Source organism: Nomascus leucogenys, chromosome 22a (assembly GCF_006542625.1).
Source record: "Nomascus leucogenys isolate Asia chromosome 22a, Asia_NLE_v1, whole genome shotgun sequence".
Classification (NCBI taxonomy): Eukaryota; Metazoa; Chordata; class Mammalia; order Primates; family Hylobatidae; genus Nomascus; species Nomascus leucogenys.
In genome coordinates, this window is record NC_044402.1 from 100,068,668 (window position 1) to 100,212,846 (window position 144,179).

The following is a 144,179-nucleotide window of genomic DNA, read 5'->3' on the forward strand; positions in this document are numbered from 1 at the left end:
ATAAGAGGTGGTATAAGGGGTCATGAAAGGCATCTCCAAAAAGCCAACATTTTAGAGAAACTGAAAAACAAATAGGAGTTTCCCAAGCTGCAGGAGAGCATTTCAGGTGAGGCGGCAGCAGGTGTGAGGCTGGAGGCAGGAAGATCAAGAGGAGGTGCAGCAGGGGACAGCGGGCAGGCGTGGGACAGGGCCACGCCGCATGGGAGCCTGGCTGCCCTGTTGAGGACGGTGCCGAGGACGGTGCATTTTCCCCAAATATGGTGCAAAGCCAACAAAGTACTTTAAGCAGAGGAATGACATTATCCTGATTTATATATATTTTTAATTATGTTGGCTACTTCCATGTGGGACACTATTGGAGAATATACACGGGGAGCCCAGTGTGATGGAACAAGCGTGGTCACTGTCACTGGGAATTCATGGCAGCAATCGCTTCTACTCCCATCCCCAGCTGGAAAAGGGATGCCTGCACTTACCCTTTCCCCTTCGGTTTGTTGCCTCTCAAGAGGAGAGGTGCTTCCTTACAGGGAGATAGCTTTAGTTAAAATACATAACTAAAAAATGAAGAGGTAGGTCAGAGAGAAAGCCGTTTGAGGGTGAATATTTAGAGATTATTTGTGGGGAGAGGAGTAGCTGGTGAGAAGCTCCTCCAAAGATCTGAGGATAGAAAACCAGGGAGAAGGGAAAGGGGAATTTAACACTTTTACTGTGGATTATGATGGGATCTTTCTATAGTTATCAAGAAAACTACATTAATGAGTTATTTATTAATGAATATTGTCTTTCCTTGGAGATATTGCCCCTCCAAGACTCCCTGGGCCTTTATCTAGAGGCAAACACACCAGTTACTTGGCCAGGCTATGATAGAGCAGGGCCTCAGGGCCTTCTCATGGAAGTGGAGAGAGAACGCAGCAGAGAGGGCAGAAGTGTGGCACAGCCTGAAAATTGTCCCCCACAATTCATTCTTCCCTTCCTCTGTAAATAATACAATTCGTAGCTAGGCACTCGGACACCCAGAACACAGCCTCTATTTTCCAGCCTCTTTAGGAGTTGAGTGTGGCCATGGGGCCAAGTTGTGGGTCATGGGAGGAGCGGAAGGAATGTGTGAAGCTTCCAGATCTTGCCCCAGAGGGAAGTGGCACGCCCCCTCCTAGCGCCTTTTTCCACGTCCATGGGCTGAACTGTGGAAGTGATGGTAAGGACTTTGGAGGATGGGTTAGAGGCAGCATATCAGGGCTGGTGGCCCTGCAGATGGGAGGAGTCTAGTCTTTAACACCAGGAGGCCACCACACCAGACCAGGAGCACTGATGCCTGGACTAGCATGCAAGAAATGGAGAACTTCCATCTTATTTAAGTCATTATTTTAAGCCATATCCTAACTGATACAAGTTGTTTCCTAGAGAGTCTCCAGGGCTTTAAACTTTTTCTACCCACTCCCATCCTAGAGGTGTGGGGGTCAAAACAAGGGCAGACTCTTCCCACAAGAGTGAATCCTGTGAACGTTGTTCACAGATTGGGGGCTTCGGAACCTCATGACTGTGCCTTGCAGTTTAGTTACGCAGTGATTTACCAAGTGAGTCCTTATCCTTCTGTAGCTGCTTCCTTAGTTGCCGTTAATTAAAAAGTAAAACACACACATAATTTTAAACTATATATATGTTTCTAACATTTCTTTTGAATAACAGTTTAAACACTTTTAGTGGTAGAAAATTCCAGTCAAGCTTTGGAAATCTCTGCAAACGACTTTACCAGATGGTCAATACTGTGAAATCCATCATATAGAGTGTAATCTCTGAGTTAAAGGACCCAAGTTTTACTACGAGCCCCACAACTAACTTCAGAGTTAAGCAGCCTGAAGTGCTCTGCTGCTCTGAACCTCAATTTCATATCTCCAAAAGAGGAGAAATGATTGCAACTGTTCCAGAGAAAGGCAGTAAGGATTGTAGCCTCATGGAAGCTTAAGGCAAGAGTGGACATTACTGGGTACTTGGTTCATACACCCATCTGATGCCTGTATCCCCTTCATCACTGGCTTGATAAGTAGGTATCTATCTGTTCTGTTTAGGGTCTACATTTCCATTGACAGGGACCTCACTATTAAGCTACCCAGTGTATTTGATACATAAAGCAATACAAATTTGCTCAGCTAAAAGCAACTCCTTCAGTCTGTCTCACTGCATTCTTGTGGAGAAGACATGAAAGGCAGAATGGCAAGGTGAGGGAAGCTCAGACTTGGAGAGCAGATGCATCTAGCCTTGAACTCTAGGTTCACCATTTATGTGATCTTGGGGAAGTCATTTCATGTCTTTAAGCCTCAATTTTCTAAAATAATAAAACACACAGTTTAGGGATTACAAATGGTGAACACAAAATGGTACACAGTCCCTACACACAGCAGTATCTTAATACTTGCATGGTGGTTGCTGCTGCTATTGTTACTTTTATCATTATCAGCATTACAGTCATTCCAGGAGCAGTATAGCTATGCTGCCCAGGTTCAAATCCCAGCTTTACCACTCCCTAATGGTGTGAACTTGGGTAAATTACTGAACTTCTCTGTGCCACCATTTCCTCATCTATAAATAAGGGATGATAATACATGTTTGCTATGAGGATTAAGCATTTAAAGAGATGTAAAGCATTTGAACAGCACTTTGCTAACGGTAAGTATGATATAAATATTAGCTTCTGTTATTATGAAGCAGTAATAATATACAGAATAAGAGGGCTCTCTGGGAAGTGACCTGACCACTTTACATGTTCTAAAATAAAATTAGGCTTAACTGATTTGGAAAAATAATTACATAGAGTCAACTCTCAACTGTATGGTAAAATGAAGAGGATTATGAATATGGGTATGTTGGAACAGTGACTAAAAGAAAAGTCTTATACTTGTCTTTTATAGTAAATTTACTTCTCTAAATATGCATTTCATTGGGGTAATATGAGGTGCCCTCGACATGAATAGTAGTACAGGTAATGAGAGACAATCTGGATTTTAAAGTGGAGAGGTGAAAATATTATTAAGCTTGTGAGATATACTTTAAATAAAGTGATAGAACAATTTTATTTAAGAATCTTCTCAATTTATTTATGAATCTTTTCTTCAATGCTAACTAAGCTAACACTTCAGGAGAAGGTGTGGGTGAAAGGGCGTGGGGGTGGGAGCCTGGCATCCTCCTCTCTGGGCCATGTTCTTCCACCAGCCAGCAGGCTGACTGAAGAGTTTCACTTCACATTTTGAGCCTCAATTTCCTCAATTGCAAAACACGGTGACTTAATTAGAAGAGTTCAAAGATCCCTACAGTTTTTCACACTCTAAAATCCTATGTTAACCTGGCCAAATACACATTAGCAGGCAAGCAGCACTGCCTAGTTTTCAGGATAACTTTCTTAAATCTCCCATTTCATGTTCTACTGTGTAGTCTCAATATGTTGATTAGAATATTTTATTGTAGATGTACAAAGGAAAGGAGGTTGTATCGGTCACAACAGGTTAGGTTATGCTGCAGTAACAAATACTTCCAATTATCTCCATGGCTTTCAACAACTCAGTTTTGTTTTTACCCATGTTGCACATGCATCCAGGGTCAGCTGCAGCCCTGTTCCATGTCCTCTTCATTCCAGAGCCCAGACTGATGGAGCAGTCTCCATCTGGACATGGCTATTCTCCTGGCACAGGGAAAGAGGAATTTCAAACCATAAGCTGGCTCTCAAAACTACTACATGAAAGTCACACACATCACTTCTTCCCACATTATATTGGTCAAAGTAAATCACATTCACATGGTTTCTCCTGACTTCAACAAGCAGGGCATGAATAACCTAACCTCCCACAAAGAACATGACTAGGAAAGAAAATAGAATAATTGGCAAACACTAATGCAATCTACTACAGAAGTCAATGGAGAATTTATCTCCTAAACAGGAAAATGATTTGTGCCTAAAAGGAAGGAAGAAGAACCTCCTCTTTGTTGAGGGAAAAAGTCCATAACACAGGAGTGCTTGGACCCAAGTACACAAATATAAGAACCCTTCTAGGAAAACATGAGCTGGGGAAGCACTTTCTCTTTGCTATTTTGTGAGAAAATAAATGCCAAACAAATAGGAAAAAAAATCCAAGGAAAGGGGTGCCACTAGAGATGGGGAGAGAGATTAGGAGCTGGGGAAACCCAGTCTTGGAGAGATGACACCATTTTCTGCAGCTCCAGGCGGTTCCAGCTAATGATGGCGTGTAAGCAGAATGTGAATGCAAAGGATGCCAGAAAGTACATAAAAGGCAGAGGAAGAAGGATCAACATGTTTTGCTGCCATTTCCAGGAAAGGGATGGTGTCCCCAGCAGCCTCCCACAGTAGATGACCAGAAAAAAAGCAAACACAAATAACACTCATTGAAAATCCGAGTCCTGACTACTGTGTTTCACTGCACATCCTCCCTCAAATCCTGGCTGCAAACCAGCCCAGCCACTTGAAGCAGTGTTGGCAGCTTGCTCTCTCTTGGCATGGAGTATGCATGGCAGCTGGATGGCTTGTAGTCAGTGTAGTTTTGCAGCTGGTGGTGGTAGCAATTGGCAAAAACTAACTGTCCAGATGGGCATTAAATTTTCTTTAATGTTTATAATATGTCAAAAGAGAATAATCCTATGTCAAAGTGGCTTAGAAGAACTTTTACTCAGGAGCTTACAGAAATTCCTTTTTGACAAAATGGAGGTTGCTTTATTTCAATTCCATATGTGAGTCTTATTCCTTAATTAATTTGGGGTGCTCCTCCACAGTGGAGTATCCTTGGCTAAAGGGGGTTGGGGAAGTCTCCAACCTATTCCCTTTCTTGAGTTCTCCACAATTCGTTGATCACTAGCCAACATTCAGCAAAACAGGCACAGGGTGTGAGCTGAGGGTCCAAAAGGAAAACAATGTTTTATTCTGGAATTTTTATGATCCTCAGAGGGACCAGTACCATTCAGGTAACATTATAAAATTAGGAGGGAAGTAATAACTATGTTGTATAGAGGAAAGAGAACTGGAAAAAAAAAACATTTTGAGGCACATAAAACAGGCAAGGGTTTAATATATGAAATATTTATTTTAAAATTGCTATAAAAAAATAAGAAAACAAACAAATAACTTATTTTTAAAACACACTCAGGGTATGAATATGCAATTCATAGAATTGGAGATTTAGGTGCCCTGTATAGTTAAGAAATTATGATAAAACTCATTAGTGGTCAGGGAAAAGCAAGAGACCATTCCCACCAAAAAAAAAAAAAAAAAGAATTGGGGAAACAAGGACCCTCATACTTCATACACTGCTGGGGTGATTGTAATCAGTATAGCCACTTTGGAGGGTAATTTCTTAGTATCCATAAATTTAAAATGCACACACCCCATCTCCCAGCAAGTCCTTCCCTCCCACTGGCTCCTATGCAAAACCATTCACAAGTATACAAGAAGTCTATGCATTGATATCCATAACAGCTGCACAACTCAAAGTAAGGTTCCTGGACCACTAGCATATGCATCCCCTGAAAGCTTGTAGGAAATGGGGTGGAGGTTTCATCTCAGAACGAATTAATCAGAGTATGTGGAGATGGGCCCCAAAAACCTATTTTAACAAGCCCCTCAGGGGATTCTGATGCTAACAAAACTTTGAGAAGCACTGTGTCAAAGCATTGTTTGTACTGGAGGGAAAATGAAAGCAAGCTAACTGTCCATCATCTACCACGGCCTACTATATTACAAAAAATTAACCTAGAGTTTAAAAGAATGAGGTAGATATGTGTGGATCCAGAAAAACACTGAAGAACAAAATGAATAGTGTAATATTTGTTTTTGAAAAAGAAACTACAAAACAAAGCCATACATTTCTAAATGTACATTTCTACATGTAAATCTGTGTATGTGTGTGTAATATATATGTATTATATGTGTATATATATGTGTGTGTATATATATAATACACATATGTATGTGTGTGCGCAGCACTCATCAAAAAGTCCAGAGTAGATACACCAGTTGATAAATGTGCTTAATTCTGGTGAAAATACTGGGATTAGGATGGTGGTCAAGGAAAACTGTGGCTTTTTCCTTATCATTTTTTTTGTAACGAAAATTCATACAGATATTATTTTTGAAAACATTTGTCTTCCTTTTTTTTTAATTTTAAGAAAGAGCACTCCCTGCAAGTTAGGAGATTTGGATTCTAGGCCACCTAGCTGTGTTACCTTGGGAGTACCAGCCTCCATGACTTCAGATTCCTAACCTGCCAAACAGAGGAATTAGGCCAGTTAACTCCAAAGTCCTTTTATTCAGCTGTATCATGCTATGATTCTTCCAAGAGTCTTGGTGTGAAAATCAGGTTACTTAACAAACCTAACCAAAGCAATAAACAGAAACATGTATGTGTATATCTAAATCTATGTCTGTATTTGTCCTTTGAAGAAATAGTTAATAATGATAATACTTCCACATGTCATCATAGGACAAATGACTTGCATGAGATACCCTGCCTTTAAATATTGCTGTGGCTGTGAGAAGCTCATTTTTAAAATAAACATTTAGAAATCTGGTAAAACAAATTGTTTCTCAAAGTTTTCTAGAGATCTGAATTTAAATGAATCTTTAGGTCCCTAGTTTCAATAGCATCAGTATGTGAACATAAACAACATGGCCACCCCATCCTAGCAGAACGCACTGGTCCAGACAATAATCATGCATGCGGACAGCTCGTAATTGTATTGGGCATATAGATAGTGTCAGGCCAAAGAGCTATAATGATCGTATCATGTTTTGATTCTAACAGGAAAAGTGGGGATTTATGTCAATCACTCTGTGCATCTTCAATATCATATATCACCTTTGAAAATTAAAAAAGATTAGTAACTTGTTTCATGTATGAATCTGGATTTGTTTTGACCAAGATATAGAGAAATCTGAATAAACCAGAATTCTGGGGGTGGAGCGGGGGAGTCGTAAGGAAGAATCTTGATTAAATCAGAACTAAAAAGAAAAAAAAAAAACACTCCACTAAAAACCAAACAGTAAGGCAAAGCTAATTACGAAGTTCAGCCAACCCAACTTTCCCCATAACAGAGAGAAAGTTCTGCTTTCTTGATCATATGCAGTATTCAAACATAGCAGTTAACTGGAAAGAGGTTCAGAGACTATTGACAACCCTGTCATTTACAACCAGTCAATGATAAATTTGGGACTGGAATCTACTTTTCCTGTCCCTTAGGCCAGGGCTCCTTCCGGAGTGTAAACCAAAGAAACACAAATGCCTTTAACACCTTGTATATAAGAGGGTTAGTCAGTCCAATTTTATAAACAAATTATTTTTGAAAAGCAGAGTTAAACACTTTTTATTGTATATCTTTAAAATGAATTTTAAAAAGATACATGGGGAAACATTCTTCTACAAATGTAAATGAAATATACCCTCTATTTAGAATTTAGTAATTCTGGGTATGGTATAATTTTCCATCTTTTTTGAAAGAATTAAATGATACTGTGTGTTGGTTTTCCTCCATGAGTCACCCCAGATCCATTCTGTGGATTGCTCTGCCCTGCTCTGGTTCCTGGATGTCGACCTCGCAACAGCACTTGCCTTTAGGCTTGGTTGCGTTTGTCCACTGGGAATAAGGGAAGGAGAGATTAGTATTTGGAAAAAAAAGAGTGGTTGAGGCATTACCCCTCTCCACTCAACCCCCATTCCTTTCCCTGCTTCACTGTCTGACTGACAGTAGCTACCTGGCAGCTCTCCTCCAAGGCTTCACGTTCTCTGGGTTCTGGTGACAGTGGTCCCTAAGTGACTTGCTCTCACTTATTGGTGCTTTTGACCCAGCCCACGCCTCTGTAAGTAGTCCCTTCACTACTCTTTCAGCTAATCCTTTGAATGTTCCATCAGTTTCTTGCCAAGACCCTGACTGTTCCCGGCACAGAGTAAGAAGCCTGCAGGTATCCATGAATATTCTGGTGTAATGACAGCAACTGGTAAATGAAGGTTCATGCCACTCCTGAATAAATCCCAGCCAGGGCCACATCAGGTCCTGCACAACCCACATCTGCCTCTCTGCATGCTGTGCCCCTGTTGGCAGAGGCGATCTACCATGGATCTGAGCATGCTGCCTGTTCTCACTGTGTACATTGAAAATGCAAGACTCTGGCCACCCTTGACCCAGGCTAGTTGGATGAGATTACGTCTCTCTCCAAGACAAAAAGAGCCATCTTGCTTACCACTTGCCATAAATAGAGCAGTGGGTTCCTGATCTCGATGTTTCTCAGCTGGACATGTCTCACTGAGTACATGCCTCCCACCTGGCCCATCTGTTGCCCTCCTGGGTCTTTGGAGACAAAGGAAACTTAGGAAAACCTGATGCTCAATATTGCTGGCTGTGCTATGAGCCTAACCCAGGAGACTCATGTCATCTTCTGGTATCCATGAAATAGTAACAGGCTAATTTATGAGCCTGTAAGTAGGGTAAAATCCCAAACCCCAACATCTTCATCCACTACACCCCAGTCATGCCAGCTTCCTGGGTCCTGTCTTCAGGATTTTGCACTTTCTGTGACTTTCATGTGGGGTGCTCAGTCCCAAGTCTTCACATGTCTATTCTGACTTTTCTCAAGCCTCAGGTCACTTACCTCCTCAGAAGCCGCCCTCGGAACCTGATCAAAAGTTGTTCTATTTTATTTTCTTCTTAACGTTGTTTACTATCTCACATTATCTTTCAGTTGTTTGTTTAATGCAGGGGTGTCCAATCTTCTGGCTTCCCTAGGCCACATTGGAAGAAGAAGAATTGTCTTGGGCCACACATAAAATACACTAACACTAACGATAGCCGATGAGAAAAAAAAAAATCTTGTAATGTTTTAAGAAAGTTTACAAATTTGTGGCCGGGTATGGTGGCTCATGCCTATAGTCCCAGCACTTTGGGAGGCCGAGGTGGTTGGATCATGAAGTCAGGAGTTCGAGACCAGCCTGCCCAATATAGTGAAACCCCGTCTCTACTAAAAATACAAAAATTAGCTGAGCATGGTGGTGGGTACCTGTAGTCCCAGCTACTCAGGAGGCTGAGGCAGGAGAATCACTTGAACCTGGAAGGTGGACGTTGCGGTGAGCCAAGATCTCACCATTGCACTCCAGCCTGGGCAGCAAGAGTGAAACTCCGTCTCAAAAAAAAAAAAAAAAAGAAAGAAAGTTTACAAATTTGTATTGGGCTGCATTCAAAGCAATTCTGGGCCACATGCATCCCACAGGCCAAGGGTTGGACAAGCTTGGTTTAATGCTTATCTTTCCCCTACTGAAAAATAAGTTCCAGGAAAACTGGGGTCTCTTCTGTCTTGTTCTCTGCTGTCTTTCCAGAACTTAGATAGTGTTGGCCCAGTAAAATAGCACAAATGGATATTTAACAAGTAAATGAATAATTCATTTATGAATAAATGAATGAGTTTTTGCAGTGTTACCCTTTATTGTGTGATACTATACACTCTGAATTTCAGGTGCCTTATCTGTACAATGGCAATAAGAAACTAATCTGCCTGTGTCATATATATTATATCACATATACAATTATATCTATCATATAATTGTACATTTATATATAGTAGCATATTTCACCTTATAGGTTATATATAACCATCAAGTGAGATAAGGTAATAGTATCCTGAAAACTGCAAGGACAACATCATTCCTGTAGAATGCAAGGTTCAGTGTTAACATAAAAGCACACATTTGGGGTCAATCTTAACATTTTCCGCTTTGTAATATCACTTAGAGAAATCACATACTTGTCATGAGATGCATGTTCAATGCAGTCAATTAAACAGGGAGTTATAAAAAAGTGAAGGAGTGAAAGAGACATTTCTCAATACGTCTAGTTCTAAGTAACAACCCATTACTATCTTCTGACCAAAAAGCACTGCTCAGTGCCCATCCGGTTCTAAGTCACTACAATTATAGAGACGTCATGCAGAGATGACAATGCTCCGGTGGTTTCCAGGGTTTCACCCTTACTAATGAGGTAGATTCCACAGACCATGCAGGAAAACCAGGCGCCTTGCTGGATGCTCCAGGGGCTCTGAGTGTTCACACTGTCCTCTCCCCCAGCATGACTTGTAGTGTGCACCAAGTTTTGCAGAGCCTTTTACAATGTGGGTGATTTGTATTCTCCCAAAACACATCTGATATAGTATTACAAGGGTGGGAGGGGACAGGGGGTTCCCTCCCTTAAATATTTTTATATAGCCCCCACCACCTGGAGGTTCACTGGGGATCTTCATAGAAGAAATAATGAAGCCTTCCTCAGCCTCCTCCCAGCTCTCTACTCACCTTTCCCTAAGCTCCCACTTACCCACCTGTGTTTCCTGCCTGGATCTGCCAGAGCTCTTACTTGTTTCTGGTAGTCCTGTCCAGGGATGAGACAACTTGGGGATTTGAGTGCAGAGACTGTTTCATAGGAAAGACCCTCTCCCCCTATTCAATGCCAAGAAGAAAAATCTCAAAATTTCTGGCATCAGAGACTTTACAAACTTTAAGTATTTACAGTCAGACTGGCGAATCCCTGTGAAAATTTGAAGTAAATTATGTCTAAGTTTCCTCATCTGTCAAATGACAATGTTGGAATATTGATTTTTTATTTTTATTTTATTTATTTATTTGAGATGGAGACTTGCTCTGTCACACAGGCTGGAGTGAAGTGGCACAATCTCGGCTCACTGCAACTTCCACCTCCCGGGTTCAATCGATTCTCCTGCCTCAGCCACCTGAGTAGCTGGGATTACAGACACCTGCCACGACGCCTGGGTAATTTTTATATTTTTAGTAGATACGGGGTTTCACCATGTTGGCCAGGCTGGTCTCGAACTGCTGACCCCAAGTGATCCATCTACTTCAGCCTCCCAAAGTGTTGGGATTACAGGCATGAGCCACTGCACCTGGCCTGGAATATTTATTTAACAAATATTGTCATGGCACGTACTGTGCACTAGACAATCTCCAAAGGGATACACATTACTAAAACATGGCTAAGTTACTAAAACACTACCAAATTACTAAAACATTACTTTGTTTAATACTCACAAGGCAAGCACTATTATTATCCCCATTCTGCCAATGAAAAAAAACTTGAGGCAGAGAAAAGTGAAGTAACCTGCCCAAAATCATGCAGATGACAAAGCAGCAGACCTGGACTCTGGACCCAGGAAGCCCAGCTCTGGGGCCATCTGTTAGCGTTTGTACCATGCTGCCACTCAGACTATCACCAAAGTCATATGCTGTGCAAACATTCATGATTCAGCTCCCCCAAAGCCTTCATTTTTGTCACATTAGAACATGAATACTCATGAAGTACGGTGGTTATTTGGCCAGATTCTCTCTACTTCCTACCTTATAAGTCACTTTCTGAGTAAGTGCGGGAGTCAGGACTCTTCTGTAAAATGCCTGGAGAGGTATGAAAAGCTGCCTCTTCCCCGAGTCCAGCGAAATCAGAGGACTCTGGCCATTTACCGAAGCAGAATTACTAGAATGCTGTAAAGAAAATGTCCACAGTGCCCCTAGGCATGTGAAACCTGGAATCCAGATGAGCTTTCTGTTGTGACTACTCTGCACAAACAGGACCTTCCAAGACCCTGTGTCATGCGCCCCAGCTCTCCTCTTGCACTCGCTTCCCTACTCCCCCTGACCCAGGCATTCAGTTCTGCCTAGGCCCAGCCCCAAAGACTTCTCTGACTTTCGCACACAGCCATTGTGAAGCTTTCTCAAGTCATCTAAGTACAGACTTAGTGGTCTGAGTGCCTCATAGTAGACCTCAGTGCCACTCATGGGTAAACAGCCCACACCTCGGACCTGAGCATGTGGGCCTTCTTTCTCCCATCTCAAGAACAGCAAGGGGGAATTCAGCCCCAAAATATTCAACATCAAAAAATAACATGAGGAGGGATGAATAGGCAGTGCACAGAGGATTTTTAGGTCAGTGAAACTATTATGTAAGATACTATATTGGTGGCTGCATACCATTATGCATTTGTCAAAACCCATGGACTGTACAACACCAAGAGTGAACCCGAATGTTAACGATGAACTTGACATGATGATGTGTCAATGTAGGTTCATCAATTGTAACAAACGTACCATTCTGTGGGGGGAATGTTGATAATAGGGTAGGCTGGGAGCAGGGGAGCAAGAAGTGTATGGGAACTCTGTACTTAGTGCTCAATTTTGCTGCAAACCTACAACTGCTCTAAAAATAAAGTCTATTACAAAATAGTAGTCATAACATGGACCTTTACTTCAGCCTTGTAAAAGGAGGCAAAAAGGAAATCCTAGCCTGAAACTACTACCACGTGGCATCTCTTTTTTGTCTTCATTCTTTTTTTTTTTTTTTTTTTTTTTTTTTTGGAGACGGTGTCTCGCTAGGTTGGAGTGCAGGGGTGTGATCTCAGCTCACAGCAACCTCCCAGGCTCAAGCGATCCTCCCACCTCAACCTCCCAAGTAGCTGGGACCACAGGCGTACACTACCATGCCTGGCTTATTTTTTGTATTTTTGGTAGAGACTGGGTTTCACCATGTTGCCCAGGCTGGTCTCAAACTCCTGGGCTCAGGCAATCCACCTGCCTCACTTTCCCAAAGTACTGGGATTACAAGTGTGAGCAACTGTGTCTGGCCTTCATTATTTTTTGACTCCAGCCCACCTGCTGTGGTTGTGCTTCTCCTGCCTTGACACCCTGCTTTCTCTCTGGGTCTCTTTCTCCTCTGTCCCTCTGTCACTGTTTGTTCTAACTACAGGTCCACACACATAGGCACACCTCACTCCTAGTGGCAATAAGTCTTTTCTTAAATAAGTCAATCAAGCTTCACTATCTTTGCTGCTTTCCTCATTCCCCTCACCCCCATCAGTTCAACAGTGTACAGACAACCTGGGCAGGCCAGTGTGAAACCTTCCTTAAAATGTCAAATAGCTGGAAGTGCTGTCAATGCAATAAAGTGGCATTATAAGTGCAAATATAAATTTGAATTGCACACAGCATTAAATTGTGTGGTTTGAGAACAGGGCAATTTTAATAATATTAACACAGCTTCCCATTAGGCACAAATTTTGAAATAATGTGTAGCCACCACAAATAAACACTTGTAAAGATTATCTAACTTAAAGCTGACAGGATATATAAATTGTAAACTGAACTGAGACATCATCATAGCCTTACCATATTGGCCTTTGAACAGACACCCACTGTCCTTCAGCATGGTTTGCCTTAAGCTATGGCAGATTTGAATTCCATAAGGAACACATTTTTAGGCCTATATCTTCTGATTAAATGAGCAGAGTAGTTATACTTTGATAATTTCGTTTCTGCCATATAATTTAGGAATCACAAATATGTAGATAATCACAACATACTATATTAATTGTGGCTTTAATATAGAATGTAATATTTCATTTTCTAAGTAAAATGTTAAGTATTTTCCAAAGACAGATCATGTAGCTATGCACAGAACAGTGCTTTTTTGGTTTATGTGGCCTTGAACTTAAACGTCAGCTTGATGGTTAATGATGTGACTGCTACGTATGCAGATAGTAAAGAAAGTACTCTCTATTGATCAATAATATGTCCCATTTAATTGCCCTAGTATTGAATGAAAATCCCTAAAGAATTTTCACTTCCAGCAATGTTTTCTGACTTCCTCTTGGTGTCTAGACAATAATGATTTACTGAAATGTGTGGGGAGCAACATACAAAAAGGCCTTAAAAGTATACAATATTTCTGGTTATTGAGGTAGGGGAAGTAAGAAAAAACAAAGCAATATTTTGGATTAGTACTAAATATCGAGATCAAGCCATTCTGATACAAATAGGATTTAATAATAAAAAGACCCCAATATAAAAAAGTTATATTTGATCAAGACGACAATGCCAGGGTGAGAAGTAAGAAGTTTATAAAATCAAAATGATTTTCTATAAAAATTTCTAAGTAAAGTGACAAATAATCTTTTAGAAAACAAAAAGATTCTTGAAAAAACAGATTCTTTTCCATACCAGGTACCATGTCTCTCATGAGTATTTGTGAGTGAGCTTATCAGTTTCAGTTTTCAGGTAGTCTGAGAACTCAGGGCTTAGAAACCCTTGAAGCCAAATCTTTTCTTAAATAGCTGAATCCTCTCATTTCACAACAGCCAAGAACAGTCAGCTTCTACTTGAATCCCTCCAGTTATCATCTTACTTTATTTGAGACAGCTTCGTTTGAATTAACTTTCATCTATTGGTATTAACTCAATCTTTTAGGACAATAAAAGAACTGCATTAATTAATGCTGTGGTTTAAATGTATGCATCCCCCCACCAAGGTTCATATGTTGGAATGTAAACCCCAAGGGGATGGTATTAAGAGGTAGGGACTTCAGGAGGTGATTAGGCCATGGGGGATCTGCATTCATGAATGGGATAAATATCCTTATAAAACAGGCTTTAGAGAGCTGCTTGGTCCTTGCACCTCTTCTTTCTCTTCTACCATGTGAGAACATAGCATCTGTCACCTCCAGAAGAAGCAGCAACAGACATGGTCTTGGAAGCAAAGAACAAGTCCTCACCAGACACCAAATCTGCCAGCGCCTTAATCTTGGACTTCCCAGCCTCGAAAACTGTGAGAAGTAGGTTTCTGTTATTTATATATCACCCTCAAGTATTTTGCAATAGCAACAGGAATAGACTAAGACAAGGAGTTTTGCACAATCTAACTTTTAAAACCTCCAGATAAGCACAACATGAGCTTTATTTCAATGAATTAAAAGGACAAAGTAAGAAATTTCTCAATTAACTGACATTATTGAGTTCTGTATAACCTGAAACATACATATTTAACATTTAGCCCATTTTCTAGGCTTGATAAGTAGAGTATGATACAGACAGTGAAGAGTATTGTGCCTCATTATACATATTCTCAAGAAAGTACAGACTTTTAGAAATATGAAAAGAGATGTAAGACATGGGAATTAATTATACTGATTCCAAAATATATTCTGGAAGTTGTAAATTCTTAACAAAAACAAAAATCAATCCTGTGTAAAAGATTGCACTGGGTTCTTATATTTGCCTGCAGAAAAATTCTTAATATGAGGTTCTTATGCTTAAGACGAAGTTCTTATATTCATAAGAACACCACATATTCCACCATAAGTTATTACTAGATTAAAGGGGCAACGAGGAGTAAAGAAGTCTTCTACATCATTTTATGTTTTTATATACTATTACATTTACTACTTTCCAGACAAATGAGCCATTTTACAGTCATCTCAATGCCTTTCTGAAGAAAGGATCTACAACCCCACTTAGTTTTAATGGCCCAGAGCAAAATCATGAAGGCAAACTTTGTATTTGACATTTCCCCTTTTCCCATAGTTGAGATTAGTTTTTTTTTTTAACTAGGAAATCAGAAATAAGAATAAGGAAGGAAAGGCAGACCAATTAAAGAGTAATGGCAGGTACCTGGTGTGCCAGGACAAGCCAAGAGAAGGCAAGTTCTAGATGGATGACAGCAAGGTGTGAAATGGAGCATTGGAGGCCTACCAGGGTGAGTTCTCATGGGAAAAGCAAGAGTTCTACTTCTATCATTCTTTGCTGAGGCTCCAGTTTTCCCTCTCTCTTTAGCATGTACTTGGCTGCTGAGATCGGAAGTAAGAATGAGAAGAGAGGAGCTATTTAAGTTTGTCTCTCCACAAAGGAAAAGTTTGGATGGGTGGGCATCGTGGGCACCCTCACCGTGGCCAGGAATGTTAGGGGGTGTTCTGCAAGCTCTTTCACACACACCCACACTCCTGCAGCAATCTAACATGGTGCTGCAATCAAGGGGACACTGCTCAGGGGCAGAACATGTGTGATTCCTCTTCCCAACTTGCAAGACTCTACCAAGAGACTTCCACCGTTCATGCTGGTCTCTAGCTGTATCTCTGTGAGCATTCACATCTCCTGCTTTGCTGAGTTCTTCCATTTGCTTCTTCAGATCCATTTTTCATCCTTTCCCACAGGTGCTGACCTTCACTATCTACCAGAAAAAAATTGAAGGAGTGATGTAGTTTGACTGTGTTCCCACCCAAATCTCACCTTGAATTGTAATTATCCCCACATGTCAGGAGTGAGGCCAGGTGGAGATAATTGAATCATGGAGGCAATTTCCCCCTTACTGTTCTACTAGTCAATAAGTCTCATGAGCTCTGATAGTTTGATGAAATGGGAGTTCCCCTGCACAAGTCCTCTTGCCTGCCATCATGTCCAACATCGCATAGTCAGTGAGTGGCACATCTGGGTCTCAAAGCCAGAATATTTTTATTACATTCCTTGCTGCCTCTGATACCGGTTTTTTGTATCTCAATATCTTCTTATCAAAAATCTACTTCTTCATATCTGAATCCTTAGTATAGCCCTTCCATTTGAAAAACAGCATATATTTGTTCCTCCTGGTGAAATACAATTTTCCTGAGCCCCCCAGGGCTGTTAGTTATTCATGCACTATCCTTCATATATCATTTTAAAAATTAACCACCCAGACAAAGACTGGATTCTGTTCTTCCCTGTGTATCTGGGAAGAGGAGAATAGAGCCCTTTGGCTCTTTACTTCAATATTCTCAGATAAATTCAGGCAAACACAAAGAGTATTCTGGCCATTGTCTGCCACTTCATTCACAGCTACATGCTGAATAGAAAAGGGATCAACTACCCACATTTAAAATATTCATAATTACATACTCTGTCCTACAAGGAGCACCTGGCTGCCAGCAGATGCACAGAGAGAGCTGCACAGAGCCATAAGCTCTTACTCTGCTAAGGAATCCAGCCCTTGAATACTCAGACCAAATGCAAGCTCACAGTACATGTATACAGCACTGAAGGCAACTTTCTTGTAATGCTTTTACTGGCTTATGGTTAGGGATTCTGAGCATGCAATAATGAATTTTATTTCCTATTCTGATAGAGAAAGACAGGCATGTGCATTCATGGATTAGCCACCTTAGTTTTGCAACATATGAATGCAAAAATTAGCAACTGATGACACCATTCCATTGTCACTATGAGTCAACTGTAAGACAAAAGAGAACATGAAGCCAACAGAGTGCTACCTATGGCTCACGACATGACCCAGAACATCGCCATGTAGGTTTCAGACAATGAGTATTCTACCCCTTCCCATATCAGACACCATTTGGTGCCATACTTTTTATTACATTAAAGAAGGCTCCATATAAAAATGTCAGCAGTATCCAGTTGACTCATGGAATTGAGAACTGTGCATTAGCTGCCGATTTAAATTAATTTTGCTTCTTGAACCATAAAAAATAGTTCTTTGAACAAGGATTCATGATAAATACACGTGTAAAAGCCCTTAATCATAATTATTTTAAATACATAAAACACAGTTTAAGACTCTCAGCCTCATTAATTTCTTATGGTATAAAAGAACAAAAGCAAATGGTAAATGGGAAAAGTATGTCATAATTTAAATGTATTATTCCTGGTCATTTACCTCATTAAGTAAAAGATTCTTTATAAACTCTAGGCAAAAGAGCATTTCCATACCACCCAATGACAGCAAGCAATGTTATGATTTTCTCGTAGAGAACTGGCGTTGTATGTCATTTAGATTTTAAGAGAATACTACCTACAATTAAAGCAGTAGAATTAGAATATACTAGTTCCCCCCTTATCCATGGGAGATATGTTCCAAGACTCCAGTGGATGCCTGAATCTTCTAATAGTACCAAGCTCTGTATACACTATGTTTTATCCTATATATACATAACCACGATAAAGTTTAATTTATAAGTTAGATACAGTGAGAGATCAACAGCAGTAACTAATAATAAAACTGGACAATTACAACAATATGCCAGCATCACTACTCTTACATCTTGGGGCCATTATTAAGCAGAATAAGGGTTTCTTAAACACAAACACTGCGATACTGTGAGAGTCAATCTGATAACCAAGGTGTCTTCTAAGTGACTAATGAGCGTGTGGCATAGACAGTGTGGATACCCTGGACAAAGGGATGATTCACATCTGGAGCAGGACAAAGCAGGATGGCAGGAGATTTTATCACGCTACTTAAAGTAGCATACAACTTAAAACTTATAAATTGTTTATCTCTGGAACTTTCCGTCTAATGTTTTTGCACCACCGTTGACTAACAGTAACCAAAACTTTGGAAAGTGAAACTGCAGATAAGGGAGACAACTGCTGTAATTGAAATCGTCTTGTGACACGTTGGGCTTCCTCTTTCTGAGCACTTAACTCTTGTTTTCTCTGTCAGGGTCCCAAAGAGCAGGGGACACATTTCCAAGGTATGACATACAGTAGGGGTAAAGTAAATGTCAGTATGCTCTATATCTACACAGGAGCCCTAATCCTCCCCATGACCCCACACTCTGAATCATCGTGGGGTTTATCCCCCACCCTCTGAAGCACATGTGTCTTACCAAGGCCTCCAATACATCTGCCCCTTCTTGGTCATACAGTCTAATGAACACAATGCCATCAATATAATGGATCAATATGATGATGTTCAGGACATTCTGATGATTTGGGTCCCTTCAGATTATATTATCACAGAAAAGGAAGAGTTAACATAGCCTCAAGATAAGACCTTAAATGTATTCTGTCATCTGTTCCATGTGAACGTAAACCACTTCCACTCCTTCTTTCTGAGAAAGATGGGAAAGAGCACATTTGCCAGATCTGTAGCCACACACCCTGTATTAATAATTAGCTGTGTTCATTGGCTAGGTAAGATACTACTCTGGCACAGTAATTGCAAGCGGAGCTACTACCTAGTTGAGTTGGCAGAAGTCAACTGTTAACCTGTTTTGTTTGTTTGTGGTTTTCTTGTCTTTTTTGTTTGGCCAGAAACTGATTAATTTAATGGGGATATGATGAGGCTCACTACCCCTGTAAGGCTGGTATTAATTGCTGCCATTTCCCCTAGACAAAACATGGCCTTTTATTTATTATCTTGTTGTACTAGGGGTGGGGACAGTTTCAAATTCTTCCCCACTATGATAACTCTTTACTCTCAAGCCAAAGGATCAATGTGGAGGGTTTCACTAGCTATCAGCATATATATCCCAACTATACATATATGCGTATACATAAACATACACTAAGAGTCGGGCCTAGGCTTGGACTCCATTTTATTACCAGTCCCCATCTACCCCCATTCTTAGGAGAGGGCCACAACAACCCTTTAGCTCCCTAGGTATCAGTGCTACCTTGACCCTGTGTCCAGAAGTACTCGCAAGTGTCTGAGTATTACTCTTTCCCCATTGTAAGGTTACCTGAATAAATGGCCATAGGTCCCTTTGGGGAAAATCTGTAGGAGTCGTTGTCATATATATTTGCCATGATTTTGCAGTTCCTTCCTCCTGGAGATCTGGCCTCTCCCTCAGTCAACGGCAACCAGTCTGAGAAGTGGCTCATGTCCAGACACTGATAAGGAACTGTGACTCTTTAGAGGGATGCCTGCACTTAGCCTCCTTGATTTCTTTTAATTGTATAGATTGAGTGATTCCCTTGATGACTGTCCATCTATCTTGCTATGTCCAATAAACCATCTCCATGGCTCTATGTGGGTCACATCCCCCCAACTACTATTATGACAATGCTGTTCATTATGATAATTGCATCGCATCTCGCTTCTGATATTAAGCACCACCACCTGGCCTTTCTTATTTCGGGATCCCATCATCCCTGTTGTAGTGAGGGAGCCCAGTTCTCTAGCAGCAGGTCCCTGGCTTACAGAGAAAGCCTCCACTGAACTTCTCAGTGACGCTGGTCCCTCTCTGAGTGATGCATTTCATATCACTTTAGTCAACAGGGTGTCCTCTGTCCTGTCCCTGGAATGTAGTCAGCTGGGAGCATTTGCAATGTTTTGTAATATATCCATTCTTGAATGTACTCATCCTTGGGGCCTTTTGGTCCTTTTCTACCATCTTCCACACAGAAGTTCTGGCTTTTCTATTTAGTGTGGAGAAGTCATAACCTTCTCCAGTCTTCCAAGAGCCATCCTAGCCATGTGTTAGAAGATGCAAATGCAACCAGCATTTTTGTCAGGGCATTAAATACTGTAGACTAGGACAGTGGTCCACTATCAATATGCTCTCCCTTACCCAACCTCACGCTCTGCCCTACAAATTCAGCATCTTCAGGATCCAGTCCCATATGGATTATACGGCCAGGTCTCACAGCTCATTTATTATATTGTCCCTTTCCTCCCTTAGCAGGCTCCCTCTTTCCTGGACAGATTATGTTGGAATTGACTCTATTTGTCTCATACTAGGCCAGGAGGGGTGGTGGAGGTAATTCCTGAGGGGTACGTGTTGTCTTAAAAAGCACGGGTCTCTGCAGTTTTTAATGGTGGGGGCTTTAGGGGCTGGGCATGCTAGCCTTGAACATTTACCAGCTCAGAGAGTTCCAGGCAAAAGGGGTTTTAAGGGTTTTTTTTTAGTGCACCCACCCAGGTATCCCCTTTCTAAGACTCCCAACCAGGGCATGGCCTTGACATGATAGACTTTCTGGATCTGAGACTTCAACCTTCTATGGAGCTTTGCCATCCTGAAAATTATGGCCTAGAACTAACCCTCAGGTTTTTCTGTCCTTGATAATAGAGATAAGAATCTCTTTATATGTTCCTAAAGAGTTCCTCTGACATTCACAGTATCTCTTAAATTACTGATTATTGACTCAAAGGCATTCACTGTCTTTCTCCAGGGCATGGGATTGCAGTCCACAACAGCCATTCAATTCCATCATCCTCATAAGTACCAGTCCCCTCAGAATCTAACAAACCCTGAGATATTTGAGTGCATTCCTTCTACTGCTATCCCATCCCTGTTCACCACTGATAAAGTTATAATCGTTTCAGTGCTATAGAATGCCAGGGATCTTCCATGTTTCACCTGGCACCAGCAATAGTTTCCATATTGCCAGCTGGCCAGCAAGTAATGCAGCCCCAAAATCACATTCATTGTCTGCGTTCTCCAACCACTCCTGACACCAAATGTTTTGGTGATTAGATTCTAAGCCTGCAATCCCTGTTTTGGAGAACGTTTATTAGAGAATGCTCAGGAGTGATACGTGTGAGGGACTGAAGCCAGTAATGTTAAGCAGAAGGAAAAGTTGAAAACAGTGTTGTTGTAGCAGACTCAGCTAATCCCCTACAGACTTCTCGAGATGTCTTCAGATGTAACAGCCCATCAGAGTTGGTTCAAATTGAGGCAAGGAGGCTAGCCTTTGTTTCCTTACACTGACCAGTCATTTCCCTGGGAGCTGATGAAAACTTGAGGGAAGCAACTCCGTTAAGCCAGGAGCAATTTCCTGTGGGGGACTCAGCTGCACAGTTTCAGTCTCCAACATTCCTGCAGCTTGGGAAATCAGTGGCTTAGATCTGAGTCAGTGACTCCAGTCTTCCTTTTTCTGCTCCAGATATCCATGCTCATGTGCCTAGCTCCTGCTATTAATGGTAGCACTGAGTAATATCTACTCATTCTCCACTGTTCCTCCTCTTCCCACAACCTAGTTTAGAACATAAAGAAAGGAACTTAAGAAGGAAAAAAGAAAGAGAAAGCGAATGAAATGAGTACCTCTTGAGGACCGTATAGGTACCAGGCTCGGTACTAATCTCTTGCATATGTTTCTTCATTTATCCCTCACAACCACTCAATGAAATAAGGATCATTTCTAGTTTATAAAGAAACCGGGGCTCAGAACAGGCTGGTACAGTAGCAGGATCTCTTTTTGTTTTTTTTTTGAGACAGAGTCTCGCTCTGTTGCCCAGGCTGGAGTGCAGTGGCGCGATCTCAGCTCACTGCAAGCTCCCCTCCCAGGTTCATGCTATTCTCCTGCCTCAGCCTCCTGAGTAGATGGGACTACAGGTGCCCGCCACCATGCCTGGCTAATTTTTGTATTTTTAGTAGAGATGGGATTTCACCTTGTTAGCCAGGATGGTCTCAATCTTCTGACCTCGTAATCCACCCACCTCGGCTAGGATCTCCTTTAAAGTGGCCATGGCCTCTTGGAATCCTGAGATAAATAGGAAAGCCAGAAACTGATATTGCCCAAAGAACCTTAGGTTTCAGGGCCATATCCGTCATACAATGAGAACAAGGGAACAGATGTCTGACATCTAGCTCCAACAAGAACAATTCAGCTAAGGCTTACATACATCCCCAAAACAACACCTCACAACATCCATCTCAGTTTTAATCACACTACTCCACTGTACTCGTGTTGCCAATTAATCATTCTAACAGCCTATGTCCCATGAAAAATGGCAGAGATGCTGCCTTTTATCCAATGGCATATCTAGTCCAGCACTGAAAGTGGCCTGCACAAGTATGGGATTTAACTAAACATCCTGGCATCAAAGGTACCACTTGGGTCCTCCTCTGCATCTCACATTACCAAAACTGCACACAACCCCTAAGTCAACTGTGAAAGGGAAGGTTGGCAGGTGAAAGCAAAATATGCTAAAACTAAAGGTGTGGTAGACACTCTGTAGATAGAGGGTGGACCCCACCCAAACTGGGGTTCAGATATTAAGACTGATGATTCCACACACAACACTAAAAAGGTACAGAAAAGCTTGTTAATCACTGTATTAGTATACTCCAGAGAAACAGAATGAATAGGATGTGTGCATATGATTACATATTCCCTATATATACACACACATATGTGTGTATATGTATACATATGTATACATACACACATATACATGTGTAATATATGTGTACGTATATATATATACACACACACACACACACAATGTGTGTGTGTGTGTGTGTGTGTGTGTGTGTGTGTGTGTGTGTATTGAGGCCAGGTACAGTGGCTCACTCCTGTAATCTCAGCACTTTGGGAGGCCGAGGCAGGTGGATCACCAGAGGTCAGGAGTTCGAGACTAGCCTGGCCAACGTGGTGAAACCCCATCTCTACTAAAAATACAAAAATTAGCCAGGTGTGGTGGCATGCGCCTGTAATCCCAGCTACGTGGGAGGCTGAGGCAGGAGAATCTCTTGAACCCGGGAGGCGGAGGTTGCAGCAAGCCGAGATCGCGTCGCTGCACTCCAGCCTGGGTGACAGAGCAAGACTCCGTCTCCAAAAAAAAAAGAAAGACAGAAAAGAAAAGAAAGAAAGAGAGAAAAGAAATTAGCTTGCAGAATTGTGGAAGCTAGAAAATCCAAACTCTGCGGGGTCAACCAGTAGGCTGGAGACCCAGGGAAGAGTTGATGCTGCAGCTCAAATCTGAAAGTGGTTTGTTAGCAGAATTTTCTTTTCTCTAAGGGAAGTCAGTCTTTTTCTATTAAAGTCTTCAACTGACCGGATGAAGCCCACTCAAACTATGGAGGGCCATCTGCTTTACTTAAAGTTGGCCTGTGTAAATATTAATCTCATCGTAAGAATACCTTCACAGAAACAATTAGAAGAATGTTTGACCAAATATCTGGATATTATGGCCAAGCTGACACATAAAACTAGCCATCACATTCACATAATGAGGCTTTCTGTGGGGAAAAGGGTGACTCTAAAGCACACCCAAAAATGGTTTGAGAGAGCTTGGGAAAGAGGCTGCTTAGGGATTTTTGGCTGACAAGGGGGTGGAACGTTCCCACTCACGGCAGAAGTTCATGTGGCCTGAACCTCCCTCCAGCGCCAAAGGAGGGAGCATGCAGGCTTTCTTATCCTGAATGTCTAAATGCGGGGCACAAGGGCAAGAAGAAGGGGTGCAGCTTAAAAGATATCAAAAAAAATAGAATCAGGCTCTGTTTCAAAAGAAAATGTAGATTTCACTCCATTTAATGAATTAAAAAATATAACGATAGAAGTAGAGAACCAAGAGGAAGAAACATTAACCAAAGTAGATTTGACCACAGACACCTGCCACTTAAACAGGAGGTCCAAAACATTCAATCTGTACTCCAAAACAGGAAGTCTGGTCCCAGTTGAAGCTATCACCATACACAAAGAAGAATAATTTAGGAGATCACAACCAGCAAGCAAAATGTGGCCAGCTGATACATATTTAGGTCTAGAGAGGAACTAGGCATTATCTTGCTAACACCTCAATGATTCTTGCTTTCTCCCTCCTGAAAGCACATTTGAAGGAGCAAACACCTAAAAGCCAGTATACTTCTAGGTACTGAGGAATAAAAAACTGGGAACATGGTAGAAACACAGAAAAATGGTGACAATCTCTACTCAGTGGGATTACGCAGAAATCCCTGAAGTCATCTATTTTGCAGAGAACACATTCCTTAAGGTAAAATACAAATGCTGAAATTCAGTGCCCACCATTCCAAGGGTCTAAGGGCACCTGCAAGCACTTTCAGCCCCTTTAAGCCATTAGGAGACTTTAATTCCTCCTTCTAGGGAGCCAGCAGGGTGGTGAGCTCAACAAGCCTATAAATTAAGCCATGAGTCCTATTTTTCCAGCAAAGCAAGTTTAGAATGTACCATATAATTCTGCAGACTTGACATACCTCCATTAAAGGGTATGCCCACTGAGTGTGGGATTACAAAAAGAAATTACAGATTTTCTAATAAATGCCTCAAACTGCCAAGAGAATGTGGTTCTCAGGATATTTTTTCCCTTTGTGGCTGAAAATAAACATGTTCATTGCTTTATAGTTTCCTGAAATGATGACATTCTAGTATAATTGCAAATTCTTGTGACAGGCAAAGGATATTTACTGACTGGAATGCTCTATAAAGCGCATGAGTAATAAATAGCTCAGGGAAGCCTTTCTCAGTGGACACGAGTACCAAATAAGTCATCACAAGAACTTTCTTGGTAAGGAGGAACACTCAGTCATATCTTTTTCCATCAGATTATAATTGATAGATTTGCTCAGTCTTAAAATGTACCTCTCCAAGTTCTGAAATGCAAAAATTAGAGGTAAAATAAAGACTTAAGAGTCCTGTTTTCCTTATTATGTAAGTAAAGAGAAATCCAAATGAAATATCCACTACTATATTCAAACTATACACAGACAATATTTCTTAGAAACTGGCTCTATCGGCTGGGCAAAAGACTTTATTGATATTTGCTCAAGTAAAATTTTAACTAGAACTATAAAGTCAAAGTGAAACATATTCTAGAAGTTATTCACTGTACCAAGGAAGCTAAACTTCCCAAATTTACTGGACCAATTGTGTAAGTGTCCTTGCCAGTTACCTACACCTGACAATTATTTCATACAGAAGATCAGCACACAGACTAATCAGCACACAAACAAGTCATCTCAAGAGCAAATGGGGAAACAGAAAGCAAAATGGAAGACTGAAAATAGGGGAGGATTCTGGGAACACAGTGACCTAAATGCAGCTCTCCCTCCACCTTCCACATGTGCACTCATGATTTCAATCCATCTGCCTGTCTTGAACCAAAGGGCTCCCCTACACTCTTAGAGGAGAGAACCCCTGCAAAAAAGCGATGTGCCTCTAGAGATTGCACCAATCTTGGAGAGCAATGTCAGGGGTTCTGGAGCAAGGACATAAGGACAATCAAACCTGGAAAACCATGGTCTGGTGTGGTTTGTGTACCCCAGATAGGTGCAGGGAACTGTGGTGAGAAGGGTGACATCGGCCTCCAGCAAATGTGCTTGAGATGGAGATGGTGACATCAGTCCTAAGTGTACGGGGTTGTCCTCGCTCCTAAGAGGAGCTCAACAGCCAGACTGTATCCTCCTTGACTCTGAAAGAACAAACATGCAAGACAACTGAGAGCTTCTTCCAGGGGGCTCAGCAGAGGACCACAGCCTGCAAAATGAGACACTTTGCTTTCACTACCTGCAAAAGTACCACCTCTTATCACAAGCCGACAGCTAGCCCTGATGAAATAAAAAGCAAAAAAATAGCAATCCATGGAGTTCCCTGGAGGACAGACTGTGGTTAAGATTGTTGTGCAGGAGGTGCTCTTAGGAGTGCCTGTGGAGTGAAGGAAGCAGGACTGGACAGAGAAACTGAACTAGGATGCAGCCACAGCAAAGACCTTATCCAGCTCTACAGGGACCTCTGGAGCCCAGATGGCCCACCTCACTAGGATGGGGCAAGGGGCTGCTGGGCCCTTATATCCCTGAGTCCACCATTAGATGCTGCCTGCCTCACAGAAGAAATTGACCAAGGGCAAATCCTGGGGAGGGACTCTGTTGAGAGCTGTGTTCTGCCAGCACTCCCAGCAGACTGTGGAATGAGTCCCTCATGCTGATGGGAATCTGGCAGTGCCCCACACCTCAGTCCACCATTAGGCCATTCACCCCCATGCGCTTCATGTAACAAGTTCTGGGATCTGTTTCTCCAGGATTCTCGCTGGTCTCTTCCTGAAAAAAAAGTAAAGATGAAAACTAGAGGGATGAATTGCCATGCTTCTCTTCCTGCTTCTGCAGCTGGTCTCAAAACCGGCCCATCTCTTCCTCTGTTACCTAATCCAGGTTCCCTTTGTCCCTAGGTAGCACTTCTGCTGATCTAGAGAGCTTGGCAAAGTAGCACACACCCTCATTTTTTGGGGTTCTGAGCCCTAGCCTAAGGCATGGCTGCTGCACTTGTCTATTTGATATCACAAGTGGGCAGGGGAATACCAAGAGATGCCACAGCAGATTGCCTTGGTGCCAAATACATTCTCCACTGCCACCATTAAGTACCAGCTCCTCTGCCCTATCCTGGTGTTACCAGGAAAAAATGTCCCTGCCAGAAGAGTCACTTCTTTCTGTGCCTGCTGTTCTCTTATGTCCCCTCATGGAAGTGCTCTTCCTCTAGGGAACCAAGATGTCTAACCCATAATGCCTAGAATTACAGAGACAGGAAGCACACAATCTCTGCCACAACGTACTCCATTCACATGCCCATTGTGCCAGCACCGAATGACTGGTGTCAGAGTCTGGCTGATGACTTTCTCCTTCCACATAGATGTTCATATGATATTCAAGGCTCTCTTACTTCACGTCCACTCCCATAGGTCCATCACGTCTCTTACTCAGACCTCCTCGTCTTTGGTTATCCAGTATTTCTCCCTCCAGGCATTTGACCAAACAGCCAGGATATAAACCATTACCTATATGTACACATTTAATCTTCTCTAAGAGCCATATTCTCAAGTGTGGAATATGCTACCACCAAAATCTGAAGCAGCTCCTCAGGCACTGTGCTTCCTTCCTACTGACAGGAGGAATATGATGTAATAACATTTCCTTTACCTTGGAGGTCATCTCCCAGACCACAGAAGCCCTATAAAACTTACTAATTTAATGGGCTCCTGAATCATCTATAGGTATTATTTCCACTTTCTGGAGCCTTGAACCTACTTGGTGCTTCTCTTTCATCCAATCAAATTAGCACAATGTCACAATAGATTGACTTAATAGACCAGTAAGATATTCTGTAGAATATCTAGGCAGTTCATAACTCTTCAGAACTACAGAATGGCAGGGGGTGGGAAAGTTAATATAGCCCTAGAAAAAAACCATACATTCTCTTGTTCATTCCAAAGCATGTGAGCTATGTCTGATTCTCTTTTCTGTGGAAGGAGATAGAATAGAATACATATTTGGCAGACAAATGGTCACATACCATGTTTGTGAGATATTGTTTTCTCTTTCTTTCTTTCTTTCTTTTTTTGTTTTTTTGAGATGGAGTCTCGCTCTGTTGCCCAGGCTGGCATGCAGTGGCACCATCTCGGCTTACTGCAAGCTCCGCTTCCCGGGTTCACACCATTCTCCTGCCTCAGCCTCCCAAGTAGCTGGGACTACAGGCGCCCGCCACCACGCCTGGCTAATTTCTTTTTTGTATTTTTAGTAGAGACGGGATTTCACCATGTTAGCCAGGATGGTCTCGATCTCCTGACCTTGTGATCCTGCCACCTCAGCCTCCCAAAATGCTGGGATTACAGGCGTGAGCCACTGCGCCCGGCCTTTGTGAGGTATCATTAATTTGCTCCACCAAAGACAGCAGAACTGGCACAAGAGCTACAACTGGGGCCACTATTTGTGAATTTGTGATAGTTCACTCTCATGCTCCAGGATCCATTTGGATTTTTCAGGAGGCTGACTATTGAATTAGAGATACGATTTCTTTACTTCTTCAATGTCTGTCACGCTTGGGCAAAATGATATTTTTAATCAACTTTATTGAGGAATAATTTACATACAATAAAATGAACTCATTTTGAGTGCATAGTTTGATGACTTTTTGACAAATGCATGAATCAATGTAATCAGTACCACTGCAATCAAAATACAGAACATTTCCATTACCCCACTATGTTCTTTTGTGACCCTTTTCAATTTACTATTTTGATTGAGGGGGAAAGTTTCAAAGGATTCCACGTAGCTTCTCTACTGTGAAGGTTCTTAACCTACAGTCCTGAGATTCAATGTGGGGGTTCTACCAACTGGCAGTTATGTCCACTCCAATAATATTCTGAGGGACTAGAGAGATGCTCACGCAGTGGGTTTGTGGGACTGGTGGACCTGAACCAGAACTCTTCCATTTCTCACCTGGCCTCCACATATCCTCCTAAGAGGGGGCCATGTTAAAACAGCAAGTTTCAATCTCAGTTTCTAGACCATTACTTCTATTCAATAGTCCTCAAAATGTCTGGGACTTCCTCTTCCGTCACTGTTTAATAACTGTATACTATACATGATTTTGCAGGGTCCTTCATCCTTCATATCCAGCCTTTCCTTCAGTCAGTGGCTTCCATGTCTAAAAACTCAGTTCTATAAACTAGACAAAGGACTATGACTTTTTTGGGGTGGTCATCCTTAACATATTGTCATCCATTCTTGACTTCTTTTGATTGTATAGAATAAGCAACCCTCTTGCTGACTGCCCATCTCTACAGATTTCTGTAGGTTTGGCACTCTTGGATATCACTTTCACTTGCTATTCACGATGATAATGTTGCTTGCTCTGCATTCTATCATATAGGGCCATCAGGGAGCCTGGTTCTGAAGCAGCATTGCCTACTGTCAGCCCTAGACAATAGAAGATGCCACTAAGCTTTACTGCAAGGCCGTGGCCTGTTACCAGTACTTTTCTCATTATACAATAAACAAGTATTCTCCAAGCCCACATAACATAGTTGGCTGGTGAGTTTTCTGGCCCTATGTAGAATATCTACTTTAGTATGCCTACATCTCTGAGTCTTTTTTTTTTTTTAAAGCCAGTCAAATTTAGCAGTGGGGGGTTTTATACCAACTTTAATGACACCAATGTTAATAAGTTCTCATATACATCTTTGGGTGTTTTCATCCACCCTTCAATTATTGGCCATCATAATTCTAATATTTCAATGTTACATGGTATGGGCCATCATTATCTCCAAGCTCCCTAGAGCTTAGGTATTAGCACCATCTTCTGGGACCCTGTTAGGGTTTTAAATCCTTTATATCAGAAGAGTGCTCATATCAATAAATTCTCCCTTATCCAGATTTATGTTCCACCTTCATCACACCAGCACTCTCAGGCTCCTGTCCCGTACAGCCTCTCCTGGCTCCTGCCTAGCCATGTTAGGTGGGTCCAGCAGCACCTTCAGGACACAATTCTCCTCCTCCCTCTGCAAGCCCAGCACTTCTCTAGACACATTACATTGTTCATCATGTGAGTCACTGGTCTAAAGCCATGCAACCAGGTGTGGTACCTTCTGAGTGGGGTCTTTCTGTGCCGAAAAAAAAAAAAGGATTTTGTATCATGTTCAACAATGCTACAATGCTAGCTTTTGATGAGGAGGAGTGAGCCCAGAGTCTTCAGAGGAATTTGGGGATTCAAGATTCAAGATGATAAGTGCATCATTCCACGTCCCTATTTTAAGTCTCAGGTTCCCATTCCCAACTGAGGCCCTAACCTCAGGGTAGCCAACCTCTTAGGGTTGAAAATTTAATCTTCCTTGATGGCTCACTACCCTTATAATTAAGTTTGGGAACTGAACCTAAGCTTTTTCTACCCTCCATTTACAGGAGATGAAAGAGTCTTTATATGCTACCAACTAGGACTTCTTGGTGATTATCCCCAAACTTGTCTCGCTCCAATGTATTAAAGGCTCCTAGCAACAGCAATCTAATTCCAAAGTCCTTGTAATTACTACTCTCAAATGCCTGAGATACTCCTCCAGCAGGGCATTCTGGTCTACCTATGTATAATCCCTCCTCAGCACCATGTAAAGATTAGGAATTGCGCCAAGACTGTATGCCAGGGGCTATCAGTGCTCTATCTCACACCAGTGAATAAAGCTCAAGCGACTCTCCTGCCTCAGCTTCCTGAGTAACTGGGATCACAGGTGCACACCACCACACCCAGCTAATTTTTTGTATTATTAGTAGAGACAGGTTTTCACCATGATGGCCAGGCTGGTCTCAAAATCCTGGGCTCAAGTAATCCACTTGCCTTCACCTCCCAAAACGCTGGGATTACAGGCATGAGCCACCACTCCAAGCCTTGGCAACGTTAATTTTCTATCCCACATAGTCTAACATATTCACAGGTTCCCAGGATTAAGATATTGAGACTTTTGGGGGAGGGACAATATTCTACCTACCACATACATGCAATATAAAAACTTGCAGAACTCGTGTCAGAGGTTTGAAAGAAAATCTCAGAGACGAGAGAAGCATTCTTTTAAAATATTCTACATTGCCACAGCTCTTGGTGTCACAGACGATGACATTATATGGGGGAAAAAACACAAAAGTCAACTATATGACTTCCAATATTTTGACTGTAATCCTAGAGTCAATGGCATCTTAGATTTAAGGGAACAGAGTATAAATTCACAGATAGTCCATTTTAATATTTTATATTTAAGTAAAAATATAAAATACATAAATGTATATGAACACATACTTTTCCGAGGACATAATTTTGTTCTGCATCCCTGTGGTGACGGTGTCATTAGCACTAAATGCAAAATTGGAATTGTAAGCACTGCAGATTTGTATTCCACGCAGAAACTGGATTTCTGCACTGAAAATAATAACCAAAACATGAAAAGGCAAGGTGAATACGAGCTTGCAGGTAAGGCTTATAAGAGTAGAATTAAGGGCTAAGATGCTATAAGAAAAAGAACATAAACAATAATAGAAGATGAAAGCTTATTTTTCTTTCACAAAATAGTGCTTAAGTGAGCAGTCCTGATAAAGATGCAGTTTTTTCCATATGGCTATTCAGGGACTAGGTCCTTTCTCTCTTGTTGCTCTGCCCTCCCCAAAGGCATCTGTGCCCTTGGCATGAAGCAGGGGCTGGCATTTCTGCATTCTAGCTGAAAGAGAGGGAAGAAGAGAAATTCTAGGGGAAGATTTTTTTTAGTAGATATTTTAGCACAGCATATTCTATGATCACAGTAGAATAAAATTAAAAGTAAATAATAAAAGGGTCGCCAAAATGATCTCAACAACTTGGAAATTTGAAAGCACTCTCTTAAATAAACCTGAAGTAAATCCTGAGGATAAAATACAAAGAGAAATTAGGAACTGTTTGGATAATAAATCCTATAAGATATAGCAAGATCTTTGCAGAGAAAAATTTATTGTTTGCTATTACAGAAAAAGGTCCAAAAATTAAAGAATTAAATATCTCTCTTTAAAATTAGGACAATAAACACAAAATAAAGAAACTAGAAAGAATAATAATAAAAGGTGAAGTTAATAAAATAGACCCCCAAGTCTGAAAGAATAAACAAATTATAAAAACTTCCTTCTTTGAAAAGATTATAAAATGATGTTTAAAAAAAAAAGACTCAAAAGCCTGGTTAAAAATAAAGGAGAGATCCTAAAAATAAGAGCAATCGGATGTATAACAGATACAGAGAAAAGATTAAAAATTATGAGAATTCTGTGTGTAACTCTATGGAAAACAAATTTGAAAATCTAGAATAAATGGATAATTTCATAGCTGAATATAAGTCACCAAAATTACCCAAATGAAAACTTGAATATCGGAAATTACCATAGAAGAAAGCTATCATTTTGGGAAAAAAAAGAAGTCACTAGGACAATTTTATCCAATCTTCAAACTGTTATAGTTGTAAACTTATTTGAATTATTCCAGACTCTAGAAAAAAAGTAAAAACTCTTGAATTTATTTTATATTACAGCAATTACACCAAAACCTATGAAAGATGGTAACACAAAAAACGAAAAAACAAGCCACAGATTAATCTTACAGTGAATATACTGCAAATACTAAGCAAAACATCAGCAAAATCCCAAAGAAGTAATATGATATAACCAAGAGTAGTTTATTTCAGGAATGCAAGGTGGTTTAATGGTAAGAAATACATTAACATAATCCCTTACATCAATGCATTAAGGGAGAAGAATTATTGAAAACGTTAATAAATGCCAAGATGTTATTTGATATAATTCAGTAGTCATCTCTATTTCAAAAACATGAAAAATAATAGTAATAGAACACGACTTATAACACAGAATATTTATGAAAAAGCAAGCATATATATTTTCCTAAATGGTAAACCATCACAACCATCTTAATTAAAATTAGGAACTTAGCAAGTAGGCCCAGTATCTTCATTATTATTTAATATTATCTCTGATTTTTGGAGAAAATTAAATAGCTTGCATAAGAATTGGAAATGAAGATATAAAATTACTTCTTTTCATTGGTAACATGAATCTATGCCCAGGAAGCCCACAAGAAATTCAAGTTTAAAAAATAAAAACTTTTAGAATAAATAAAGTTGACAAGGTAGTTGGATATAAGATAAATATCTAAATATCAATATATTTTCTCCATAGAAGTACTTAGAGATGGAAAACAGGAAAATATTATATTTACAGTAGCAACAAATAAAATACTTGGAATAAACTTTCCAAGAAAGATACAGGACCTGCATAAAGAGGATCACAACTCTACTGAAGACATAAAATAAGGTCTGGCAAGTGGAAGGATATACCAGGTTCTTGGTCGGAATACTTAATTTTATTAAAAAATATCAGTTATATAAATGTAATGTCATTTTGATTAGAATTTTGACAAGGTTTTTGCTTTTATGACAGTGAGAAGAGAAACAATTATTTTATACTAAAACACTTTTGAAAGACTATATAAAAATTAAAATTTCTGTATCGCATAAGACACTTGAAAGGCAAAAGAGACACAGTGGCTATAAGAAAAACAAATGCAGCTGGGTGCGGTGGCTCATGCCTGTAATCCCAGCACTTTGGGAGGCCAAGGTGGGCAGATCACCTGAGGTCAGGAGTTTGAGACCAGCCTGGCCAACATGGTGAAACCCTGTGTCTACTGAAAATACAAAAATTAGCCGGGCATAGTGTCGTGCACCTGTAGTCCCAGCTACTTGGGAGGCTGAGGCAGGAGAATAGCTTGAACCTGGGAGGTGGAGGTTGCAGTGAGCCAAGATCATGCCACTGCACTCCAGCTTGGGTGGCAGAGTGAGACTCCATCTCAAAACAAACAAACAAACAAACAAAAAAGCATCAGAGTTGATATACAAAGGGTTATCTTTGTAATATACAAACAGATCTCACAATTTGATAAGAAAAGGATAAAAAATAAATGGACAAGGATATGAATAGGCAATTATTAAATATATTTTTTCAACAAACATATTCTTTAAACATATCCAAATTGTCAACCAGCAAATTCACTAATAGTTGGGAAACTGCAAATTAAAGTAACAATGAAATTTTGCTTTACACTTAATTGAGTGGCAAAAATTAAAGAGAATCATATTTAATTCCCACTGCTGGCAGACACATGGGATAAAGATACAAATACTGCTAGGTATAAATTTGATGTGTTAGAGCTCTTTCAAAAGGTAATTTCAATTTCTATGAAAATTTAAAATATATAATATACTCTTTGACCCTGCAATCTCAACTTCTTAAAACCTATCCCACAGACATAAAAATACCACTGGCAAGTGTGGACATAGGTATTGTGATGTTTATTAAAGCATTGTGCATAGAACAAAAATGGAAGCAAAGTGATTAAATTATGACCCATTTACAACATGAAACATTAAGAAGCCATTAAAAGGAATAAATAGGAACTACTACATATCAATTAATTCAGAACTATTTCCATGAAATCCTGCTTATAACAATCCTGCTTTATTTTTGTACATGCATATATAGGTCTGTATATAATTGTATGAAAATAGAGGAAAAAATTAAAAGATACTGTTTGTCAACATGGGTCACTGAGAGGGGGAAGAAAAAGGAGAAAAAAGAGATCTGGGAACCCAGCAAAAAGAGAAAGGAAAAAGTAACATTTTACTTGAAGAATGTGTAATATAATCAAATTATATATTTAAGTAAAGTTATAAACCTGTATGTGTGTATACAGTTTTTTAAAAATAGAAAAATTTAAACATCAACTATTAGATTATGATTTAAAAAGCATGCAACTGAATTAAGACCCAGGGGAAAGACAACATCATAAAGCACTACAATTTAGTCACTATGGTAACTTGCAAAGTATTTTTGCAGAGCTGTTCTCACAGCTCCCACACGTACAATCAAAACAAATATGCTAAACACTAAAATTTAAAGAGAATTGGTCATTTTATGTGTTGTATTAACACATTTAATAGTGTCATTGTACATAATATAAAATTTATGTTAAATCCATATAATGTTATGCAGTCAAGGCCACCTATTTTTGTTTACTTTGATAACTGTGTTTCCAAAGGACTAATAGTATAAAGAAAAATTTTTGATGGTGCAGTACAAAGTGATGAGAGAGACTACAAGCAAATATAATGTGCCCCATTCAAATATATATATATATATGCATATGTGTATATACCTATTTGTATATAGTACTGCTATAGTGTATACTACATTTGTATATAGTATCACCTTTTATAAATTACATCACTTACATGAGCTAATTTCCATAACAGTACTAAAAGAATTAGCTATGTTACCACCTTTAGAAGAAAATAATATGTAAATAAATAATATAGCATATTTTCCACTATGAATTTTGCCTTTTCCTCCGTTTTGCCTTTTCCATTCAATTTTATGTGTAAAAAAAAAAATCACAGTAAATTTTGTTGAAAAGAAAAAGCAAATGGTGGGAGATGAAATTTTGGAAAAATTATTTTTCTATCATTCTTAATGATTCAAATTTCACAAATATTTGAAATATGAAGCCCCAAAGCAACTATGCAATCAAGTCTCCTAAAGTAGTAGGTGTTTTGGTAAATTTAGAAATAATTGATACTAGATTTTAAGGTACATTGAAGGTTATTTCTCACCAGAGATCTCACTTCTATCCAACCAAATCTGCTATACCCTTCCAAAGTCCCTGCCTCATCCTGCAAATATTACATCCTCCTTTGAGGATCCTTCCCTGACTCTGTCCAGCAGAGGACTTTTTGCTCTTCCCTTCTGTCCTTACCACTGGTACTATACTTAGAGGGCTGTATATTCTTCTCCCTGCTTGGTTGTGAGCAAACAGGGCAAAGCCAAAGTCCAGTCATTTCTGTACCTTTCGTGCCTGACTACATACATGCCTACCAACTACCCACTCACGCATCACTTATTTCCCATTCTGTGCTCTTGCCCATGTTACCTCAATCTTTAATATTCTCACCCATCTCACTAATCTGTATTTCCTGCAAAACTGACAGTACTTCCCTCCGATGACTTCTTATCTCTACAGCCCACTTATTCCCAGCATAGAGATTTATCTCCTTGTGTCTGTGCACTGCTTCCAATTGCTTTCTAATGACTCCATATGTGCAACCTTTGTATCCAAAGTAAGATCCTAAACAGAAACGGTGGGTGCTATTTTTTTAATTTCCAAATATGCTAGTACTAAACATAAGTAATTTAACCATCAGTACTGGTTAAATTAAGGAATATATCTTTTTCCCCTCTAGATTCTTATTGTATTGTCAAATATGTTATTAATGTATAATTTTCTGATTTATATTTAATGGATAGGTTAGGGAGCATACACACAAAAACAATGACCTCAAAATACTTCTGGGAAAGTGGTGAAATGAGTCTCTCTTCATGTCCCCACAAGGACCCAAGTTCCTTCCTCCTACTAGAAACAGCTCTTGATGCTAATTGCTGCTCTTATACATATGGAGTTAACATCTCTAACTGCCTGCAAGTATCTTTATACCCAAAGTTCCCTTAGAAACATAATGAGATGAGTGGAAATGGAAATAATACATGAGATCAGAAAAATAATAAAGTAGGTGAGATGTGAATAAAGGATAAATAATCCAAGGCATAATTCTTGTCTAGTCCTCAACAGAAACCCTCTGAGAGTTAGTTTCATATTTCCTGAGAATAGACGGAGGAGGGGGGCATTACTTGAGAAGCAAGTGAAAGAAACATAAAGTATATATGACTACCCATCATCAATAAAGAGTCATAATAAGGCTACCAAAACTGGAGAACAACAAAGGAATAAAAGTATTTTGAAGTTTGGTGCAGCCCATCTATATAGGCATTTTTCCCTTATGAATTTTCACCACAAAATTATCCATTCTTCAAAGCTAACCATGATTTGATCAAGACAATGAAAAATCTAAGACTATTTTTTGATATAGACATTTACATTTTTTAAAAAAGCTGAGTCCCAGTGTAACAATAAATGCATAGCACACATGAGTAAAGAAAATGGCTATCGGATTGATATTCCCCCTTAAACATATGGCATTGACATCAAGAACTCACAACCCCCCAGGCCACGACCTAAAACCAGCTGTAATGTGAATCCGCTAAAAAGTAGGGAAAATTCCTGTGTTGCATTAAACTTTAGTTTCTTTCCAGAGCTATTATTTTAACAGATACTCATTATACGTGTACTTCACTTCATTATCATTTTTTTCTCCGCAAGGTTAGTTCAAAGTGTAGGACCAAAACATTATAGAAAGAGGTGGCATAAAGACTAAAGCTGCATTTCTAATTATCCCAGCTGAAGATCACTTTTCCATATGTTGATGTTCAAATGAGTCAGCACCCTAGTGGACTCTGATGGATAGAAATACTCTAAATTTCATCACTGAAAATACAGATACCTTGAAATTTTATAATTCCAGAAGAATAGTAATGGATATTAATCTTATTAATCCTATCTATTTGAGTACAGACTGGTGGAAAATTTAAGAGCCAGAAAATTTTTAATATATATCCAATGCTCCTGAAAGGAACTGGGTGGTTTTTATTCATAATAGTGGGCTGGCAATATTTGCATAGAAGAACCAGCATTCCTACACAAAAGTTTAAAAATAAAAAAGCATTGTGGCCAAAGCAAATATTTCTCACTTGAAGGAATAAAGGAGTGATGGATTATGTGGATCAGTGGCCCAAAGATTCCAAATGTACTAGATAACAACCACGTTTCTACTTCTCTATGGTACAAAACCTTGCAGCTTTCAGTGAATCCAATCAGAGGCTGGTAGCCATTTGTTATTCTGACTTTTCCTGGAGAACAACTAAGCCATTCTCATTAAATTAAGAACATTTGTCACATTCTGAGGATATTTTAATAATAACGCATTCATGGCCAGGTGCAGTGGCTCATGCTTGTAATCCCAACACTTTGGGAGGCTAAGGCAAGTGAATCACTTGAGTCAGGAGTTTGAGACCAGCCTGGGCAACATAGTGAAACCTCATGTCTACAAAAAATGCAAAAAATTAGCTGGGCATGGTAACACGCAACTATAGTCCCAGCTACTTGGGAGGCTGAGATGGGAGAATTGCTTGAGCCAGTGAGACAGAGGTTGCAGTGACCCAAGATCATGCCACTGCACTCCAGCCTGGGTGGTGACAGAGTGAGACCCTGTTTCAAATACTACTACTAATAATAATAATAATAACAATGCATTCATGTTGTTGTCCTCCCAGACATCTTACCCTCTTGAAGAGGTGACAACATGTAGGGACTTTGGAGTCAGACTGACCCAAGGTCAGATTCTGGCTCCATCATTCAAAGCCATGTGGGCCTGAGAAAGTCATTTAACTTCAGTTAAGCATTAGGTTCCCTATTAGAGAAAAGGAAATAATAAAAACTTGACATGGACTGCTGCAAAATGGCCAACCCAATGCCTGACATACAAGGCACTCAATAAGTGGTAGCTGATAAAATTACTTTTCCAGTATGGCACTGACTGGAGAATAAGAGACCCTTTGACCTTAGTAATCTTGTAATTTGTCTTTTATCCACTTGTTAGGCTAGATCAGACATGATGGCTGAACACAGGGTGGCTAGAGAGAGGAGTTATCGCAGGTTTCTTCCAGCTGAGCCTCAATACCTCACTTTCCTCCCAATACAAACACGTGGTTCTTTCTTTCTCTCTGCTCAGAGGGCATCTTATTAATGAGGGCTTTCCTGAACACCTTACAAAAACGTCCTCCTTATTCTTCTTTATATTTCTACATGGTACTTACATCACATGAACATTTTTCCATTTCTTTTTATTTGTAAACTGCCTGTCTCTTGCCACTAGAAAGCAAGCTCCCTAAGGGTGGGGACTTTGTCTTATTCACAGCTCTGTTTCTTATGACCCTGAGTGGCACACAGTAGATCAACAAATATTTATTAAATAAGTAATTTTCTCAAAATAATAAACTGTTTCCTGCCAGGCAGTGATCAGGAAACACCAGAAGGCTGGCACTTCTTCCAAAACTAGTGGATCTCATTCAAGGAGCAGGAGGGCCCCCTGTGCTGACCTCCAAGCTGAAAATGACAATGGAGATTTTGAGAAATGTTTGTCTTTCTGATCTGTCAATGTACTGTCTATATCTCATTGTCATCCATATTTCCTTTTCTTGTCTCGGTAAATGCTATTATCTCTCTTAATTTCAAGCTCTTAGGTAAAAGCACTATGTCTATAACATTTTCTGCCACTGCTAAGTTTTAGATACTTAGTACATGCTGAGGGGTGATGATTTTTGCTACGTGGAAAGGATAGCAGGCTCTTAATTTTGGCCTCAGAGACAATCTTTACATCCTAGAAATGATATAAAATAGATTGGGAGATATCAACTATATCTTCTAGAGATATATGTTATTGAAAAAAACACAATAGAACATGCAAAAGTGATTCTGATTTTAAAATTTTAAACAGAATTAAAAACAAGGTTTTACTTTTTTGTTATTGTTGCTTAAAAATTTTGTGCAAGTTTATCATGGTGACAATAAAACAATGAATAATGCCAGAATAGTTCAAGAAAAAGCAGAATTTTACCTGAGTTATTTAGAATAGTTGCTCCAAATTGCTATCTTCCTATGTATCATATTAAGTAATGAACTTTAAAATACTGATAGTCACCAAAATACACACATCCAGTGGACTTATCCTCAACTGAAGCATATTTCTCTAGCAAACAGTACCATCACTGAAGTCAAAAATATGTGAACTGTAATTATAACACTCACAAATTGTATACCACTTTAAATTGACTTTATTGAATTACAATTAAGAGACTATTGACCTTTCAGATGTTGAGTGCACTTGGTTTTAGCTTTAAACAATCAACTGTAGGCCAGTCGTTTCTTCAAGTCGATGTCCAGATTTTAAAAGATAATTGAAGATTCTGAATCACATACTCATAAGCTGATTAATTGTGACTGACACAGTCCCTGCTGCTAAAGTCTGGATCAATGGCAAATTTACTCATATTACAAAATTTACTCATGCAGTGGTTTCCTTTTGTTAAGTAGTATCCTTAAAAAAAAAATTCCCATTCAATCTACACCAAAATGTCCTTTCTGGCTCAGAAAACAAGTAGTAAATATTTAATAGTCTTTTAAATATGTGTAACCCTTTACAAAGTAAACTGTGTTAAGTTGTAGGACTATATGACTTAAGCCCTCACTGACCAACTCTTAACTGTGAGATCCAAATGTTGGCAGTCAAAAATCTCTCCTTTGCAACTTCTCAAGGAACTGACCACTAAATAACCCAGAAAAAAAGTAAAACATAAAATAATCCCACCTTTTATATGATCAAATAGTAGAATCACCACCACAATTACAGCAATAGAGCATTATTGACATGTAGTATGGAAGCTTATAAGCGATAGCAATCATTTCTAATGAGAAATACAGTATAATATTGAATAGTTTTAAAGATATACTTTCAATTTCATTTTCAATCTATGTTCATTAGCAACAGTGGAGGCCAAATCTTATTTAAGTAGAAATGAATTTCAATATGCAGAATGAATGAATCCATTTATGCAGCAGGTGAAATTCCACGAGATAAACATATATTTATTCTAAGTAAGCAGAAAGCTACATATTACACTGTCTGGGTAGAAATACCTGAAATTTCATGCTTTTGAGTGCCTTAATTCTTTTTTTATTTACAAAAAAGTCACACACCCAAAATGCTATTTTAAAATCAAAGAAATCTGTTCTGAATCTCATTTTACTATTTAATAGAGCAGCTGAAAAATGACTTAAAGATGTGGCCATATGGTGTGAAAATCCAGAATCAAGGAAAGAATGAGATACTGTAAACATGTAAAAAGCAATAAAAGGAGGCAACTCTAAGCTCAGTTAATGAAAAGCTGATGATGGAGACTGTCTTTTATTGATTACATTTGAGGACACTGACTCACTGGTGTTTTCCAAAACATAAATTCTGCATTTCAAGTGTTTGAGAGATTCAGCTAAGTCTCTTTCCCTCAGCCTGGAATTGTTTCCACAGAAAGACTCCATAGAATAAATTACTGAACCTTCCAGCACAGCTCAATTAACTGAATGAAGCCGGGAGAGAAAAGCTCCAATCTGGTAGCCACAGAACAGAACCTGGCATCGTTTTTGCTTAAAGAGTTTACAAGTAGATCATGGGGCATTTAAAAGACAGCCTGAATTTAAGAGTAAAGACAACAGGAAGAGGCATGAGGAGCTCCAGCTCACACTTTTTCCCACTGGCGTTTCTGCAGGAAGTAAGTCAGGTGTTTGCATTTTCGAGTCATTTGATGTCTGTCTTTATGAGGAATTCTGGTGTCTCTACCCTCTTTCCCCAGCCTCACACATAAGTTGAGCCAGACTTTCTGTTCCCTAGAAGTTCAGAACAGCTTTTTCCTTTAACTGTCCCTTATAAATGTAACTCAACTTGATGCAACAAAACGTGAAGTCACTTGGTAAATGATTAAACCATCTATACCTAGAGAGTTGTCTAGTTCTGACTCAACACCAGGGCTTAGAATTCAGCTATTGGTACATTAATTTATTTAGCAAAGGTTTTCTGAGACCAGGTATTGGAATTACCAAGTGGAATAAAACAGCCCTGTTCTCAAAGATCTCAGTCTAGTGAGAAAAACACCCTTGCAAACAAAAGTTATAATAAATGAGTTAAATACCCCAGCCAAAGTGCATAAAATTTTCAGAAGGAGCTTCCAAATTGGGAAAGTGCTACAGGTTCTGTGGAGGTACAGTTCACCTATGTCCTCAGAGCAATTTTACATTTCACTTCATGGGACACATGAGGATGAGCTCAAGGCATCTGAGGCATTTCCCTCACTTCCTTGAAAGAGTAGCATGACCCTTCTTCTCATCCATCCCTTCCTCTTCACTCCACCATGTGAGTGGCAGAGAGAGATCAGAAGGGCCCTGAGGTTGACTTTCAGAACAAGAAAGTTAGACTCTCTCTCCCCTGGGTTCTCCCAAACCACTTGGTGACAAGACAACAATGAGGAGGAATCATGCTAACAATCTTACGGATTGCTTACACATCAACTGCTGACTGTTGCCCTCAACCATACATGATCCCACAGCCAAATAAGTCAATAGCTGTGGAAGTCGGGAAAACCACAATGTAAATGCTGAAAGCCCCACACTGTACCAATGGCGTTTTCTTACAAATAGATGACATCCTCATCAGTAGCAAGTGTTGAAAACACAAGGAATGCCTGAAGGATGGGAGGGGGGTGAGTCTGTGAGGAATTCTTGCGGAAAGAAGAGAGATATTTGTAACAGCTGAGAGGAAATCCTGACACACCAGCCTCCAAAATCAGTAGGCCGCCTTTCAGCCCAGGGTTCCCTCCTGCTTGGGGAATTTGGCCCCTTTCCAATGGCAGTGCCCTCATGTGCTACACTGAAAATAAAACAAAGGATGCCATTCATCATATTTTTCAACAACTGGTTTCTTTTCTTAGTTTGAAAGAAAAACTTGGCAATCGTAAAGCTGAGTTTTTTATTTTTATATATTTTCTTCTTCATGTCAAAATAAACTGGAAAAGAAAAAAAATAGCCCAATGGTAAGAAAAGGAAAATACACAAAATCCTTCAGAGCTTAGTTGGCCACACACTGCCACTCGACTGACACCAAACCGTGGAACGCATCTCTCTCAAGTTCTCCCAGCCCAAAGAGCCGGCTGCCTTCTGCTTTTATAGATGTGGCTACTTAGAGAAATTCAAATAGGCTCCCAGTGTTAACTATGCTGCATATTTACTTTAATCAAAGTGACATTTCCCAGATGGTGTCATCCAGAAAACCTCATCTGAAGTGAAGAGTACAAGAAAATTTAGCAGCTCATTCCAGGGAAAATTGAATACAGGTGCTCTCCCATTTTAAGATGACTCAGTTTACAAAAATATAAAACTATGTAACAGACACCCTTTTGGCATGAATATCCCGCCCCCATAGAAATCTGGTACCTGAAATTGGTACCAGGCAATCCATATGAAGGTGTGAATGTATAAATGATAACGTCTCTACATTATCAGCTGCACAACCCTAATACTCTTGGGTGTTAATTCTGAGCCTGAATGTTTTGCCATTCCCAGACCCTTCCTTTCCTGAGCACAAGGAAAGGTGAGAAAGAAAGTGCTTGAGGCAAGAAGCTGCTCTAAGGTGCCTCTCAAAATTAGTAGATCTAAATGCATTATTCACTGAATACCCAGAGTCTCCACGCTGTAGGTAAAACAGCAGCTTCCTCCATGGAGGTTACAGGATAATCACTTTCTAATCACAGTATAATAATACACTATGATAAATCACAGTATAATAATACACTGTGATTATATAATAATCACAGTATAATCACTTTAGTAATTAGTTAATTGTGACGTGAGCTAGGAAAGAAAGGACAGGCATAACGGAGCATATAACCTACCCTGGTGATCTTAGGAGACTTTCCTGAGGAAATGACATTGTCACTCTAGGAACTGGTGAGCAAAGGGTAAAAGAATAGACTTTAGAAAGGACAAACCTATACAGTAAACCTGGTCCTGCAACTTACGAGATATGTGACCTCAAGGAAGTTACTTAACTTCTCTGAGCCTCCACTTCTGTACCTGTAGAGTGGGAATAATATTGCTCTCAGAGGGATGTTGTGAGAATTAAATAAAGTAATAGATGTGCCAAATGCTGAGCATGTATTCAGCACATGGCCAGGTCCAGGTTCTGTGAAGCCGGAAGCTTACACCATTTTGAGTACCATCATTAAAAAATAACCCCAAAATAGGTTTGTAAGTGAATTTGGAATGAGAAAATAAATTACAACAAACTATACATTTTTTAAAGCAGAGAAATGCTATAATTATTGTGAATTCCAGAAAAATAACATATTCTTATTATCTGTATAGTGCCATACATGTTTTCCACATTTTTATGGCTACTCTTTTTCACCTAAGCAAATGATAGTAATCTGTCATTTTATATAAACAGAATATAAAACTAATTCATTCCTTTTTTTTAGAATGGTTGATAGAAATGTGTTTTTAATCATTAATGTTTGGGATACAACTTTCCCGATAGGCAAATTCCCATGGGACATACTTGTTCTTGATAGCTATACCACAGATTTGTTCCTCTAGAAACAGAAATTCTCATCAATTCTGTTTCCTATGATTATCATAAAAAATGAAATAATCTGGTGTCCTTATAATTGTATATACTACATCAACATATACATAAGTGCAGCTGCAGCTTCTGTATTGGATGGACATCATTAAAAACCACATGCTTTGCTTACAACCTTGTGCTGCCAATAACTAGAAAGATTTTGCACAGATTAGCTTCTGGCTCCATAGCTTTTGACCCTCGTTTTTCCTCCACTTCTTACATACTTCTGATGCTGGGTACCACAGGACACACTCACCTGTGATGGTCCTCTGGCCCTGCTTTGTGAGTCACAGCACTGAGTGAGCCATCACAGAGGGCAAGAGGAGTACTCCTGGGAGCCATTCCTACACTGGAAGAGCTGGTAATGACTTTACTACACACGGATGTGACTATGAACCACACAAATATTCACAACTCAACTTCTCCTTTATCTGAGTCCAAGAATGTCCCACTCCCAGAACCAGCCATATAACTCATGGGGCCCAGTGCAAAATGAAAATATGGGTCCCTGCTGGGGGCAGTGGCTCATGCCTCTAATCTCAGCACTTTGGGAGGCCCAAGCAGGCAGATTTCTTGAGCTCAGGAGTTTGAGACCAGCCTGGGCAACATGGTGAGACTCCATCTCTATCAAAAATACAAAAAAAAAAAAAAAAGCCAGGTGTGTGGTGGTACTTACCTGTGGTCCCACCTACTCTGGAGGCTGAGGTGGGAGGATCACTTGAGCCTGGGCACAGAGGTTGCAGTGAGCCAAGATAACACCACTGCACTCCAGTCTGGGTAACAGATTGACACCGTGTCTCAAAAAAAGAAAGGAATAGGCCAGGCGCGGTGGCTCACGCCTGTAATCCCAGCACTTTGGCAGGCTGAGGCAGGCGGATCACAAGGTTAGGAGATCGAGACCATCCTGGCTAACACGGTGAAACCCCGTCTCTATTAAAAATACAAAAAATTAGCTGGTCTTGGTGGCGGACGCCTGTAGTCCCGGCTACTCAGGAGGCTGAGGCAGGAGAATGGCATGAACCTGGGAGACAGAGCTTGCAGTGAGCCGAGATTGCGACACTGCATTCCAGCCTGGGCGACAGAGCGAGACTCCGTCTCAAAAAAAAAAAAAAAAGGAATAAGAAAAAAATTATTCAGAATTTCCTGACAGTAACAGTAGAACATTGAACTAAGCATAGGACCCTGTGCTATTGCACAGGTTGCAAGCTCATGAAGTCAATACTAGCTGCTCCGCTGCCACTCATCATGAAAGGACATATAACAAAGAAATAGAGGTGGTAAGAGACAGCAGTTTCAACAGATTGTGCCTAAAATATCTAACTTGTATACATTTCTCAAAATCATACGACCATGTAAGCATATTACTAGGGCCTGTGAACATATTACCCAGGCCTTACTAGGTCTCCATACAAGTGAGGGCACCTACATCTTACGTATCACTAGGATAATGATAAATCTGTTCCCACTGAAATGCAGTAGGAGCTCAATAAATATTTATGAATGAAGCTTCATCCTCAGGGACTTTACAGTCTAGCCAGCAAAACAAACAACATCAGTAAAACCCTGTAACAAGTCAATGTGTCAAGTCCATAAACTAAAATTGCATAAAACATAGGGATGTGAATTAAAAGAAATGACCAGGTGACTCTGCATGGTTAGCCAGCCAGGAGTTCTGGAGCATTGGCTGCACAATCCACAACCATCCTGTTTCTAGCAGCAGTGTTGGCCTCGCCTGGTGGCAATTTTCCTCCTTAATTTAAATACTGATGGGGACTACTCTGGGTCCTATGGCTGACTTGGCTATTTCAAGATAGTGGGAGTGATTTCAGGCATCTCCCAAAGAGTTGGAGCAAGTTTGTGGCCCAACTCAGAGAAGTTCATCTGAGAGAAATCTGGGGATGTGCAGTTCATCCTCCACTTCCCCACCTGATGAGAGAGGGTTGTGCCTAGCAGCACAAAATGCACAATCCTACAGAGGAGGCGCTGACAGTCCAGGGGAGGAAGTCACAAAACTAGAAGCTAATAGTTCTTTCAGGTACAAAAAGGAATAAATGGGCAAGAATTCAGAATATGATAACAGAGTAAAAGACAGAGTTTGGGAGGCTGAGGTAGGAAGATCACTTGAGCTCAGGAATTCAAGACCAGCCTGGGCAACAGAGTGAGAATTCATCCCTACTAAAAATAAAAAGAAATTTAAAAATTAGCCAGCTGTGGTGGTATGCACCTGTAACCCCAGCTACTCGGGAGGCTGAGGTGCAAGGATCATTTGAGCCTGGGGATTGAGGCTGCAGTGAGCCATGATCATGCCACTGCACTCCAGCCTGGGTGATGGAGGAAGACCGTCTCAAAAAAAAAAAAAAAAAAAAAAAAAACAAAGATCTGGAAGAAATTTTAAAAGAGTAAAGAGTACAGAAGTATTGGAGAAAGGCCTAAGATCTGGAAGAAGTCTCAGGATCCTGAGTGGACCAGCCTATAAAACTGCCATAGAGGGGTGAGTCAACTAACTGGACGTACAATTTCTAACTGGAACACAACAAACTGGAGGTAAAGGCCCATCAGGCCTAGGAAGAGAGGCCTGGAGACCTGAGAATGTGGGTCCAAGGTTATTGTTGATTTGTTTTGTTTTGTTTTGTTTGTTTGTTGAGACAGGGTCTCACTCTGTCACCGAGGATAGAATGGCAAAATTATGTCTCACTGCAGCCTTGATCTCTCAGGCTCAAGCGACCTTTGCTTCTCAGCCTCCTGAGTAGTTGGGACTACAAGCGTGTATCACCATGCCTGGCTAATTTTTTATTTTTAGTACAGACAAAGGCTCACTCTGTTGCCCAAGCTGGTCTTGAACTCCTGAACTCAAGTGATCTTCCTGCCTGGGCCTCCTGAATTGCTGGGATTATAGGCATGAGCCACCATGCCCAGCCCAAGGGGTACTGTTTAGGATTAGGGCAGTGGTATAAACCTACAGATATGGAATATGGTAGGAGAAGGTTCCTGGTTGACCCAATAGGCTAAGAGAACTTAGGGAATTTTATTACTTTAGTCACCTGCTCCAGAGGGTTGTTGTGAAAATCATGTAATAACTAATACTTAGTTGGTACTCAGTAAAAGATAGCTACAAATAATGATGCCAAAAGGGTTCACTCAAGACTTCTTTTCCTGTATCTTGCTATTTTATCTTCCTTTTATCTTTGTGAAATAACAGAGTGGATATCATGAAAATGAACTACTAAAAAGAATTTTGGGATAGACACAGATTAATATTAATCAGTTACCGAAAATCCTTTATACGTACTAGAAAAAATATAGTTTTGTAACGATGGGTCCTAGCTAAACTACATCCATATAATTACTTTTTTCAAAGCAGTTAGTCTTCATGGAGATACAGGTATCTAAGAAGTTAGAAAACTGACTGGCTTCAGACGGGGCTTCCTGAGAAAAAGTTGATAGCGTGGTACCCAGAGGTTTGGGAAAGGCGTTTGGCTGGGGGCTTACCGCCAGATAAAAAGCATTATCTACATGGCAGGTGAAGATGGCTATACAAGGAAAGACAAGTAACTATTATAAGATTCAAAAGACTTTACTTTTTTAAATTGTACAATTACACTAGTTTACATTTTAAATGATGGAATATGCTACTATGCAAAAGACATCCTTTGGAAAATCTGGCCTAATGGCTTTCCATGGCATTTCCCACCCTCACCTCAAGTCAACACTCAGACTCCCTACTGGTGGAAAAAATAGCATGAATGCCAAAGGGAACTGCAAATTTGACAACAAGAAGACAGTGAGATAAGAGAATAATGTGCGAATGATAAGAAAAGGAGAGTAACCGTGTGTGGGCTGTTTGTGTTAGGAGCTATGTTCACAATGAATATTTTCTGCCTTCTCCTTTCCCTCTCCATTTCCCCCAGTCCCATTGGGTCTGCTGATGTTTGTTTCTGACAGAATCCAGTCCAAACCCAATCAGGAAAACAGAAACCACACTAAGTATTTCAAAAGAGATCACAAAAAAAATTGTCAACAGAACTTAAAAAGCAAAACAGAGAACAAGGGATCACAGAGCTGTAACTGCAGGCAGCACCACTCACTATGGCAGGGGTCCTCAGAGCCTAGAAGCTGAAAGGAGAGGCCCTGCAGAGCTGGGGCTCAGGTGTCTGAGGAGGTGGCACTGCCCAGCTGATGCTGGGGCTTCTGAGAAGTGCAACAAGGCAAGCTCTGAAAAGTGTTGGGGGGGTGGGGAGAAAGAATAGCTGGAGCCTGGAACTAACAGCCACTGTCAAGGTGAAGAGTCACTGCTGAAGTGGGGCTTCTGGAAACAGGAAGTCAAAAGGAAGGAGCAATCCCTCACCATTCTCCACCCCTGCAGCCTCCCCAGTCCAGGACCCCATATTGGCAGAGCCTAACAGGGAACTGGCTGGCAAAGAAGAAATGTGGTTTGCAGAGTCCCAGTATCAGAAAGTAGAGTATGGGGCCAGGTGCAGTGACTCACGCCTGTAATCCCAGAACTTTGGGAGGCCAAGGCGGGAGGACTGCTTGAGTTCGGTTTAAGACCAGCCTGGGCAACATAGCAAGGCCCTGTGTCTACGAAACATAAAAATAAAACAAACTGGCTGGGCGCAGTGGCTCATACCTGTAATCCCAGTACTTTGGGAGGCCGAGGCAGGCGGATCACTTGAGGTCAGGAGTTCGAGACCAGCCTGACCAACATGGCGAAACTCAGTCTCTACTAAAAACACAAAAAATTAGCTAGGTATGGCAGCGTGCGCCTGTAATCCCAGCTACTCCAGAGGCTGAGGCAGGAGAATCGCTTGAACCCAAGAGACGAAGGTTGCAGTGAGTTGAGATCATGCCACTGCACTCCATCCTGGGCGACAGAGTGAGACTCTGTCTCAAAAAATAAATAAAATAAAATAAAATAAAATAAAATAAAATAAAATAAAATAAAAAATAATTAGCCAGGTGTAGTGGTGTGTACCTGTAGTCCCAGCTACTTGGGTGGCTGAGGTGGGAGGATCACTTCAGCCTGGGACGTCAAGGCTGCAGACGCCATGGTCATGCCACTGCACTCCAGCCTGGGTAACAAAGCAAGACCTTGTCTTAAAAAAAAAAGTATATGGAAGGATGAATGTGGAGCCGAGAGATAATAGGTTAACACCCACACTGAAAATGTAGAAAGAAATTAGTTCCATGTTTAGGTCTGTATCTCACACCTTAATTCACAATACGCTAATTTGCCTCACAATACTGCAAATAGGAACAAAAGAAGTGGCAGAGTAATCCAAAGGCAGTCCGAGTTCAACCAGAGCCTTGCTCACCAGGACATTTTATTACACATTGGAGAAGCATTCTAAGAGATTGCTGAGGGTGTCCTAATTGTTTTATCTATGAAAAATGGGCTCCTTGGAGGCCATGTGCAGGCTCGCTTAAAACAATAAGCTTTCCTAACCCCCCAAGCACAACATACTTCGGGAGCATGGTCTGGATGCTTATCAAACAAGTTCCTGGGCTGTTCTCTGAAGTTTCTGGGCAAGTACAAACAACAGAGTCAAATAAATGCCTTTAAAAGCAAGGCAGTGGAGCACGTACCCTGTCAGTGAGATCCTCATATTCCCACAGAATAAACAGTAACATGAGAATATTTATACGAAACAAAACTGTATATCAAGCCTGCTTTGGCTCAGCCAGGGGGAATGATAAATTCCTTGCAGATCTCTCACAGAATGGTCCTTTGTTGACCACGGACGCCACTTCCAAGACAGTACAAACCAATTACAGAGCAAGGCTTTTCATTATGTCAAGAAATGAAAATATTACCTCCCTTTTGTTTTATTTCAGTTATATTTTACTTACTCCCCTCTCCCAATGTTTAAATAGTTTTAATTTATCATGAGTCAAGCCTCAGTTTAGGCTGGAAAGCAATGACAACTCCCCCTCTCCCCCGCACCCCACACACAACACCTTATCACCTCATAGCCTAGCTTGTTGCTTTCCTTATCCCTCTTTTAAGAAACTAAAAGTTAAAGTTTAAAGTTGAGTAGAATAAAAACACAAAGGGGCTGATAGAAAGTAAAGTCTATTTGTTCACATCAATTTTGGCCTCTTCACAGCTGGTGAAAGGAGGGAGGGTAAATATGAGCTATGAGGCACAGATTCCATACATTGTCCATCTTGTAGTAAGATTTAAAAAACAAATACTGATGAAACACTGGTACAAACTGTGGGGCTGCTTCTAAGAGGCCAATCTGAGAAAAGCTGCATATGAGTCGGGGTATTTGTTAGTTCATTTTGTCAGGTTTTCTCAAGCCAATGGGATCATCCTTCTTAGTTATTATAGATGCATCCCAGTGACTTATGCCAGTTCCTGCAGAGGAAGAGCTGGTGATAGTGTACCCATCCACCAGAACACCTTCCGCAATTTACACCTGGTTCAGATTTTCTAAAAGGCAGAAGGGGAACAGAGAAAGAAAAGACAAATTCACATACGAATGAGAAGTAAGAGGTGTGTCTGTGCTTGTTTTAAAAATTATTTATTGGCCAGGCATGGTGGCTTACACCTGTAATCCCAGTAGTTTGGGAGCCCGAGGTGGGCAGATCACCTGAGCTCAGGAGTTCAAGACCAGCCTGGGCAAGACCACCCTGTTTCTACTGGAAAAAATATATATATACATACTGGAAAATTTCTACTGGAAAAAAAATACTGAAAAAAAAAAGCTGAGTGTGATGATGCGCACCTGTAATCCTAGCTACTCAGGAGGCTGAGGCAGGAGAATCCCTTGAACCTGGGAAGTGGAGGTTGAAGTGAGTCAAGACTGTGCCACTGCACTCCAACCTGGGTGACAGAATGAGACTCTATCTCAGAAAAAGAAAATTATTTATTTATAATAAAAATGTAAATTTTTGTTTTTTAATGGATAGCTGGATCAAAGGCCACATTTAATGAACTTTATTTTAAACCATTAACTAAACCTCATCTGGAGCACTACAGTCCATCATAATAGATTTTAAAAGGGAAAAATAGGTTGTACATATTTGTATCTATTAATAGATAATAGAAATTTGCCAACATTTTATTTAGAACATACGGATGATCTGGTTTGGATCAGTATCTCCACCTAAATCTCATGTTCAATCGTAATACCCAATGTTGGAGGTGGGGCCTGGTGAAAGGTGACTGAATCATCAGGGGTGCATTTCTCATGAATGGTTTAGTACCATCCTCTTGGTACTCTCCTCATGACAGTGAGTGAGTTCTTGTGAGATCTGGTCATTTAAAAGTATGTAGCACCTCCCCACCAGCTCTCTTGCTCCTTCTCTGGCTATGTGACATAACTGCTCCCCCTTCCCCTTCCACCATGACTGTAAGTTTCCTGAGGCCTCCCCAGGAGCCAAGCAGATGTCAGCATCATGCTTCCTGTATAGCCTGCAGAACCATGAGCCAATTACATCTCTTTTCTTTATAAATTACCCAGTCTCAGGTATTTCTTTATAGCAATACAAGAATGGACTAATACAATGGACTTAGTAAAGTTTTCTTATTCAGATATGAGGGGATTTTTCTATTTTTTTCTTAATTTTTGTGGGATAAATACATACTTTTCTTTTTTAATTATAAAACACAACATGCATAACATACAATTTACCACTTTAGCCATTTTTAAGTGTATAATTCAGTGGAATTAAGTACATTCACACTGTTGTGCAACCAAGCACCATCATCCATCTCCAGAACATTTTTCATCTTCCCAAATGACACACTGTACCCATTAAAAGGATGTTTGGTTTTAAATAGGCCTTGCTCAAAGCCAGCAGCCTGTAATGCTGTGACAGGAACCTGGAGAGGTTAATTCAGGTAACTGGCAAATGAATCAACCCCTCCTACAACCCAGTATGAATCAGTGGCACCATGTGTTTTCATCCCCTCTCATCTGTTTAATACTGAGGCTCAAAACTAAAGCAAAGCTCTAGAATATACCTAGAAAAACTATTAATAATACATTTCATTTTTACATTACAGCTTATAGACATTTATTCCCCTAGTCAGGGAGGAACTATTTTTCCTATTTCATAGCTAATGAAATTATGGCTATATGAAAAATAAGAGCAAGGACTGAACTCAAGCCCTTCAAACCACTGTCTGCTGTTCCTTCTATCGGGCCACACAGCCTCCGCCAAAGCAAGGCAAGATCTGGGCACTGCTGCTTCTCATCTCTCAGAGACTGAGAGACAGACCTATCAGGTCTAACTGGACAGCATTTTCTCTCCTTACTAGAGCAACTAAAATTCCTCACATCTAAAAACCATAACTAGTCCATCATCTTATCCATCTTCATTGTAATCATATTGACAGAGAAAACACACACAGAATTGGAATTCCAGAATAATATAAATGCAATCAGATTCAAGAATCAAATGTAAGTAAAAAAATTAGATCACTGGATCTATAAAAAGATTGAGTTCAGCCTTTTTTTTTTTACTTTTTTTTTTCTAATAGAGATAGTCTCATCACATTGACCAAGCTGGTCTCAAACTCCTGGGTTCAAGTGATCCTCCCAGCTTGGCTTCCCAAAGTGCTGGGATTACAGGCATGAGCCACCACACCCAGCCAACCTCTTTATTTTTAATTCCTTAAAATAAATTCGCATTTTGTGCTCTTATTAAAGAAGATCACAATCTTTCTTGCTAAACTCAATTTGTGGAAAAATTCATTTCTCTGTGCTTTATGGGAAGCATCTGATACTAGAACAATATAAATACTAAGGATTTAATTAAAATTGCCATTATTGACAAATAGCTTCTTTTAGTATACAAAAAGGCTACAAATTTTAATTTCTTTCAAATAAAATTTATTCTGCCAATACCCTTCTCTTTGCTCAAAAACAGTATGTTCTCTAAACCTTTAGACTTTCCATCTAAATTCCAAAAGAATAAGTACTTCCTTGAAGTCATGCCCAACACCATCATGCCATCTCCCTATATAAACATTTCAAAATTCTATATCTGGTTTATGAACAGCAGATCATCCTAAAAGTAGTAAGGCAAGAATGAACAATCATGCTTTGAAAGAGAGATTATATTTTGTAACCCTCTCATTTTTTAGTCACTTAGTACCTGATTTTTTTTTTTTTTTTTTTTTTTTTTTGGTAATCCTCCCATTTTTTAGTCACTTAGTATCTGATTTTTTGTTTGTTTAGTTGGTTGGTTGGTCGGTTGGGTTTTTTTGTTTTTTTTTTTTTTTGAGACGGTCTCATTCTGTTGCCTAGGCTGGAGTGCAGTAGCACAATCATGGCTCACTGCATGATCCTGCCTCGACCTCCTGGGCTCAGGTCATCCTCCCATCTTAGCCTTCCAAGTAACTACTACAGGTGTGCACCGCCATGCCTGGCTAATTTTTGTAGTTTTTGTAAAGATGTGGTTTTGTCATGTCGCCCAGTTTGAGTTTGGTCTCAAACTGCTAGGCTCCAGTGATCTGCCTGCCTTGTCCTCCCAAAGTGTTGGGATTACAGGCAGGAACCACTGCACCCAGTCTTGATCTTTTTAAATGCACATATTAAAAGAATAATTAGCCAGGAGTTTGAGACCAGCCTGAGCAACACATCAGATCCTGTCTCTACAAAAACACAAAAATGAGCTGGGTATGGTGGCTCGTGCCTGTAGTCCCCTCTACTTGGGAAGCTGAGGTGGGAGGGCTGCCTAAGCCCAGGAGCCAGAGGCTGCAGTGATCCATGATTGCACTACTGCACACCAGCCTGGGTGACAGAGTGAGACCCTGTCTCAAAAAAAAAGAAAATAAGATAGTAATTACTCAAAAAATGAAAGTTGAATATGGAACTTGAGCGTTCATTCAGGAAAATCCAATCAAGTTCATTTTATCTTTTTTTCTCATAATAATGAAAGACGGTTCAGAAACCATGGCCATTTTACCCAGCTGATTCAGAAGAGCTTCTAATGTTCACAAGTTACTAGCATATGATACAAAGTAGATTGTCTCGAAATTGTAACGATGACTAGCAATATAAGGTAATTAAGGATAATCTATGAACATTTGTTTGTTGTTGAACAAAGAATGCTTTCAATTTTCCAATACATGGCTGCAACTAAGCTCTTTGTAGTTTCTCCACATCTTCACTGCCCAAAAGAAAATTTTGTAATGACTAATAATTTTCCTTAAAATTTCAGTGAAGCCTTAGATTGGATCACATGAAAACACCTCCCCGAATCTTCCAGAATTCCCCAATGTTTTCCTTTATAGCATATTCAGCACAGTTCTTGCACTCTTGGGGTGTAAATCCAACTAATGCTCTCCCTTTAGTACCAACTCCCCGATCCCTTGCCAACTTTTTAACTTGAGTTTCTATGTAATGAGGAGACACGTAAGAAAACTGGTCACCAAGGACACTGTAAGACACATATTGGAGGTCTTCGGAGATTTCTGCAGCTTCTTGGTCATCAAAACTCTCCATGTTGCAGGCTATTTCAATTTTTCCCTCGTGGGGAAAAGCCATGGCTTGGACACCCTTCAATCCATTTGCATTTGAGCCCCGAATGGCACTAGCGATCTCTCTTCCTGCAGACATGTCTTGAGAATCTATGGTAATGTTGCAGTTCATCACATACGGGCTGGCACCAACACCTAGAAAAGCATGTTAATCAGGCGGAACAAAAGCCTTGTTTTGAAGATTCTATTCGTCAGCCAGTTTTAATCAGAGGCATTTCCTTTACTCAGTTTTATTTAAAAACAATACAAATATTTCTCACTGTCAACTCCAGAATTTTCTAAAGATAATATTTTTTCCCTAACAAAAGTATTTAGGCTATAATCAGGTAACTTTATCTACTCTAAACTATCTAAAGGATTTTTTTTTTCCTAAAAGAGCTCAAACTTTCCAAAATACCAACAGAGAAAGAAAAGCACAGTTAAGAGCTAAGCGTCATCAGCAGCAACAGGCCTTGGACCTTCATTCATTTCCAAGGCCATCTCCATGGGGGCTGGAATTCAATGACAGGCCTAAGAGTCTCAGAGACAGGAGTAAATCACACCTCTGTACCCACCACTCCCTCTCTCCGAAACAAACACCTGTCATTATTGAATTAGGTTAATATCAGATTAAAATGAATCTCAAAACCAGTCTTAATTAGGGAAAGAGGTCACTAAAAACTAACAAACAGCCTTGGAACTGGGAAGAGCAAAGGGACTCAGGTGTTTTGTGATGATATGAGTTTGGCAGGGTTTGGAGCCAAACAAGACAAAAGAGTCCCCCCACACAGACTTATAAACCTCGTGCCTTTCTCTTTGTACAACCTGTTAGAGGCACCTCTTTCTTCCATCCCCAGCTTTACAAGAGGCTGAGATGGCCATTGCCACTCTAGAGCCCTGTTACTCTAGAGCTCAGGGGCAAATGTCCTGCCTTTCGCTGTCTCAGGGACGGTGCGGCTCACATTACATAAATAGTGTGGCTCTAATTATAGTTTACACTATAAGATGGACAACTTGGTTAAATTAGCATTGGTATAAAAAGCTTACATTTGCAGTTTCCTCATTTTGGGGGAACCTTACATTTCTAAAAGCAAAGTGAAGCAGGGATTGATGAGGAATAAAGGACTGACCTCATCTTCAGCATGTGACCATTCCTTAGCTACTATTTCAACATTATTTTACTGTCATTACTTTTTCTTGCTACTTTCAAACTCATTGCTCCTGATGTCAGTATCCATCAGAGAAATGCCTTCTGGGTTCACTTTTCCCTAGACTATGATGGTTTGGGGGCTTTGTTGCCTAGCCTGGCTACTCTCATACTAATAGATGTTTTGCAGAAAATCAGCACACGGAAACCACATTTCATCTTTTTCCCACACATGTACATAATGAAACATTTCAACTCCTGAGGCTGGGCCTCTTCCTCCTGGGAATTCTGCAGGAATGAATCAGATTACAGTATTTCCCCATAATGCTGATTTCGTAAAAATTAAATTTCCTAACAGTCAATACATTTCTCTCTCATCATCTCATGTCCCAATCACTTACCCTAAATATCTTTAAGAATTATATCAGTTTTAACATTGCGCAGAGTATAATTGGAATTTTTGTCAATGTTAATGTTGCCACTCTTTAACAGAAAACCTCCAAACATTTTTCTCTCATTTAACCCCCCAACAAGTCATGTTACAAATAGTCTTATGTCCTAAAATCTAGTGTACATATCCTATTTTGACTCAAGGAATGGTAATATCTTTACCATCATTCCAACAAATAGCTGGATCACACTCAGGTTTTGCTGAAGAGTATATACCACTGGGGGTTACACCAGCACAACTTTTCAAAATCCTTACCAGGCCTGTAGTGCTTCACCATTACGCTTTGCTGTCCCATAGCTTTGATATGCCCAGTCACATTCAGTTATTCACATGCAATTCATCAGCCTGGGAGAGCAAGTCACTTTCAAAGGAAGTTCCTGCATATGGACCTGGGGCTTTCCCCATGACATGGGTCATTCCATCCCTGTAGTCCTGGGAATTTTCCTGATTCCCTCACTCAGCAAATTCCAAGACATCCTCTACTATCACATGTCTAATAACTTCCCCTTGTTAGTAGAATTTCCAAAGTTGATCATTCTTGCTATAAATGAACTCACTGCCTAAGATAAATTATTAAAGATAAAGTAAGTTTAGACATAAGCCCTAAGGACAAGAGTTCAATAAAGAACATGACATGTACACTGTTCAGTGTCCCAACACCAACTTACTTGATTGAAATGAAACTCTTATTTTTAAAATTCCTTCAAAAGCATAAAGTTCATTTTTTTAAGCAAAATAAAACATCAGAAATAACTTTCATATGCTTTTAAATAAAATATGAGGTAATCACTTAACACAGAATAATCATTTTTCAAACAGGCCCTTGTTATATGTATTTTAAATTCTTCTAGTAAGCTTTAGTTACACAATATTTTTGTTTTATTACTATTTCTTATCCAAGTAGTGATAAAACAGAGACAGTTAATGAATCTGAGATGTTTCTGACCTAATCAGGGTAATAGTTTCCTTTCCAAGGTGGGGAAACTTCTCTCCCTTGGAGGGTGAAAGAAGAAAGAAAGAAAGGAAGAAAGAAAGAAAGAAAGAAAGAAAGAAAGAAAGAAAGAAAGAAAGAAAGAAAGAAAGAAAGAAGGAAGGAAGGAAGGAAGGAAGGAAGGAAGGAAGGAAGGAAGGAAGGAAGGAAGGAAGGAAGGAAAGAAAGAAGAGAAAATTTCTCTTTCTGCCAAAATTCATGCTTTTCCAATTCCCTCCATTTAATCCTTCCAAGTCAAAACTAATACGGTGACCCAATTATACTGAATCAAATTCTGTGTTTAAATCCAGCAGTCCCATTGACCTTATTTAAATGCTGGATTTGATTTTTTATGTTAATTTAAACCTACTAAGAAGGTATTTTAAATGACAGAGATAATTAATCCCAGCAAATCGTATTTCTAGTTAAATGTCATATAATTAAAGTAATTCCACTTTTTGCTCTAAAATTAGAAACCTGATGTGAAAGTTTGTTTCTCAGTTTGCAGTTTCGCTCCACTCCCGCCTCCCGCAGATTGGCACTCGGCTGCTCTGGTGGCAGCACGAATCCCCTCACTGCAAGGCTGAAATTCCAATTTTCTTCCAACACAACTGTCACAACGCCCTGAAGCAAGCTAAAAACAAGGAAAAAAATCTTTGGTATGATTTCGCTTTCCATGTGTGCTTTAATGAAAAATTTATCATTCTAAATATTGGTGTTTACTCCTAGTTAAATACTTTTTTATCAAAAAGAAAAAGAAACTGAGATTCAGTTGCTATTATTTCACAAAGAAATATAACAGGCCTGATGTTTTCCTGACAATTCTGTTATTTTCTTGTGTGGAAACACTGTATTTATCATATACTGTACGGCTGGTGATTTAGATATTGTTGAGACCTTATGGTGAACTGATATAGATGTAAACTCTTTATGCCAGACTGTTTAAGCAGAAAAAAACCAAATGCACTTAATTAACATCTGATGTGTAGCTTTTGCAAACACAAATGCAATATTTGTGTTTGAGCACTGGCAGTAATGACTGTGAACTATGCTATTAATGTCTGGTTTAAAGATGCTTGTGGTAGGACCATGTCTGGAATAACACAAATAAAAAACTGCATTCAGACAAAACAATAGTGAAGAGCCCATCAGGAAAATGGAAAAGCAGCACTCAGAAGAAACACATGTATTTTTTTTCTCTTTAGATCAAAATTATTCTCAAAAATGGTTCCAGGCACCATCATTTTCAATCAATTAAAGGTGAAAGGATTCTTCATATTTTAACTCTACAGAAAAGAGTTTCACTTTAGGAGGGCCAAAGTTGTTTAGGGGTGTCTTCAGAAGTTCCATTCATTATATTATACTCCTCTTTGGTGGCCAGTATTAAAGCATGCATGAGGAAAGAGCTGGGATGGTGTTTTAGGACATTTAGCACTTTTATATCTAAAGAGAAAACTTCAAATTTGTGGACTGTATTACAGTTTGAATAAATAGATTCTTTTCAACCAATTCAACTCCGTCATTAAATACTTTGTTGCTGGGCTGGGCGTGGTGGATCATGCCTGTAATCCCAGCACTTTGGGAGGTCCAGGCGGGCGGATCACAAGGTAAGGAGTTCGAGTACAGCCTGGCCAATATCGTGAAACCTCGTCTCTACTAAAAATACAAAAATTAGTTGGGCATGGTGGCGTGTGCCTGTAGTCCCAGCTACTCAGGAGGCTGAGGCAGGAGAATCACTTGAACCCAGGAGGCAGAGGTTGCAGTGAGCAGAGATCGCCTTGCCACTGCACTCCAGCCTGGTGACACAGCGAGACTCTGTCTCAAAAAAAAGAAAAAATACTTTGTTACTGAAAACCTGGTGAGTGCCAGGAACCATGCAGGTTGCTGAGTATAAAAACAGGAAGAAGGTTAAAATAAGGTAAAACCCTAGCCTAAATGTGGACTTTGCTTCAGAGTAATAGAGCAAGGCAACCAGACTCAGAACTCAGGTTCAAAAACATAAACAGTTATTATACCAAAAACAATTAGTTATCATTATATATTGGTATTTTAAATTTTTTAGACCATGCACTAAAGGGAAACCACAGCTGAAACAGGACATTTGATGACTAAAGCCATAAAACTCAAACATAATTGCTAAGTCCAATGCTCCCATGGTGGGAAGAATGCAGGACTTGTTTCCATGTGGCTGAATCCACAGAAAAGAAAGCTAAGTGAGAACCATGTGCCACAGGGCTAGGAAGTACTCCTGTGGGTCCAAATTCAAGTTCCACCTCAACAGGACACTGCCTCTGCTCAGCTGTCTTTCTGTAAAATGGCTATGACGTTTCCTTGCTCTGCGAGGCATTGTCAACCTCATTTAAATCTTTCAGAGTAGAAATAATTCAGAAGAGATTACAAACATAGGTACAAATTTACCTCCCATAATGAAGCCAGTCCAGATAAGAGGGAAGCTCAAGTAACTTGCCTACTCTCAGGTTTTTCAATAATAGAACAGTGCCTTCCCTGAGTTCAGGCAAAGTCTTAAGTCCTTCATGTTCCAGTTATAGGTTACATGCTTAGTGACACATTGAGACTTTAATTTTTCATCATCCCAACTAGGCTTCCTAGCCAGCATCAGCAAATAATTTTTAAAAATAGGCTCCTTAAAACAAGACTCATTCTAAAACTAGAAATTATTTTTCAAATACCAGATAAAGTTTTGGTGTGGAGTAAATTGGAGTATTCAATGTCAAGAAAAGTGCCTGATGATGCATTTCTTATTTATAGTAGAAAGAAGTAAGCAGGAAAGTGCTCAGTAACCCATTTAAATAACTAAACAGATGCCCCTGATTCCAAGATGTACCAATTACCTCCATCTCTGACTCCTAGGGCATCATATGAAACTACAGTTCAAAGAATTTTCCCCACATTTTTAAACAATGATGCATACATGCAGGCCATTCATACAACATATCAGACAGCAGTGTTTAAATTACCCCATAAATGTTTAGGGTTTTAAATATATATGTATAAAGTATTTATTTATAGATCTAAAAGTATCAACTATTACTGCTTTGCCCTTATTTATGTTCCCCACAAGCTGGCCAACTACAAACTTTTAAAAGGAATTTGGCTTAAAAGATTTTGTGTGTTTGGCACTGACTATGGGTGTTAATCATTTCTGAGCTCACTTCTTTTTCTCTTCTGTTTATAATATTCTTTGGGAACTTCAAAACAGAAACCTGTTTCCTTATAGATTCTGCTTCCTCTCTGGTACTGTGCAAATTAATTTGTCCTGGATTGTTGACTATACTGTACAGTTGATAGCGCCAATCATTTCTATTTAATTTTTGTAGGAAAAAACATAAACATAGCAACAATGTGTTGAGGTTTTTCTGTTTTGGTGGGAGGGAAAAATATGTTGGGAAACACTGACATAACCAAAAAAAAAAGTTAGAAAAATATATAAAGCCAATTAAATTTAAACAAGTGGGAAATCGCTATTGTTGGGAACCAAATTCATTGAAAAATTAGATGAATAACATTTCTACCCTAAAGAAAGAGATGTTATAAATTCTACTTCAGTAGATATTGCTTCAAAAAATGAAAGTGATTTATGGCCAGGCACGGTGGCTCATGCCTGTAATCCCAGCACTCTGGGAGGCTGAGGTGGGCAGATCACGAGGTCAGGAGTTCGAGAACATCCTGGCCAACATGGTGAACCCCTGTCTCTACTAAAATACAAAAAATTAGCCATGCATGGTGGCGTGCGCCTGTAGTCCCAGCTACTCAGGAGGCTGAGGCAGGGGAATCGCTTGAACCCAGGAGGCGGAAGTTGCAGTGAGTTGAGATCACACCACTGCACTCCAGCCTGGGTGACAGAATGAGACTCCATCTCAAAAAAAAAAAAAAAAAAAAGAAAAGAAAGAAAGAAAGCAATTTGCTTCTTTCTGGATTATTTTTTAAGGAAGAATATGTGCAATTAAGGTAACCTAATATTTTAGTAGAAAGTCTTAAACTCTACTATCTGGTGTGAGGAATATTAGAAACTAATTGTTTATTCACATCCCTTATTCACTGATCCTCCTTGAAATACTTTATTTTTCTGCTATTAGCACCTGCTTTGAGCCTACTAAATGATGGGCAAACAGACTGCCCAAACTTGGCAAACCGTAACTTTCTTGTTTCTTCCACAAGCTAAGGTTTCCACCCTTGGTCATGGGTACCAGTGAAAAAAGGCATATAGGGGAAAAGCTGTGCTCTTTTTCCCTTCTTATCATGAATACACCATCAAATATAATCTGAATACAGGTACTGAAACTTAGCTTTTATAAAATTTACCACTGATAAATCTTACTAATTACCCTTCAGGGAAGATGATGGAAATAATCACAGGATTGATTTAGAGATATTATGAAAATATGTTGGAAGCTTTAAGAATTTAAAAATGTTTTTCTTATATATAATACAAACAAAATACGTGCATATATATTTTACAATATTGAGATCACGCTGCCTATACTACCTGGTTTCCCTTGCACTGGCTATTCCCTCTGCCTAAAACCCTCCTCCACATCTCCACATGGCTAGTGGCCTCACTCCTTCAACTCTTTGCTCTAATATTGCCTTTACAATGAGGCCTAATTTGGATTATTCCACTTATAATCACAATACGGCCCCATTCTGGAACTCTTAATGCCCTTGTCCTGTTCAATATTTATTTTGGCTGTAGTACTTGTTATTTTCTAATGTACTATATAATTCATTGTTTATTAAGGCTTTTATTTATGGTCTGTCTCTTTGCTCCTCCCCAACTACAATGTAAGTTCTTTGAGGACACATTAGTTCTATTTTGCCCACTGGTGATACTGCTTAGCACATAGTAAGTACTTAATATCTGTTTCGTTAACTAATTTAACTGCAAATTCTCTCTACATTAGATTGCATTTTCTATTTCTGAAAGTTCTTCTAAAACATCATGCTTGAGTATGCCATAGTTTATATAAACATTCCCAAATAGCAAACATTTCCATTATTTTCAGTATTTGCTATTATAAATAATGCTTTGCTAAACATACTTGTACATATACCTTTTACTATTTCCTTAGGATTTATCTCTAGATCTAGAATTTCTGAAAGGCGTTATATACATTTTTAGAGCTCTTCATACATATCACAAGCTCACTTCTAAAAAGTTTATACCAATTTACACTATCATTAACAGTGTAAATGTCTCTAACTACATCTTCCCCAGTATTAAATATTACCTTTAAAATATCATCTTTAAACATTCGTCGTGCCAATTTTGGCATCTTAATGTTTTAACTTGGGATTTGCAGATTTTTATGAAATTTTTGATGAAATTACAGATCTCCATGTGAGTAAAAACAGAGAATAAAATCATGGGCCAGGCACGGTGGCTCACGCCTATAATCCCAGGACTTTGGGAGGCCAAGGCGGGTAGATGGCCTGAGTCCAGGAGTTTTGAGACCAGCCTGGGCAACATGGTGAAACCCTGTCTCTACAAAATATACTTGGAAGGTTGAGGTGGGGGAATCACCTGAGCCCAGGAGGTTGTGGCTGCAGTGAGTCGAGATCGCACCACTGTACTCCAGCCTAGGCAAATGCCATGAGACTGTGTCTCAAAAAAACAAGAAAGAAAGAAAAAGAAAAAATCAGAAATCCCAATGTGTTGACCATTTCAAATCAAACAATATAAAATAGATAATGATGAGGCAGAGACACAGATTATCCAACCACAGGCAAGTGATAGATCAGATTGGGAAGCAATCCTCCCTTTAGTTTAAACAACTACATATCAAGTTTGTTCTTAGGAAACTAAACATAATTAGTGATAATATTAGCATTTGGTCTTTAACTCACATACGCTTTTTATATCAGGTTAAAGTTTTTCCCAAATATCGACCCATTTATTCTAACAGCACTGCAAAAATGAGAATTAAGTTATTCAAGTGTTTGCTTAACCTAATGCTCTCACAGCAGTATACCTATGTCTAATTCCCATCCACCTGACTGCAATACCAGTCCACCTGGCACTGAGGCGACTACATCTGCGGTATAATCTCTTCAGTCTTTAGGGAGGCTCAAATTAGAAACCAGGAAATAGATTTCTGAAAATTTAGTCATAAAACTTTACACTTCTCCATTTGTGAGACAAATCATGGGAAAATATGTGAGGTTCAAATTGGCAGAGAGCAATCAGTCTCTTCCTTTTTTCTATAACAAAATGTTGAATGAAATACATTTATAATATCACTTTTATTAAATCTCATCTTCATAGGGAAGAAAAAATGGCCCTTTAGTACTGTGTTGGGCACTTTACAGACATCATTTCGACTTCACAATAATGAGAGGGAGACATTATTACGTCCATTTTATAGATATGAGAAGCGAAGCATAATGAGACCAAGGAACCACGGTCACACAGCCAGCAAATAGCAAGGCCGGGATTTCAGCATAGCCCCAAAACCTGTGCTATTTTTTTTAATGCATTGCTCTACTTGATTATAGATAATATTTGTTTAAGATCAGAATTCTGTGCCAGGGGCTAGTAACCAAAGACCTATGTGCAAATGATTCTGCAGGGCTTTGGCAGAGCTGTGCCATGAGAAGTGTGTTTCTTATCTTCGCCCACCTCTCGCTCCTTGGATATCTAGTATTTTGGTAATTGCTTAAGTTATTGACTGACCATCAAAATGTGATCTTATATAGTTTAATTTGTGGCCCCAACAGACATTTGAGAATGAAACAATTAAGACTCAAATAAGTGACACTAGGATGGTGGAAGTACAGACAACAGGGAGGAGTTCCACCTTTTCCTGACACATCCCTTAGGGGTGGGGCAGGGAGTGAGGGCAGGAGCAGCAGAGGAGGCAAAAGTTGATGAGAGCCAGGGGAAGGAATAGTTTCTTTTCCCAGTCTTTGGTCTCTGTATTCTAGAAGTCCGTTATGTAGAAAAGCTTTTTTCCAGGGTTCCTCTAGAACTGATTTCCAGCTGTAAGCACCAACTTGGCTACACTGATGTTTAAGTATTGAAAGACCTTCCTACGAGCTAGAAGTGATCTCTCCCTAAGTCCTCCCTCTCCAGGTGTCTCCATCACACCCCACGACACACCCCACCACCATTCACAGACAGGGGCCTCCAGGACCCTGCCCCAGTGCCAGGAGCTATGAGCATTCTTTTCATCAGTGATCACGTTGCAGGGCTAATGATATATCTTGAATATCACTTCTGGGGGCCCTCATCAAATACCTGACGGGAGCTTCTAGGCTCACAGGTTAGCTTAAAAGGGCCCAGGTGAGAGTAACAGCAGAAAGGGGAGCCTCACCCATTTCAAGAAGTAGCCACCCCTATAACTCTTCCTGCATTAAGAGGGTGTGACTCATAAAGGGAACCTCAAGTTTAAAAAGAAAAAAAAAAACAGAGCAAAGCAAAAACCATGCTCAGAACCTGTTAAACCACATCTTCGGGCAGGGGCAGCTCCCAGGTCAGGCTGAAGAGTACTGAATCCCTCCTCGTGAACCAGCCCAGCTGCTTCCTTCTCTGGACAAGACTGCGCTTCTCAGGCAGGTCAGCTTTGCCAAAGAGAAACACGCTGCAGCCAGGAACATGCAGCACCAGATCGTCAGCAAGGCCTGTGGCAGAGGGAATTTTAACCAAAGAAAATCACAATCAAGCCAAATTTTAAAAACCAAAGCATATAATTTTTTTGCTTGGTAAAACATATTTAACATAGAACTCATCATTTTAGTCATTTCTAAGTGTCCAGATCAGTGGCATGAAGTTGCACACTGTTGTGCAACCATCACCACTAAAGCACATGATTTATACAAATTTTAAACATCAAAGCTTAAACATAATGAATGTTCCATTGAAGTTAGTCTCACAATAAAAGCTTGCCTTGATACAAGGAGGCTTGAAGTTCTAACCCATTACAAATCTAATTTCACAGTGGAAATGTACATGTAGGATTAATGAAATTGGTGCCTTCAATTTTTGAACAATGTTATAATAGCCCCAACTTGTAAATATTGTTAGAAGGTATAGAAAGTTAGGAGGGCAAGGGCCAGTAACCACAGTGTCTAATACAGTAGCCCCTAGCTATGTGTGCTATTAAAATTTAATTCTAATCAATTAACATTTTAATTAGGATTTATCTCTAGAACTAGAGATAAAGTTTTACTCGATTAAAATTAAATAAAATGGGCCAGGGCAGTGGCTCACACCTGTAATTCCAGTACTTTGGGAGGCTGATGCAGGAGGATAGTGTGAAGCCAGGAGTTCGAGAACAGCCTGGGAAACATAGACTCCTATCTCTACAAAAACTAAAAAAAGAAAAGAAAAAAATGAAAAATGAAGTTTTTTAGTTGCACTTGTCACATTTCAAGTACTTAACAACCACACATGGCTAGTGGTCTCCATACTGGACAGTACAGACGAAGAACATTTCCATAGCCACAGAAAGTTCTACTGGACAGCCCTGGGCCAGATGCTATATAAGGAAGCCTAATATTTAAACACAATCGGAGATTACTCTAAGTGGCAGAACATTTTTCATCTTCCTCTGCCATTCTTCATATCTGGATTCTCTGGATATGACTTTATCTTCTCAAGGCAAAATACAGAATTGCTGGGCTTGTCTAGATTACTCCTTCACCGGACCTCTGCTTGTTTTCTAGGAGCTAATTATAGTCCCCTGTAAGCAAGCACAGAGATGGCATACATTTTTGTCTGATATACAAAATGTGGGTGCTTAGGGAATTCTAGTGCTGGCCTGGGATAGCAGGAGCGCAGGCCTTCTTTATTTGTTCCGTATCATGGATCATCAAAATCAGGGCTGAGATGAGACCTCTGGCCACAATAAGCATAGGAGGCCGTCCCAACTGCAATTTCAGGGTGTATTATTTGTTTAATTCTAATTCAGGCTGCCATGTTAATGGAGGAAATGAAATGTGGAAGACACTAAAATAAGACTGGGTACCACTGGGTGTAAAAAGTCTTGGGAAATGTTTTGGTTTTGGTGGTTGTTTGTTTGTTTTTTGAGATGGAGTCTCGCTCTGTTGCCCAGGCTGGAGTGTAGTGGTGAGATCTTGGCTCACTGCAAACTCCGCTTCCTCGGTTCAAGCAATTCTCCTGCCTCAGCCCCCCAAGTAGCTTGGATTACAGGCACGTGCCACCATACCTGGCTAATTTTTTATTTTTATTTTTATTTTTAGTAGAGACAGGGTTTCACCATGCTGGCCAGGCTGGTCTTGAACTCCTGACCTCGTGATCTGACCTCCTCGGCCTCCCAAAGGGCTGGGATTACAGGCATAAGCCACCATGCCCAGCCTGGTTTTTTGTTTGTTTTTTGAGATGGAGTTTCACGCTGTCGCCCAGGCTGCAGTGCATGATCTTGGCTCACTGCAACCTCAGCCTCCTGAGTTCAAGGGATTCTCCTGCCTCAGCCTCCAAAGTAGCTGGGATTACAGGAACCCACTACCATACCTGGTTAATTTTTGTATTTTTAGTAAACAGAGTTTCACCATGTTGGCCAGGCTGGTCTCGAACTTCTGACCTCAAGTGATCTGCCTGCCTCAGCCTCCCAAAGTGCTGGGATTAGAGGCGTGAGCCATCACGCCCAGCCTGGGAAATGTTCTTTCTCTGAGTCAGGTAGGGACTCCAGCATTAGAAGTCCCTAGTATCGTAGATACCATAAAGCCAAGAAAATCTCCCAAGTTTATTTTAGCCCTAATGATTTCTGTTTCATTAACACTACTTTAAGGTACAGGCATATCTCAGAGATATTGTGGATTTGATTCCAGACCACAGCAATAAAGCAAATATTGCTGGCAAATATCACAATGAAGCAAGTCACATAAATTTTTTGGTTTCCCAGTGCATATAAAAGTTATGTTTATATTATACTGTAATCTCGTAAGTGTTTAATAGCATTATGTCTGCAGAAACCAATATATATACCTTAATTTAAAAATACTTTATTGGCCAGGTGCAGTGGCCACTTAGGGAGGCTGAGGAGGGAGGATTGCTTGAGATCAGGAGTTTGAGACCAGCCTGGGCAACATAGTGAGACACCATCTCTACAAAAAATAAACAAAATTACCTGGGTGTGGTGGCATATGCCTGTAGTCCCAGCTACTGAAAAGGGTGAGGTGGGAGGATCACTTGAGCCTGGAAGGTCAAGGCTGCAATGAGCTGAGATCATGCCACTGTACTCCAGCCTTGGTGACAGAGCTAGACCCTGCCTCAAAAAAAACCAAAAACTTTATTGCTAAAAAATGCTAAGGCTTCAGCAAGTCATCATCTTTTTGCTGGTGGACATTCTTGCCTTGATCTTGATGGTTGCTGACTGATCAGGCTGATGGCTGCTGAAGGCTGGAGTGGCTGTGGTAATTTGTTAAAATAAGACCACAGTGAAGTTTACTGCATCAATTGGCTTTTCCTTTCACGAAAATTTCTCTGTAGCATGTGATGCTGTTTGATAGTATTTTACCCGCAGTAAAACTTCTTTCAATATTGGAAACAATACTCTCAAACTCTGATGCTGCTTTATCAATTCAGTTTATGTAATATTCTAAATCTTGTGTTGTCATTTCAACAGTGTCCATAGCATCATCACCAGGAGTAGATTCCACATCAAGAAACTTCTTTTTTTGCTTCATCCATAAGAAGCAACTCCTCTTCCATTCTAGTTGTTGGGTTTTTTTGTTTGTTTTGGAGACAGCATCTTGCTCTGTCACCCAGGCTGGAGTGCACTGGCATGATGTAGGCTCACTGCAACATCTGCCTCCTGGGTTCAAGCGATTCTCATGCCTCAGCCTCCCATGTAGCTGAGATTGCAGGTGTGTGCCACCACTCCCAGCTAATTTTTGTATTTTTAGCAGAGATGGGTTTCACTATGTTGGCCAGGTTGGTCTTGAACTCCTGGCCTCAAGTGATCTGCCAGCTGCAGCCTCCCGAAGTGCTGGGATTACAGGCGTGAGCCACCTTGCTGGGCTCCATTCAACTTTTATGATGAGATTTCAGCAATTCAGTCACATCTTCAGGTTCTACTTCTAATTTTAGTTTTCTTGCTATTTCCACCACAGCTGCAGTGACTTCCTCCACTAAAGTCTTAAAGTCACCCGTGAGGGTTGGAATCAACTTCTTCCAAACTCCTCTTAATGTTGATACTTTGACTTCCCTCCAAGAATCATGAATGTTCTTAATGGCATCTAGAATGGCAAATCCTTTCCACAAGGTTTTCAATTTACTTTTTCCAGATCCATCAGAGGAATCATTATCTATGGCAGCTGTAGCCTTACAAAATGTATTTCTCAAATAATAAGATGTGAAAGTCAAAATTACTCCTTGATCCACGGGCCGCAGAATGGATGCTGTGTTAGCAGGCATGAAAACAACATTAATCTCCTTGTACATCTTCATCAGAGCTCTTGGCTGGCAAGGTGCATTGTCAATGGGCAGGAATATTCTGAAAGGAATATTTTTTTCTGAGCAGTAGGTATCAACAGTGGGCTTAAGATATTCAGTAAACCATGCTGTAAACAGATGTGCTGTCATCCAGGCTTTGTTACTGCATTTATAGGGCACAGACAGAGTAGATTTAGTACAATTCCTAAAGGCCCTTGGATTTTCAGAATGGTAAATAAGCATTTGACTTCGACTTAAAGTCATCAGTTGCATTTGCCCCTAACAAGAGAATCAGCCTGTTCTTTGAAGCCAGGCATTGACTTCTCTCTAGCTGTGAAACTCCTAGATGGCCTCTTCTTCCAACAGAATGCTGTTTTCATCAACACTGAAAATCTGTTTAGTGTAGCCACCTTCATCCTTTTTTTTTAAATTTTTGTAGAGACAGAGTCTCACTATATTGCCCAGGCTGGTCTCAAACTCCTGGGCTCAAGCAATCCTCCCACCTCAGTCTCCCAAAGTGCTGGAATTACAGGAATGGCCACCATGGCCATCCTACCTTCATCCTTGCTCTTAGCTAGAGATACCAGGCTCCAGCAAGATACCAGGCTCCAGCAAGATACCAGGCTCCAGGTAACTTGCTGCAGCTTCTACATCAGCACTTGCTGCCTTACCTTGCACTTTTATGTTATGGAGGGAGCTTCGTTCCTTCAATCTCATGAACCAACCTCTACTAGATTCCAACTTCTCTTCCATAGCATCATCAGCTATCTCACCCTTCACAGAATAAAGGAAGAGCTACGGCCTTTCTTTGGATTAGGCTTTGGCTTAAGGAAATGTTATGGCTGGTTTGATCTTCTATCCAGACCACTAAAACTTTCTTCATATCAGCAATAAAGCTGTGTTGCTTTCATATCATTCATGTGTTCACTGTAGTAGCACTTTTATTTTCCTTTAAGAACTTATCCTTTGCATTCACAACTTGGCCAACTGACACAAGAGGCCTAGCTATTGACCTGTCTCAGCTTTCAACATGCCTTCTTCACTAAGTTTAATCATTTCTAGCTTTTTATTTATAATAAAAGATGTGAGACTCTTCCTTTCACTTGAACACTTAAAGGCCATTGTTGGGTTATTAATTGGCCTAATTTCAATACTATTGTGTCTCAGTAAATAGGGAAACCCAAGGAAAGGAAGAGAGATGGGGGAACAGCCAGTCGATAAAGCAGTTGGAATACACAACATTTATCAGTTATCTCTTATGTGGTTGTGGTTCATGGCACCCCAAACATCAAAGATCACTGATCGCAGATCACCATAAGAGACATAATAGTGGCTGGGCATGATGGCTCATGCCTGTAATCCCAGCACTTTGGGAGGCTGAGGCAGGCAGATTGCCTGAGCTCAGGAGTTAGAGACCAACCTGGGCATCATGGTGAAACCCCATCTTTACAAGAAATACAAAAATTAGCCTGGCATGGTGGCACACACTTGTGGTGCCAGCTACTTGGGAGGCTGAGATCAGAGGATTGTTTCAGCCTGGGAGACCAAGGCTGCAGTGAGCCATGATCATGCCACTGCACTCCAGCCCGGGTGACAGAGCAAGACCCTGTCTCAAAAAAAAAAAAAAGAAAAAGAAAAAGAAAAAAAAGATATAATAGTAATGAAAAGGTTTGAAATATTGTGAAAATTACCAAAATGTGACAGAGACACAAAGTGAACACACACTGTTGGAAAAATGGCACCAATGGACTCACTTGATGCAGGGTTGCCACAAACCTTTAATTTGTAAAATAATGCAATAAAGTCACAATGAGCAAGGTAAGCCAGTACTAAAGGTCCACAGCTCCTGAAGTGGGGTGGGGCTAGAAGCCAGGGATACAGTCAACTGAAGTTTAGGAATTGCAAGATAATGTTTAGGTAGTGATACAGTTGGGATGTTTGTCCCCTCCGAATCTCATGTTGAAATGTGATCCCCAGTGTTGAAGGTGGGGCCTAATGGGAGGACTTTAAGTCATAGTAGCACATCCTTCATGAGTGGCTTGGTGCCCTCCCATGGTAATGAGTAAGTTCTTATTTTATGAGTTCACACAAGAGCTGGTTGTTTAAGGAGCCAGCATCTCTCTTGCTCCCTCACTCACCATGTGACACACCTGTTCCCCCTTTGCCTTACAGCTATGAGTAAGAGCTTCCTAAGCCTTTACCAGAAGTCCAGTAGATGCTGGTGTCATGCTTGTACAGCCTGCAGAACGATGAGCCAAATAAACCTCTTTTCTTTATAGATTACCAGGTCTGGAGTATTCATTCATAGCAATGCAAATGGACTAACACAGGCAGTGAGCTAAATTCTCCCCTCAAATCTACAATGGTTGAGGAGGCGGCAAGAGAAATGGGAGAATATTTAGGAAAGGTTAGAACTAAATTCTGACAACTCTCCAAATTGTTCTGGTCACATGTATGTGCTCCAGCCATAACTTAGTGTAACTCACATTTGGGCTGCTGCAGTAGCCTAAAAGCACAAACTGTGATGCCCAAAAGCCTGTCCTGCTAAATACATGTTTCCTGGCCCTGCCCAGCTCTTTGCCCACCCAGGCCAGCACCTCCATTTGGAGCTACAGTTCTGGAGCACTGCCTAAGTTTATATAGGCAGAATGCTTACAAAGGAAATTCTTTAATCTGGTTCCTAAAGGGCAAAGCACTGGGAGATATTTGTGGTAGCAACCCCCAGCTGTCTGCAATTGGAGATTCAAGGGCAGGGGTGCCCTTTAATTTACTGGGGTACCACTTTAATTTACAGGGGTACCACTTTAATTTAGTGGAAACAACATATGTTTTTAAGTCCAGAAAGTATAGGATTGAATACCATTTCTGCTCCTTAATAGCTATTTAATCTTGAACAATTTACTTTACATTTCTGAGTCTTAACCTCTCTATCTGTAAAATGGAAAAGAAAGAAAGAAAAAAAAAAGCTTTCTCTAAATCACCAATTCCTTATCTAGAAGTTTCTCAGTCAAAAAAAAGAATAGGTTGGGCGCGGTGGCTTACGCCCATAATCCCAGCAGTTTGGGAGGCTAAAGCAGGTGGATCACCTGAGGTCGACAGGTCAAGACCAGCCTGGCCAACATGGTGAAACCCCATTTCTACTAAAAATACAAAAATTAGCTGGGTGTGGTGGCGGGCACCTATAATCCCAGCTACTTGGAGGCTGAGGCAGGAGAATCACTTGAACACAGGAGGCGGAGGTTGCAGTGAGCCGAGATTGCACCATTGCACTTCAGCCTGGGTGACAGAGCAAGACTCCGTCTCAAAAAACAATAAATAATAATAAGCATTTATCCTGTCCTTCCTGCATGAACAGTATTTTAGGGTAGCTAGATAGTCCAAACTGATGAGAAAAAAATTTTAATAGAAAAAAATCCAACTAATAAATGTGGAAGTGATGATAGAATTAGAAAATCACAATTTTGCAGCACCTAAAAATATGATTGTTTTAGGCAAAGATTATGAATGGATGAAACCCTCCTGAAAAGTCAATTAGGAACTTCACAACATCAAAGGCAGCTGATGTTTGTATCACCAGAAGTGAGACACCCAGGCACTGCAGCCTCCTGGTGTGATGCAGTGTGAAGCACACAGCCCACCTTTGAAGAATTCCTGCCAAAAAATTAAACTTCAACTAATCAGGCCTCTGGAGCTAACAGAGTTTACAGGAAATGTGAGAGATAAAGACACAAATTAAATGACACCTTAAGGAAGCAAACAGATCCAGAATGTGGAAATTCTATAGGATAACTGACTCAGATTCTGCAACAAGTAAACGGCAGGGAAAAAACTGGGGGATTTGGGGGGACAGGGAGACTGGTCTAGATCAAAACAGACTCAGAGATACAACAATCAGTGTGATGTATGAGCCATGTTAGATCTAGATTCAAACAGGCCCCTATAAAGAGATATTTGCCTGGATTATACACTGGGTGTTAGATGGTATCATCAAATTATCATTTTGTTGAGTGTGATGGTGGCATTACAGTTATGTAAGAAAATATTCGAATTGCTTAGAGATGTATATTAATTATGAAGGAGTGAAATAACGTGATCTTCGGAATTTGCTTTAAAATTATTTACTAAAAACAAAAGGAAAATGAAGGAGATGCAAGGAGAGAAAAATAACAGCAAGTAAAGGAAAAAAATGAAAAAGAAACTACCCCATCGGATGGATAGAGATTGGATAAATTAAGAAAACCATGTAGCCCAATGTCTGGTACAGAGCATAACTCAATAAATAGCTCCCTTTCGCTTTTGCAAGCCTAAGCCACTGTTTTGAATTCTGAGTTCTGAATACACTCCTAGGCTGGCATGTACCTACTTACTAGAAATGCTCCTATATTTTAACAGTTCCTCCTCCATTCTGTCATCTACATAAATTCATCATGGAAGAAATAAAGCTTGATTTTTGTTCTCTAATGAAGCAAGAAAATGAAATATTACATTATTCTCGTTACAATGAAGAGATAACCAAGGCCAAAATAATATTTAGCAATAAAGACAGTACAATACCCTCTTCATACTCAAGGAAATAACATTTGTGTTTCTAATGACTGCAATCCAAGGGCCTATAGTAAGTAGGTATTTGTAATTTTGTTGGAAAACAAATTTAGACAGCCTGTGTTTCAAAAAAAATCTCATATTTAGTCAGAGAATTACTTACTACCAAGCTATTTTATTTGTGATATGAATTGTATATTCAAAATGGCTAATTTTGATTTTATATTTTGATTTTCTCAATTAGTCTGCATAAAAATCATCCCCTGTAACTTCAAATGTCCACATCAAGCAATCATATTGGCCTCTTAAAGAAGATAATAATTCTGAATACTTCAAGCTCAAGCCTGTGGAAAACTGTCTCATCAGTTTTCAAGTAAGTGGCATTATCATTTAAAGCAATAGTTTTGTTCAGATTTGCTGTAAAGCCACTGCTTACTGTAGCTCTCTTAGCTGTTTGTTCCACTTCCCTCTACAGTGGAACCAAACTTAAGCTTGTGAAAGAGTCCCAGGAAACCCAAACTCCTGAATTAACTCCAGCTTCATATTTGTGTCCTCCTTCTCCTGGAATTCATTTCTCCCATTCTTGTGTTAGAATATTCTACAGCTTTTGTTTGTTTTTATTGATAGTATCAAATCTAATAGACTTGTATTAAATAAACTTGAGCGTTTGTTTTCCATTCTGAGTTTCAAAATCCCAGAAGGCAGTGCCTTCTAGTTACTCAATAAAGGTTTATCAAATTGAATGAACTGACTTTGCTTCCTAAGCACTTTGTTGATGTTGGTGCTGCAAACCTGGAATATCAGTGTCCATTCTAAACTAACAAATGGGAGTAAGGAGTCACTCTGCTAACAAAACAAGAAGAGAGTTCAACACCAGCGAGAACATATTGTATTCCTAGTGAGAAACCATGGGATTAATTTTCCACAGTCGTGTTAACACTGTATGCTCTGTTCTTAGAGTAGTGGTCATATTCACAGCAGTCAAAACCACATGTACCTGTGGGATATCCATGCTGATCAGCTTTGGTAGACAAGGCATATATATGAATCACCTGTTCAGAAAGAACATAATGCCATCATGCAGTTTTGAAACAGGCAAAACAAAACTGCAGCTTCCAAAATCACTCTTTATTAAAAGACCAATTTTTTTTTAGGTTACTTCTTTCCCCCAATTTAAGAAGCTTTTCCCACTGCTATGGTCAGTGGTTCTGCCCTTTCCAGTTTCTCTGGTCATATTCTAAAAGGGTTGATTTAAGGAAATACTGAAATGCTTTTTAAAAATATATATTTTTTAACCTTCATGTTTGGCTGACCTTATTTGCTATAAAATAATTTTTAGTCATTTCTAAATACGAATATCTAGCACTTTCTTTTCAGGCTTAACTTTAGAGACGTCTGTGAGTTTGGTTATATTCCTTTTTGCAGGAGAATCGATGCAGTTAGATGTTTCTCAGTGCAATGAGAAGTTTAAGCTTCATTTTTATAACACAAATGTCTTTTCTAAGCCTATAACAGACATAATTGTGGCTAAAATGTAGTATTTTATTAAGACTATACAACAGTAAAAGTAGTACACGAATTCAGGACTTAAGAATCTGCTTAATTAAATGTATCTGTCTACAGTGGTATTTAATATCATTCTTTTCCCTTCTGCTTTTCTTTCTTTCAGGAGCAATTTAGGACTACTGATATAAATGGACCTGAAATTGAATTGTTAAACAGAACTGCATTTCAGCAGCTCAAGGAATATAACTCATTCGTTTTGTTATATTTCTGATGCCAGCCAAAATGCAGAACTTAGAAAAAAGACCTCAGTTCTGTCATTCCCTTTCCTCCAGGAAAAGTTAAATTCTCTTTTCTGTGACCTACTGCATAAACGCATGGTTCATTATTATTCTTAAACCTGGATTCAAATGATACTCAAAAAAGTATCAAACCTTTCCCTAAGCACAAACCAATCAAAAAGAGCATTTTCCAACCTATATCACCTGAGACTCAAATCAAGTAGAAAAAAAAAAAAGCTCAAAATCTAAAAATTAAACTGGGTGCTAGACTTAAAATCTTACAAGCATCCTCTAGTTTTAGTATAGCTGTTAATATAGCCAAGTTTTTTTTATTTAGTTGATTTTTTACTTTCATATTTTTTAATGAGAAGAAGGTAAAATTCTCTACCAGAAGTCATCAAAATTTCAGATGATAAGACAGATAGCCCTGAAAGTTTTTGCCTAAACTCATGCACATAAACTAAAACTGGCCGATTAATCTCGCTACAGTATGTTTAAAAAGAGTGGCATTTGAAAATACAGTATAGCAGTGTGATGCTGCACTGCCTCTAATTAAGTGCAGACTAGGAAAAATTATTCTTAGTTTAGTCTATGAAAGGGGGGTGGTGGAAATTTCTCTCTTTGCAATTCAAAATTATTTTAAAGATAGAACATTTCTTTTCCAATGTCTTCATTAAACAGAGCTGTTAAGAATTGTCTCCCAACCATCCCCAAAGAGTACAAAGCTAACCAGTATTCGTCCCATATGCTCTGCTTTGAAGTGTGAAGCTGTGACCATCCCACTAGACTCTTACACCACCATCAAAGCCGTCTCATTACGCCCAGTGCTGAGAGTTAAAGCGCGGGGCCCTAACCGCTCCAACACAAACACTGCATTAACAAAGCGACCGCAATATTCCTCCCCCACATGGCTAGAACTTGAAGAAATTTTTACCATATGTACACATGCACGAGATACAGAAATTTATTGTGCTAGAACATCATTGAGAAGCACATTAAACATGCTGACTAGAACTGGATGTTATTCTAAGGGACTGAAAAAAATAAAATGCAGCTGATCTTTATGATGAAAGAGCAGAAACATCAGGCTGAAAAATGAGATCAAGTGCAATTCCTAAATTGCATTTCGACTGACACGTTCTGTTGCCTGTTTTTTCTTGAGGTAGCAGAGAACAATTTAAGGGAAGAAACAAAACTACTGCACATCACTGGATGCTACTGTTTACTCCATCGTGTTTCATTTCAAAAGGACAAACTTAAAAACCACGATAGGCTGATAACAACATCTATGCCTCCAAATGAACAGGCCTTGCTAAGAAAAATTTCACTTGCATCTCTGAGTTGTCAGTTTATTATTGGCATGACAGTAAAAAATAAAATGCAAAGAAAAAACTTATTTATTATGGAAATGAGGTCAGGATAAGCACTTAATTGATTTTCATGTAAAATTAATCTGGAAAAAACATTTTTAAATGTTTTAACCTAACAATTCCATTCCTTTGTATTTGCTCTAGGAAAAGCTTTGCATTTGTGCACAAGAGAGACTATCCAAGAATGTTCATCATTGCATTATTTGATCTAGGAAAAACAAGAAACAATCTGAATGTCCACAAACAGGAGAACAGACAAAATGTGTTATATTCATATTATGATAATTATAAAGCAGGTAGAATGAAATAGAACTATATGTAATACCATGGATATATTTCTAAGCTATCTTGCTGAATGAAAAAATTATAGTATAAGAGCATTTCTAATACAAACATATGCAAGCAATACTATATTGGATTTATTGGTTTATACATGTATGTAAGTAAAGCATGTAGAAAATTCTGGATTTGGGACATGCTATACTCTTACCATAACTTGGCAGGGGGACATTCAGAGAACCAGGAATAAGAGTAGTGATCAGAGGTGAATTTTAACCTTAACTGTAGTACTCGAAATTTTGAAACAGAGAATTAATTTTAAAAAATCAGGCAAGGTCTAATAAATAAATGTTTGTGAAGATTCTTTGTTCTATTACTGTCTTGATAGAAAAAACTACAAGTGAGTTTCTTAATGTGTCAAAGTCTGCTTTCTAGCTGTGGAATGAAAAAATTGGACCTATCTACTTTCCTCCCTATAAACAGAAAAATAATGTGACCTCAAACTCTTAAAATACCATACAATTTCATGGAGATACAGATATAAGTATTCATGAAAGTATACAGTATATCAGGAGTTTGGGGCATATTTTACATATATATTTCATAACCAATAATCCAAGAAGGTTATTTCCTTGCATATAACATATAGTTTCATAGAGATATGTATACAGAAGCTTATTATTCCTTTGTAGGGCATATGCTGATATATTTGCCACTTTGTGCAGATGTGATATAATTCATTTAAAGAATTATACTTTCCTGAGTGGCCTAACATATTTAACTTATACTGTACTCCATAACTCATTTTATTGTGTCCTGTGGTGCCTTCTAATGGCTTCACACACAGATTTCATGGCCTCAGTTTTGTTGGTGGAAGGTACTTTGTTATACTTCTCTAAAAGTCACAATAGCATTTACTATAGGAAATGGAAACATAACAGGCACTCCAAGACTGTCTGGATGTTCACAAACACCTCTCCATTTATTTTCATAATATTTCTCTGAAATAGGTACTGAATATCATTTTGCAAACGGAGAACTGACAAAGGAGAAGCTGTTTGCTATAGAACTTAAATTTCAGAGCTGAAAGCACTTCAGACATCTCTTGCTCAAGTGATTTTCTAACATCTTGCTGTACAATCCCTTTTCTCAGAAGGTAACTTATTTGGAATCTTGCTACATAAAGCAGAAAAGGGGGATCCACTCTATGGTGAAAGGGACTCTCCTGGGCTCCAACTACTCTGTACCCCCTCCACAAGGCAATGGAGAATCACTAAAAATAATGACAGCCAGTAGGAGGCAGAGGACCTGGGGCTTTACACAGTCATCAATTATCATAACCATCCTGATAGGATGATATTATTCTCCCATTTTACAGATACAAAAACTCTTAGAGACCGAAAAAGAAGAGACTAAAAAATTTTCTCAAGCCAGTTGGCAAACAAGTAGCAGATGTGGGATTTGAACTAAGATTGTTCAGTTCCTCAATTTTTTTTTTTTCAAGACAGGCTCTTGCTCTGTTTCCCAGGCTGGAGTCCAGTGGCACCATCACAGCTCACTGCAGCCTTGCCTTCCAGACTCAAGCAATCCTCCCATCTCAGCCTCCCAAGTAGCTGAGATGAGAAGTACACAGCACCACGCCTGGCTAATTTTTTTAAAATTTTTTGTAAAGATGAAGTCTCACAGTGTTGCCCAAGCTGGTCTGGAACGCCTGAGCTCAAGCAATCCACCTCCCTCGACCTCCCAAAGTGCTGGGATTACAGGCATGAGCCAATGTGTCCAGTTTCAAATTCTTATCCTGCCCACTTCCCATCTTGCTTCCCTGTCTAACCACAGTGGAATGTGATGTTATTGGTTAGTTCACGCTCATCAGAGACTGACAGGCAGATCTATACATATACATCCTGAGTGGGTGGAATCAGTATTGACCTTTCACTTGCATATATTGCTCCCTGCTTGTTAAGGACCTCTCACTCTCTTTCAGAGAAGCTATAGAGATGCTAAAGGTTCCCCAAAGAGTAGTTCAGATGGGTCATGGCGAAGCCTTGGGGATGGCCAAGAATCCTTCTGCTGGATAACATATCAGCAATGTATAAATAGCCTTCAGCATTAAGCCTACTCCCCACAGTAACAAAGAGTTAACTTGGCTCTTCCACCTATTTGGTGTTCCTCAAAAGGGCAAACAAATGCTTTGCATGAGTTACTTTGCTTTCCTTGTGTGTGTTCAGCTCTCAAGCCTCTTCTTGGCTGCTGGCCACAGACAACACACAAAAATCTCTCAGTGATCTCAAAGCTGGCACTACCTCTCACCATTTGCCCCCCAAAGGAGTCAAGTCCTGCCCTCCCCCTTTTCATATCCCCACCTTTCAGATAACGACCATTTCCACACACCCTTCTCCAACCTCTTTCAACTATGTTTTGGAGAAAAATGCTTTCTGCTCATTACTGATGTTTTCTTCCACATGGAGAGACCTCTGCTCATCTTGCTGTCTGTTACAGGCTGAACTGCGTTCTCCAAAAATGCATATGTTGAAGTCCTGGCTCCCAGTACCTCGGAATATGACCTTATTCTGGAATAGGGTCATTGCAGATGTAATGAGTTAAGATGAGGTCATACTACAATAGGTTGGGTCCCTAATCCAATATGACTGGGGTCCTCATAAAAAGGGGAGACTGGGACACAGACAATATACAGAAAGAATGCCACGTGACCATGAAGAAGGTCAAGTGCAAGCCAAGATGGGACACACCCCTCAGAAGGAACCAACCCTGCTGCCACCCTGATCGCGGACTTCTTGCCTCCAGGATTGTGATACCATAAATCTCTGTGGTTTAAGCCACCCAGACTGTAATATTTTGTTACTGCAGCCCTAGTAAACTAAAACACCAGCCTCGCTCCCTCCTAACTTTCATCCTCTGATGGGAAGTTTGGGAGAGAAACTGGATGTGCACAGGCCCACCCTGCCTCCCTCTTCCTTCTTAGGAGCTGGTTTTCAGCAGGAAACACACATTCCAGGCCACTCCTCCTTGCCATAAAGCTGTCCAACCTCAGGCCTTGGCTGCCCGGTACTGCCTGTGACTGGCTGGGTTAGTCTAATTCTCTGGTAGGGTAGGCCCAGTCGCCAATACTAGTTTTATCAGTAATAAAGTTATTGTAGCATCTCCATTTCTCATCTGCCTTTCTCTTCTGTGGGGCTGGTTCCAAATGTGGGAAAAGAAGACGTGTATTATTTGTCATGCTCTCCTCTTAAACCCACCCGAATACTCTTATTTCCCTGAGGGGAGGGAGTGAAGTGACCTTCTTCTTTCTCTACTCTCTTTCTAATTTCGTTGCTATGCTATATAAACTTTGTGTACTGCTTTCCCAAAGCCTCTGCTTTCGACTGCCAAAAATTCTGGCTGTGTGGTGGCTCATGCCTATAATCCCAGAGCTTTAGGAAGCCAAGGCAGGAGGATCACTTGAGGCCAGGAGTTCCAGACCAGCCTGGGCAACAAAGCAAGACCCTGTCTCTACAAAAAATAAACTTAAAGATTAGCTGGACATGGTGATACATGCCTGTAGTCCAAGCTATTCAGTAGTCTGAAGCAGGAGAATCACTTGAGCCCAGGGGGTCAAGGCTGCAGTGAGCTAGGATTGCACCACTGCACTCCAGCCTGGGCAACAGGCAAGTTCCTGTCTCTAAAATAAATAAATAAATCAAACATGAACACTGTTACTTCTGCATTGTCACTATAACAATCCTATAATCCCCTCAAGGTAGGTAACTCAGACAGTCCCGCGCAGGCTATGGGGAAAAGAAAAGCACAACAATTAGTATCTCAAAATATTATCTTACTACATACGTTTAGGTAATTAAAGTTGGAGAATGAATTATTCAACCTATGTAACTTTAATAGTCACATAATAAAAGATAATTAATGATGCTATAATTATTGTAATATCGTAATACATTGTTGTCATTATTATTGCAGGCTGTGAGTCTCCTGAGAAGCACATTCTTACTCTACCAATAGAGAACAGGTGGATGGGTTGGTGGGTGCATGACGGTGTGGAGAGACTTGCACTTAATCTACAAGCCCATCAACGTTATTAACATCATTGTATCATTTCTTCAGAGTTTTCTAATCCTAGTGGCCTTGACACTGGAAGCCACTATAAAAGCTAGGAAGGAAAGATAAAAGGAAAAGGGATTCAGGAAAAACATCTCCACAGTTACGGGGCCTAGGCTCAAAAATACCAGGGCCTATTATTCAGTCACCTGTTATAAACCCTAACTAGATCCACAATCTCTAAAACACCATCAGCAATCGTATAAAATACCAAACTCTGAGTGTTGTAGATATCTACTGAAAATCAGAAAACCTAAAACCCCTCAACTTTGAGGCTCCCCAGGGCTCCCTTTGTTAGTAAGGGGTGAATGTTTGATGTCTCCCACAATGACTCCTGATTTAACACTGAGTGTCTTAAGAGACCTTTTACCTAGGTGAAGTGGTTGGCTGGGGAGGGGGCTCCTAGTTTTTAACTGTAAATCTCACCTGTGGCTTCTAGATTGGGAAACAATTACAAGAAGTGTATAGTCAGGCAGCATGGATTTCATGTAACCCCTCATTTGTTCCAATTAGGAGATTCTTATAAGACATTTATTCTTGTTGATATTTCTTTTTCTGTTTGTTTTGTGTTCTTATAAGACATTTATTCTTGTTGATATTTCTTTTTCTGTTTGTTTTGTGTTTGAGATAGGGTCTCGCTCTGTTGCCCAGGCTGGAGTACAAGTAGCACATCATGGCTCACTGCAGCCTCAACCTCCTGGGCTCAAGGGATCCTCCCATCTCAGCTTCCCAAGTAACTAAGACTACAGGCACACACTACCACACCCAGATAATGTTTTTTATTTTTATTCTTTGTAGAGACAAAGTCTCCCTATGTTGCCCAGGCTGGTCTTGAACTCCTGGCTCAAGCAATCCTCCCACCTTGGCCTCCCAAAGTGCTGGGATTATAAGCATGAGCCACCACTCCCAGCCACTTGTCAATATCTCAATAAACCCTATTGCTTTTATATCAAGAGTGAGACAGGGGGCCAGCCATGGTGGGCAGATCCCTTGAGCCCAGGAGTTTGAAACCAGCCTGGGCAACACAGGGAGACCCCATCCTACAAAAATTAAGCAGGCATGGTGGTACATGCCTGTAGTTCCAGCTATTCGGGAGGCGGAGGTGGCAAGATCACTTGAGTCTGGAAGGTCAAGGCTACAGTGAGCCACAGTTGTGCCACTGCACTCAGCCTGGGTGACAGAGCAAACCCTGTTTCAAAAAAAAAAGAAGTGATACAGGGAAGGAGTAAAAGCCAATATCAGGGTATGGTATCAAGCTGTGAGCAATTGGGACTCAATCCTGCTGAGATGGGCCTCAGAATTGTCCATCTCAGGGACAAAAGAGGCAAGCATTTATCTACCAGCTCTGGTCCCCCACAGGTCAAGTGTTGCCCGATGGGGTTAACTTGCTTGCTCACTTGCACTGCAGGTTGTAGCAGAGCCACAGTAAGAGAAAAGAGTTCAGCTTTTTCAAGTATGGCTGGGTTCATCCATAACTGCTGGTCATGGAAGATTAAGTTTGTTTATCCCAGTTCTCCCATTTGGCCTTTCCTTCTTCATTAGTACCTCTGTTTTACAGTGGTTGGTAGACTCCTCTTGCATTTATTCAGCCTGTGGCAACATGCATTTATGAGCAACCTGGTAACTCTCCTTCATAGTTAAAATGTACTAAAGTCACTGGAAATCAATCTTAATATTTTAAGTACTTTCCCAATGCACAATCCCTTGTTTTCGCAGATTTTTCTATGGTGGCAATATTCCTGTAATTCTCCAACTAAATGCTATGCCCTAAATATGTTTACACACATTTGTAAAATCGACTATTGTTTTTATGCTATGGCAATGAGGGTAGTGTTGATGGTGGTTAGAACTATATCAGAACCCAGCATCTAAATTGACTGATCTCAACCAAATCCAACACTGTCTTATGAGACAATCTCCATAGCAACTGGAGAATCAGAGTAGAAATTCTTAAAGTGAAAAGTTGTTCCTGATTTGCCAGATCAGCCCATGTTTTGACAATCTGTAATAAGGTAATCAAAGGGTCTCAAGACTACCATGGGAGTGTTGACGCTGTGTGAATGTGTCATGGCACACATCCTCCAAGTCATAAGAATAATAGAAAAAAATCTACAAGGCTGATCATTCTGATCAAAGTCCTTAATGTTTTTTTTTTTTTTTTGAGACAGAGTCTCTCTCCGTCGCCCAGGCTGGAGTGCAGTGGCACGATCTTGGCTCACTGCAACCTCTGCCTTCCGGGTTCAAGCGATTCTCCTGCCTCAACCTCCCAAGCCCGGCTAATTTTTTATATTTTTAGTAGAGACGTGGTTTCACCGTGTTAGCCAGGATGGTCTCGATCTCCTGACCTCGTGATCCACCCGCCTCGGCCTCCCAAAGTGCTGGGATTACAGGTGTGAGCCACCGCGCCCGGCCCAAAGTCCTTAATGTTTTATGTATTTTTTTAAAAATCAAAACAATAAGAATCAATCACGCCAGAGCTATTTGTTTATTCATGTAACTTACATGGCTAGCATTTATCTTTCTAGTTCTCTAAATAATGACCTTAGTTGATATGGCATTGTGCAAACATTCATTTGATCAATGACATGAAACAAAAAGCAAGTTTCCATATCATTTATAAAATTCATTAACTATGGTCTAGACTCTTGAAGCTGAATATTACGAGCCTACATGTTAGGTAAGCCTATTTTCACTGTCGAGGCATTGGGAGAATTTGCCTAAGAATCTTCTGTGCTGACCCCTCCCCTCTATCATCACTCAATCCTTCTCATGAAAGTTTGTGTGTGAACAGGCAACAGGGTCATGTTACAGAGACACTGAGTCCAGCATGTGAAAACACGGAGTCAGGAAGACGTGGAACACATACAAGAAGCATCAGGGTCCACAGTATCCTGCAGAGAAAATGTCTATAGAAACTTGATAGAAGTCCAGAACATCAGACTAAATATCTTCAATACTGAGTAGAAGTCAGACAAAAGAAGAATGCTCCTGAAAATTTACCAATGATTCCAAGTGAGGTGAATGCATTGTTCCTGAAAGATCCAAGATGATTTAAAATCGCCAAGAGAAGTAGGGACTTCCAGGAAAACATGAAAATGTGGATCCATATGTTTACTTTCATTTCTTCCAAAAACCCCAAGAAGAAACAATGGTAAAGAAATTTTTTTCCCAAGCATTAACTCAAACAAACAGAAAGAAAGAGGAGGCAATCGCACTAGACGCTGCAGAGAAAACGTGTGAGGAGGAGGTGATTCGGCAGACTCAAGGCAGCAAGCGGAGCAGTAGAGAAGCGCCTGATGCATCCCACAGACGCCTGATAGTGGACAGAACCAGCTGCCCCACTTTGGGAGGGAAGGCAAAGGGGAAGCTCAAAACCGGAAGATGGGTGGGAAGTCGGGTTCAGCAGCGGTCAGAGCCCATCCCTAATTCACACAGACAGGCACCTGCCCTGCCACACCCTGGCAGGATATGTAAGAGGTAAAACACAAGGTGTCTGGGCTGGGGAATATGGACACAGCTGAGGGCTGGGGTGAGTAACGAAAAGAGAGGAATTAAAAGAACATTTATATTGACAATCTAAACGTTGAGATTTTTTCAGCCCTTTTGTGCAACTCAGCTTCTAAAACACTGGTAGTGGTGTCTCCACTCCAGGCTGGACACTGGAAGGTCCTTCTCTGGGAAACTTGAACAGCTCAAGAGGAAAGATCAAAAAAATACTGAAGTATAAGTTCCCCAAAGAAACGACCCAGCCATGTCAGCCTACAGCGGACAAACACCACCTGCATACTCAGAGTGTCCATTCAGCCTTCTAGCATCCACTCAGAATAAGCAGCCAACCCAGCATTATCAAACATCTAAGGAAAGCCTTTAAAAAAAAAAAAACAGGCAAAAGCAACAGGGTGAAGGGACAAGGTGAGGGGAGACTATACAGGAAGAAGAAACCGAAATGATCCATTAATGATACGTTCATGAAATAAAACCAGGATGTTTTCTTGAAAAGTAAAATAAAAGGAACATTTACAGTGTAAATGAAAGCACTTGGAAATTAATATAGAAGCCATAAAAACTTATGGAAGGCTGGGATAGCAAGTAGACGAAATTTGCCAGAAAGTGTTATAAAAATAGAGTGATGGAAAATAAGAAAGAAAGTAAATGTAGAGGACCAGTAAAAGAGTTCTAATCTCCAAATAATGGGGCTTTTAGAAAGAACTGAGAAAATGGAAGAAATCAACAATGGAATAATTCAAAAGAATTGTCCCGCACTGATGGACAACAGTTTCAAAGAATAAAAGGATTCACCAAGTATCCAGCATAATGGATGGAAACAGACCCATACAAAAGCACTTCAGGGAAATTTCAGAACACTGGGAACCAAGCAAAGACCTCACAAGCCTCCAGAGAGAAATGAAAGGTCACATACAAAAAATAAGGAGTCATAATTGTTTCAGAAGTCTCAATAGCAATGTGGAAACAAGAACTCAGTGATACAACATCTTTAAAGTTATTTCTAACCTGGAATTCTATAGCAAGACAAACTAACAATTCAGTGTGAAGGTAGAATAATGGCACTTTCTGACATGCAAAGGGTCAACAATGTACTTCATTTTTTTTCAGAAAGCTACTAAAGGATGTGTTCCACCAAAACGACACCATAAACCAAGAAAGTAAAAAAAGGGAAAGAGAAGACATGGGATTCAGGTTGAGGACCAGGGCATCCAACATGGAGAAAGATGAAAGTCATGATGATGGCTGAGGGAGATCCTATGAAGACAGTTATCCTCAACACACTGAGGGCAGCTAGTCCTAACTGCAACAGGTCAGAGAATTCTAAAAGATACTTATTTAAGAAGCTGGAATTGATAGAACCCTCAATGAATGTATGAAGTGTTCTATCTGAACGCATGGAGAGATGTAACTATTGACAGAGAATTTGGAGCTAAACCAGTGGTAAGTATATAAAACACTAAGCAAACAAATTATCAAAAAGATAATGACCAACTCCAGCAAAAGTATAAAGTTACACAGAAAAGGTAAAATAATAATAATGTTCTAAATGATTCATTGTGAACAATGTTTACATAGTTATAATAATGTAACCACTAACGATTGACCCAAATTTTGATATAAATACATTGAGAGGTTGGAAGATTGGGAAGTGTGAGTGGCATGTGTCTGTGTTTGTGTGTGTGTGTGTGTGTGTGTGTGTGTGTGTGTGTGTGTGTGTTAGAGATGGGAGGTGGGGTAAGGGGAAGCTAAATTTTCATATTCCGCAGTGAGAAGTCAATAGATAATGCCTAAAACTGAAAGACCAAGACATACCAGTGTATGTGTGATATTTCGATATCTAGAGTTAAATCAATAAGGTAAAAGAGTAGAAAGTACTTGGCTGGCTCTGAGGAGAAGGAAATTGAAGTGTGTGTATGGTAGGAGGTAAAGGGGGTTAGATAGGTACTTAGAATTTTTAGAATAAACCCCTCTATAGTATGTGATTTTTAGCTACACGCCTGTATCATTTTGATAAAAACAAAAAGAAAGAGAGGGAAGGAAGGAAGAAAAAAGAAAGAGAAGGAAGAAAGGAAATAATTTTAGAGACCTGGCTAGGGGCAGTAGCTCATGCCTGTAATCCCAGTACTTTGAGAGGCTGAGGTGGGAGGATCGCTTAAGCCCAGGAATTCAAGACCCACCTGGGCAACATGACAAGACCCTGTCTCTATAAAAAATACAAAAACGGGCCAGGTGTGGTGGCATGCACCTGTGATCACAGCTACTCAGGAGGCTGAGGTGGGAAGATTGTTTGAACCAGAGAGGCAGAGGTTGCAGTGAGCTGAGATCACGCCACTGCACTCCAGCCTGGCCAACACAGCGAGATCCTGTCTTAAAAAATAAAAAAAAAACTTAGAGACCTAATAGTGATAAAAATGAGATGTAGCCTAATAGATCAATTGTGAGTTTTTATAGAAAATGAAAACCAGCCGGGTGCAGTGGCTCACACCTGTAATCCCAGCTACTGGGGAGGCTGAGACAGGAGAATCACTTGAACACAGCAGGCGGGGGTTGCAGTGAACCGAGATCGTGCACTGCACTCCAGCCTGGGTGACACAGCGAGACTCTGTCTCAAAAAATAAATAAATAAATAAATAAATACCAATGTCCAAAATATTGGGAAAAAAACCTGTAAGCTTTAAATAAATACAGACTAGATCTACATCTCACCTAAGCTCTAAACTGTATAACCAACCATCCTCTCAATATATTTATATCAAAATTTGGGCCAATAGTTAGTGGTTACATTATTATACCTATGTAAACATTGTTCACAATGAATCATTTAGAACATTATTATTATTTTACCTCTGCCAACCTTTTACATGCTGTCAAATGACAGCATGTAAAAAAATGTATTCATGCTCTTTCCCTCAAACCTCCTTTCTTCTGTCATTTTAAGTTATAACATATCACACCACTGCTCTGTCCCTCACCAGCAACAGCCCATGGAATCTGTCCATTCTCTATTCTCTTAGGCCAATATCATCCTTCCAAACTGGTCAGCCTGCTTCCTGTCCATTCTCTATCATGCAGGCAGAGCGATCTTTCTAAAACTGAAAGCCAATCATATAATTTCTTGCTTAAAACACTTCAGTGGTTACCACTCACTACCTTTAGCACAAGATTTGAACACTTCAACCTAACATCTAAAACTTCATAATCTAGCCAAGTGCAGTAGCTCATGCCTGTAATCCCAGAACTTTGGGAGGCCGAGACAATAGATTGCTTGAGGTCAGGAGTTTAAGACTAGCCTGGCTAATGTGCCAAAACCCCATTTCTACTAAAAATACAAAAAAAAAAAAAATTAGCTGGGTATGGCAGTGCACACCTGTAGTCCCAGCTACTTGGGAGGCTGAGGCATGAGAATCACTTGAGTCTGGGAGGCAGAGGTTGCAGTGAGCCGAGATTGCGCCACTGTACTCCAGCCTGGGTGACAGAGCGAGACTCCATCTCAAAAAATTAAAAAAAAATAAAACTTCATAATCTGGCCTCTGATTACCTCTTGAGCTTCATTTCATAACATTCCCAGGAATGTCTTTCCCATCCCACTCCACCTCTAAGTTCCACGCAGCCATAATGAAGTCCTTTGCAGGTGCTCAAGTTCAGGCTGCCCTCACCTCTAGGCCTCTGCATCACTGTTCCTGTTATTCTAAAAGTCCTCAAACTAAAATGATATGCAAAATTATGTGTGAGTGTATGTCTCTATGTATATATACACAATGCATATGCATAAAAACTTGCAAAAATTGTTAACAGTTATTTATAAATCCTCTGAATACCAACTTTGGACCCACCTTAAGAAGCTCTTCCTGGACCCACCTGAAGAACCTCTTCCTGGCTGGGCACAGTGGCTCATGCCTGTAATCCCAGCACTTTGGGAGGCCGAGGCAGGTGGATCACCTGAGGTCGGGGGTTCGAGACCAGCCTGACCAACATGGAGAAACCCTATCTCTACTAAACATACAAAATTAGTCGGGCGTGGTGGCGCATGCCTGTAATCCTAGCTACTCAGGAAGGCTGAGGCAGGAGAATCACTTGAACCCGGGAGGCAGAGGTTGCGGTGAGCCGAGATCGCGCCATTGCACTCCAGCCTGGGCAACAAGAGCGAAACTCCGTCTCAAAAAAAAAAAAAAAAAAAAAGAACCTCTTCCTGAAGCTATAAGCAAACTTATAGCTGATATTAAAAAGTTCTGAAATATGTTATTCAGCATTTTTGCATACAAAATATACATAAATTACACATATCAGTATCAACTCTTTTATGTCACTGGGATGCTATTTATTGCCCTTTGTCCAGAGAAAGTTAGCTGATTATTATGTTAAAGCTGATTTCTCTGGGAAAGCCTTATTCTAGGGAAAAACATCCTTTCACTGTTCTAAGAACAGCGGGATCCTAGAATGCGAATACTTCTGCCTCATAAGAATGCCTGAGCATGCTGTTACAAAAAACAAACTTAAAAAAATTTGGATGATATTAGATGAACAGCTGTGTAGAAAAGGGAATGTAAAAATAAAAACTGCATGTTGGAGCATCAAAATAGTAACCATGTACAGTATAGGACTGTTTTTAATCAGATGAAGATTGAAGCTATTACATTTCAAATCAAATGTTATAAATTAATTCAAGAATGCAGCTGAGCTCTCATTTAATTAGAAATGTCCATGTTTAAATCATGAGGTACAGTAGCTGCCAATGAAGCAAAGGGCAAGGGAAGGGAGAAATCCTGTGTCCAGACTCACTGATTCTCAACTGTCTCCTACACAGGATGAACATCTGGGGTGGACCAGTCCTGATGTAATGAAGAACTTCATGTACTAGCTAATTTGAGATTTAGTGTAATTGTCCATAATTGTTTTGAAGATAATTAAAATCATTATTCTGGTCTGGACAATTCTGAACTCTTCATTTTTGTGTGGAACATATTTCCCCACACCCCCATGCTGAATTTTAACTCTTTCTTGGATAAAACATAAAGCAAGTCTGGGGTCAAGATTTCCCTCGGAAATAACCCTTCAACTGTCAGGTCACATAAAATGCAGCATAAGTAGTGAGGTACTCCTTTGGAAGCAAGTCTAATTTCCTATTTCTGGTGCTTAATGTATCTCAGCTAAAGTCCAAATCTACATCCCAAATGTTAGACGATTCACCATTAATTAAAAATGAGGCAACATCATGGAGGGATTTCTGAGGTCATACAGAAAAGAATGCAATTATCCTAAGGCAGCTATTTTCCCCCGAAGATTATAAGCCTCTGCATCTTGTAATTAACCGTGGTACAGTTAGACAGTCCAGGCAAAAGGTCTTTCTTTTCTCTCAATTTGCCTAATTCAAAAACACCTCAAGTGACATAGCTCAAATTTTTCCAAATTAACTTTACCCCTGGGGCTGGAATCATGCAAGTGACAGTTCAGCTCTAAAGAAAAAAAAAAGTTGGAGGAAAAAGGGGTAAGAGTTAACATTTAAGTGGATTTTCGACCTCATCATTACCCCTGCTCAAGAAAATAGGACACAGATAGGCAAAACACACCATTGTTCTGCCCTGAAGAGCCTAAAGGACTTATTAGAAACTATTATTGTTTCCTCAGGATCTACTGTGAATTTGTAAGGGATAAAATTATTGATTTCTTTTTTTTTGCCATATCCCACAACATTTGGTGTACCATGATGTCATGGGGTAGGAAGTGGAGGGGTGTGTCACAAACACACAGTGTATTGTTGATACAGTTCTTCAAGATCAACTTTTCCCAGGGGTTGGGGAGTGATTTGATTCTCACAAGGTATTTCAGTTTGTAAAAATGGTTTCCAGTAAGAAAGAACACATAACCCCAAACTTTCTCTTACTTCTGGCCGCCACTCCACACTCTTCCACTGTGACACCAGAGAGAGGGTAAACTGGAATCAGGTCCACTGCTCCCAGGCAAGGGTGGATTCCCTCTTGAACTTCCATATCGATACCCTGGAAGGCCTCTAGGCAGGCAGCCAGAACAGAACTGCCTAAAAGTGCAAAATTGTGAAAAACAATCATTAAGCTTTCAACTGCATCTAAAGAAAAAGCTATCATTTTGTTGGTCCACTAGTTGCTTTTCTTTTGTAATCTGTATAGAAGATTTTTTGTCCAAAATAATGAAAAATACAAAATCTAACTTTTACCTCAGCCCACCTCACAATAGTCATAAAACTTGACATTTCTTCCAGCTTTTTCCTCCCCAAAGTGGGAGAATTATACAAGATTTATTGGCCTTATACTATTTGATTTTTTTTTACAATTGTTTAAATTTTTTCAATTGTCTCCAATTAATCTAATCAAATTCCTTATTTTCAGAATGCCTTATGAGTAATTATATTAAAATAGATACACAAACATATTTTTTTTTATTTTTTATTTTTTAGAGACTGAGTCTTGCTATGTTGCCCAGGCTGGTCTCAAACTCCTGGCATCAGGCAATCCTCCCACCTTGGCCTCCCAAAGTGCTGAAACTATAGGCATGAGCCACTGTGCCCAAACACATAAATTTTTTTTTCACATAAATTTTTTAAAGCTTACTTATTTTAGTTTTGCTCTTATCCACTAATTATATTTTCCACTGAATTATTATAGCTAAATGCATATTATAGATACCTAAGAGTTTTGTGATATTACTCTGAGTTTTCATTAGTAATACAGCATGACCATTTTAGCAATAGAGGAAAAAGCAGATTTTTATCCTGTATTAAGATAACATTCAAAATAATCTGTTCAGGCTGGGCTCAGTGGCTCACTCCTATAATCCCAGCACTTTGGGAGGCTGAGGCAGGCAAATCACTTGAGGTCAGGAGTTTGACACCAGCCTGGCCAACATGGCAAATCCCCGTCTCTACTGAAAACAATACAAAAAGTTAGCCAGGTATGGTGCTGTGCACCTGTAATTCCAGCTACAAAGGAGGCTGAAGCACGAGAATTGCTTGAACCCCGGAGGCAGAGGTTGCAGTGAGTTGAGATCGGGCCACTGCACTCCAGTCTGGGTGATGGAGTGAGACCCTTGTCTCAAAAAAAAAAAAAGATAATCTGTCCTATGCTTGCTGAAGTTATCTGTAAGCTCTCTACTAAACCTTACAATGTCCCTGTGAGACATGTCAACTCACTGCCCAACTCCAGATCTCAAGCTCCCAACCCAGAATGCACTGCTTAGCACGTTTCATTCCATGCCAGCTTAGCAGTGAAATGAAAGCTGACTTCAACACTATTACTTCACAGGCTAAAACCTGAAGATGTCTTTTCTTAACCCCAAAGGATATGTGATCATCTTCAGCAAAAAAAAAAAAAGTTATGAAATCTTGGACCCCAAGGTTCACTGTAACAAAGAGGAAATGGAGACTGAGATTTACATGTTCAGAAAAATGATTAAATGTAGTTTTGTGGTAGACTCTTTACTTAATAGAGGGGAGTATTCAGATTTACAGAGGAAATCAATGATTAGAGAATGTTCAGGTCTACCTGAAGCCTACCCCTCACCAAAAAAAAGACATATATGTAAAGAAAGAAACTGATATCTTACCCAACTTATCAACAGAACCTGCTATTGTAATGACTGATCTGTTGTAGTCTTGATCAGAAAATATATTTACCACTGACACTTGAGGATGTTTCTTTCCTTTAAAGAAAACAAGACAGAAGTGCAAGAATTTTTGTTCTGTGATAAAACCTTAATAGTTTATTTCTTCTGGTATATTTAAATTTAGCTTAGTGGAAAAATTCTGGTATGTGACTTTTGAAAGTGACATTGAATAAACATGAAATTCATGAGACGCAATGTCCCACTTTCCTTAAAGCATCTTATTGTATAACCGGATGGCTCAGCTCGGACGCAAGGTTTTGATGTCTGTAAGAGACGCTCTTCTGGACTTGCTACTGAATTTGCCAAAATTCCCTTAACTCAGTCTAAGATGGTAGCTCCTTTCTTCGATAGCCAAATCATATCGCTCTAAGTCCTGTTCCTTAGCAACCTCATCACCTAGGCCCTGTCAATATTTCCTTCCAAAATCCAGAAACTAAACTGTTTGGGTCAAGATCTGACATCTGGTAAAACTAGAATAGACCAATTAGTGCCCAGAGCAGAGGTTTTTGAGACGCATGCACCTGTCCATTAGAAACTGTTCTGATCCACCATCTCCTTTTCGGAGGCCACCAACAGCCTTCAGATGTTAACAACTTCCAGCTTTTGGTGGTTTGTGACTCTCTTGAATATGTGTAACCTGGAGGAGAAAGCTGACATTCCCTTGTGTGGCAGCCATACATAACCCTACAGTTATTTTTGAAGTTTACAAGCATGGTCCAGGCTCCTTAAAAGTCCCCCTTAAGCCTACAAAAGCAAATTCAAAGTGAAGGACAAAAGTTTTCAGGCGGTAATTAAACCTTTGGTTATGCTATTATACCTTGTCTCCCTGTCCCCTGGCAGCTTAACAATTAATCTTTTCAGAGGAAAGGAAAAACAAGTTACACCCAGGAACTACAGAGCTTAGAACAGCCCTACACTATTAATTTTAATAATGTGAGAAGATAAACATATGTCACTCACTCATGGCCAAACGAGCATCTGTAGAGTCCTGCCCTGGTGTAGGTCTAAAATTTATTACTCATATTCCTTTACCTAAGACCTTTCTAGGCCATTTAAATGTGCTCACATTGCTTAATTAGAAAAAAACATACAGTTTATATAGTTTTATTCCACTCACTTAAAAATAAATGCCTTTAAAATATTTGTAAAAAAAGAAAACGTTCATTTTCTTAACTAGTGCTACCTTCCTTGCATTTTGAAAACTAGAAAAGATGAAGTAAGAACAAGATCATGCAACCTCCTATTTTTTGTAGTTTTTCAACATACTCTCACTCCTGGAAGAAAAGAGATATGATTTAATTTTTTTTCATCCTAAATCTTCTCCTGAAAAGCTTTTATTCTCAGTTTCATATGATTCAATTGAATCAAATGCTGAAAGAATAAAACACTCTCTCCTGCAATTTCTTAAGCATGCATATAGAAAAAAAATTACTGCTGGCAAGAGGAGCTGTCAGTGTGAATCTCAGCAGAAGTAAATTGTTTGGTATTTGTAATGGAGTATAATAGCTATAATTCCATTTGAGCTGCTGCCACTAATAAGCTGATAAAAACTGTGAGTTGAGACCCAGGCATCCATCAGTGTGTGTCTTCTACAAATGTCTCTGCACATTCACTTAATCACAGAGACAGGCAACCCAATCCCATTAGATGTACTGTTTCTGACAATGAAGAGCCCGAGCTGGCTCTTTCCACAAAAAGCATGCAAAATCACAGCTGCATACGAACTCCAAAGGAGTTTTCTTATCAGCAATTATCAGGAATTTTCACAGACATTTCTAGCTCCTGCAAAGTTGCAAGACAGTAACTTAAATGTGCTCACAGTTAAGATGGGTTGGGGGAAAACAGTTCTTTCTTATGAAAAGCAGTAACCACGTTAAAAATGACAATCGGAAATTAAAATTTACTGTCTGAAATGCTTTAGGGCTGGTTTCACCTGTTGCCAAAAAGTTATTGATTTAATAACAGCATTCTATTTAAATGATTGTATACACTGTTGTGTGTGTTACTGTGTGTGTGAAAGTAAAGACAAATAATACCTAACCATGTGTCATCACAGGAACATTTTAAGAAGGGTGAAAAAAGAGCAGTATCTTTCATAGTAATACTGGCCAAGGGAATAAGGAGGCATGAGTTCCAGTCTTCTGTCACCAAATTGCTGAGTGATCTTATGCGCATCATTTAAATGCACTTGCCTAACAGTGTCTGTACAGAGAAAAGAGGGTAGAAATAATAATACTGTAATGATTGCATGGGCTTTGCTGGCAGGAGTGCTTTGAAAAGTAGTTGGTATTTGGCAAGTTTATTTTTCATTTAACCTGCTCAATAAAAAGCATAAGGTACGATTATGCTCATTCTATTAATGATCAAATAAACGACCCATGAGGGAAACATTATACTTTTATGTAAATACATCCTCCCCAGGAGCCTGTCAATATCCTGAACAACACGCATCTCAGAGATTCACACGCAAATGTTAAGAGCTGCGCTGCTGAGCGTATGCAGACATTTGGAAAAGAGCATATGTGCACATCTGAGTAACTGAGCTATCTCAGTATCCTGGAGTTGCGCAGAGCTGCAACAGCTCAAGAGCAAGGAGGAAAATTCAGGAAGAAAGAAAGAAAAGTGTTCTGTAGATACAGTGTGCACAGTACAAAAATTACTAAATTCTCAAAACACTACAATATTCAGCTTCAATTGTCTGTTTTTCCTACCGTTTTTGTCAAGAAGAGCTGCTTTTGCTATGTTCTCAACAATGTATTTTCTTCTGGCTTCTGAAATGTTTAGTAAACAGGCAGCCAAACGGAGCCCCACTCTGGAAGAAGACATGATTTTTCTGGAATAGGAGAAAAATTTTTATGTGTCTCTAGAGTTGATTCATATTTTCATGTTTTAACTGTAAAAAAATCATAACTTTTTGGAAACGAAGCAGTCATAATATGAGCACTTTACTATTTCATTCCTAGAAAAATTCTAAAGCATAAAATCCCCAGATTGACTAAAATAAGAAACCATGTGTACATGGTCACATACATATAAACCTTGTAACGACACTGGAAAATACCTGGCAGGGTCCTCAGCGTGAATTCCATCATGTAAGGGAAAGTTTTTCATTAAAGTATGTTATCCCATTTTAAGCATAGTTTTCCTTAGCCTTATCCCTGTTTTCAAGGTCTGTACTATTTTACAAATAGGTATTTTTGTTGTTGTTGTTAAACTAGACTTACTGGGGAAATGCAGAAAAAGGAAATGAGGAAGATTATTTAATATGTGGATTCTTATAAAAGAAATTCTTGTGGCAAAAATGAAAGCATCTACAGGCCATGCCATGGACATTATACAAATAAATAAGGAAGCCATTTGGATGGTTTACATGACAATTGTCTAAGTTCCTCCTTGTTCCACCAAAGTTTCTAAATTAGTTTAAAGTCTTTTTACAAAATTCTGTAACTTGAAAGATGACACATATTCTGATATATATTATTCAATAATATCAAAAATGTGATTTTTGTTGAAAATTAATTATACAGGTTTTGGAGGTTGCTTTGATACTTTTTAGTACTCTAGAATAGCATTTTTGACTCATCTTTCCATACCTCAAATGATATTCATGATCTAAAGGAATTAAAACATCTTAAAATAATAAGAAAATAATTTCCCTCTTCAAGTTCAGGACCTCATAACTTTGGTCTCTTTTAAATATCATAACTAAAAATAGATGAGGCCCTCATGAATTCATTCAACAAATATTTGATGAGGGTCGTTTTCTGACAGGTAATGTTCCCCCTGTGAGGGATACCAACCACAGTGGTCTAACTCTGAGACACGCTTTAAACTTTAGAGTTTAAGCTAAAAGTGCTCTGGTGCAAATAATGGTGCTCTCCCTCAATAAATCTGCTGGCTTGTTCGCCAGGATCATTCGTTGGCCTAATCATCTTAACCTAGAGAGAGCTCAGGCTTCGTAGCTAGCTCACGTTTGCAGGCAGGTTTTCATATCATGTCCATCATCTCATCACTGAAAATTCATAAAAATTCTGTCATTAGGTTTTTCTAGATATTAATAACATTGTTGTAATAAAGCAACCCAGACCTCTCGTTTCTATGTAAACAAAAAATTGCTTTACACAAGGGGTGTGGGCGTCTTCTGGTTTTCATTTGTTTTCAGTGTGTTTATGCAGCTTAATTGTCTCATCAGGCACTTTCCCAACATAATTATGCTTTTTAACAAATGGTGTTTATGGCAACCCCTAACAGTGCAAAAGAAAGGATTAGTTTCATCCTCTCATTCCACATTTTGATTCCCTGTGGACAGCTAAATCACACAAAGATGGTGTTAGAAAAATTCACCTTCACAGCGAAGCTTAAATGAGCGGCAGTACCAGGCTCAGAAAGTGACCCAAAAGCAAGTCCCCCAAAACACTCTGTTTGGGACAGGGAGATCCTAGTCTTCCCAGCTCATCCTTCAATTACCATTGGATGACCTCTGGTGATAGATCAAACACGCGGCCGTCCCCGCCCCCGCGCCTCCCCACCCCCGGAGAACCTAGCCCAGCAAGTGCAAAGTGCAGCAGTTCACCTGCCCCCTGCGCACGCACCCCACCGGCACTTGGAGGCCGCAAGGACGCTCGCCAGGCTGCCGCATCGCGAGCTGGGGCCAGAACCCCGCTGCTGGGATTCCCTGCGCGGTGCCGACGAGGTTCCTGGGTGGAGTGTCCCAGGACCACGTGGGCTGAAAGGGAACCCGAAGTGACTCCCGGCCTCCCCACAGGTCTCGCGGGACGCAGCAGCGGCGAGGGCGCGGGGTTGTGGCGCCTGGGAGCGAGGGGCGGCCGGCAGCTGCGCTGCCCTGGCCGAGCTCCCGAACCAACGGCCGCGCCTGCCGCTCTGCGGTTTGGGAGGGGAGCGGACCTGCGCGCGCCAAAGGGCGGTGGGGCAGGGCGGCCGCCCAGCACGAGTCGCCGCCGCGCGTGGCCCGCGCGCAGCCTCCGCCGCCGGCTCCGCCTCCCGGACGCCCGGAGCGCGCCCCACCCCAGCCGCACACCGCCCGGGCTGGCTCTGCGTCTCCCTCCCTGACCCGGCACCACGTGCCTGGCGCCCTTGAACGCTTCAGATTTTTCTCAGTGTTGCCTTTTCGTCTGCTCTTCTGTATCGCCAGACCCTCTGCAATTCTCTAGTCAATTAATGACTTTAAAGGGGCATTGGAATCTAATGATCAGGCCTTTGCCTATTGATCATGCACCAGCAGGGGGCTCTTCTCTGGTTTCCTTGGAAGGGACACACGCACTCACACAGACCCTTCTGGTAAATCCCCTCCTGGAGGATTAGTGCACCCCGTGAGTGTGAACTGGACCCACCCCGGGACAAAAGCAGTCCTTGTGCATACCCATTTAGTCAAAGTTACAACGAATATGAAACAGGCTTCCGCATTTCCTTTTTTTCTAGGCCACTCAACCTTGAAAACACATTTCGCTTCCAAAAAATCAGGACCTGCTTTTTTTTTTTTTCGTGTAGCAAGGATTAAATGTCACCATTTTGATCCAATTTTGTTCCTGTAGTGAAATAATCACTAAATAACTACTTTGACGGAATAAATTAATTTTTAAATCTATTTTTTATTTTCTAATTATAATTTTTAAACACAGATTTGAGGAAATTAACATTTATGTGGACATTTGGTTTCTAGCCTAATGTGGCATAAAAATAAGTAACATAATGAGTGTTAAAAAAAATCAGGTTCATGATGCTTCTCACATCATCATCATTGTACTTAGATGTCACAACAGTATTATGTGCGATTATGTCAGATCCAGCCTTCTCCATCTCGGAGTGTTGGCAGGTAGGAGGGTTGTTGGCAAGAGGAGGGGTGTTAACCTCAGGATCCTGGATCCATTCCAAGGCTGGTAATTACATTCTGCCAGCCAAAATTCATCCCATAATTTTAATTGGATAAATCCTTTCTGGCCTAAGCTACTGCTATGCCTGTCAAACTGTTGCCACATTTCACCCCAGAGGTGTCTGTGTTTTAGTTGCAAGAATCAGTCCCTTTGAGGTTGGCTTATCTGTTTAAATCCTCAAAATGCACTGGGATCCTATGGAATTAAATATATATTTAGGTATTTTTTTCTACTAAATCTGCATAGAAATGCATAAAGTAGATACATACCCATGTTATTACCTAAAGACCAATACCTATCTAATGTCAGCATTCACTAGATAATTTTGAGAGCTTTTTAATCAGACCAATATTCCTAACTTTCTTCGTCTTGCCTTTTGAGAGCTTTTTTGGCCTCTAGCTTTAGCTTCCGTTTTCCAAAAAAAGCAATGTGGTGTCCAAATGTTCCTTCCATGGTAGGGCAAAGAACCAGAATCCCCTGTATTTCACCTTTGCAAACAATCGGATGATGATACTACTTGCTAAATGAGACAGCATAATAACATTACATCTAGTCTTATCATATTCCTCCAGAGAAAACAGTGTGACACCTGGGGGCTTCATGGTTCTATCTGTAGAAACTGCCAGAAGGAAAGCTTTTTCCCCCACAGCTCCTAATCCTCTCTTTCTCCCTGTGAGACTGTTCCTTACAGAGCTACAGGCTATGGGGGCATTAAGTAAGATAACATTTCTGAAAGCATCCCTTTCTCCACTCTACTCACTTCAAACCCAAATGGAGAGAAAGCAGGGCCCCAGTGTTCTTTGTGGGGGGTAGCATCTGGCCCCTGCTTGAGGATGATAAGCATGTATTTTTGGAAAATACAAGGAGACACATACCAACCTGTCCCATGAGAAGTTTAGCGATACGATTGTAAGTATTATTTTGTTCTCTTCAAGAATGGAAAGTTACCATCGGTTACTTTAGGTGTACTGCACGTAATCCTGCCCATTTCACTACATAAAAGAGCTTCATGTCACATTTTTGTGTGCATCTCAAGTCTCTCATTTTTATTTAACTTAGCATTCTTTGGAGGGAGTCTTCCTACTTTTTGAATTAATGTATTATTCTGACTCCTTGATTCTTCTGCTAAATTCACCTTGTGGGCATTAGTTCTTTTGCTCATTATGGTTCCTGTCCAGAAAGATATAAGCTCTGGAATAGAGACCAGCTGAAACTCCCATGGGTCAGTTCTATCTACGACAACTGCTATTCTGTAACACTCCCATTGGCTTCCTGTTAGACAAAGAGGATACTTTTCTTTACCCTTTGTTTTCGTTTTTGCAAGGAGGGAGAACTTAGTTCTTGTAGGAGACTTTCCTGACCCATCTGAGCTGAAGAGGGTAAAAGGGAGAGGCTGTGCTCGATGTGGCCTCACAGACCTACCTGAGCCCACAGCCCAGGTGTTGGTTGAGCAGGGCCAGGATGAGGGTGAGGTCAGTGAGGCATTCACCCTGGGCACAAAATGTAAGTAGGTGCCAAAAAACTCAGGGATGCGACATTTTTTAAAATAAAAATTAATGCAGAAAAGAAATGTGGTGAACAAAATATCAAAATCTTAAGTAAAGACAGGATCCAACCCTGCACTTGCCTCTCCACTCAGCCTCACTGACCTCACCCTGATCCTGGCCCTGGGATTGTCCTTTTGTGCCAACCTGTTTCTGATTGTAGGCCTGAGAGGAAACTGTGCCACTCCACCCTGCCTGCATTCTCTCTTCTGCCCCCCAAAATGGGCAACAAAACCAACAATGTCAAGGGTAGAAATTTCCAGGCCAGTGGAGACATATAATTCATACTCTGTTCAAGAGTTTCTAGACTTCCATAGATAGGAGACAGCCAATTTATTTCAAAAGAAGGCAAGCCAGGCGCAGTGGCTCACACCTGTAATCCCAGCACTTTAAGGAGGCCAAGGCAGGCAGATCACTTGAGATCAGGAGTTTGAGACCAGCCTGGCCACCATGGTGAAACTCTGTCTCTACTAAAAATACAAAACTTGGCCAGGTGTGGTGCTGCATGCCTGTGATCCTAGCTACTCAGGAGGCTGAGTCACGAGAATCACTTGAACCTGGGAGGTGGAGGGTGCAGTGAGCCAAGATCGTGCCACTGCCCTCCAGCCTGGGTGACAGAGCAAGACTCTGTCTTAAAAAAAAAAAAAAGAGCCGGACGCGGTGGCTCATGCCTGTAATCCCAGCACTTTGGGAGGCCGAGGCGAGCAGATCACAAGGTTAGGAGATCGAGACCATCCTGGCTAACACAGTGAAACCCTGTCTCTACTAAAAATACAAAAAACTAGCCAGGCTTGGTGGCGGGCACCTGTAGTCCCAGCTACTCAGGAGGCTGAGGCAGGAGAATGGCGTGAACCCGGGAGGCGGAGCTTTGCAGTGAGCCGAGATTGCACCACTGCACTCCAGCCTGGGCAACAGAACGAGACTCCGTCTCAAAAAAAAAAAAAAAGGAAAAGAAAAAGAAGGCAAAACCTTATTGGAACAAGGAAAAGAATCAACTTTATGTACCTGATACATTTCAGAGTATGAAAATTAGGTTTCCTATTGTGCAGCAGAATTTTGAAATGTTTTTAAAGAACCTCCTAATTAATACTATCTATATTATGTTTTTTTTTTTTTTGGTGTAGCATTCGTTTGTGTTCAGGAAAACATGAGTAGAGAATTATCCTTAGAAAGACAGACGTCTAATTCTTACTGCAACTTGTTTCACTTTAATCACATTTTTGCACTATGTCAGACTTCATTCTATCTTCTTCCCTCATGGAACATGAAAAGATTTTATTTCTCCTTTCATATAAATGTAGTCTGATAAATGAGGGATTTCTTTAAGTGATCTTAGTTGTCACTATAGGACAGCGAAGTGTTTTTAATTACCTGTGAATTTTAAATTGTTTTATCATGTGATATTATGAAATATGTGTTCTACTAGTCATTTTTCTAAAATAGCAAATAGGTTTCACTGCTGCCATTATTAGTTTGGAGCGACAGAAGCTGTGCTATTAATTTAAGCAAAGAAAAGGAGCTTGATGTCCAGAAAAAAGTGACAGCAACGAACAGAAACACCTCCATTCCCCAGACACCTGTGTATTAATTACATAAAATGATCACTAGCCATTTTTGTCTGGATGAAGGAGGGGTGTGGGGAACCATAGAATTTTGAAAATTAACAATTTATTTTTCACCTTAATATTTTTGAAATCACTTTCCCTTTACGCAATATGGATTGGGTTCTTTCTCTTTAGTCTGCCAATGTCTCTTTCAAGAAAGACCAGTAGGCTAAAATGTAAGCATAGTTATTAGCTTGAAATGGAATCACTTGCTATGCATTCACAGCTGGAGTATCTCATGCAACTAGCCAAAAGTTAAAAGTCACTGATCCACCTGCCCCTTAATTCATTCTTTGCCTTTTTATACCTTCCATGTGGTCATTCAGTTGTGCTTTCCTTTATTAAGGAACCTGGGCATAATGCAGATGAAATGAAGTGTTTCCTAGAGCCTCTCTCCAAAGCTGTTTTTTCATAACTCTTAGTTATATTGCAGATGAAAAACAATTCCTAAAACAGACTTTGAATTTCTGCCGAAAATTTGTTTTAACTTTTGGGACAACATTAAGGTTATTTCCAAAGCTACTAAAATTCACAAAATGTATCATTACATTCAAAAAATGCTTGGAATGCTTAGACACATTTTCCCCTAAGTAACATGAATTTTTGTTGTTTTATGAGGTTTTATCAATAAATATTTACTTAAAAATGCCAATCAGTGAATGGTAACTGCCAACATCTTGTGTAAGTCCAGCAATGGCCAGTCATGCTCTCCACACTTTCATAGGGCTGTTGTTGTTTAATGTCCCTATGTATATGCAAATGAATGGCAACTCTTACCGACACCAAGAGGGGAAGGTCCTATATGCACAGAAATCAGAGACCCAGAACAAAAGCCTGCATGTCGTGTTTGCCACGTCCTAATTCAGGTGGGTGTTCAGAGGCATCCCTTGTTTTTGAAAAGGAGCTCCTTGTGGAGAGAACCAGTTCTCCTGCTTTTGGGTAGATCTCCAAGCCCTGTCTCTGCAGGACACCCAAACTGAGGTTTTCCTGCTAGTTTGTTTGGTTTTTACTGTATATCTCAGTGTTGGAAGGAATTTAACTTTTTTGAATGTACCTTTTCATTACATTTAAATAGAAAATGTTTGATTTCTTAGGAAGAAGGGGAAAAGATTAATTTGTTGGTGCTTTTTCTTTTTTTAAAATTTTATTTTGGTGCCTTTTTTTCAACATGGTATTTTTTGTTTATTTTTGTTTTGAGACAGACTCTCACTCTTGCCCAGGACAGAATGCAGTAGTTGATCGTGGGTCACTGCAGCCTCTACTTCCCAGGCTCAGGTGATTCTCTCACCTAGGCATCCTGAGTAGCTGAGGCTACAGGCACGTGCCACCACACCTGGCTAATAGCTGGGGCTACAGGCATGTGCCACCACACCTTGCTAATTTGTATTTTTTGTAGACACGGGGTTTTGCTATGATGCCCAGGCTGGTTTCGAACTCCAGAACTCAAGCAGTCGGCCTGCCTCAGCCTCCCAAAGTGCTATGATTACAGGAATGAGCCACCGTGCCCAGCCTACATGTTTTCTTTATCCTATCCTGTGTCTCTCAGTTATTATTCAACTCTTTTAGCTTAAAGGTCTATGCTCATGTCAAATATTTGAAAACAAAAATTCCCTGCCCCTACAGGGCAGAAGGGACCTTAGAGATCATCTGGCATCTCCTCAGAACCCTTTGTTCAAATTCTGCCTCCACCTGGTGCAGTGGCTTACATCTGTAACCTCAGAGCTTTGGAGAGGCTGAGGCAGGAGGATAGCTTGAGGCCAGGAGGTCAAGATTGCAGTGAGCTGTGATCACACCACTGCACTCCAGCCTGGAAGAGTGAGACCCTGTCTCAAAAAAAATTACACCTCACCTGAAATAAGACAATAGAGACGAAAGCAGAGTGGCTGATGGAAGCAGGGGGTTGGGGTGGAGAGTTGGGTGTCCCACCGTCCTGCACTTTTCACCCCCCACCCGCCCTGTATCTGCTTCTTCCACAGCCTGTGCCTGAACCCTAAGGTCCCTTCAAAACCACAAACTAGTTCAAACACTTTTCTTGGGCTTGAACCCCCTTTTTATAACATCATACAATGTTCTTATCTTTTGAAAATTAACCCTCTCAATTGAAGAGATCTATGATGTGGTCTCAAAACCTATAACCCCAGCACTTTGGGTGGCCAAGGCGGGCGAATTGCTTGAGCTCAGGAGTTCAAGACCAGCCTGGGCAACATACGGAGACCCCCTCCATCTCTACAAAAAAAAAAAAAAAAAATCCAAAAATTAGCCAGACATGGTCGCACTCACCTGTAGTTCCAGCTACTCGGGAGGTGAGGTGGGAGGATAGTTTGAGCCCAGGAGCGAGACCCTGTCTAAAAAAAGCAAGTGCTGTGGAAAATCCACATTACTTTGTAAATTATTGGATGGGTCTTAATTTCTGCAGAGGAAATAAATATGAATGAATATTCAAATCTGAAATGTTCCATCAAAGACTTGAATTAATACTGGAGGAAATGTGGTATAGAAACCATAACGATCAAGATTTAGGGTAAGGAGGAAGGAGGATTCCAAAAGATGCAATCAAATAGGGCAGGTAATTACAGTTCAAACAACAGGCAAGAATGAAAGTGGCTCAGTTACTGTATCATTAACCAGTTCTGAAGACTGTAATACAGCCCTGCCCTTCCCAATACCTCTGTGACTTTAAACATCAGTATTTTCATTTCTCTATTTTGGGCAAAAGGATGGACGTGTTCCTTATAGGAGATTTCTGGGTTTTCTGTATTTTATGTAGATATGGGGGCCATTTTTGTTTTCCGCACCCTCACCTTTTTTTTTTTTTTTTTTTTTTACTTATATCTCATGTTACTCCATTTGATCTATTCTGTGACCTTAAGTTCTGAATGATTACAGAACTGTCTGCAGCAGTGGCTTCAGCCACCCATATTTTAAAGCCAAATTTAAATTACAAATATAAAAACATATAATCAAAAATATATAATGAAAACACATTTTGTAAATTGGAATCAAATTATATCAAATATTCATTTTATTGCTACTGATTTTACTCAAATAAAATTCACACAACTTTTCATATCAGGTTTTCTTTATTTATTAATGTAAGACACAAAGGGCTCGCCACAGTTTTATTTCTATAAAACACTAATACTTTTGAAGTCACTTTTCAAACTACAAAACTTGTTAAACTAGTTGTATCTGATTAGACTGTCTAAAATGTATTGATAAAAGTACGAGTAGAGAAGTTGGAGGGGAAAATATTTTTAAAATTTATTCTGGGTGCAACCTCAATTAGTTATTGACGTAATAATAAACCAACTGGAAGACTGTATTCTTTGTTTTTTTCTTTTTCTTTTTTGAGACAGAGTCTCACTCTGCCGCCAGGCTGGAGTGCAGTGGCGCGATCTTGGCTCACTGCAACCTCCACCTCCCTTGTTCAAGTGCTTCTCCTGCCTCAGCCTCCCAAGTAGCTGGGACTACAGGTGCACACCATCACGCCCAGCAAATTTTTGTATTTTTAGTAAAGACAGGGTTTCACCATGTTGGCCAGGATGGTCTTGATCTCTTGAGCTCATGATCCTCCCGCCTCGGCCTCCCAAAGTGCTGGGATTACAGGCGTGAGCCATAGCACCTGGCCTGGAAGACTGTATTCTGCAGAATAACTTGATCTACTCAAGTATGCCCAGCCTTAAAACAAACACCAAACATTTTAATAGGAATATATAATATTTTGCTCATCATAATGAAAGTAAATGTCTGTGACAACACAGTTTTTATATATTAAAAAATGTTCTTTATAGATGTGATTTTATTGAAAGTTGTAATATAAATCTAATAGTATACAGTATGTAATATATCTAATGGATTGTCTGTCTAATTATAAAACATGGTTTAAAAGCTAGAGGAAACCTGACATGTTTCTCACATTAAGGGTATGAAACCCAGGCCTAAAGAGGGTAATTATTACATGTCTAATATCACTCTTCTGTTTTATTTATTTATTTATTTATTTATTTTTGAGACAGAGTCTCGCTCTGTTGCCCAGGATGGAGTGCAGTGGAAGAATCTCTGCTCACTGCAACCTCGCCTCCTTGCAAACACTGCCTCCAGGCTCAAGGGATTCTCGTGCCTCAGCCTCCGGAGTAGCTGGGATTATGGGCTTGCACCACCACACCGAGCTAATTTTTGTATTTTTAGTAGCAATGGGTTTCACCATGTTGGTCAGACTGGTCTCAAATTCCTGGCCTCAAGTGATCCACCCGCCTCAGCCTCCCAAAGTGTTGGGATTACAGGCATGAGCCACTGCCCCTGATCCTATTTTAAACTTTACATACCCGGAGGATGAAGTCCAGGGCCCTTCCCAGAGTGGCCCTGCTCAATTGTTTAAGCATTTTCTCCATTCCTTTTCCCAACCATCCTCATTCTAATTTCATACCCTAAGAGTACATGCTCACTAAACACTTTAAACTATTATATGTCTCTGGCTTTGCTTGTGCTTTGCTCAAAATTTCATTCCATGGCCTCACCCACCCATCCAATAAACAACCCCCATCTCTGTGAAGACTTCCTGAATTCTATCCTCTTTCCTAGGATTCATTAAATAATTTCTTTGTTCCTAGAACATCTTACACTTAGAAATGAAACACTAATCACATCATATTATTGTTTAGATTATTTCATAAGCATCTCTCTCTCCTGTCAGATTAAATAGAAACAGGATAGTCTTTATCTTTGTATCTTTTTTTTTTTTTTTTAGATACAGGGTTGCTCCTGCTCAGGATGAAGTACAGTGGTATGATTATGGCTCACTGCAGCCTTGTCCTTCTTGGCTCAAGCAATCCTCCCTCCTCAGCCACCTAAGTAGCTGGGACTACAGTCTTATGCCACCACACCCAGCTAATTTTAAAAATTTTGTTAGAGACACAGTCTCACTGTGTTGCCCAGACTGATCTCAAACTCCTGGCCTCAAGAAATCCTCTTGCCTTGCCCTCCCAAGTTCTGTGGTTGCAGGCATGAGCCATTACAGCAGTTAGTCCAGTCTTGAATCATGGTAGGCACATTGTAAAAAATGTGTTGAAGGAATGAATTCATGGACTGATGGTGGGTAAGTACATGCATCAGTGAATGAATGTGTGGACAAATTAATGAATAAACAAACCAACAACAAGGAAGTGAATGAATAGGTCAGTTTCTCAACCTTGGCACTGTTATATTTTGAGCAGTATAATTCTTTGTTGTGGGGGGCTGTCCTGTGCACTATAGGACACTTAGCAGCATCCCTGGCCTCTACCCACTAGATGCCAGTAGCAGCTCCCCCCACCCCCACCCACACAGCTGGGAAAACCAAAAATGTCTTCAGACATTGCCAAAGACCTGCCACAGGCAAAATTGCCCTTGGTTGAGAACCACTGGAAGAGATGGAAAGAAGACTGGTTACAGCAATTCAGGTGGAGAGCAGGGATTGGTCTCCAATTCAGTCCAGTACTTTCTCTAATATGATTTAGCCTTGTTGAGATCCAAATTCAATTCTTAACCTTCTCACAAAATATTCTTAAAACCTGAGATTGAAAAGAGTCAACAAAAATATAATTTATGAGACAGAATATTTAAAAACAACATTAAGAGTAAAGGTATACTTCCTTTATTTTAACGAACTTAGTTTACTATTGCCTTTTAAAAATACAACTTATCTGTAGCTGATATTGTTAAATGATAATTATTTGACCGTGCCTAATAAGTATTTGCTCCTAGAAGTCATACGGTTTGTCAAAATTTTCTAAATGCCACTTTATAGCACCATCTTGTGGATCTCAGAGGAATTCATGGATTTCAGTTTAAAATATCTAGCTATTTTCTTCAGAATAGGATGAAAAGAATAAACTATGAAGAAAAAATAAGTTGTGCTTATTGAAATGTTCTACCAGACTCTGAATTAGAGATGTAGTGAAGTTTGACTTCAATTTTTATATTTGGCCAAGATTTACTGTTTGGTTTCAACTACAGCTTCCTCTTCGGCCTTTGGAAAGTCAAATAGCCACAAACCTACATCATTGTCATCATCATTGTGTCTTTTGTAGGTTACTCATGTACAATCAGCAAAGAAGGGATGTGCCAACAAGAAAGGTCATCCTAATGTACCGTTTAATATTTGAATATTCATTTTGAATGTACAGATATAACTTAGAATTAAAATTTCCTTATGTGCTGTAAGTATTGGAAGAGCAGTGTTGCAAAATTAGGGAAGATTGTGAAAGCTGGTAAGTTTACACAGGAACAAAATAAGAATCTTAAACTGTTAAATTGAGAAACAGGGATATAGATTGACAATAATATGAATATTCATTCCTGTACAATGATGTCAAACTTTTAAAATCTGATTACTAAGTTTTTTATTATATAAGTATAATTGCAGTTACAGTTCATATTTCGTATTATATCTAAGGAGTTCATTCTATGATGGTATCTAGCATCAGCCTCCAAAAAATGTTGATCCAATACTTAGCCATTAGGAATTTGGCCTAAAAATGTATTCGACATACACCTATTCTAAACCTAAAAGAAGAATTAAATAGAAAGAAAATGATGTAAAACATAATGAATTTGAAGTACCTTCCTCTTTTTTTAAATATGTGAGTTTTTTCTTTCTAACTTGAAAGTAAATATTTATCACAAAATACCAGGAGCATTAAATGCTAAGGACAATACGAGTAGCCTGCATGGGATTACTGTATGGAAAAAAGCATTCCTATTAACGGATATATCAATAATTACAGTCCAATTTTATAGGCAAAATGTTTGATTAAAATTCTCATTTGTTATTTTCCATCCTGATAGACAATCTCCTTCTCTTCTTCATGACATAAACTAAGCATAGCCATATACTAGAAGATTCTATTCCTTGATTATCTCCTCATCTCTCCACATGGAAACATCAAGAATGGCCAACTGGGTTCAGCCCAGTGTATTTGGGTATCTAAGCTCCATTTTTCTCTAAGATAAGGTATCATTACTTAGGGAAATGGTAAGAATACAAGGGTGTCTAAAAGAAAACTTTTCTTGCAAGAACTTTCACATAATTGTTTTGACCCCAAAGTAACAATATTACGTTACAGGACAGTGGACTCCTTTGCAGGTCTTTGTGGTTGAAGATAGATCCCCAGCAGGTAGATCAAGTCAGCCAGCTCGAATAATCACAGTAGTTGTAATGGCATTTGGCTCTATTTAACCCACTTACCTCTGTAAGAAGGCAATCCATGTTATGAATAACATAGTTTTTGGCTTTGAGTAAGCATAGATATGCCCCTGATTAGTCAATATTCCATAGTGGAAAAAACTTCAGACCAGGGATTAAGAAACCATATTTCTATTCCAGCCTGTCACCAAGTGCATAACATTAGACAAATGACTCAGCCCCTCTGCATCTCAGTTCCCATATCTGTCAAATGAGGGGGCTGGACTAGGTGTTCTTTAATGTCCTTTCCAGCTTAACAGATTAAGATTCTATGAATTGTTCTGCTGGGTAGGAGCCTAGCCCAACTTTAACATTCTCTTTCTGCAAGTGGCCCTAGGGAATGATTTGAGTAGTGTCACCCTGCACATTTGAGGACTTAACAAAACCATCTCTAACTTTCCCTCCTAGTGATCAAAGGTAGAAGTACCCTTTAAGTTTTTAAACTTTTCTTAATACCATTTATTTTCAACATATACCACATCAGAAAGACTTCCATTTTACTTGTGAATATTTTCTTCAAATTTCAGAGAATATTCACCTAATCTTACTTTTCTAAAATCAGCTTCTAAGTCTCTGAAAGTTTTATATCTTACATATTTTACAGACTGTAATCATACGTCTTTTATCTTTTCCTGAAGAGAGCCTACAGAATATTTATCCTGTTAAGGGTTCCACAATCAAAATAACTTTCGATCTCACTTCATGTTATATTGTCTTATTGGATATTCACAATGGCTGTTATAATTTCAACAATTCTGAAACATTACTTTTGTTTTCTGATTGTTTTTGTTTTGAGTTTGGTTTATTTTGGCTTGGTTACTCAATTTACTTTTGGCAGGATTTTTTGGGGCTATCACTTCAGAAAGTGGCTTTACCATTCTAAGCCTATTGTTTTAGCCTGTCCTGACATAGAGTCATTTCTCGGAAGATTTTATGCTTCTCTGAATATTTTTTTCAGCTCCTTTTAAAAGATGTATTTAATTTTTCCTTCTAGAAATGAATAAGAACCTCTGAACTTAACATTAGGATGGCCATTTAAAAGACAAATGAACTTTCAGTCCAATATCTGAGATACCTCAAAGATTCAGATGTCTCCAGTTTCCATTTCTGCATTTGATATATTTAATTCAAAGGTAAACTCAAAATATATTGAGACTAATTCAGTGTGTTCCCTTGTGCTACCTCAGTCAAACATGGTTTTCGTGATGAAAGTCCATGTTCAATAATCCCTGGAATCAAAAGTAGGTTAGCGTGAGTACTTCAAAAAAAAAAAAAACTGTGTGTGTGTGTGTATATATATATATATATATATATATATATATATGCAATGCAAAGAAAAGAGTTATGTATTTACAAGGAGTGAGAAAATTAACGTTTGGAACATGCTGTGATGAGGAATAAGAAGCAATGACATTTCCACTGAATGCACTACCCTAACCTCTCACCTACTGAAATATTATACTAACTTTGTAAAATTGGAAACCTAATATGTCTTATGTTGAATGTTAGCCAATAGTTGCAGCAAAGGTGATTAGTCAGTTAATCTCAAAGTTAGTTAGGATTTTAAGTTTAACCTATACATACATCATAATAAACAGGATTGGGACAACTAACATAATTTATTTGTTGAAATTAAAGTTATTATGAAGTTATGATATCAAATATTCTGATAAAAATAGTCAAAAATACTTTTGGTCACCAAATTTCATATCATTACTACATTTGTATTAATTATATGATATGAACCCTTATGTTTCAGTATTTCATGGCATTTACTGATAACTTTGTTTCTCCTTAATATTTAGAGAAAGGATTTTATATTACTGTTTTTCTCTTAAAGTTATCTTATACACATTTTTGCTATTTTTACCTTATTTACAAATTAAGCACATTTACGTTACTAATCTACTTTAAATTTTAAATGAGAAATGCTTTAAAAAATAGGAATTAGACATCTTGTGCCCGAAATATTGAAAACATAATCCCTTTAAAAATATCCACCATCAAAAAAAAAAAAAATCCACCATCTCTCTCCTCCCTTTCCTTTTAATTCAAACTAGTTAGTTTCCTTTGAAGATGTCTTTTGCCAATGTTTCTGAAAACTATTTTTGTTTGAAAATTTCAGGGTGGAATGGTTTTTTAGATGAAGGAAACTGTATTTGCAATTACAGCTTATAAAGTAGAGAAAACCATAAACTCCCTTTGGCATCAATTTGACTCAAGGTCAAAATTAGATTTCCTCCTTCTATAGCATTTGAATCATAAACCCCTCTTTTTGTAAGTAGATAGATTTGGGGTGGAGGGTCAGCTGGGTTCGACAAAATATACTGTATGAATATGAGTGAAAGTATAATTTTAAGTAAACAGCTCACTTAATTTTGACCTTCTCTATTAAAGGTTTTTTTGGCCTTAGTATTGATGTCATTTTATATTTTCTTAATTCAATAACAACTTAGCTTTTAAAATTTCAGATTTACACTATTAAAGGTTAGAACTGTGTATTTTCATATCAGAATGTCTCGTGGTAGTGATGGTAGTTATTACCGAGAAAGGCATTGAGGCCTGCTATGCTACAGAACTATTAAGTGTTGTGAGAAAATGAAAAAGGTACAGAGAAATAATTCCTGGCCTTTAGGACCCTATAATATGTAGCTCTTTTTTAAGCTTTCATGCCAAACATTCACAAATCAATCTTGAAGTTATCATTTGAGTGGGAAACTGTGGGGATTGGACTAGAAAAATCACCTCCTTTACTCTGTTTGATCAACTGTTCTTTGAATGCATCACCGCACTAATGATTGTGCCTAAAGATAATTGACAATTCAAAGTCAAACTCATTTTACACTAATTATCTAATATTCATTTAGCTAGTATTTATTTATGAGGTCACAAATCACCAAGCTAAAGGAGTCCTAAAAAAGAGGCAGGAAAATACACAATCCCGTGTTAAGGAACAAGACTTTAAGAGAACTAGAAAATCATTAAAAGGTTGTTAAGCCAGGATCCAAGATTAATTTTAGATGATAAATAAATCTGACTTGTGATCAAGCAATGAGAATCACACAAAAACATTATGAAATGATAAATTCTACCACCTGACAAGAGGACCGCACTTAAGTCTTTTTGGCAAATGGTTGGCAGCAGGTGAATTACTGAGATACATGGTGGCTTGTTCTCTTTTTCAATAACTTTCCTTGACTTACTCAGCCCTTGTCCAAGTGAGTACAAAAATGTGCTGAGAATCATGCAGACTTTGCATAAAGATAGGTAATATGCATAGCTCCTTAGTTTCCCCCAAGATCATTTAAAAACCTGATATTAATGATGTATAATGACATCAGTTTCGTTTGTTGTTGTTGTTGTTTGTGGGTTTTTTGTTTGTTTGTTTGTTTTTGGTTTTTGGAGGTTTTCTTTGAGACAGGATCTCACTCTGTCTCCCAGGCTGGAGTACAGTGGTGATCACAGCTCACTGCAGCCTCAACCTCCTGGGCTCAGGTCCTCCCACCTCAGCCACCTGAGTAGCTGGGACTACAGGTGCCTGCCACCATGCCTGGCTAATTGTGTGTGTGTGTGCGTGTGTGTGTGTGTGTGTGTATTTTTTGTAGAAACAGGTTTTTGCCATGTTGCCCAGCCTGGTCTTGAACTCCTAGGCTCCAAGCAGTGCACCCACCTTGGCCTCCCAAAGTGCTAGGATTTCAGGCATGAGGCACAGCACCCAGCCTAGTACTAATTTCTATCATGATTTGTTGCATCTAGAGCTGAAAGCAATTTTTTTTGTCATGAAGAAAAACATTTTTTTAAATTTTCTTAATCTATGTAAGAAGTGCTAAGATTAGACTATATTTACACATTAAGCAGTGTAAATGTTTATTATGTCAGGCTCTTAAGTGGAGATGTGTATGGTTGTTGACTTTTTATTATAGAAAATTTCAGACACCAAAGTGAATCCCACATGCCTAATCTCAACAATTATTAACACAAAGCCAATTTTATTTCATCTCTAATTCATCTGATTTTCCTGTCCTCTCTACCCTGTGCTTCAAAGTATAATTTTAAAGGAAGCCCAGCTATCATATTTCACGCATACATTCAAGGGGAGGTTTCTGAAGTGAATAGAGCACTGTTATTTCCATGACTTATGTCCATTTTGGAAAAGTTCAGATTACCCAAGTGGTCACTGTCAGAGAGCCATTTCCCCAGCCATGACTTTGTTCTCTCAAGTATTATACCTTCCACGTGTAGACTTCCTACGTCACTCACTGATCCGTGGCAACACTTTGTCTATCTATGAATATTAATGTTAACCTGGTAACATGATTTAAAAGGTATCCAAAGGAATCATTATTCTTTATTATTTATCCATTCCTTCATTTCTTGCTCTAGATGCTAGAGGTACGGTGTTGAGCAAATTAGACAAAAGGCCTGCCTTCCAGTGTGTTTGCTAGAGTTGAGATCAAGAGGCAGGGGCTTACTACTTGGAAGACTCCCCCTTTGTATGTGGGCAGTGTTGTTCCTGATTCTACTTTAATTTCCCTCTGGGAAACCCCAACAAAAAGCCCATAGTAGTGAACTAAATAAATATGTAAAACAATGATAAACTGGTTTTTGATTGTTATTGTCGTTTTTAAAGCACACGCTTCTTGTATAGCAATTAACAAGTTTTGTGTGTGTCTGTTACCACCTCCCCTCTACTCCCAAATCTCACCCCCACCCTGCAGATTGCTCCACGCAGGTCTGGGAAAATGTGAATGACCACATTTTCATCTCAAAATAAAGTACAATTTTTTTAAAGCTCTATGTCCAAAATCCAAGGTTCTGAAAATGAAATTTCTAAATAATTAGATGAGGTGATGATGGCAATCAGAAAATACGTATAAATCTCTACACAAAACTACTATATAATTTAGTACCTATCATATATTATTATCTTAAAATGAATAATGATTATGCAAACTTAGCTCCTTTATAGATCAATCTCTAATTTAAAAACTGATGTTTAGAGCTATAAAAGATATCATTGTTTTTTGCAACATCAAATGTTGTCTAATTCAAATTCCTTTGAAAGCCATCTGTAGAACTTTGAGCTTTTGCTGTTTCAGAATTGACTTTCTTTCTTGACAGGTACTTGATAAAAATAAACTCAATATTTAAGTCACACAGTACATACCTGTAATGAAAAAACATAAAACAATGATCAGACACATAAAAGCTTTCTTTTTTAATTTAAATGTAACTAGTTTAACTATTTATTTTTATTTCCCCAATCAAAAAAAATTGTAATTTACATGCTCTGATATAAAGCACTTTCTGTCATTTCTCCTTTGGGAACTGAGAATATAAATGGTTTCTAATTTTGAAGATTCAAAAGATTGAATAGCTGGATGAATTATAACTTAAAATTCCCATTAATTTATTTTCAAATGAGGAAAACCCACAACTTTGAGAAACTGATTATTATGGGGAAAAAAGGCCTTGATTTGTAATTGCACCCAAATATGAAAGCCTACATTTTGTAAGCATAAAGATTACATTCTCTTCAAAAGATTTGCAAATTCTCATAGGCACATAACTTAGAGAATGAGAGAATTGTAATTTGAAAAATTATAGATTTCATTGTTTTTGATGTGTGAAACCTATAAACAAATATCAGGAGATTGTATTGCAAAACTGAAAATCCCTTGTTTAGTTTTGTAAAGGACAGTGCCCTATGTGGCTTACAACCCTGACTTAAAAGAAAAATGCAGAGTAATGCAAAAGACACTCTAATCACTGCATCTAATTACAAAGAAGAATAGCTCAGTAAAAATTTTAAGTATCTTTGGGCAGGCGTGTGGTCTCGTGGTCAGAGCATGGGATTTCAAGTCAGTAGTCTAAATTTCTATTTTAAACACCACTTCTAAATTTCTCCATGACTTTGGGCATGACATTAACTTTATTTTTAAATGAGAACTTGAGATCTGTTCTCGATAATTACAAAGCAGTTTTGAAATCCTTTAATAGAGGTACAAATCTAATACTGTAAAAAAATTAACAGAGGGACAGGTGCTTTCTTGACTTCTTGATGAAAAAAATAAAAAACTTGACAAAAAAAGAAAAGGTAAGGTAAATTAAAATAAATTCAGAAGATGTTTCTTTACCATTTGCCCTACATAGTAACATTGCTATACCCATGTGTTATTTCAAAGTCAGTTAGGACATTATTCAACAATCAACTCACTGATATGGTGACTAATTTTGATAGCTTTCCTCTAAATTGCTCCTTTGCTTTTAAAGAAATGGTAGTCCTCAGTGGAGCCAACTCTGCTCTTTTCATACTAATTGTTATTGTCACTCTAAGGAACTTGTACTCCACAGTGATGTGCCTGCTTTGTTTTTATGTATAGTGTTTTTTAAGTGTTCCTCCAAGTGCAATAAGTACAGACAAATTACCATGTAAGTTTTCTTTAAACTATTGCTAGATTTCTAGGGATAAATGTAGGTGATTCAAATTCTAACATACCTCTATAAATCAATTACCACAGTAATTGTCATTGGGAATAATTAACATTTGAATTCAAGGAATGTGACCTGACTTATAGAACTCTTCCCTCCCTCCCTCCCTCCCTCCCTCCCTCCCTTCCTTCCTTCCTTCCTCTCTTTCTTCTTTCTTTCAACAGTTTCAGTAATCTACATATTTTTTTGGAGTATGATAATCTTGTATGATTTTTAGTCCTAGTTTAGCTACTGAATATGCTTTAGTGTTGGAAGAATCCACCCAGTCAAATTTGCTAAAATGTACAGTATACAAACTAGAAACAAAGAGTAAATTCAGGAATAGCATGGTATATTAATACAGCAGGCAATGGGGTCATACAAAATTTGACCAAAATCTCAGCCTCCACACAAACCTTCATCATGCCTGATCTATTGCACGCTTTCCAGGCAAAAGGTGATCTTTAAAAACAGCAATTCATCAAGATAATGCTGCATGAAAGGAAATGGAGACCATTATAAGGCAAAGTAAAACAGCTTGAGGACAGATCTTGTTGTATGTTTCTCTGATTAGAAATGCAGTGTATGAATGCCTTGCTAAAGTATTTAAAGCACTATTAAATGGTCCAAAGCTCAGGTGAGAAATCACTGAGTTAAAGGATCGACTTCAGACAGGGTCAGTTTGGTCTTCTGGCATTATTCAGGAGGCAAATTATAAACTGAACTTTCACTAAATTTGTCCTCTAGGGAAGATTTTTAAATGGAATCTTTGTGAGGTGGTTTGCAGTAGCCCTAACAGCTTCAGAGACTGCCTCTAGATTCCCTAGTGAATTTATGTGAAATAAAAAAGGCAAGAAATCCAACTTATTAAGTTCATAAAATTAAAGTTATACCTATATATTTTTAGAAACCTGAACATTTAGGAAAATGTAGGTAGTAGTTTTTTCTGTATGCAGCAATTTAATCCTGCATTTATTTCACTAAATTACACCACTCAATTTCCTGTTTAGGTCTGTTCAATGCATCTTACATTAAAATGTAGTGACAAGAAAGAGAGGCACACTTTAAAACTGGTTATCTAGTTATGAAACACTAAATTTTCCTCTTTTTTTTTTTTTAACAAAACCCTGTGTGATTCTTCATTGTCTCTTTGGGTTCCCAAATCTAACCCTTCTTTACTTCCCCCACCCCCTAAACATATCATGGAAACAGATTAAAGACAACAGCAGCTCCTATACTTGTGATGCTGTCCCTCTGAGAAGGAAAAGAAGGAGAAAACATTTAAAACCTGGGAATACATTCTGTCACAACAGAACTAGGTACAGTAGTTCAACTTTTAGAATAGGGAATGTAGGATTTTTCACCTTCATTCTTCAGAAGACATTTTTTTCTAAGTATCTATTATAATAACAAACTGCAATTCCATGACTACTTTCGTTGATGCTTGAACTTCCTCCAAGAGTTCATATTTCCTCACATTAGCCCCAGTTTTATTCAGTATTACAATGTAATTTTTGCATTCCAATCCTAAATCTGCTGGAGTACTTTATACAGACATGGGACATTTAACTTGCTGCAATAGAGTCAGAGACCTGGTTGGAAATGTTGAAAAAAAAGTCCCTCTGTTGTCTCAATGTATTATTCATCCTGTAAAGCTCTAATTTTATTTTTGACATAGCAAAGCTGTCTCTAAAATGTTACCATGGAACCAGAAATAATTATTTCAGTAATGGACCTATGTCCTTTTCATCTTCTTTAGTTTATTTTAAATTTTAAAAATTTTTGCTTTTTTTAAATTTTAAATTAGAACAGGCAAGGCACAGTGGCTCATGCCTGTAATCCTGGCACTTTGGGAAGCCGAGGCAGGCAGATCACTTGAGCCCTGGAGTTCGAGACCAGCCTGAGCAACATGGTAAAAACCCCTTCTCTACAAAAAGTAGCTGGGCGCGGTGGCGCCTCAGCTACTCAGAAGGCTAAGGCAGGAGGAGATTTTGAGCCTGGGAGGTGAAGGTTTCAGTGAGCCATGATCGTGCCACTGCACTCCAGCCTTGGTGACAAAGTGAGACTCTGTCTCTAAAATATATTTATGTTTTATTTATTTATATGTGGATTTTCTACTGAGAGGTGGGTCAGTATCCTTAACCCCCACGCTGTTCAAGGGTCAACTGTATTTCTCTGAAACTATTGCTCCGAGGTACTGTCTCATTTATATACATTAATTATAATTTTTAACCTCAGTAATTTCTACTGTCTTTTTCTTTTTTCTTTTTTTTTTTTTTTTTTGAGACGGAGTTTCGCTCTTGTTACCCAGGCTGGAGTACAGTGGCGCAGTCTCGGCTCACTGCAAGCTCCGCCACCCTGGTTCACGCCATTCTCCTGCCTCAGCCTCCCTAGTAACTGGGACTACAGGCGCCCGACACCACGCCCGGCTAATTTTTTGTATTTTTAGTAGAGACGGGGTTTCACCGTGTTAGTCAGGCTGGTCTGGATCTCCTGACCTCGTGAACCGCCCGCCTCGGCCTCCCAAAGTGCTGGGATTACAGATGTGAGCCACCACGCCCAGCCGTAATTTCTATTTTCATAGAAAATTGGGGAGTGGGAGGGAAAAGAGGTGGACAACCATGTTACACACCAGCATCCTTGCAGTCCTGCAGAGTTCATGAAAACGTTTAACACAAGTTTCTACAGCCATACTTTATACAAATTTTCAAAGTGGCAAAAATGAACACAGTAAGAAACCCCAAGTTTGTCTTTCTGTGGCATATAAAAATAAGAAGTAAAAGCACAATCTTAAAAATATGCTTAGTAGGTGCTGTTCATTTCTCTATCAGCCAGGAAGGATGCTGGTTTTGAGGCTGATGTACTTATCAAGGACAATAACTGCCATGGCTTGTCAGTGCTTTGATGAAACCTCAGATGTGTGACCTTCTGGTCAAACATCTGCAATTTCATATTGTTGGAGCATTGTATTCCTGGGGGTTGTGGCTGTCTATAAGTTTGCTGTGGTTGAACCAAGAAAGGAAACATGTGCAGATTTCTACAAAAATTATGATTCCATGAAAGATTTTAAGGAGATGAGGAAGGCTGGTATCTTTTATAATACAAAATAATTCTGGAATATGAAGAATTTCTTTGAGTTAAATTACCTAGAAGTTTGTCACTGACTTGTGTTCCTGAACTATGAAACATGACTATGTGGGCTAAGAAATAATTTCTCTCTTGATAAATAAACAATTAACAAGTAAAAAAATAGATACTTAATAATCAATGTTATAGTATTCAATCTTACACGTTATCTAGGCATTCAACGAATAGCCATTAATTAATTCAATTTAACAACAGCCTAAGGTTTTAAGTTATCAATAGATCTTGGAAATTGTCTCCAAGTTGACATACTATGAAACATAATCACTGCTAAAATAAAATTTTGTTAGAGCAATGAGTCAATTTGGTTAAATACATATACATTTTTTATAACTTTAATAAGTAGAAGTAGTGCTAGCTTATTTGATCAGTAAACTTGTACAAGTTTAGAAAGAATACATCCAAGTGGAATAAAAATTGATGCTTATATTGTACTTAACACTGATAAATCATAGAAGATAGCTGTTTTTTTATTAAACCAAAAATGTTAAACTAGCCTTGCTTAGTAAAGACTTACCTAAATTATGTGACTTTGACTTGGTTTTTTTTTTTTTTTTTTTTTTGAGACGGTGTTTCGCTCGTTAGCCAGGCTGGAGTGCAGTGGCACAATCTCGGCTCACCATAACCTCCGCCTCCTGGGTTCAAGCAATTCTCCTGTCTCAGCCTCTTGAGTAGCTGAGATTACCGGCACGCACCACCACACCCAGCTAATTTTTATATTTTTAGAAGAGATGGGGTTTCACCATGTTGGCCAGGATGGTCTCCATCTCTTGACCCCATGATCCGCCTGCCTCGGCCTCCCAAAGTGCTGGGATTACGGGTGTGAGCCACTGCGCCCAGCCAAATTTGACTTCTTAAAACATTTCCTTGTTAGTTGCAGTAAAAAATACTTCTTAAATCTAGCATACTAAAAGTATTAGAAGTTCAATTTCTTTATTTTCTGGAATTTCAGGAATATTCAATTTATATAAGAACTTAGTTATTTCTATAAGCCAGTCAGAATAGAGCTCCTTATAGAGATTTTATTTTTTTAAAGAGATGAGGTCTTGCAAAAATTATGACAGAGATATCTAACATAGCTGACTCCATCTTGCTTCTAAGCTCACAAGCTAACTGTCCTTGATCATTTCAGGGCATAGGCCAAGCTAACTATGGGAAGAATTCAGTTTACAGTTTAACTTTAAAACAAAGGTGATAACAGTCTTTTACCAAGACTAACCCTTTTGGCTGGGCGTAGTGTCTCACACCTGTAATCCCAGCACTTTGGGAGGCTGAGGTGGGAGCTTCCCTTCAGCCCAGGAATTTGAGACCAGCCTGGGCTACATGGCAAGACCCTGACTCTACCTGAAAAAAAAAAATAATAATAATAATAATAAAAAAGAAAGTAACGCCCTCCTTGCTTGGGGACCAAAACTGCCTTTGTAAAACTAAAATTAGCCAGAAGGTTAGAATTATGGTAGAGGCCTGAATTCTATTAGGATGTAGGCATAGTTAAATTCCAACCAGGCATTGTTTCATCTGTTAAGATGTATGTAGAGTTTTACTCTAACAAGGCATTGTTTCATAATTTGTCTTTTCATAACTGCTTACTGCTCAGGAGTCATGTAGCTGGAGGTCACAAGATTTGTAACTTCCCCAATTATTCCTATGAATAACATCACTAAGATAAAACCTAAGATTGGTGTTTGAGGCATTTTTCAGATCTTACACTGTGATGGACCAACTGGTGCCACCCAGATCGATAACCCATACCAATAAACTGACTTAACTGGTTTTGTGACTCCCACCCAGGAACTGACTCAGCACAACAAGACAGTTTTTACACTCCTGCAACTTCATCCCCAACCCAACAATTCAGCATTCCCCATTCTCTAGCCCCTTGCCTGCCAAACCATCCTTGAAAAACCGTAGCCCACAAATTCTCAGAGGCAAACTTGAAAATTATCTCCCATTCTTTTGTTTGGCTGCCTTGTGATAATTAAACTCTTTCTCTGCTGCAACACCACTGTCTCAGTGTATTGGCTTTACCTGTGCACTGGGCAAGAAGAACCCATTAGGCTTTAACAGATTCTGTTTTTCTCATTTAAATTTTGTTCTAGGGTGACTTTAGTTTTGGTTTCTATATGGCCAATAAATTATTTCCCATTGGAAATTTGGTTTTATTGTCAGATTATTTGGTGATCTCTGTAAACAAAATGTTTGTGGAGATCTTGTCTCTGTTGGGTGAGAGGTGACAGAATATCTGGTTTGTTAGTCTTTTTGTTTGTCTACTTTCATTTCAAATCAATAATTTGTACCCACTGGGAAGAGAACAGCACTTTGACATGAACTGGTAAGTTTTAAGTCAGTTTTCAATTTTAAAATTTCAGCCATGGTCACTAGCAGAGAGGACAGACAGATCTACAAACCTATAAATAACAGTCTACAGAGAGCTGCAAAACAACTCAATGACAATAAACAAGGCTAGAATCCAATAGTAACCCAGAAGGGCATGCTAGAGACAATGCAGTTTTCCACTGAAACACAAAATGTTTTCTATAATCCTGTATGGGCAAAGGGAACACTTCTTTGACCTTAAAAGATTTGCTTAAAAATAAACTGACAAAAGGCAGATTGATTGGAGAAAAGGCCTACAAATTTATTAATGTTCACATAGAGGAGAACCACAGAGTAATTACCCCATATTCCAGTGGAACCCAGATACTTTTATAGCTTTATTTTAAAGGACAGAGGGAAGATGGGGAATATAGGAAATTCTGTTGAGGGATGATAACTGATTATTAGGGAGAATGAATGATCTAGGAGTAGAGATTAACTTGAGAGACAGGTATTATGAAAAAATGTGTTCAGGTGTGGTTACATTCTTGGTCGTCTTTTTGGCAATAAGAAATAATGGGGAGAGAAAGAAAAAACAATTGTTCTCCTTAGTGAGTCCCTCTGGTCTTCATGTAGATAGGAGAAAAGTCTCTTCCAGAGTCTGTTGATTTCTAAGGCACTTTAATTCAAAATACTCATCATACCAGGGTGCCATATTTTGGGATAACGATCCCTGTGCTCCTGCAATATTTATATTTTTTATTGCAATGAATGTACTGAGAAAAAGAAAAATAGTTCAGAGCAGTCTAAGCTATGTCAGGAATGCACAATTTATCAGGCCCAGAGAGAAGAATGGGAGTTCAGTCATTCCAATCCCCATTCCCAAACCCATGCCTGAGGGCATTTGTTTCAAGTCATTTTGTTCCTGACTAGCTGCCTCACCCATTATCTTTACGTTTCTGCTCCTGGAATTTGTAATACCAGGATAATGTATAGCCAATCAATAGCTTATGTTATTTTAATGTAAATTCTTGTTAAACAACTTAGGAGGTTTTTTTTCCTTAAAAACCCCTTGTGAGGTTGGGCATGGTGGCTCACACCTGTAATCCCAGCACACTGGGAGGCCAAGGCAGGCAGATCACCTGAGGTCAGGAGTTAGAGGCCAACCTGGCCAACATGGTGAAACCCTGTCTCTACTAAAAATACAAAAAAAAAAAAATTTAGCCAGGTGTGGTGGTGGGTGCCCGTAATCTCAGCTACTTGGGAGGCTGAAGCAGGAGTATCACTGGAACCCGAGAGATGGAGGCTGCTGTGAGCCAAGATCGTGCCACCGCACTCCAGCCTGGGCAACAGGAGTGAAACTCCGTCTCAAAAAATAAACAACTATGAGTATAGAACTTCAGTCATGCTCCTACACCCATGCCTGGGGGCAAGTGTTTAAAGTCATTTTGTTCCTGACTAGCTATAATATGCATATGTAAGAATAAAATGGAGCACAATATTAGACACATCGTATAAGCACAGAAAGGATCAGTTCCTCAGCTATCTTAGGAGGCAGAGCTAGATTAGTGGCTTAATTTTTTTTTAACTTTACTGTGCCTAAGAATAACCCTGGAAATTATTTTAAAAATAGAGATTCCAGGGCCCCATCTCTTAAATCTGTAAATCTGTGAGTTTGGAGTAGAAAGGCACAAAGGACAACTTTTAATGAAGATGGTCCCTGGACCCAGGTGATGGGGCACCAGGTTGTAACAGATGTGGGGGTAGGAGTTCTCTGCTCTAGTTTGCCTTTATAAAAGATTTAACAGGCTGGCCGCGGTGGCTCACGCCTGTAATCCCAGCACTTTGGGAGGCCGAGGTGGGCAGATCATGAGGTCAGGAGATCGAGTCCATCCTGGCTAACACGGTGAAACCACGTCACTACTAAAAAATACAAAAAAAATTAGCTGGGCGTGATGGCAGGCGCCTGTAGTCCCAGCTCCTCGGGAGGCTGAGGCAGGAGAATGACGTGAACCCGGGAGGCGGAGCTTGCAGCGAGCCGAGTTCACGCCACTGCACTCCAGCCTGGGCGACGGAGCGAGACTACGTCTCAAAAAAAAAAGGATTTAACATATGGTTTAAGGCACGATGTTAATATTCTCCTTTCTATATCTTCTTTAGGCACCTGTAAAATGTGGATAATAACTAATTCTTCCTTATCATAAAATACCAAATGAGAATTCAGAGAGCAAATCTATCGCTTTTGTCCCAGGTGAAACTTTTGTAAGCCGTGACCATTCCAAAGAGAGTCAAAGCTTAAAAAGGAGTAACACCAAGAGAAAATGTTTGGTAAAAGGGATAAATTATGTTTGAGATGAGAAAGGTATGAACAAACAAACTGAAAAGGGCTGGAGACAAGCAAAACAAAGATGCAGCAGAAATGTGGGGGCAGAAAAGCAACCAAATATTATATTAAATATCATGTGTTTACTTTGGGAATCAGGGAATGAACATTTACACACAGACAAAAGGAGTCAAAATGAAAAGTCAAAAAGCAAAAGGTACAGGGACACAATGAATGAATAAATAGAGGAAAATTGAATGTCAAATGCAGGAAAAGAACGGTAAAGAGGTTCTGGAATTTATATCATGCCTAATTATTCCCTTAAGATCCATGAGAAAAGAAAATTCTGCTGAAGGAAAAACACGAAACAATTTCTGAAGGGAAGAGCACAGAACCCAGAACCTAAAGGGCAATTCACAGTTGGGAAATTTTTAAGTCAGCAAATGCCCACACAAGGATTTGGTTGAAGGGAATTTGATTATAAAGTCACTAGGGATGACTTAAGGCTTTTTCATGGACTCAGATGCCAGGATGAAAGACTGACTTTCAGGAATAGACCAATTTTAAACAAATTAAAAAAAAAAATTGTGAGAGAAGAAAATCTTCTGGCTATGACTGCTATTAAGACAGGATATGGGGTTTTTAAAAGAATGTGTTATTTACTATATGCTGATAGAAAGAGATTACATAAACGCTAAAAATTCTGAAAAAAAATTGACTGTGGAAAAATTACAAAAGTATAAAACATCTATAGAAAGTTAATTTATCAGTTTGTGCCTGTCCTCCCTATATTTCCCCGTTTTCTCTCCCCCCACATTTCAAGCAAGAAGCCATGCTGTGTATTCCCTTCATCAGGAGAGTTGTATAGCTGTTTAGTTTAAAAGCAAAAGTCACTTATATTCAACAAGCTCTTTCTATCTTTTGTAAAAGCCAAAATTCATCTGAGATATTAAAGCAGGAAATTTTCCCTGATCCCCTCACAGGCAGGAACTGGAGTATGGGCTCTGGATTTAGCCAGCCACTTTGGTGTTCACAGGGGCAAACTCCACTTACTCAAACTGCGAGGGGTTGTGCTCAACCCCTCAAAGGAGGGAGCACACAGGTGAGTGGGTGCAGGAGCTGGGGTGAGTGCTTTTGGGTACCAGCAGGAGCAAAACTCCGTGTGGTTCCTAAAGCAGCATCCAGGCAATGGGAACTGGCGACCCCTGAAGCCCCAGGAGTGTTACAGTCAGCTCTCTTTTACCTTTGCCATCTGCGGATGGCTTAAGTGTTAACAGCTCAGTGGCCCTCTTCGTTTTTGCATGAGGCAGCTGCTTTCTGCCAGCGAGGGCACAGGGTCAGTGTGACAGCCTTTTGCATCTGCACCCATGGTACCTGAGCTCATGTTCAGCATCCGGAAAAAAATCAGGTTGCATGCATGAATTGAAGGGTGGTGAATGCAGAGGATTTTATTGCCTGTGTAAGTGGCTCTCAGTGGGAAGGAGAGCTGGAAAGGGGACGGAGCAGGAAGGTGATCTTCTCCTCTCTGAATCCATGCTGTCAAGCTGTCCCTCTGAAGTCAAGCTGCTTTTCTCCAAAGTCAAACTGCAGTCTCTGATGTCCAGCTGCTTCTCCTCTTCTCTGCTCTCTGCTGGTGGAGACTGGGGTTTTTATGGGCACAGGATGGGGTTGGGGCAGGCCATGGGTGGTTTTGGAAAAGGCAACATTTGAGCAGGAAAACAGGAATGCATGTTCACACTTTGGGCCAGGTTCCAGGCTTGAGAGTGGGGCCCTCACCAGGTACCCACCCTTTTCTGCTAAGAATTTCCCTGCCTCCTGACCCTATCAATATTATGGTAGGTGACCCCAATGGGGAAGGGGAAAAGACAGCCAGAAAGAAAGGTATCAACTATGCCAGTGGAGTTTTCAAATGTTCTAAAGGGCTTTCAAAGATGAAAAGGTACTGCAGTACTTAACAATTGTGGTGCTTTTAATAATATCTAATATATTCAAGTTGCAAATGTAAAACTAGTTTTTCTTAAACCATTAAACACCACTTTGAAATCTAATGAATGTATTTTATTTTATTGTGGATTAAAAAAAATAAAATAGTTCATACTGTAACTAGCAAAGGGGGCCTGGTTGCTCACCACTTGCAGAAAGAAGCCAAAATAACAAGAGTGAGGTGTGATAAAAAGAGGGTGAATCTGTTTATCCATGCTAACAAGGAAAAGAGTGCCAGAATTCTTTCCAACAATTGACACTGTCCAGTTTATGGAGGGAACACGGGGATTTTAAAGAGACGGGTCTGGAATGCAGGAGAGGCAAGGGGGCAAGAAGGTGTCAAGTGGTGTGGCCTGCTCTGATGGCTTGTCTGGAATTATTGTTCCATCTGGTGAAGGGGCTAGCATCACTGTGGGCCCAATCAGGTTACAAATCAATCTCAGTGGATCTTGTAGTCAGTCTCCAGCAGGGAGTGAGTTCTGGCCTTGAAGTAATCTTTTGCTTGGGATAGAATTCTGGAGGTGTCTGGTTCATGTCAGGATCCAGCCCCTGAAGCTTCTAAAGAAAGATATGACCAGGTAAGTGAGCATGGTGTGTGTTAACAAGCATTTGGGTAAATAAATATGCATAAGGCATAGGAGCATAAAGTGGGAAAGGGAAGGCAGTGGAGGTTCACAGCATATTCTGAGGCTATATTTCAAGAGGAAGAAATAAACAATTGTAGTTTGTCTCAAAGCTACATCATGAGACTGAGGAGAAAGGAAGAAAGAAAAAAAGTTTTAAAACATAGTTGGAAGCTAAGCCGCTTGGTTACAATACTACAGAAAAATATATGTGTATGTATGTGTGTATACACATATATAAAATGACACATATAAAATTATATACATATATATATATATTTTTGAGATGGAGTTTCACTCATGCTGCCCAGGCTGGAGTGCAATGGTGTGATCGTGGCTCACTGCAACCTCTGCCTCCTGGGTTCAAGCGATTCTCCTGCCTCAGCCTCCCAAGTAGCTGGGATTACAGGTGCCTGCCACCACACCTGGCTTATGTTTTGTATTTTTAGTAGAGGTGGGGTTTCACCATGTTGGCCAAGCTGGTCTAGAACTCCTGACCTCAGGTGATCCACCTGCCTTGGCCTCCCAAAGTGCTGGGATTACAGGCATAAGCCATGGGCCTGGCCCTATAAAACTGTATACATATATGATTTAAAGAATAATACAGTTGCTGGGTGTGGTGGCTCATGCTTGTAATTCCAACACCTTGAGAGCCCAAGGCAGGAGGATTGCTTGAGTCCAGGAGTTCAACACCAACTTGAGAACACAGAAAGAGCCTGTCCTTACAAAAAATAAACAAATGAACTGGGTGTGGTGGCAAGGGCTTGTAGTCCCAGCTACCTGTGAGGTGGAGGTGGGAAGATCACGTGAGCCTGGGAGGTCAAGGCTGCAGTGAGCTGTGATCGTACCACTGCACTCCAGCATGGGTGACAGAGCGAGACTCTGTCTCAAGAAAAACCAAAAAATAATAATAATAAACATCCATGTAGCCACAACCCAGCTTAAGAAAAGGAACATTGCCTTTCAGGTCCTTTGAGCCCCTCCTGATTACATTCTCTTCCTCTGCCACTCCTTCCAAAAATAACTACCTTTTTTATTTTCATATTTACAGTTCCCTTGCTTTCCATAATAGGTTTTTTTTTCTTGGTAGAATGTGCTTAGATCTATCTATAATAGCTTTGTCCACGAATGTATGTGTGTATTCCTAAACCGCATTGTTCAGTTGTCTGCTTTCAAACTTACATGGTGTCATGTTTTACATTTGTTTGTAATTTGCTTTTTTTACTCAACATTATATTTCCAAGACTCACCAAAGTTATTCCATCTGGTTATAGTTAACTTGTTTTCCACTGCTTTATAGTATTCCATAATTTGAATAAATGGCAATTTATATGACCATGCTCCTGTGAATAGACATTTGGGTTATTTTCAGTTTTTGTTTTGTTTTGTCTTGCTATTGCAAACAAGGCTACTGTGAACATTCTTGGACATATCTCTTAGTGTATACATGTAGGAATCTTTTTAGGGTAAATATCTAGGAGTAGAATCACTGGGTTGTAAGAAATGCCAAATAGTGTTTGAAATGATTCTACTGCTTTACATTCCCTCAAGCAACATAGTCTTCATCTTCCCCAACTTTTTCATCATTACCAATCTGCTGGAGGATAAAAATCCTTTCAGTTATTCTTGATTAATGTTCAGTTAATTTATAAGTTCAATATTAAAATTCCTTAAACAGTTAATCCCCCACTTACAAAAAAATTATCTTAACCATTGTAAACTATATTGACAAATTTAAGATATATGTTTATCCGAGCCACTTCAAACAACTAACAAGGCAGACTTGTTTCAATAAGCAAAATCTAAGATTTATAACTATTATTAGTCTAATGAATGAAACTCATTCATGTGTTCAATCAGGGCTATCTTAAACATTCAAGCACTATTTAAACATTTAATTATCTTACATATTTCAAATTAAAATCTTAAGTCTAGCATCAAATTGTCTTAAAGTCTCCTAATTTAAGCCACAAGCTAATAGATCAAATCCTCTTTAACTTTTTAAATACTTAAAATAACAGGCTGGGGGTGTTTGCTCATGCCTGTAATCTGAGCACTTTGGGAGCCCAAGGTTGGAGGACTACTTGAGTTTAGAAGTTTGAGACGGGCCTGGGCGACATAGTGAGACTCTGTCTCTACAAAAAATACAAGATTAGCTGGGTGTGTTGGTACATGCCTCTAATGCCAGCTACTTGGGAGGCTGAGGCAGGAGGATCTTTTGAGCCTGGGAGGTTGAGACTGCAATAAGTCATGATTGTACCACTGCACTCCAGCCTGGGTGACAAAGCAAGAACCTGTCTCAAAAAAAAAGAAAAAATAATCCACAAATATAACAGCAGTAATTACAAAATTTATCACTAAACCTAACCATTATTATTATGAATTTGATTTACTTCATCATTGTAAACTGACTTACCTAACTATGGGGCATATACACACATATATATATTTATATATATGTTATATATGTTTATGTGTGTGTGTGTGTGTGTGTGTGTGTGTGTGTATATATATATGTATATGATCATGGGCAGGCTAGAGATCCCAAACTGCTTTATAGATCACTGGTTAGAGATGATACCTCAGTCAAAATTAGATGTTACTTCCAAGACCACTCTATCAAAGAAATAAATGAAACCATGGAGTTCTTATTGGGACTTCAGCTTGTTCTATTTATTTTCAAACTTATCTATTGCTTTACAATAAACTCCCCCAAGACTTAGTGGCTTAAAAAAAACCATCATTTTATGCCTGATGTATTTTGAGTCAGAAATTCAAGCAGATATTGAATAGGTGATTCGTTTGCTCCATAAGGCTTTAACTAGAAGGTAATTTGGTGGCATTCAGCCGGTGGCTGGGTTGTGTTGGGGAGTCCAAAACAGTGTAACGCATTTGTCTGGTGTCTTCATGTGGACGACAAGGAGGCTGGGCTTAGGTAGGTTCCTTTTCACATACTCTCTCCTGCAGAGTAGTTAAACTCGTATGGCTGCTCAGGGATCCAAAAGGGAGCATTTCAGGAAGCCCAATAGAAGCCCTTCAGCTTTTTATGATAGTCTCAGAAACTCCAAAATGTTATTTCAGTGTATTCCATTGATGAAGCAAGTCACTAAATCCAGTCTAGATTAAAGGATTAAGGAATTAGACCCCATTTCTTCGCGGGAGGAATGTCAAAGAATTTGCAGCCATCCTTAATCCACTGCAGCTGAGCTCTGCTTGCTGTGTCAACTGCTGAGACTATACTCAAGCTGATCCTCTAGAATTTAGTTTCCCAGGAAATGTGTTGCTAACATATTTTAAATTTCACATTTTCTAAAGTTTTACAGTAAATGTTTTCAAAACTTAATTACCTGATTTGGCAAAATAGGATTCTGTACTTCCCACTAGCTTGCAGCTCATCTCTTAGTGAATTATTAGAGTTAATTATATGCTCCACCACTCTCTCCAATCTGGCTTAGAACACTATTTAAATTTTTTTTTTTATCTGCTTCTCCAGGCACAGTTATAATCATGATATTACATCTTTTGTTGGGAAAGGTCAGAAGTTGTCAGATCCCAGAATGTTAGCACCAGAGATGTGGTAAGACATCAGAGGATATGTAGGGAAGCTGGACTAGAGGCACAGGAACTACTAACTAGAAACATATTTCTATTCCCCAAGCAGGCAGCAGTTATTGGATCTAAAGGGCTGGTCAAGGGTTGGTAGCAATGGTTATTTCAGTAGTAAGCATTATGAGCTGATAATTTATATCTGGATGTCAAAAGGGGGCTCCACAATACCTGTGGCTTTTAGACAACTCTGGGAGTCCCAATAATGACTGAGAATGGATTACCCTCCACCCTCATTAACTTGAGGTTTAGAATTAATTTTAAATTGCCTTTAAAAAAATAACGTGATATTTTTTGCACATCTGAGCTTGTGGAAAAAATTCACACTGGTCTCAGCTGGAGCCTTAATACTCTGCCAATTCTTACTCAATACTCTGCAAATTATTTGGTGAAAATGCCCTACCTCACCCTACCTCTCACCCCAAGTAGCTATTACAAAGTTCTACCATTCTCAAGGCCCTTACTCTCAATTGATAGCCCTGTTTCCTTCTTTGCAGGAAACTCAATATCTTGTCTATCTGATGTGGTTTGCTGTGTCCCCACCCAAATCTCATCTTGAATTGTAGCTCCCATAATTCCCACATTCTGTTGGAGGGACCCTGTGGGAGGTACTTGAATCATGGGGGCGGGTCTTTCCCATGCTGTTCTTGTGATAGTTCGCATGAGATATGATGGTTTTGTAAAGGGGAGTTCCCCTGCACAGGCTCTCTTGCCTGCTGCCATGTAAGATGTGACTTTGCTTCTCATTCACCTTCAGCCATGATTATGAGTCATCCCCAGCCATGTGGAACTGTGAATCAATTAAACCTCTTTCCTTTATAAATTACCCAGTCTTGGGTATGTCTTTATTGACAGTGTGAGAACAGACAAATACACCATCTGTTCCGTAAATTTACCTATGCCCATGTGCATTCTTCCCTAATTAGTACATAGCTTCTTCTTTGAGTTTTGGATCAATACATTCAAGTTAAACTCCACAAAAAGCTGAGATAAGAATATCGTAGTGGGAAGAGGATAACCTACCTTAAATAGAAAAGTCAGGAAAGACTTTAGACAGGTGCAAATTGAGACCTGAAAAAATAAGGACCTAGCCAAAAAAGAGCAGAAGAGTGAATCAGGCAGAGAAAGGCAAAAGCCCTAAAGCTGCAGAGGTGGGTTGTTCTAGGCAATCGAAGACCAGTATGGCTGAAACACTATGGGCAAAGGGGAAAATGGAAAGAGATGACATTGGAAATATGGATAACACATAGGTCATACAATGTTTAGGTCATGGTAAGAAGTGTGGATTTTATTTTAAGTACATATCACACCAAGATTTATGGGTTAAGTAATCAGAATTTGGGAGGATGCTGGATTGGTTGACTGAGACAAGGAAGTTTGAAGATATGAGGGACAGGTTTAAGGGAAAACAAAGATATCCATTTTGGACATATTGAGTGTCTGTGAGACACCTAAGTGGATATGTCAGTTAAAATTTAAATCTTACATTAGGAAGAGCGTTCAAAGTCAGCATGTAAATTAAATACTTGTATGATACAACTCTACCTAAATAACAAAATATGTGAAAAGAAAAGTTCTCGGCTGGGCATGGTGACTCACACCTGTAATCCCAGTGCTTTGGGCTTAGGTGGGAGGACCACTTGAGGCCAGGAGTTCAAGACCAGCCTGGGCAACATCTGTAGCAACACCCTGTCTTTATTTAAAAACAAAAATACAAAAATTAGCTGGACATGAACCTGTAGTCCTTGGTACTCAGGAGGCTAAGGTGGGAAGATCACTTAAGCCCAGGAGTTTCAGGCTGCAATGAGCTATGATCATGCCACCGCATTCGGCCTGGAAAACAGAGTGAGACTCTGTCTCAAAAAAAAAAAAGATATTCTGAGTTGGAGATATAAATTTTGGATTTATCAGTCTATAGATGGGAATTAAAAGCACTGGTAATAAAGCTGGGCACAGTGGCTCACACCTGTAATCTCAGCACTTTGGGCAGCTGAGGTGGGCAGATGGCTTGAATCCAGGAGTTTGAGACTAGCCTGGGCAACATGATGAAACCCCATCTCTACAAAAAATACAAAAAGTAGCCAGGTGTGGTGGTGCGTGCTTGTGGTCCCAGCTACTTGGGAGGCTAAGGCAGGGCAATTACCTGAGACCTGGGAAGGGGGAGGCTGCCATGAGCTATGATTGTACCACTGCACTCCAGCCTGGGCAACACAGACAGATCCTGTCTCAAAAAAAAAAAAAAAAAAAAAAAAAAGAACACTGGTAATTAATGAGATTCCTTAGGAAGAAAATGTATAAAAAATGTATGAAGAAGAGTGAGCCTAGAAGTGAACTGTAATTTACTTCAGTATTTAGAGAAAAGGTAAAGAAAGTTGAACAGACTGAGAAGGAACAGGTAGTGAAGTAGTTGAGAAACCAAGAGACTATGGTTTCTGCAATTTCTCTGAAGACAGCCAAGAAGAGTGTTCAAGGAAAAAGTCTTTAAGTATTTTAAAAGGTGCTAAGAAGCTGGGCTAAATGAAGACAGAGACATATCTTTTACATCTGACAGCGTGTACATCGTTGATGCCTCTAATAAGAGAAGTGCCAGTGAAGTGATGAGTATAGTAACCAGTCAGGACTGAGTTGAAGAATTGATAAGAAGTGAGAAATAAAACTAATTTTCCAGAAGTTTTACTGTGAAAGGATTCATAGAAATGGTGGTAGCTAGAGGATAACAAATAGTGAAAGGCTTTAAAAAACATTCTTTTAAAATGTGGATGGGAAAGAGTGGTGATACAGGACAGGGAAGGCGTAACTGAAAAGATGAAGGGCTTGAGGAAAGTGGAAGTAGGATCCAGAACACAAATGGTGGGAGAAGGAACATATCCTTCATTGCTAGGGAAGGAAAGAAAAGATGGCATACATAGTTAAGTTTACAAATTTTGATAGTGGGAAGATGAGAGTGCTCCTGTCTGATGAATTCCCTCAAATTAAATATAAAATATTGTCATCAGATGAGTGGGAAGGAAGGTATAAAATAATTGACTCAAAGTGGAAAACTGCACTTACTTGGTAAATAAAATAATATTTCCAAGTCATGTTGAGTGTCTCAATTGAAGTTTATAATTACGAATTTAGTGTGAAACCTCTCCTAAAGTGCACACAGAAAAACCTCTCCTCTCATGCACACAGAAAATGTATATATAGTAATTTCAGTTGTAGTACTTTGTATTATCAAATGACAGAAAACCAAAATGTTCATCAATAACAACACTGTCTCAATAAATAATACATTTTTGGGGTACTACTACATATTGAAATACTATGCATCTATTAAAAGAAATAAGTAAATTTGTCTGTGATGATAGGGAAAGAATTCTAAGGTATATAATTAAGCGAAAAGAATAAAATGCAGAATAATTCATACCATACTGCTCATGTTTATATTAACAATATAGAGGACAGAGAAGGGAGATATGAATTTGAGGACTTTGAGGAAACCAAATTAACCAAAATCTTCCCTACTAGAGTTCTGAACAACTGAGAAAGGAGACAAATAAATAAGATAAAAGAAGTCAAATTATCACTTTTATTAAGTTGATATATTAATGAATATACTTTACATGTGTGGGCAAAAGAGTTTCCTAATACCAAACCCCAGAATTAGCACATTCACCCACCCACAGTGCAGCACTGCACCAGGGCAGGCCTCTTCCCATCTTGGCACAAGGTCAGAGGATTACAGAGAAATTTATGGGTTTATTACCCACCTGCAGAGAATAGGTAAAAGGAATGAATTGAGCCAAGCATGCCCAGTATATTCTTCCCAAATTTTCCAATCAGACAAGTTTCTCTACCTCTCCAAGCGGAATGAATAAAGAAGTAAAGCTAGGTATTAACAAAAGAGTCATAATAATCACCCATAGAATTTAAGCTAGTTAAATAGGAAGGTAGAATAAAGAAGAGGTTGACTGATAATGAAAATCAGTGGGTTAAAGTATTGAGAGTCTGCATTAAATCAACAAATTGTGGCTATAGGAGTTCTACAGAAAAAAAAAGCACAAAAGATAAAAGGATATTAGTCAAAAGGTCGAATATTTCAGCCAAGATTTCAGAGATGGTGCAGACTTCAGTTCTGATAAATTTGGGAAATGGCTATGGGAGTGTGCCCAGAGTGAAATGCAAGAAAAGGTGTTGGAGGTGAGATCAAGGAACTGAGAAAGCAGGTGTAGAATGGGTTATCTGCAAGGAAAAAATTTTAAGCAGAAGGAGGTGAAACATGAACTATGAACCAAAAGCTAAAATTTTCAGTGGATGAAAGGGGAGGGAGGACATTAATTATTAGCAATAAGGGGGCAAGAAGAGGGAATGAATTTTGAGGAAAGAGATAACATATAGGAAGGTGGCAGTAAAATGGTTTGAAAGCAACAATGGGACACAAAGACATCTATTCCAACTCTTAGCCCTAAGATACTCAGGGGTAGAGAAAAAACAGGTGAAACAAACTCCTCTGAGCTAAAGGAGCATGTCTAACCCAATGCAAGGAAGCTAAGAACCTTGAAAAATGGTTAGAAGAATTGCTAACTAGAACAACCAGTTTAGAGAAGAACATAATGACCTGATGGATCTGAAAAACACAGCATAAGAACTTCGTGAAGCATACACAAATATTGATAGCTGAATTGGTCAAGTGGAAGAAAGGATATCAGAGATTGAAGATCAATTAATGAAATAAAGTGTGAAGACAGGATCAGAGAAAAAAGAATGAAAAAGAATGAACAAAACCTCTGAGAAATATGGGACTATGTGAAAAGACCAAACCTACGTTTGACTGGTGTATCTGAAAGTGAGGGGAAGAATGGAACCAAGTTGGAAAACACTCTTTAGGATATTATCCAGGAGAACTTTCCCAACCTAGCAAGACAGGCCAAATTCAATTCAGGAAATACAAAGAACACCACAAAGATATTCCTTGAGAAGAGCAACCCCAAGACACATAATTGTCAGATTCACCAAGGTGGAAATGAAGGAAAAAATGTTAAGCACAGCCAGAGAGAAAGGTCAAGTTACCCACAAAGGGCTGAAGCCCATCATCCAACAGCAGATGTCTCTGCACAAACTCTACAAGCCAGAAGAGAGTGGGGGCCAATATTCAACATTCTTAGAATTTTCAACCCAGAATTTCATATCCAGCCAAACTAAGTTTCATAGGCGAAGGAGGAATAAAATCCTTTACAGACAAACAAATGCTGAGGGAATCTGTCACCACCAGGCCTGCCTTACAAGAGCTCCTGAATGAAGCACTAAATATGGAAAGGAACAACCGGTACCAGCCACTGCAAAAACATACCAAATTGTAAAGACCATCGACACTATGAAGAAACTGCATGAATTAATGGGCAAAATAACCAGCTAGCATCATAATGACAGGATCAAATTCACACATAACAATATTAACCTTAAATATAAATGGGCTAAATGCCCCAATTAAAAGACATAGACTGGCAAATTGGATAAAGAATCAAGACCCATCGTTGTGCTGTATTCAGGAGACGTATCTCATGTGCAAAGACACACATAGGCTCAAAATAAAGGGATGCAGGAATATCTACCAAGCAAGTGGAAAGCAAAAAACAAACAAACAAAAAAATGGGTTGCAATCCTAGTTTCTGATAAAACAGACTTAAACCAACAAACATCAAAAAAGACAAAGAAGGCCATTACATAATGGTAAAGGGATCAATGCAACAAGAAGAGCTAACTATCCTAAATATATATGCACTCAATACAGGAGCACCCAGATTCATAAAGCAAGTTCTTGGAGACCTACAAAAAGACTTAGACTCCCATGCAATAATCATGGGAGACTTTAACACCCCACTGTCAATATTAGACAGATCAACGAGACAGAAAATTAACAAGGATATTCAGGACTTGAACTCAGCTCTGCACCAAGCAGACCTAATAGACATCTACAGAACTCTCCACTCCAAATCAATAGAATATACATTCTTCTCAGCACCACTTTGCACTTATTCTAAAACTGACCACATAATTGGAAGTAAAACACTCGTTAGCAAATGCAAAAGAACAGAAATCATAACAAATAGTTTCTCAGACCACAGTGCAATCACATTAGAACTCAGGATTAAGAAATTCACTCAAAACCACACAACTACATGGAAACTGAAGAACCTGCTCCTGAATGACTACTGGGTAAATAACGAAATTAAAGCAGAAATAAATAAGTTCTTTGAAACCAGTGAGAACAAAGGCACAGCATACCAGAATCTCTGGGACACAGCTAAAGCAATATTTAGAGGGAAATTTATAGGACTAAATGCCCACAGGAGAAAGCAGGAAAGATCCAGAATCGACACCCTAACATCACAATTAAAAAAACTAGAGAAGCAAGAGCAAACAAATTCAAAAGCTAGCAGAAGACAATAAATAACTAAGATCAGAGCAGAACTGAAGGAGATAGAGACATGAAAAACCCTTCAAAAAATTAATGAATCCAGGAGCTGGTTTTTTGAAAAGATTAACAAAATAGGTAGACCGCTGGCAAGACTAATAAAAAAGAAAAGAGAGAAGAATAAAATAGGCACAATAACAAATGATAAAGGGGATATCACCACCAATCCCACAGAAATACAAACTACCATTAGAGAATACAATAAACGCCTCTATGCAAATAAACTATAAAATCTAGAAGAAATGGATAAATTCCTGGACACATACACCCTCCCAAGACTAAACCAGGAAGAAGTTGAATCCCTGAATAGAACAATAACAAGTTCTGAAATTGAGGCAGTAATTAATAGCCTACCAACCAAAAAAAGCCCAGGACCAGACAGATTCACAGCTGAATTCTACCAGAGGTACAAAGAGGAGCTGGTACCATTCCTTCTGAAACTATTCCAAACAATAGAAAAAGAGGGACTCCTCCCTAACTCATTTTTTGAAGCCAGCATCATCCTGATACCAAAACTGGCAGAGATACAACAAGAAAAAGAAATTTCAGGCCAATAACCCTGATGAACATCGATGCAAAAATCATTAATAAAATACTGGCAATTAATAAAATACCGAATCCAGACGCACATCAAAAAGCTTATCCACCACAATCAAGTTGGCTTCATCTCTGGGATGCAAGGCTAGTTCAACATACACAAATTAGTAAAAGTAAACCATCACATAAACAGAACCAATGACAAAAACCACATGATTATCTCAATAGATGCAGAAAAGGCCTTCAACAAAATTCAACGCCCCTTCATACTAAAAACTCTCAATAAACTAGGTATTGATGGAACGTATGTCAAAATAATAAGAGCTATTTATGACAAACCCACAGCCAATATCATACTGAATGGGCAAAAGCTGGAAGCATTCCCTTTGAAAACCAGCACAAGACAAGGATGCCCTCTCTCATCACTCCTATTCAACATAGTATTGGAAATTCTTGCCAGGGAAATCAGACAAGAGAAAGAAATAAAGCTTATTCAAATAGGAAGAGAGGAAGTCAAATTATCTCTGTTTGCAGATGACATGATTGTATATTTAGAAAGCCCCATCATCACAGCCCAAAATCTCCTTAAGCTGATCAGCAACTTCAGTAAGATCTCAGGATACAAAATCAATGTGCAAAAATCACAAGCATTCCTACACACAAATAATAGAGAGCCAAATCATGAATGAACTCCCATTCACAATTGCTACAAAGAGAATAAAATACCTAGGAATCCAACTTACAAGGGATGTGAAGGACCTCTTCAAGGAGAACTGCAAACCACTGCTCAAGGAAATAAGAGAGGACACAAACAAATGGAAAAACATTCCATGCTCGTGGATAGGAAGAATCAATATCATGAAAATGGTCGTACTGCCCAAAGTAATTTATAGATTCAATGCTATCTCCATCAAGCTACCATTGACTTTCTTCACTGAATTGGAAAAAACTACTTTAAATTTCATGTGGAACCAAAGAAGAGCCTGTATAGCCAAGAAAATCCTAAGCAAAAAGAACAAAGCTGGAGGCATCATGCTATCTGACTTCAAACTATGCTACAAGGCTACAGTAACCAAAACAGCATGGTACTTGTACCAAAACAGATATATAGACCAGTGGAACAGAACAGAGGCCTCAGAAATAATGCTATACATCTACAACCATCTGATCTTTGACAAATCTGACAAAAACAAACAATAGGAAAAGGATTCCCTATGTAATAAATGGTGTTGGGAAAACTGGCTAGCCAGATGCAGAAAATTGAAACTGGACCCCTTCCTTACACCTTATACAAAAATTAACTTAAGATGAGTTAAAGACTTAAAGGTAAAAGCCAAAATCATAAAAATCCTAGAAGAAAACCTAGGCAACACCATTCAGGACATAGGCATGGGCAAAGACTTCATGGCTAAAACACCAAAAGCAATGGCAACAAAAGCCAAAACTGACAAATGGGGTCTAATTAAACTAAAGAGCTTCTGCACAGCAAAAGAAACTATCATCAGAGTGAACAGGCAACCTACAGAACGTCGGAAAATTTTTGCAATGTGTCTACCTGACAAAGGGCTAATATCCAGAATCTACAAGGAACTTAAACAAATTTACAAGAAAAAACCCCATTAAGAAGTGGGCAAAGGATATGAACAGACATTTGTCAAAAGAAAACATTTATGTGGCCAACAAACATATGAAAGAAAGCTCATCATCACTGGTCATTAGAGAAATGCAAATCAAAACCACAATGAGATACCATCTATGCCAGTTAGAATGACGATCATTAAAAAGTCAGGAAACAGCAAATGCTGAAGAGGATGTGGAGAAATAGGAATGCTTTTACACTGTTGGTGGGAGTGTAAATTAGTTCAACCATTGTGGAAGACAGTGTGGCGATTCCTCAAGGATCTAGAATCAGAAATTCCATTTGACCCAGCAATCCCATTACTGGGTATATACCCAAAGGATTATAAATCATTCTACTATGACACATGTACACATATGTTTATTGCAGCACTGTTCACAATAGCAAAGACTTGGCAAATGCCCATCGATGATAGACTGAATAAAGAAAATGTGGCACATATACACCATGGAATACTATGCAGCCATAACAAAGGAAGAGTTCATGTCCTTTGCAAGGACATGGATGAAGCTGGAAACCATCATTCTCACAAACTGACACAGGAATAGAAAACCAAACGCTGCATGTTCTCACTCATAAGTGGGAGTTGAACAATGAGAACACATGGACACGGAGGGGACCATCACACACCAGGGCCTGTTGGGGGTTGGGGGACTAGGGGAGGGATAGCATTAGGAGAAATAGCTACTGTAGATGACGGGTTGATGGGTGCAGCAAACCACCATGGTATGTGTATATCTAGGTAACAAACCTGCACGTTCTGCACATGTATCCCAGAACTTAAAGTATAATAAAAAATAAAGAATTGGGCCAGGAGTGTTGGCTCACACCTGTAATCCCAGCACTTTGGGAGGCTGAGGCATGTGGATCACCTGAGGTCAGGAGTTCAAGACCAGCCTGGCCAACATGGTGAAACCCCATCTCTACTAAAAATACAAAAATTAGCTGGGTGTAGTGGTGGGTGCCTGTAATCCCAGCTACTTGGGAGGCTGAGGCAGGAGAATCACTTGAACCTGGGAGGTGGAGGTTGCAGTAAGCCAAGATCACGCCATTGCACTCCAGTCTGGGTGACAGAGTGAGACTCTGTCTCAAAAGAAAAGAATAAAAAGTTAAAAATTAAAAACCGTTATTCCATTGATACCCTTTTCTGAGGAGGTTGGAATCAACCCAATTGAAAGAATGAACTATGGAGATTGCCAGTTGTGTAGAATGAACAGTTTGTCAAGGAGAATCAAATATCTCATAGCTAGTTTGAAAGGAAGGCAGATGTAATCTTGAATGATTCACACAAATTCATAAGGTGTTAAAGGCATGAAAATAAATTTTAAAATACTTAAAAAAAAGGTGAAGGAAAAAACAGCTTCAACGTGGGAGGGCTGCAAGAGAAGCAAGGACATCAGAGCTCAGGGCAATTTCCATTAATGCAAGGAGCCTCAGGAAAGAGGTTGAGGTCATAGGGTGTTTTGTTGATCGCAGAGTTAGACATGCCGGGTGGCATTTTGGAGATCATGATGAAAGAATTCGGAAGCTAAGGAAAAGGTAAATAGGGCATTATGCACCTTGTACCCGATTTACAATTCACATAGAATCCAACTCCGTGAGTTCTGCAACATGAAGACCCTGGAGGTTGTAATTGGAGGAATATGAGAATAGGCATGTTGAGGATGCTTGGCCCAAATGGAGATTAACAGAGGTAGAGATGTGAGACAAGATAGAACTATGTCTTATAGTCTCTAAAAGGAGGGTGGGACTTTAACTTTAAGGTATCAATATTTTTGTTGGTTGATAATGCAGCTTTGGAGCCAGCATTCACGATGGCTTCCCCAAGAAGTACTAAATCCTGAGATTCTTAGTTTCTAAATATTTCTCTAGTTAATCTTCTTTTCCCTCTCCCCTCTGTTACTGCCATAGTTCAGGATCTCATTTTCTTTCCCCTGGGGTTTTGCAGAAACCAGAGTCATTATTTGCTATGCCCACACACACTAAACTCGTTATTTTCCCACAATGTCAATTTACCTGGCATTTTCTACCCATGCCATGCCTTCCTACCCCCACATGCCTTTGTACTTGTTCTCTTCTCCTGCCTTGTCCTTTCTCTCCTTGTTTTCCAGGTAACAACCAATCTGATTTCTGCCTTAAGGCCCATTTTGAATACCATTCTGTAAACACTTTTTTGACTACTCCCACCACTTTGATTTCACAAACATTACAATTCCTCATCTGTGTCTCTGCTACTTTGCAGAAGTGATTTGTATTTGTTTCCTCAATTATACTATAAATTCCTTGGGCCAAAAGTTATTTCTTATATATGTTTCAGTTCATAGTCTTTCATACACAATAAGTTCTCACTAAGAGTTTGTTGAATAAATAATGTGATGCATCAAATGACACATCCATCTCTGTGTTTTTCACCAAAGGGTATCTCTAAATATGCTTCCTCTTTACTTTCTCATTAACATCAAAGGTAGGTGGTCCCTCAATTCTCTCTTAAGTTCAATCATAAACAAAGCCCTTACTCCCAGGTTTTTTAATCCAAGTGACTTCATCAGTTCTTTCATTTCCTTATTTATCTCCACACTCTCTCATTTTCAATTTGCTTTATATTTTCTGCTGTCAAGTATATCAGGTTTCAGTTATTCATCCACAGGATCACCACCTTGACTCTGCTGCTCCTTATAGATACTTCATTTGTGCCAGATCTTCCCGCCAATGCGAGATGTAAAAGCATCTGTTTATTCTTCTTGTCCATCAGGTAATTGTGAGATTGCACATACAAAAACATGCACAGAAACAAAATGTACAAATCTTAAAGAAGAAAGGAAATATTTTCCTAATATTCAGTAATTTTGAAAGATTGCTGTACAAAAGCTAAGCCAAATTTTAGAGATTACTATTTATTTGGGCCCATTTAACATTTAGACAAAGGCCACCTTCCTTCTCAAGCTGCAACTAATAAGCTGTAATGAATCTTTGGTCTTCTAGTCAAACATATATAATCTAGAGAATGGAGAGTTATTAATTTTTATGATAGACCCTTGAGAACCTGATGAAAGGTATATAGAGTCTAACCCCAGGAAAAAACATACTGTCATTTTTTAGTTAGTTCAGAGGTTCAGAGATCCTGTGAAGCCTAATCATAGATCCAGATGTAAAATCCTCTCAACTAAAAAGTTAGCAGTTATTAGAGATGGTTTAAAGGTTTCCTTTTTGCTAATTTTTATTTTCTAATTTTCATAAAATGAAAATTATTTCTGTTAAAAAAAAATATATATATATAACAAGCCCATGCTATATGATATGCATAAAGGATCTTATAAAATAAATTCATCATGTAGTGAACTTGTCAAAGACTGACAGGTTTTGAATGAGGCATGACTATAATACAAGGCACTTAGTTTTCCCATCTGTAAGATGGAGTAATTAATATTAATCAGTCATTATGTCATATAGGTTAATACTTGCAAAATTCTAATAATTAGGATTTTTCTATGCTCTCCCTGGGCAGTCTCTCTGTCATTTAGGTTGTAACTTTCTTCCCTAGTCTTGAAGCAGCTATAATGCCACAGCTGTTTCTTCAGCTATTCTGTTTTCTGTGAACAAACACCTGCTTAGAACGTACCTAAGGAGTTATTTCTTTGTTTTTTGATAATTAAAGCACTGCTATGGTGATGGCCGACATCTGGATTCACTTTTAAAGACTTTGTTGTGTTTTTCTGGCTCCTGGGAGACTCATGAAGTATAACGCATTAGATGGAAATGTGGTGATGTGCTTCATTTTGCAACAGCAGTTTTACTCTTGCTTTGTTATTTCCCCACTGCAATGAGAGAGAGCTGCCACTCTGCTTGTTGCTGCTAAGAGATTAGGGAAGCTGAATTGAGCTCTAGAAATTTAATATGCTATATAATGCCTGATTCATTTTGATTCTGGCTTTGACTTGATAAACTCACTTGGGACTGCTATAAAGAATCAATATTGGCCCACCGCCACAGTGGCTCATGTCTGTAATCCCAGCACTTTTGGGGGCTGACATAGGCAGATCACTTGAGGCCAGGAGTTCAAGATCAGCTTGGCCCACATGGTGAAACCCCATCTCTACTAAAAATACAAAAATTAGCTGGGCGTGGTGGTGCATTCCTGTAACCTCAGCTACTCAGGAGCCTGAGGCACGAGGATTGCTTGAACCCGAGAGGTGGAGGTTGCAGTGAGCTGAGATTGCACCACTGCACTCCAGCCTGGGTGACAGAGAAGAGAGGGTGCATTTAAAAAAAAAAAAAAAAAAAAAAAAAAAACCCAGAAACAAAAGAATCAATATCCAGGGATTGAAAATTTGTATACATTTGTATTTGTATAAACTGGTTTTAAGATAATTTCTTTTGGAGGACAAAAAAAGTCTAAGGTATCCAATTATTTCCAACAGTAATAGAGAAACTTGGCAAAAATATCCCCATATTATGTATAATTTCCTTAAAAAGATACATTCTTCAATTTCTGCTCAATAATAGTTCATTAAACTTTTCTAGAGTTTGTTTTCCAGCATTATGCACCTTTGTTTACAGTGATTATAAATTATATCATTACTGCCTCTACCTTAATATTCTTCTTAGCCTGTTACAGGTAACAGTTCTTCAAAGGAAGAAATATGTTTTCAGTCAGGGCTCACAGTTGTAAGTAACAGAAGCTAATTCTGGCTGAGTGAGTAGAAAAGAATTTGTTAAAAGGAGATGGGAGGACTCAGAGAATCAATGGGAGGCTAGAGGAACAGGCATGGAATTAGGCTTCCAGGAACAATGCTTAAAACTATCCCATAAAACTGGTCCAATGACAAAGTCACTGCCACAACTTATTATTGCCCTACCAAAGACTAAATGTAACTGCTGCCACTCCCACTGCCCAGCAAGGCCACTACTGCACTAGTTGTGGCCTTGCAAGCACTGCCATCCCAAATGTCATATGCCTTTATCAGCAAATTGTTTTCAAAGCAGAATCTTTCCTTTCTCAAGCTGCTAACTTCCAAATCAGTCTTCGCAGGTGTGCTGGCCCTAGCTTTGAGAGTCTGGAAAAATTTTCAGAGCTTACCTTGGGGAAGCACCACTTATATTAAGATTGGAAATTCCCTAAACATAGCAAATACATTCAAAACATCCTGAGCTACCAGAAAATATGAAAATGTTTACTACAGGAGAAAATCAATTTTAGTTAAGAATATATGCTAAGTGTCAGATGCTTTAAATCACATTACTTAATGCTCACAAAAATAGATATTTAACTCTATTTTAGTGAAGGGAAAGCTGGGGCTCAGAAAGGATGTTACTAGCCCTGAATCGTCTTGTTGGTAAAATGGAGAACACAGATTCATGCCAGGCTTTTATCCTTCCGAATTCTTCATTTTATTTTATTTTATTTTTTATTTATTTATTTATTTATTTTTTTGAGACAGAGTCTCGCTCTGTTGCCCAGGCTGGAGTGCAGTGGTGCAGTCTTGGCTCACTGCAAGCTCTGCCTCCTGGGTTCACGCCATTCTCCTGCCTCAGCCTCCTGAGTAGCTGGGACTATAGGTGCCTGCCACTATGCCCAGCTAATTTCTTGTATTTTTAGTAGAGACGGGGTTTCACTGTGTTAGCCAGGATAGTCTCGGTCTCCTGACCTCGTGATCCACCCGCCTCGTCCTCCCAAAGTGCTGGGATTACAGGCGTGGGCCACCACGCCTGGCCTATTATATTTTTTTACAACAGAACTCTAATTTCCACTTCCCAGCTTCTAATGCACATATAAGCAGTGGTGTACAAAGTAGTGGGGCCGCAGGGAGAGTAAAACCATCAGCTCTTGGGAGCAGGCAAACAAAGATGCCTTATGTGGGAGAAAATTGAAAAACAATAGTAAAACAGACTAAAAATAGATCTGCTTTTCAATGATAATCATCATGTGATATCAATTCTAAACAATGTCAGCAATAAAATATTCCTTCTTGCTGAGGTGAACTGTTCCCCACTCCTTGGTAACCAGTACATATATGAAGCCCCCAAGTTAATTTTCAAGATTTTTCCAAAGAGAAGTTTGTTTAGAACTTGTAATAAAAGTGCCATAAACAGTCTTATTTTCCTAGAGTAGACCATAAAGAAGCCATTTAATACATGATGTACTAAGTACCTATTTTTTAACATTGTTTCTAAGAATAAATGAATTCCAATTTTCATTTTGGAAGCACAGCTCTCCCAATTTTGGCAGTGTGAGAAGGGGCTGTTTATCTTCTAGTAGCATCAGACCCTCTGGTAATATGACAGAACCTCCTGGGAGAGCTCCTTGGGCAGTAGAGGCTCTCTTGGCAAGATGGCTGTTGCAGATGAGGAGAAAGATGGGTCTTGGTAATTTATACAGTAGAAGAGGAAAGGGCACCTCTTTAAACTGGCAAGAGAAAGTAACTATTTAGATTAATAGGTTTAGAGAGTTTGAGATCTTGAAACATTAATTTGCACCACCACCAAATTATATGTTGAATTCATTCATAAATAGGGAACCTTGGCTGGGCACGGTGGCTGACACCTGTAATCCCAGCACTTTGGGAGGCTGAGGTGGGAGGATCGCTTGAGCCCAGAAGTTCAAAACCAGTCTGGGCACAAGACAGGGATGCCCTCTCTCACCACTTCTATTCAACATAGTGCTGGAAGTTCTGGCCAGGGCAATCAGGCAGGAGAAGGAAATAAAGGGTATTCAATTAGGAAAAGAGGAAGTCAAATTGTCCCTGTTTGCAGATGACATGATTATATATCTAGAAAACCCCATTGTCTCAGCCCATAATCTCCTTAAGCTGATTAGCAACATCAGCAAAGTCTCAGGATACGAAATCAATGTACAAAAATCACAAGCATTCTTGTACACCAATCACAGACAAACAGAGAGCCAAATCATGAGTGAACTCCCATTCACAATTGCTTCAAAGAGAATAAAATACCTAGGAATCCAACTTACAAGGGATGTGAAGGACCTCTTCAAGGGGAACTACAAACCACTGCTCAACTAAATAAAAGAGGACACAAACAAATGGAAGAACATTCCATGCTCATGGATAGAAAGAATCAATATCATGAAAATGGCCATACTGCCCAAGGTAATTTATAGATTCAATGCCATTCCCATCAAGCTACCAATGACTTTCTTCACAGAATTGGAAAAAACTACTTTAAAGTTCATATGGAACCAAAAAAGAGCCCGCATCGCCAAGTCAATCCTAAGCCAAAAGAACAAAGCTGGAGGCATCACACTACCTGACTTCAAGCTATACTACAAGGCTACAGTAACCAAAACAGCAT

The 144,179-nt window shown here is 39.5% G+C and overlaps 1 protein-coding gene across 3 annotated transcripts; it reads right to left on the minus strand.

The window, feature by feature from the left end:
• Positions 1-7,329: 7,329 nt before the first annotated feature.
• Positions 7,330-96,514, minus strand: FTCDNL1 (formiminotransferase cyclodeaminase N-terminal like). 3 transcript variants are annotated; one of them, XM_030803665.1, is made up of 5 exons: positions 96,104-96,514; positions 94,223-94,344; positions 91,452-91,547; positions 89,758-89,910; positions 7,330-7,629 (listed from the first exon to the last, which is right to left on the minus strand). In XM_030803665.1, exons 1-5 carry the CDS (start codon positions 96,148-96,150, stop codon positions 7,607-7,609), a joined length of 441 nt encoding a protein of 146 aa, XP_030659525.1. In that variant the 5' UTR covers positions 96,151-96,514; the 3' UTR covers positions 7,330-7,606. The 3 variants fall into 3 exon arrangements, with proteins under 3 accessions (XP_030659525.1, XP_030659527.1, XP_030659526.1); XM_030803667.1 differs by lacking the exon at positions 89,758-89,910 and having other exon boundaries at positions 96,085-96,514; XM_030803666.1 differs by lacking the exons at positions 7,330-7,629; positions 89,758-89,910 and adding an exon at positions 63,114-64,509 and having other exon boundaries at positions 96,085-96,514.
• Between the last annotated feature and the right edge of the window lie 47,665 nt (positions 96,515-144,179).

Excerpts from the sequence above, each read along its gene's own strand:
- FTCDNL1 (XM_030803665.1), bottom strand. The coding sequence starts at position 96,150 with ATGCGGCAGCCTGGCGAGCGTCCTTGCGGCCTCCAAGTGCCGGTGGG. Across the intron at positions 94,345-96,103 it reads GGCCTCCAAGTGCCGGTGGG|AAAAATCATGTCTTCTTCCA; the intron begins GTGCGTGCGCAG and ends CTCCTATTCCAG. Across the intron at positions 7,630-89,757 it reads GTGTGGAGTGGCGGCCAGAA|TGGACAAACGCAACCAAGCC; the intron begins GTAAGAGAAAGT and ends CCTTATTCCCAG.